This window comes from Erpetoichthys calabaricus, chromosome 14 (genome assembly GCF_900747795.2).
Source record: "Erpetoichthys calabaricus chromosome 14, fErpCal1.3, whole genome shotgun sequence".
Taxonomy (NCBI): Eukaryota; Metazoa; Chordata; class Cladistia; order Polypteriformes; family Polypteridae; genus Erpetoichthys; species Erpetoichthys calabaricus.
The window spans coordinates 73,485,905-73,630,083 of NC_041407.2; the positions used below are offsets into that span (position 1 = coordinate 73,485,905).

General features: G+C 39.0%; 1 protein-coding gene across 1 annotated transcript; it reads right to left on the reverse strand.

The window, feature by feature from the left end:
• Positions 1–15,487: 15,487 nt before the first annotated feature.
• On the reverse strand, positions 15,488–105,076 carry eva1ba (eva-1 homolog Ba (C. elegans)). Its single transcript, XM_028818793.2, is given in 6 exon segments — positions 15,488–16,261; positions 16,263–16,464; positions 19,998–20,082; positions 22,130–22,275; positions 24,219–24,382; positions 104,814–105,076. Coding segments are annotated over 3 exon segments (468 nt in total). The 5' UTR covers positions 20,062–20,082; positions 22,130–22,275; positions 24,219–24,382; positions 104,814–105,076; the 3' UTR covers positions 15,488–16,059.
• Between the last annotated feature and the right edge of the window lie 39,103 nt (positions 105,077–144,179).

Here is a 144,179-nt window from a genome sequence, read left to right on the forward strand (position 1 = left end):
GATACTGTATGTCCAAACTTAGTTTACAACACAGCTCTGCTCTCAATGCGTGAACTATCAGGCTCCCTATGAAGCAACCTAAAGAACTGTTGAAATAAGTGAAGGCGAAACCCAAGAGCATTCATTTGGTCCACTGCCATGACAGTTAACTAAATAAAATACCATCAACCCACATGTTTTTGAGTCTTGGATATTTTCCATGTCATATTCTATATCACCATCTACACTGACAGCTGGAGAAAGAACAGTGCATTTAGAATATGGACTAGAGGATACAGGTGACAATCTCAAAATGTGAAAAATGGGATAAATTTAAAATGAGCAAGAAATACCAACTTCTAGGTAATTAACCCAACATTCTTTAAAATGGCATATGGACCAATATATTGGGGTCATTGTATGTGGGACAGAACACTCACGTGGATACTCTGTGCCAAGCAAGCCACACTCTCTTCCTGTTCTCAAAGTCAGGAGGCCCTTTTCTGTTTTTTTACAAAAAGACCTGTAAAATAGAGTGAAGATGCTTTCTATTTACATAAGCAAATTCATTCTCTGAAGGTGCCTTTATAGTGTAGTGTCTGTGTTGAACACCACAACGGATAGATTCACTGCTCTTCAAATGGCTGTTTGAGGTGACTTACTGTCTTTAAAAGGACTGCTTGCCTTTTGCTGCACTAGTCGGAAAAAAAGCGTGTGTGACAGTGTAGAGACATAGGCACTCCTGCTATAGATCAGTGTTTCCCAACCTCGGTCCTGAGGGCACACTATGGCTGCAGATTTTTGTTCCAACCAGATTCCTAATCAGTGACAACACCTGTTAGCACTGATCTCATTTAATTAGCTGGTATTATTTTTCTTTTATTCTACATTCAGAAAAGGACAGCAGCATGATTTTTACATTTATAAGACATTCAGAAATATTTCTGCTTTTGCTATAGATTTAAATGCTTAACTGTCTTTTGTTGATTTCATTATATTTTGTCCTTTCTCTGTGCAGTTTTTCTTTGTTGTATCTTATTAATGACAATTAAAAATGAGCGGAGCAGACACGCTGGCAAACAACACTGAATAATTAAAGGCAGCAAGTACTTTAGCATCAGACCCACTATTAAATAATTAGGACACCTAGAATAGTAGAATGAAAATCAAGATGAAAATACAGTGATCCCTCGCTATATCGCGCTTCGACTTTCGCGGCTTCACTCTATCACAGATTTTATATGTAAGCATATCTAAATATATATCACGGATTTTTCACTAGTTCGTGGATTTCTGCGGACAATGGGTCTTTTAATTTATGGTACATGCTTCCTCAGTTGGTTTGCCCAGTTGATTTCATACAAGGGACGCTATTGGCGGATGGCTGAGAAGCTACCCAATCAGAGCACGTATTACTGTATGTATTAAATAAAACTCCTCAATGATATATGATATGCTTCCCGCTCGATTCTTCGCATACTTAAAAGCCCAAATAGCACCTATTGATTTTTGATTGTTTGCTTTTCTCTCTCTCTCTCTCTGACATTCTCTGACATTCTCTGCTCCTGATTGAGAGGGTGTGAGCAGAGGGGCTGTTCGCACACTGGCCTAGAGGATACGGACGCTCCTCTAAAAATGCTGAAAGACTACCTTCACATTGCTCCCTTCCATATGGCTGCTTTGTCGGTGGGTGCTTCGCATACTTAAAAGCCAAACAACACCTATTGATTTTTGATTGTTTGCTTTTCTCCCTCTCTCTCTGACATTATCTGCTCCTGACGCACACTCCTTTGAAGAGGAAGATATGTTTGCATTCTTTTAATTGTGAGAAGGAACTGTCATCTCTGTCTTGTCATGGAGCACAGATTAAACTTTTGAAAAAGAGACAAATGTTTGTTTGCAGTGTTTTAAAGTCCCTGTCTCTACAAGGGTGTTATTTCATGTCTAGAGGGCTCTAATAATGTTAAAAAACGTAATTAGAAGGTCGTAAAACAGGTTTTCTATGCTCTAACTGTGAAAATATTCGATTTATAAATAAAGAATCCTACTTCGCAGAAATTCATTTATTGCGGTAGAGTCTGGAACTGATTAACTGCGATAAACAAGGGTCGACTGTATTGTTATAAACCTTATTCCCATATAACTGATTGGTACATTTTAATATACAGTATATACATATATACCGTATATATGTTTTTTTACCAAACTTAGTTTTCTAATTTCTATATTGTTCCCAAAACACAGAACTTGGGAAATAACACATCAGTTTGCCCAGGAGTCCAATTAAAAACAGAAGCTGGTTGGAACAAAAACCTGCAGCCACAGTGTGCCCCCAGGACTGAGGCTGGGAAACACTGCTATAGATGATGTAATGCAAGTTTGTAATGCAAATAATGCAAGTTTAGCTGTAAGCAGACACTCATTTGAAGTGTAAGGTGAAAGGCATTCCGAAATACAGGATGGAGCGAGATTATTTATGGCTTTGTAAACTATAAGCTGTATCCATCTATCCATTATCCAACCCGCTATATCCTAACTACAGGGTCACGGGGGTCTGCTGGAGCCAATTCCAGCCAACACAGGGCGCAAGGCAGGAAACAAACCCCGGGCAGGGCGCCAGCCCACCGCATCATTATGATTTCCAATTTCTTATTTAGTTTGAGAAAATTACTTCTCAACCACTCAGAAACACAAGTAAGACATTGTGTCAGTGACCCAAGATAGTCGGGGTCATCAGGTACTATTGATAAGTACAGAAGTAAGTAATTACATTAATTCATAAACACATTAGTTCTTTTCATTTGTTCTAATATATCTTCTGTAATACATAAACTAGTAATGGCTAAAAATCTATCTTGAGTAAGAAGAATCAGTTTCAAAGGTCACTTCAGTGTTTTCAGATTGCATACAGAGGGCCTCAGCTTTCTAGTTTTTATGTACAGGAAATTCTCCAACTAAACCATCAAAAGTCAATGACCATATGGCTTATTGAGCATTCAGATATTTAGCAGTTTATAAATATGTGAGGCTTTTATGGTCTGTGAGAAATCACAAATGGTCTCTCTCCACACTCGAACTAGTGGTGTCCTTTCTCTAATCTCAAGTTAAATGCTAATTACTACAGTCTTCCTAAATCATTATTCTGTTTGGCTGTAGTTTCTTCAAAAGTATGTATTGCTGAATTTTTTATATTTCAGGAAAACATTCAGACAATATGGTCCCTAATACTAAGCTTCTTCAATAAATAGCAGTGGTCCAATTGAATATCTGAGAATGGGGGGAGTGGGGGCATCAAAGGCTGTTTTTATTTTTTAAAAGCTTCCTATGCCTCCAAAGTGTAAATACATTTCTTTGGACTCTTTTTGGTCATAGCAATGATAGGACAAATAATTTCACTAAAACATTTAATGCAGATAATACTAATTGGCCAGCCCAATAAAATTTTGATCAAAGTGATCTCTTCCTTATACAAAATAGCCTTGATTTAAGAATTGACCATTCTTAAACCTAATGTGAAATATGAAACCCCAGAAAAAACTCATGATTTGTGGACTTCAATAAATAGTTTACATTTTATTTGGTTTTAAAATTATTTCTTTAACATCACAGATATGAAAAAATCAATGTTACCTCAAAAAAATTAAAAGCAGAATTCCTAAAAAGACGTGAAAGATGTTTTAAGTAAAATTTAGAAAAACTGACATAAAATTTGGTAATCTATACTGCATAATGGGGTACTAATAAAGATCAATGTCAGAGTTAAATGCAGTTTTCTTCCGTCTTCTCAATGAATTCAAAACAAATTGTATATGCTGTTCAAATTAACTTAAGTAAAAACAGCTAACCCAATAATTTGATTGAATAAAGATGAAATGGTGGGGGATAATTATTCTTTATAAGCTGCCTGTGCTCAATACAAGTTCTGAGGGACCAAACTTTATTTTCTAGGAAAAAGGAACCTATTTAAATGGGACTACTGGAAGGTCTAACAAAACTTTTTGTGATGTTCTCTTCAATATATTCTTACATGGCCTGTTTTTGGGTGAAATAATGAATAGAGCTTTCCCTTGTGTTATGATCTGTATGATTTCACTAAACTCACAACCTCATAAACTAAGCTTCGAGGCTCAAGCCAATGTCTAACAACCCAAATCAGACTTAACTTAAATTCAAAAAGCATAATTGTGGCCTACAAATGCCAAAAAAAGATAAAGGATAACAAAACCACAAAACCCAAAAGGGAAAGAGGAACCCCTGGGACAAAAGATGAACTGTGTTCTTCTAGGTTTAAAGATTTTACTTTAAAAAATATGATGAAAAAATCAAAAACAAAAGCCAAAAGGTAATCAACAGGTATGCCTCAAAGGCAAACCTATAAGCAAGTAAAGCCCATTTGTGATCTGAAAATGGTAGCTCTTAAAGAAACCCAAAGTTTAATTTATCAGAAATATTCAGAGAAAAATACTCACAAAAAAGTGTGAAGGAGAGAGAGAGAGAAGAAGAGTGAGCCGAACATCATTAGTAGCCATTAATGTCACGGCAAGAGATTGACCCCACTCAGCTAAAAATAAAGGCTTGAGGGTCTCAGCAGCTACAGCAGAGCTCAATACACTAAAAAAAGGAAACATAAGACACATAGCTGGGAAGTACACAATTAATATAGCACAATAATGTATGCAAAATATTAAAATGACTTTCTTTAAGAAATAATGTCCAAAAAAGGAAACAAAAATATCTTTAGTAACAAAATATAAAATCTAATATTTCACAGACAAGAAAAATATTAAAATATAAAGAAAACATACTTGAGTCTAGTATGGGACCCTGACTAAAATATGACACCTTGGGCAGGGTGCATCTGGTAATAATTCTATCATGCAATCATAAGGCCTGTTGGAGAAAATGTAGTGATTTAATTTACTAATTGATGAAATTGCATTCTGAGGGGAAGTAATTCAGCAGTAAGAACATGAAGTAATGCAAAGCTGAATCACAAGTGCCATTGTTGTACATTGTGGAATCTGACAAGCACCATCAAACTAATCTTAAAAATATCTGACTATCAGAGATTACACAGCATGCAATAACGCGTTTTAAATTCCCACAATAAAAGCACAACCTTTCTGCTAGATGGCTCCTTTGCTCTGTATAACTAAATCTTGATTCTTTAAATGCGATTAGAATTAAATTCATTTTTAATAACTGCTGTTGCACAGCCAAAGACATGATCTCATCAAGAAGGAGTTGTGTGAGAATAAAATGATCATTTAGTTGTTTATTAAGAACCTTTTGATATTTTTGCAAGTGTCTGATCTCACAAAACACTCTGTTCGTCTTTGAGTCACACATTTTTATGATCCAAGTGTTTATTACAGCCAAGATGTAAACTGGCCTGTCCATTAGGACAAACTGAAGAGAAAGTTTGGCCCGGAGATGTAAAGAGTGTTCATATGACACAAAACAAAAGAACAGTCGTTTAGACAGGGCTAAGGTCTGAGGCCAAAATAAGACAAAATACAACAATGAAATGTATTCTAGATACAGACTAAACTAGACAGAATAAAAATAGAATAAAATGGACAAATAAGTTTACAACACTGTCCATCTCCTGTTGTTTTTATTCTCACCTGTTAATTCTTTGAACTATTTCTCTAAATTGTCAACAGCACTCTTAATTAAAACAAATAAGCCAGAACAAAAAGTCAAAAACCTTAACAAGAAACCGCCAGAAAAACTTGTTTCCTAAACATCTTTACATTAAAACAAAGAGCAGACTTAATAGAGCATTCTGCTCTTCCACAAATAAGAAAACCTCCAAAAAAACAATTGACACTAGTCCCTGTTGTGATCATTCTCCAATGCTGTGGTCAAAATAGGTTGCCTACTCAAAATGTTAATGATTTCATACATTAAATAAAGAATTGTGAAATTCAGCTAAAAAAAATGAATATATTAATTTCAAAATCCAAGGATGAAATATATAATTTAAAATTTGATTAAAACAAAATTAAAGCACTAAAATATGACATAAATTAATAATAAAGAAATATTTTTTAAAAAAGCTAGAAAGATTCCTCTTCCCAAAATTTCTAAAAGTCAGCAATGGATTTAAAATGACTGGCAACTGTTAAAAGGGTCAATAAAAAACAAATGATGAAGAGCAAAAATTTTTCCAGTAAAACCCTTAGGGATGAGCAGGGGAAAATAATAAAAAAACAGCAGCAAATGAAATTAATAAATACTTGGCAAAATTCTTTGTAAAAGTAAAAAATAAAGTAGGCCTCAGGCAGCAGTAAATAGCAAGTCCCTAGGTTACAGTTTTTACAAAAGTAAGATGTGCTTCATGTTCTCAGTACTCCTGTGCCTATTGGCATTTTTATCATTAATACTGAAAATAAAAAAAAACGTTATGTATTAACGTTTATTTAGAATATTAAGTCAACTTCTTTGTGTATGAAAAGTGCCTGATGACTGGAGCATTGCCAATATGATTACATTCCAATAACAAGGGTGAAAAAAATGGATCCCAGTGATTCTACTCCAATAATCTATATTTCTTTTCTGAGCAAAATTATGAAAGCTATACGCAGAAATAAATTAGACAATTACTTGTATGAAACTAATTGACTAAATAAGAGACTACAATGAATAACAAAAAGGTGATCTCTTCCAAACCAATCTGTTGGATATTTAAGAATAGGCAACTGAAGCCGTAGACAAAAGGAAAACATAAAATGTAATTTCCCTAGGATTTGAAGACTGATGATGTTCTGCTGCAAAGATTAAATCTGAATCTAGAAGTTATGTGTAGCAGAGGAAGCTTACAAAACTGGATTTCAAGCTGGTTAATTGGCCAGAAGCAAAGAGAGTACTGTATATGAGGTGAGGTCATCAGTGGCGTCCCTAGGTGTTCTGAGCTTACGCTGACAGTCTTTCTGATATAAAAAAAATGAGATTGTGCCTTTAACTCTTTTTATATCACAAACTAAGAGAAATAACTATGATCACCTCCAAAACAGCTCCATTCTGAGTTGACACAAAGCTGCACACGATGCTGCCAACATTCAAAGCAATTCTGCCGATCATTTTTTGAAAGACTGTTGAGGATCTCCATCATTTTTGCTTTCACATCTTCTACTGGCAAAAAATGGTTCCTCTGAGCACCACCTTGTGCCATTCGAAAACACGTTCACGAGACACGCACCATAAGTCTCAGTCAATAACGTGGGTTTCTTCAGTTTCCTAAGAAACATGATGTTGATTCACTGTTCACTCTTACACTCCATAATTTACAAGAGTAAGAAAATATCCATGCGTCCTCTTGGAATGAGTGATACGATTGAGTTGAGACTTTTCTCACTGTGACAAGTTAGAACATGTTCTATAAACGTCTCTTTGTTTCTCCCCTCCCACTCTTGATTCCTGAGCTATAGGGTTAGTCTTGTTTTTTTGTTATGTTGGACCTCATATATTAATGACATAGACTCTGATTAGTAAACTGTGGAGGCAGCAAAAACAATTCAAAACTGGAAGAATCTTCAAAACTAGGAAACCACTTGGAAAATTCAATTTAAAGTAGACCAGTGTTATGTTTTACATCCAGGCAAATGGAACATTATTTATAAACTAGCTGTGTAAGCCCATGCTTTAAAAAGCCCTGCTCCTAGAAACAATTGAAATCATCAGAAAAAAAATTGAAATGCAGAGTCGGCGGTTTTGTTTTGTAGATGTGCTCACCCCCCTTGTCTATTGAAAGCCAAAAATAGCTTTTGGACATGAAGAATAATTGATTAAAAAGAAAATGTTTTAATAATGTAAAATACCAGTGACAATATTTAAGGGGGGCGGCACGGTGACGCAGTGGGTAGCGCTGCTGCCTCGCAGTTAGGAGACCTGGGTTCGCTTCCCGGGTCCTCCCTGCGTGGAGTTTGCATGTTCTCCCCGTGTCTGCGTGGGTTTCCTCCGGGCGCTCCGGTTTCCTCCCACAGTCCAAAGACATGCAGGTTAGGTGGATTGGCGATTCTAATTGGCCCTAGTGTGTGCTTGGTGTGTGGGTGTGTGTGTCCTGCGGTGGGTTGGCACCCTGCCCAGGATTGTTTCCTGCCTTGTGCCCTGTGTTGGCTGGGATTGGCTCCAGCAGACCCCCGTGACCCTGTATTCGGATTCAGCGGGTTGGAAAATGGATGGATGGATGGAATATTTAAGGGTGTGAAGTCATTTTTTCAATAAACTAGGCCCAGATAAGACCTCCAGCAAATGTGCGCATTTTTTTTTTGTTGGGAAAGAACTTAAATTATATGGTTACACCAACACTTTTTAGATGTGTTAGCGTTTAATGCAAAAAACACCTACTGTGATTGTCATGTCTGTCTGTCACCGTAAAAGCGAATCCGAAAAGATCGTGGACATGCTATAAGTGCCTGCTGTTGATGAGTGATACAAGGAAAATTATAAATGCACAGTATTACTTGACCACTAACCTGGCCCCGGCCCTGCCTGACTGTTGTGTCTGTGTATAGGAGAGCGGCAGATCCCGCTACAATAAATGACCATGCTGTTCCTGTTTCAAGCTGAATAAAGCTGGTGTTGCTAAAGTACTGAGACTCAGCTTCGTGTTTTGGGGTGCAAGACTGGGACTCACATGTTACAACACACTCACATGGTCACAATGCTACAGTAAACAGTATATGCTCGTACGGATGTTGACTATATGAGTGAGGCATGCCGACTGAGCCCGAGAATGGGAGGCAATTACCCACAATCCCACAGCGAGAGAGAGAGAGAAGAACCATAAACTCAGTTGTGATCATGTGACGCTTGGCAGACAAAGTGTATATGGACTACTCGTATTGCAAGACCTCGCTCGTTTATCAAAGGCTAAATTTATTGCAAATTTTAGCTCGTCTTGCAAAACACTCGCAAACCAAGTTACTTGCAATCCAAGGTTCCACTGTATTTTGTCACACACATGTGTTTGGGAGACAGTTTAAGGGCTCAAATAGATGCAGTTACCCGCTGAAACAGGGGTTGGTACTGCCCTCTAACTCTGTTTCCTCTCTCCTGGCAGAACAACTGAAGAATCCACCCAGTAGCATGCCTCTTCATTTTGTCACTTCCGGTTCAAACCCACAAGATCCCACCTCTTCATCCATCATTTTCTCTTGTGTCAGATCTGATTCGAACTCTGTCTGTAAAGATGTCATTTATTTTGCTTGTGCGACACCTTTGACGGTGTTTTTGTCTTTATTGTACTGTATACAGTATATACTATATATATACTGTATAGTATATATACAGTATATATACTGTATATATATATATGAATGTATGTATATATATATATATATATATATATATATTATATATATATATATATATATATATATATATATGGGGTTTACTGATCAGGTCTGTCTTTTGTAGATAAAGTGTTTTTGTGCTTATTTATGTATATATGGATGGGATAAAATAATTGAGATGGAGGATGAATTTAAAGTTTTACAGTCTGTCTGTTATTTGAGGATGCTGTACATAGACAATCAGCTATTACATATTTTTTTGTTCTTTGGATATTGCAATGAAATGTGTGATTTGTCTTTATGTGACTGCCAGCATTGGGAGAGGAAATTCAGAAAATCTTAGGTCCACCATTACAAAATGAACTTTAGTGAAGACTCAACTGAGAGTGTAGCATATCTTACCTTGAGCTTAGGGCAAATGTTACAATTCCACCCCATTGATGGACCACAGCCATTGTGGAAGTTGCGTTAACAGATGCTTGTGAATGCTGGCCATCCCAGTTGGCTTCAAACAGATAATGCTGATTTTGTTTTCTAGCTCAAGAACACTCCGGCCTTATTTTACCTTTTTAATGTTGGTCTCCCTTGACCTACAGTATAATATATAGAGATATTTGTTCTACATAAGAACATAACACATTGGCTGGTTAGCTAATTAGCGTAAGCTGTCGTGATACTCTTTAAAGTTGTCAAAATTTTGGCTTCATTTCCATGACTGAGTATTTTTTTTCCCAAATTCCCATGATGCTTTGTGTAAAGTGCTTCTGCCTAAATATATATGATTCACTATTTACTTGAAGAAATTCTGCCTTTGAGAAGCAGTAAAGTTGATCCATCTGAATTGTTGTGTTTGTATTATTACATTACATCACTTGTTACATTTAAAAAATTGTGGATACATTTTAAACTTTATTTACTGGGAAAATAACTATACAAGAATGCAGTTAACATTGCTTCAAGGTTAGCGTATGGGTAGATATGTTCTGTAATTAATATGGGCTAATATTCAAAATGGTGCATCTGATTGCCCTTTGAGCCTCCAACTATTAAATCTGTCTTTTGCCCCAAAGCTGTCAGCCTTTCAGTTACAAACTGGCTTTTTCACTTTTTCCAGACATTCTGTATGAGAGAGAGAGGTCCTGGTGGACTGGGAGGAAATCATGAAGATTCCTCCCGGATGCTAGAGAGGATCAGGCAGTCCCCATAAGGGAAAAGCAGCATCCAGTTTACGTTAAACAAGGCACGCAGCCTAGAAGCAAGCATGACTTCCTGTCCTTTTCTGGGAAAGATGGCTCTGGAATGCATTTCCTCCAGTTGACTGGAGGAGCTGTAGACTAGTAGCCCTATACTTCCATTGGTGGTCATTGACTACTAGAAATTGTTAAAAAAAATAGCAATTATTTAAAAAATAGCATTATTTTAAAAAGCAACCTCATAATGGGATTTGAAGCCTAATCCTTTCGTCTAAAAACGAGTCTACAGGTTAGCTTGGGGCAAAATGTTGCTGACACCAAGGAATTGAGGCCAGAAAATGAAGAGACTGAAAAATGCTCTCAGAGACAGAAAGACAGGAGAACAAAACTTGGTTACTTCTCTAGGTATGTGTTACGTTTGATACTTTACTATAACCCTCTTGTTATTATTTACTTATCATTGTAAATAAATACTTTAATTCTGCTCTTTTGTATTTTTTTTAATAATTGGTACAAACGACCCGGGAGGTACTCATAGATGTGAGAAACAGCTTTTCTTCTTTCTCCATTCAACTTCATTTTCCTGAATGTTTAAACATTGTATAGAATCAAACACTGAAAACAGTGACAAATTTAAATTTTACGTTATTCTTTTGTAGTAAAAAGTCAAGCAAAATGACACATTTTATTGGCTAAACTAAAAAGATTACAATATGCAAGCTTTCGAGGCAACTCAAGCCCCTTCCTACAGGCAAAGAGGTAATCATCTCGACATCTTGCCTGAAGAAGGGGCCTGAGTTGCCTCGAAAGCTTGCATATTGTAATCTTTTTAGTTAGCCAATAAAAGGTGTCATTTTGCTTGACTTTTCACTACATTCATAATGGCTAACATGGTACAACACCCTCGTACTACATTATTCTTTAAAAGCAATGTTTTGTTAAAGCAGGGCAAAAGGTCTAATCTATTTACATTTTTTAAACCATTCAGTAAAAACCCCCTGGGAATGTGAACTGAAAACACTGCAGTAATTCCTCAACTGCTGACTTTAAGAATCATGGCTACTGTTGGTTTAAAACCAAAGCCACCAGCGCTCTAGGGACACACAGATTGCTGCGTTGATAACCAGACTACATACACAAGTCTGGAAGTGTTGATCTGTGATATTATCAGTGCTCATTCCTTTCAAAAAAATTGACCTGGCCTCCTTGATTTGACTGGCACTGGTTGTTGACAAGATGAGGAAGAATATTCTAATAACCTTAAACTGCATTTGTAACAATACCTAACAATGCAAATTTGTATGAACGTTTTTCCAGTTAGGACTGAGAATCTATAGCGTTTATGAAGTACTTTTTTCTTTACTGAAATGTTATATTTTCAATTCTAAAATTCTGAAAGATGTCGATTTAACATCTTTAAATGTAGGCCATACTGTTGTGTTAAAATCTTGGGCATATTTAACAAAGCTAGGCCATTTTAAAAGAAGTAAAGTGGCATTTTGTTCAATTTTCTTCTTTTCCTATGGAGGCTGGCTACTTCCTTTTATGTTATGGAGGATTCTGTCGTGAAGTGTATTCAAGTGAATGTCACAGTCTATGAATACATTTTAAAAGTTTGACAACTTCTCTCTTTTTCAGAACTATAATGTGCCTATAATATGCCTAGCTTCGAAGCAAAAAAGTTTAAAACTTAATATATCATTACGGCCAATTATGTAGTAGAATATCCGGAACCCATTTAATGTAGATTCAGGATGGCAAGGAGCCCAAGTCAGTTCTGGCAGAATCTGGAACAGTGCAGGATCAAACACACAAACGTGTCTTCTGACTCTGCTGTGGCTTGGGGTCTGCCAGACCTGCTCCTGTCAGAGCTTAATCCAGTTTCCAAGTTCCTTTTCATGGTGTAGGAAACTGTACTCACTGACTCCGTGGCTTCCTTTGTAATTCCTCTAAAGGAAAGACCTACACTTTTAAGGTTTATAATGGTCAGTCCATCTTCTTTTGTCAATTACCCTTTTTTCTCTCAACATTGCCATAGCAGCTGACTGTGTTGGAATATTGACCAAATAATGCTTCAGAGTGAGTACTTTTAGGAAGTTCTTCTTGTTTGCTTCTGTTCTTCTCGTCCCCGTCTAGTGCCCATTTACAGTCTTTCTTCTCCCTGGCAAATTATATATATATATATATATATATATATATATATATATATATATATATATATATATATATATATATATATATATATATATAATGTCGCACATGGCTGGGATGCCTGGAGGGACCAAGAGGTGGCATATTTGTCCTCCGGGCCACGAGGGCCCAACCGCCCTGGAGCAGAAGAGGGCCACGGAAGGGGAGCAGGGAGGCTCAAGTGCGTGGAGGCCCGTATCCACCGCCAGGGGGCGCTCCAAGCCTCATGGAGCCCGGGGCTTATTTACTTCCGCCACTCCAATGGACGTTGATCCTTCCAGGGTCACCCGGAGTGCTTCCAGGTGCTCTCCTGATGCTTCCGCCACACCAGGACGTGACGTCAGGTAGAGCACCTGGAGCTCATCCGGGTGAGGATAAGTGGGGCTGCCTCCCTCCTGTCAGAGAGCTGGAGTCGGGAGCAGGACGAAGCTCCTGGAGAGAGAGGACAGGTGGCTCAGGGACGAGGAGAGAGAAGGCCCAGGAGAAGGGTGACTGGGGCAAGAGGCACTGTGAGTTGTGCGGGACTGTGTTGTGTGGTGGGAAAAGTAAAATAAAGACAAGATTTGGATAAAGATGTGGTCTTCGACTGGTGGTGTCCGGGCAAATATCACAATATATATATATACAGTATATATACATTCTTCTTTTCAACCAAATTTCAATTACTTGTCATGTAGAGACTTCTGTTTTTTACTTACTAATGAAGCAATTGCCAGTTAGTGGCAGCATTTGTAGTCATCACTATAGATTTTTCAACTCTATGAGGTACTGTACCATTATCAAAAACTGTAGTGTGTTTAAGCACACTGGACATGATTCAGTTTGAATTATTTGTGTGAAAAAATCCATTACTATGATTCTTGGCTTTTGTGTTTTGTTATTTAATGTACATTATTGTTGCTTCACAAGCATTTTATTAATAAGTCTGAAATGCTTTTTTTCTGTAAAATAAGTAATAAAGCATTATTCATTTTAGGTAATTTTTCCATTAAGTGACATTATTAGTGCAAGTTCCAACTACACATAAAATCAGGTTACAAGTGTCTGAAGGAACTGACCTTGTACTTAACCTGAGACCCACTTTTATATTTGTTAAAGAGGATGAAGACACCAACCTGAAAGCTTACAACTGTATCTATAGTGAAGGAAAAACTCCAGAGGACTGTCCTCTCTCCAGGCATAATATTTTAAAGAAGCCCTTGGACATTTTTTCTTGATGTCTTCAGTGATCCAGGATTCAGATACATAAATTTATAAAGAAGGAGAGAGAAAGAGAAATGGAGAGGGCCAAAACACACCTCAGGAAAATTGACATTTGAGTAGGAACTCCTTGAGTGAGTTACAAGGTCCTTGAAATGTTAAGTTTTCTCAGTTATCTGTTTGAGAGGGAGGCCCCTGCCTTTCCAAATGTTGTCACCCTCAGAGAGTGTTCACCCCCTTGGAAGTATTCACATTTTATTGTTATGCAACACTGAATCACAGTGGATTTAATTTGGCTTTTTGGACACTGATCAACAGAAAAGACTATTGTTAAAGTGAAAAAAGATATCTGCAAAGTGGTCTAAATTAAATTAAAGTTGTAGGAGGGTGCTGCCTCCTAACGTCTCTCTTCTTGTTCCCTCTGCAGATCCAGAGAATCATGAGCCAACAGTGCATGATGTCACTTATGGGTCTGGGATGTCTAGACCTGCCTCATAGACTTCATAGCTGACACCACCGCTATCCCTCCCCAATCTGGTCGGAGACTACTGTCAGTAAAAATATATTTTTGCAACCTACTGTGTTTTTCTGTGTACAACAATAACGGTATACGGAGATCACTATTTGGTGCCCTGACCCTTCATCTCTGTTTTTGTTTTTATTACTACATTTTATATATATATTTCAACCATTCTATGATCTGCTTCTCACAACTGAGGGCACCGTGGCGGATGTTAGCAGACTTGCTGGCCAACCACAAGCGTTACCTGGTAGGTAACCACCCATACAATCAGATTGTGACACAGACTACGAATGCCGTGAAAAAAAAAAAAATATATATATATATACTTTATATGTGTTAATAACAGACATAACATATACACATGTGTCCCACACAAATGATCTCAAGATATCCCAATATAACCTCATTTTGAACTGATAGGTAATAGATGGCAGAGATGTGAACCACAAGTCTTCAGGTGACGTCTAATCCATAAAAATACTTGTAAGTTGTGTTTTTCGGAAGTCTACAGGAATGGGAAAGAAACAGTTAACAAAAAGTCATACATTTTTCTTCCTTTATAAAGGTGTTCATTTTTTTTTTTTTTTTTGCAGATACTCACATCCATAGATTACCTGAAAGAATACAACAGATGTTGCAATTGCTGTACCTCATATTTTCTGAAAAAATAGAAATAGGTGCAAAGTTTTGCTCTTCTTAATATAAATGCTGAAAATACTTATTATGATTCTACTTATGGGAAGTTAATAAGTTGAACTATAAGAAATGCATATTTTGAGAGTGCAAAATTAGTCTTGTTCTTGTGCAAACAGGAGTCTGAGTGTTAACTTAGCTAACTCAAATACTGTAGGTCTCCTAAACTAAATGTGTGGTAGATGGATTTCTGGAAATGTTGACGTGTTACTTAGTTCATCTCAGATGCATTTTTGTGAAAGTCACCTGCCTAACCAAACTATGGCATTTTAGTTTTCTCTGGTTTATTGTTTTGTGATTTTTCACGTTATTACTTCAACCACATCATAAAGATCTGCCTGGGTGCTGCAGAAAGTAAAATAATTCTAGATTCAAATCACAGATTCTTTTATAAAACAGTGTACATTAGATCATTTTTAAAACAGTGTATTTATTGCACACAATGAATTTGTTTTTTGTAACAAAACCTTATAGGTCTATCTGCTTTGTTATCAGGATTTCTGAAGTTCATATTCCTCTTTTTTAAGTCACATTACAGTTAATGCTACAAAAGCAATTATGTTGTCTAGTCACATCAGTTGCTTTTCATAACATGGCATCTAGGAGTTCATTTTCCCTCAGTTTTATACTCCAAATGAAAACATACTGTATATGAATTGATATAACATCAAGTCTGTTTATATATTTTTCATAAACATATGCTCAGATATGTGCAAGTGTAAGTACTCGACCTAACATTTGCTTTCCAGAAGAAGAACAGAGTAAAAGGCAAAGTCTAATGGAATAAAAAAAACAATAATCATTTCTAAGTAGTGTATATCCACTGTCAGCTCAGTTCTGATAAGAATTCTTCATATATTTGACAAAAAAATGATTGTCTCCTCACTCAGCACCATTGTCCAAAAAAAATCATGTTTTTTTCTTTGAAACATATCAGGTATTGGTCCATCAACATCAATAAAGATTAAAGAGAGTGCAGGTGTTAATAGTAATGCACCCTACCGATTGTACCAGTGCCAGTGCCTAGAATGTCAGGCTGACCGTTCCTCCAAATTTCTCGAATGATTCGTTCCCTCTCCTCCAAGCGTTGAGCCCGTTCCAGTTCCTCTGCTGATGTGAACACATTGACATTCAACGTTCCATCGGATTGACTGTGGTTGCCCACTGCAATCTCTGTTGTAGGGTTGGGGGGCCTCTGTTTCTTCTTCTTCACTTTCATCATCATCATCATCATCCTCTTCTTCACTGCAATCCTTTAGGATCTTCTTTCCGGTTATAATCTCTGTTCGTGGCTTACAGGAGATGCGAATGACCAACAGGCAAAGTGTTAAGATTAAGCCAAAGCACACGCCGATAACAAAATAAAGTCCAAAGCTTTCTGGATTATCTGTAAAAGAATATAATTTCACAAAGAATAAATTTTTAACACTAATTCAGCGCCATGGTTTTTCATCCTATTATCACAATTTATAGTCTGCAGGCAACCAAAAATAAATTTGTTCAAATGTGGATGGGAACAGTTAGATGGTTCTTTAAATGTGACAAAAGTCTTACCCAATCTAGTGTCTCATGAAGGTGCAGCTCAAAGTAGGGATCATGTCATCTGACTGATAGCAAGCGTGTGGATACAACAGAAAAATGTATTCGAAAAAATACCCCTGCTAAACATATACATGTGTACGGTTTGTGTGGAGAATGCCTTACGTGTGTTAAAAATAAACATAACTTGTTACAACTGAAAAACATTCCATAAAATGAGATTATACATTGGCATTCGAAAGCATCACTGGAGTGGTAGTAAAAGTGTAGCTGACTTGTATGTGGTCTCTGTTGCACACAGTTGTGATGGTGCAGTCAGGGTTAAAAGTAGTTAAAAGCAGGTGAGGTCTTACTGCTGTTGATAGCAAAGATTCACAGAAGATGTGAAGTCCTGTAGTCAATACACTGGGAACAATCAATGTGCCAAACGACTATGATATCTGCAGATCTATGGACCATAGACAAGGCTGCACAGCTTCCATGTTCTGATGGCATATCGAAATGAATCATTAAAGTTAAAGTTACTGCCTTAATTGTACATGACAAAAATTCCGTATCAGAATATATATTAGACCACATTACTGCATTCAACATTGTTATTCATTTATTCTGAAGCATTACTGTAAATGTTGCCTTAATAAACTCAGTAAATTTTGCTAGCCATGAAGATGTTGCTTCACTTATGATTTCAGTTGTGTACTAAAACAGTGAAATACATGGAGTGGATGAAAGTGGGGCAAGAACTTTAAAAAAGGACGCCTATGGCTTTGCATTTTCAGTAGCAGATTTTGCCTCCTTCCACTACAAAGAATTTGAATGAGTTGTCCCCAGACGTGTTTTTCTCACTCCAAGAATCTCATCTGGCCACACGAGACTAGACAATTTATTAAAGTTTGCAATAAGACTAGCTACTTATTACTTCTTCAGCCAACATTTTCATTTTGTGTTCTTAATAATTATTATCTGAGGTGGGCTGGCACCCTGCCCGGGATTTGTTCCTGGCTTGCACCCTGTGCTGGCTGGGATTGGCTCCAGCAGACCCCCATGACCCTGTGTTAGGATATTGCAGGTTGGACAATGACTGACTGACTGACTGACTGAATAATTATTATTCATTGTTATTCACTTTAGGTATTTTTGCATGGATATGTAAAAACTTTAACAATACGTTGAAAAATAATAAACTATTGCAAGGGCCATTTTCAGTTATAGATTGAGACCGGTCTAGGTGACAGACTATACAGACTGCTGTTTATAACCCGTGCCCATCAGTCAGGTGATGACTCCTTGTGATGACAGTTACAAATTAAGAGATTACTTTCAGAAATTATTTAAACAGCTTAAATTTTAGAAACAGTTAAGTAGGAGTCACTAAGAGCCCAATTCACAGGAATGGAATTGATAACAGATTATCTACATTGTATTACTCATACTTATTCACTCTGTGGTCTACAGATATTAAATTTCACAATTATGAAATTCTGAGCAATACATTTTATTTCACATCAATCATGTACACCATCTGAATTAGATATTTTAAATCATTTTACAAAATATTGCAATTTTTTCAAGACTGTATAAATAAGCATGACCTCATCTCATCCTTAAAAACAAACTTTAACTCATACTGTACACCCGTTCCCTTTGTGGTTGATTTAGGAAAGCAGAACACATTGCTTTGATACACCTGAATGTTTCGATCTCTTGTTGGAGTGACTTGAATTGGTGACTTATAGATGACTTTTGTAATACATTCTAGGGGTTAGAAGGGATAGACTGTTCTTGTGTAATTGATAATTCAGTGTAATTTGAGGTAAAACATAAATATGCTAAAAATAAAGAGCAAAGCTCCAAAATAAACTCTTTATGTAAAAGACACACTGTTGATTTATTAATACTCAATAAATGTGGAAATGCACAATTTGAATAAACATTAGTCATTAATTAAAACAATACTTGGCATATTTCTGCATTAATGCTTTATTTACTCTTATATTTGGTGGAACTGTCCCAAAATTCCACATGACGTTTGCAAAAGGGCTGTGTGTATATTAAGTTTTTAATTTTTTTTTACAAGTAAAGAGTATGCAGTTTACATGTGACCATCAATCAATGATGACACCACACTCACTTAATCAGCTAAACGTGGGTGTACTGTTGACTGAGGAAAACTGTGGAGCCCTTTGATGGTACTTGTTATTTATTATTGATCATGTGACAAACATATTAAAGTGTGTAGCCAGCATAGCATCACTGTTGGACTTCAAACAACACACTAAGAAGTCTAGAATGTATTACAGTAGAGCATGTGTTATAAATTATGGAATGTTTCAGTGATGTACAAGTGATAAATGTATATTTTCATCAGATCAAACTCTGCCGCACTAACTTGAAAGTTCACCATGTGAGATACATTAAACATAGCTCATATGGATAAATATGATAATTTTATTTTTTTTAATCCTTTATTCACCATATACAATTTCTTATATTAGGAATTTATCATTTTCCGCATACCCCAACTTATCTCTCCAGAGGGGTTTTGGGGTCAGAATGCAAGGTCAGCTATTTATACAGTACCCCTGAAGCAATTGCAGGTTAAAGGCCTTGCTCAAGGGACCAACGGAGTAGCATTCCTTCTGTCACTGCCAGGAATCAGACCAGCAACCTTTGAGTTACCAGCCCAGATTCTTTAGTCAGAGAACTAAGTACTAAAGATGTCTTTAAGCTTAATTGTGGATAATATACTTTATGTACAGTGTGTACACCCATATACAGTATATGTATGCTTAGCAATTTAGGATATACCACAAACAGGCTTCATGGTTGCAAAGGAGAAAAATATTCTTTTAAGTCCCCTGCTGGTGCTCTTTGCACATGGAATTCAGACAATGCAAAAGTGAGCCATCACAGGTCAGTAGCACAGTTTAGGTTGATTTGTTCTTTGAAACAAGAGAACTGAAGTGTAAAGGGAAGGCAAATGTTGGAGGCACTTACACCCATTTCTCGAGTTTAAGGATATTTTCCTGGTTTGTGATGCAAATGTGAGCACTTAAATAGGTTACTTTGGCATTAGGAGGATAACATGGCCATTCCAGGAACCTGCCCTCTCTATCTGATATATTTTTCAGCCATGTAAAGTACAAACAGAAGGGGAATATTAGATATTTAGCCAATTGGGTAGTAGGATAGGAAGTGCAAAAATGTCCTAAAAGTGTCTGCAATGTGCTCCGGTTTCAGCATCAGCCAACAATAAGTGTCCTCTAGTTCAACCCCTGACTTTGGTGTGATTTTCTGATTTCTCTGCATGAAAAACAATCATTATTTTTTTGAAGCGGTACTGTTTTCTTTTTCAGCTATTAACATCATTAAATGCATTACCTTTTATGTAAGCATAGGCTGCAAAACTGTTGCTAAGAAGGTGCATCTCTTTCCTGACATCCATTTTGGAATTTGGTGGTTTCTCCTGCCACAAAAAAAAATGTGCATGTAGTTTGAAATAGGAAGAAATTCTTTTGAGCAAAACTTTAGCTTTGCTGGTAAGCAATTAAAAATCTACTTAATTAGAGTTAGTCATCCTTTATATTCTATACCACATTTAAATGTGAGGAACACAACAAAGAAATTTGAAAAACATGAATTGCATTACAAAAAGGAATAGATAACATACTGAAAATTATTACACCAGGTAAGAATTTGAAGAAATACAAGTCTACCATTAAATACTTACAACCAATGAATCAGAACTGTGTCAAAAAACACTACTAGAGGTTCATTTATACCAACGGCAATACCCATGTTTAATGCCCTCACTCTGACTGTGACTGCACAGGTTTTCTTTAGCCAAGTCAGAAGTTATCTTCACAACCCTACTAGGTTTTTTTTGGGAGTTTTTCCTTGTCTTCTTAGAGAGTTAAGGCTGGGGGGCTGTCAAGAGGCAGGGCCTGTTAAAGCCCATTGCGGCACTTCCTGTGCGATTTTGGGCTATACAAAAATAAACTGTATTGTATTGTATTGTATTGTAATTCATGTGTGTATTTGAGGAGGGTTGTTTTGGTTTGTTGTAATAGTTCTTGAGCGTCTGTAAAACTCTAAATTTCCTTCTTGGGACTGATAGATAGATAGATAGATAGATAGATAGATAGATAGATAGATAGATAGATAGATAGATAGATAGATAGATAGATAGATAGATAGATAGATAGATAGATAGATAGATAGATAGATAGATAGATAGAGTATCTATCTATCTATCTATCTATCTATCTATCTATCTATCTATCTATCTATCTATCTATCTATCTATCTACAAGTACAGTAATGTCTTCACATTCACAAAGGTTAGGGAAGAACTCCCCAGCGAATGTGAAAATTTGCAAATAATACCTTAGCTCCCAACACACAAATAAGCACCCATGATTAGGTAAGTAGACCGGTTTTAAACAAATCGATCTTTAACAGTGTTTCAATCTATTGTACTGGAAATAACATTCACAGTTCTTTATATTTTAACAGCTGCAATGACAAGCTGCATCAGCCTGGGATGAGCCACCTATTGCATGAGCTGGTATTCCATAACCAGTTTTCAGGGGTACCTATAAAAATGGCAAGCTTGCAGAGGAGAACTGTCCTTTTAAGGACAGCAAGGCACCTGAAAGAAGCCCTTTAAAGAGAAGGAGAATCCATTATGGCATACTGCACCGATGCTACACTGGTGTCAGGAGTCAAACGTCCTGCACTGGTTCGGTGATGGAAGAGTGCTAATCATTGGCCACCCCACCAACCAACTATATATTTTAAATTCTGTGGTTGGTACTTGCAAAAGGGGCATTTAACTTCCAGACACATTTTCACACTCAAAGGACTCCTCCTCTTCTTGAGCCGAAGACATAACAACGAAGTTGTTTAATTAAGTATAATACTGGCACTTATCTCATTTACCCCCTTCTTTTGAGGGAAGTAGTTGAAAACAAGAATTTGTTCACTTTGGAACTTGATATGAATCAAGAAAGTACGTCATGTTTAGAGAATGCCAAAAGAACAAACAAGTGAACAGTCGCCTGGCATGTAGCATTCCCCCATTGTTCAGTTTGGCGAGACTATCAACAAATCAGTGGGTAGCATTTTCTCTAAATAAACAAAAAACTCACAGCTACTAGAACAGAATCTGCAAGTCCATTTTACTGTGGAAACAGCAGAGGAGCGTGACAGAGACTATTATACCACAGTGTCCACAAAGACATGGATTTGGCTACAATCCACACAGCAATTAAAAGGTTTTTTTTCTGAGAAAGTGATAAAAAAATCACAGATATAGAAAAAAATAAATTTTATGCTACACTATTTTATTTTTATTTAGTGAATGGTTAAAACATGTTATTAAATGCGAGAACAATGTCAGGATCCATGGAATAGTTGCATCAACATCTGGATTAGTAAAGAACAAACTTTTTAGATTGTGAAACTGATGCATGTGATAATTCTCCCAAGGGAAAGCAAAATTCATCACTTACCTGAACAAGTATACCATAAAGTGGAGCAATCAAAACATCTCCAGCTCATAAACTCAAGTTCATATTTTCTGTTAGTCTGTGAACGACATACCGCCTGCTACGGTGTTCTGCACCAGCTCTTGAAGATAATTTATTTTACTGTAGCACTGAAACAAAGCACAGACATCATGCAGCATGAGTGGAAACGTATTTGTCCAGGTTAAATGAGACTCTGCTCTTGAATACACAGGTTGCGTTAATGAACTGCTGTTTTTAGAAGCCTGTCTAGTTAATTCCTGCTGAGGCAGAAGAGATTCAAATGTCTCGTAGAATGGGAAGCACACCCATTTGTTGCCAGACTACATATTCTGCACTGGTCCCCAGCCAAATTAACTCTCGGCACCTCAACGTAGAGGCAGTGTCTGTGGTTGCGGTTTGAAGTCAGAATGAAGGACCGCGTGCCAGGAAATCCTATTGTGAATTTCCAGCTCAGAGTGAATTCATATCTCCTTATCCTTATTCTCAGCACATAAACAGCAGGTTGTTAATAGTCTCCAAATGGAAATAAGATCTAGTCAAGTTTATACAGCACTCCTTCAAGCTCCAAGGAGAATGCTTCTATAGTTTGAAACAATAACTCTCTTATTGTATTTAAATTTACCAGCATGACAGTTACTTCAGGACTTATAAAATGTCTGTACTGAAGTGTAAATGATCTTAGCAGCTAAGATAGATGAATAGATTTTGAAAAGAACAGTATTATTTATTCAAGCTGTCAGGAGTTCAAGAGCAGCAGTCATGACTGGCTTAAGGACTGTGGTCCAGATGTTACCCTAAGCAAAATTATTTTGCTTTTCACTTGGAGATTTGGGGGTCATGCACACACAATAAGGGTTAAACAGATAGTAAATACAGAAGCATAAAAAGATAAAATAATAGAAGTAATTTCTCAGAGCTATTCCGGTTCTAAGGTAGCATTTTTTAACTAGCTATGAACTTTCCACTTCCAAAACAGCACATAACTAAAGATTAATAAGTAAACATTAAAATAAACAATCATGTTATAAGTGCTCGACCGCTCACTGACATAACATGAAGTAAGGAAATAAAACACAATCCTCACAGGTGGCGCAGTGGTAGTGCTGCTGCTTTGCAGTAAGGAGACTGTGGAAGATTGTGGGTTTGCTTCCTGGTTCCTCCCTATGTGGATAGTGCTTTGAGTACTGAGAAAAGTGCTATATAAATGTAATTTATTATTATTATAATACATTAAAGAACATATTCTCTGACACAACCCTGGCCATTAATTATATCCAGTGTCTGCACCATAGTGCAGAGAAAAGCAAGTGAGTAGAAATCAAAAGAGAAGGCGTATGAAGACGCTATCCACAAGTATACACGTCCAGGGTAGAAGCCTTTTTCCCTTCTAGTATACTCAGCCTAGATCTCCATTAGAGAATTTAAAGTTTGGAACTGGAGACCTGGAATTTAAACCAAGAAACTAAACCACTGCTCTTAAGTTTCTATTGTATTTTGCTGCCTACTGAGTTGCCAGGTGAAAGCTGTGAGGTTTTGTATATGGAAAAAAAACAATCAGGAATTTGGCGAAAATGAAAGCTTAGCAATGTCAAAAAACAAATAATTAAGCAAAATTGATGTTTTGGTTGTCCATGGGTGATATTTAGGGGTAATTGGAAGTAATCTTAACTATTATACAAGCCACATAAAGTTATTATATCTCACAATGTGAATCAAGTAGGTAAAACAAATAAAAGAAGACTTGATCAAGTATGTTGTACATACTAAAAAGAGGTGAACAAGCAACCTTCAGCAATTAAAAAAATCTAGTTCTTCATATTTGGGCAGAGCGTGAAAAGTGTGTGGCCATGCTATTTTTATGCTAGCTTGGATCATTTAGGCCCTGGTGTTTAAATGGGGTTTAGAGGAGAAACTGAATACTTTCTAAAACCCGTCTGCAGTCTTGGACACACAAGTGGACACGCTTTAGGTTTTTGACTTCAGTGTACCAACACAAGGTTAAGTGGCTAATGACTAATCAAATTGTCACTTGGTACTACATGGCATCATTAAAAAATGTGCTTCTACTTACCCCTGTTGGTTCTTGCAGTGAAGATTAAGTGTAGCGTTCACTGTGGTAATCCTCCCTCCACTTTGTTCATATCTTTTTGTGATTAATTTTACTGATGGCCAAATGTTACCATAAAACTCCGGTCATCTCATTGGCCAGTTAGTTCAGGATGTTAACCATAGTGTCTGATGGAAAGATAATTAAAAGAATTATAAATTTCATTAGGAAAAACAGCTTATGTTGGGTATTTCTAAAGGAAACAATATTCCAAAAAAGCTTCACAGTAAATGAGTATGCAGCTGGAGCACAGAAGGATAAATGACTCACTTAAGGTCACACAGAGTATTGGTTAGGGTACTAATAACACAGTCATTCACACTTCAGCGCCTTAACTTCCAGGCTATCCTGTCAAGATTAAAAGTTAAACTGACAAAAAATCAATGACAATTTATAACACTTTTCAAGTATGACTACTCAAAGACTGCTGACAGGGCAATACTGTGTTCACGTGCTGTCTGACATATGGTAAACACAAGCTTCTAAGACAGAAATTCAACATGAACACACTATGAACTTGTAGCTAAGAGCTGAACAATAAGATGAAAGCTGAGCTGCCCAAATACTCCGAGATATGAGAGTAAAGCTGACCAATTAGCCAATTGTTCAAGAGAAGAACAAAATAGCCTGCTCAGCCAAAAATAAAATGTTTGTGGTTGAATTGCATTATAGCAATGTAATACACTTTTAATATGTTTAGTATTCTGTTTATTTTAATAAAAAATACAGTTTATCTTTAATTGTAACAAATCAACAGCAACCACCCATATCTCTGAAAAGTCCAACCAGAAATTCATGAGAATGCACTGAAGTGGGAATGTGAAGCAACACAAGTCAGAGATCCAAAAATTCATGGGGTTTTCCTTGTGTTGAATCAGGAGATGATTAGTTACTTTGATTAAATCTTCTATTAGCTTAGTTCTGTTTCTCACAGCAAGCCTTCAAACAAATCAGACATAACAATAAACATCCTGAGAGTGTGTCATGGACTTCATTAATTGGGGAGATTGAGTTTTTCCCCAAGAAGAATCGTCATGTAATTCAACAAGAGTTTGCAATGAATATGTGGTTTATTTACCAAGCAGAGCTCTGTGAGAAGAATGTCTTTTATCTGTTAACTAAAACAGAACATGAGAATACATTACTTTTGTGATGGACGGGAGAGCAGATGTGCTAGATGGCAGCCACACTGGGTTGCAGCTGCTCCTCAGATTCTCGCAGGTCTCCATGGGAATTGGAGTTTGGAATGTCCCTGTTGGGTTCTGTGGGGGCCTTCGGGGGAGCTGCAGAGCCCTACTTTGGTTTTCCACCACTTCCAGAGAATGCTGATGGGACAACTGAAGTGCTCTCAAGTGCAGCATAATAGGGACTGCCTCACTTCACTCAGGGAGCCAGAGTCGGGAGGAAGAAGAAGAAGCTTGCCGGAGAAGGAGTGGAGGTGGAAACAGAGAGTGAGAGAGAAGACAGAGAGGGAAGAGACAAAGTGCTGTTTTATTGACATTAACTACATAGTATCAAAATTAATGTGCCTCCAGTGTCTGCATTGTGTCCGAAGTGTAATTGTATTGAGAAGGACATACCCCCTGCATGCATCACTCTTTTGCGTTGCAAGATTAGGGTATTTGATCGTCAGTCACAAAGGGCATTCTTTTCTTACCAACTCAGTATGTGGTCGGTTTGATCAACCAGATCACAAATGAATCTACACTTTTTTATGTGCTCAGCTACTATCTGATCTGATTTGTGAGACAGAAAAAAGATCTGAGGTTGAATCAGATGCTAGGAATGATTGGATTGACTGGTACTTGGTACTTGTGTGAGTTCTTTTATGCATACTTGTATGCATGTGGCGGTACGGTGGCGCAGTAGGTAGCGCTGCTGCCTCGCAGTTAGGAGACCTGGGTTCACTTCCCGGGTCCTCCCTGCGTGGAGTTTGCATGTTCTCCCCGTGTCTGTGTGGGTTTCCTCCCACAGTTCAAAGACATTCAGGTTAGGTGCATTCCCTAGTGTGTGCTTGGTGCGTGCACTGCGGTGGGCTGGTGTCCTGCCCGGGATTTGTTGCCTGCCTTGCGCCCTGTGTTGGCTGGGATTGGCTCCAGCATGACCCTGTGGTTAGGATATAGCAGGTTGGATAATGGTTGGATGGATGGATGCATGTGTGGGTTTGTTTTTATACAGAGACTGCCAATTTACTAGTAGAAATGTTTCCCATAATGCAAAGAATTCCTGTAAATAAACTGGTCTTGTTTCGCATCACATTTATACATCATGTGAACTACTCCAGAGTTCACTTGGTGCCATGCCAAGACCACTGTTTCCAAAGGATCTCGGTATGATTGTTTTGGTCCACACCAGAGTGAGCTTAGTACGTTCATATCTACCTAAACCAATCAGACTATGTAAGCAGTCTCTCCAAAGTTAGAAAACAATGCTCCAAATGAACTTATTGTTCATTAATGCCTTCAGATAGCAGGTGAACACAGCACAAGGTCTTTGGATATGGGGTCCCCCACCACTTCTATACAAAAATGTTCAAGACAGTCCATGTCACCAAAGGTTCATTTCAGGTGCCCAAGCAGGCTTATTGTAAAAGATGGCACAGAAAATATAATGTATAGCCAACCCGCTGCGTAGCATACGCCGCATAATTATGTATTGATGGGTGAACACTTCCTGAAAGACACAGTTGTCCAAATGGGGTGTTGTTTGAGGATACGACTGTAAGTGAATGAAAAGATGGAACTCTGGAGAGAGCAACATACAATTGTCCGTGACTGAAAACTGGAGGACCGCCGCCTCGCCCCCACCTCCCAGAGTGAGGGACGGGGCTGGACGGTGGTCGGGCGTGGAGGGCGGAACGGGGGAGAGGGGAAGGTCGCCCAGGGAGGACGCCCTTCCCGCCCCCTCCGCCTCTCCGGAGAGAGGGCAGGGAAGCAGGCCCGAGAGGTTTCGGGTCCTAACTGTCCAATGATGGGTCGGCACAACCGGTAATGATCCTTCCGCAGGTTCACCTACGGAATTACGACTTTTACTTCCTCTAGATAGTCAAGTTCGATCGTCTTCTCGGCACTCCGCCAGAGGCCGCGAGCGACCGTGGCAGGGCCAATCCGAGGACCTCACTAAACCATCCAATCGGTAGTAGCCACGGGCAGTGTGTACAAAGGGCAGGGACTTAATCAGAGCAAACTTATGACCTGCACTTACTGGGAATTCCTCGTTCATGGGGAACAATTGCAAGCCCCGGTCCCCATCACGAATGGGGTTCAACGGCTTACCCACGCCTCTCGGCACCGGGTAGACACACATTGATCCATTCAGTGTAGCACACGTGCAGCCCCGGACATCTAAGGGCATCACAGACCTGTTATTGCTCAATCTCATGTGGCTGAAAGCTTAGCAGCTGCGATAGTTTTACACTCCAGTACATTGCGGTGAATGCTGGTAACAGTCAGACGGGCAGGCGGGTCAGCAGGCGTTCTCGTCTCATGGGCTTAGAGTTGGTGGGCGCGGCTCTGTGAGTTGGCGGGCGTGGCTATGTCGTCGCATCCCATGGTCTTAGAGTTGGTGGGCGCGGCTCTGTGAGTTGGCGGGCGTGGCTATGTCGTGCGTACCCCATGGTTGTCTTGCATGCCCTGTCGGCTGCTTAGTGACTTATATATATAGATGTCAGAGCCAACAACAACCCTCCATTGGATAAGGAGGGTTCACAAGGTAACAAGTTACAAGTCACATCTGCCTTTTTCAAAATTCACCACTTTCAATGGAAGAATGTCTTAAGAATGTACATGAGAAAAGAGATACAAAATGAGAAGGTTAGGTATATTACTATAGATTTATAATTGTACATGAATTTACCATGCAAAATACTTAGCAAACACAGATTTAGTACTTGTGCTGCTGTGCTCAGAAATAGTAATGGGCTGAAAATATATTTCTGTAACACTTATATATTTTATTAATAAAATGGGTCTGCAATACAACAAAAACTATAGTTCATGTTCTCTTAATGTGGCTTTTCAGCAGTAATAAGATAAAAATAAAACACAGAAGAAAAATGTTCTGCCCCTCAAACCAGTGCATACTCTGGACATTCCGACTTAGTGTCTTCAGTCTGGAGCAGTGACCTTTTGTTCATTCAGATTTCTCAGAGATAAACCTAGCAAAACTGCAAGTGAAATGAGTGCGTGTTCATTTAAACAAGAAAAACATATTTGCCCAGAGGCTGGTGGGAGTCCAAAACAAACATGCCTCGTCCTGTTATTAAAAAAGACACCATGTCCCCTTTTTAACAGAGCTAGATGGATGTTATCTGGTCAATTAGTTAATAGCTAACCAAACAAGATAGGTAGAAGTGAATGATCTCTGCTGGTTTATACACATTCTATTGTAGTTTGTACACATTCTAATGAGCTTAATCAACTAAATGTTGCTTTTCTTTCTGACCCTTCCTTTTAATCCTTAACTGTCAAAAGTAAAAGTCATATTACCAAATAGAGGCTGGGTAAGTCTCAGGACCTATTAATGCAAGGAAGAAATCACACACTTGTGCAAAGATGCAAAATTGGGCTAAATAGCTAAAATCCCCAGCCTTCTCCCAGATCAGAGCTGAGTACATAAGGGTGACCTAAAAATGAATTCGCTCAAGTAAACAAACAGAAAACTATTATAAGACACCATTCTATAGTGAAAACAGCCTTATGGTTCTGACACATACTACATCTCTCTACATATATATTTTTCTACTGTGTCAGAGGTGAGTATTGAATAGGCAGCCTTAAATCCAGGCAAGCCTTGGGATGAGAATTTGGCCCAATTAATCTTTATCTGAGCACCATCCTTCTCTATTCTAAGCTGTAACACTGCTTGAAAGTAAGCATTTTGTCACTCCAAGCAAACTTGTGAAAAATGGTGAAAGTAAATTTGATGTTATGTCTTTGAGACAGCCACCCTTTTATATCAGTTTAAAATTAGCATTATTGTGTGAAGTTGGGTTAACAGAATGCGTCAATTTGACTTGAAATAAACAGCACTGAGCTTTTGGGCCACTTTGCAATCCTCCAGATGTTTTTTATTAAGCTGATCTAAGTAAAATATCAATGCTCCATTTATCCATCCTTTATTTTAGAATGTAAAACATTTTACAAATGAGAGCTGACCATTTGGCCATATTGTTTGCAAATAGCTAAACTGGCCAATTGTCTAAAACTAATATTTTTAGAAAGCTGTCAGGGTGTAGGGTAGCATGGTGACGCAGTTATAGCACTTCTGTCTCACAATTAGGAGACCAGGGATCGCATCTGTGCGTATAGTTTGCATGTTGACCCCATGTCTGTATGGGTTTTCTCCTACTGTCCAAGAACATGCAGTTTAGATGAAATGGCGACACCAGATTGGCCTTAGTCTGTGTTTGATGTGTGGGTGTATGTGAGTGTGCTCAGCCTGCAGTGAACTGTGTGCCCTGTCCACAGTTTGGTCATGCCTTGCACCCTATATTAACTGGGATAGGCTTCAGCCCAAACACCCTGTGACCCTGGTCTGGAATAAGTGGGTTAGAAAATGACATAACTGTCAGGGTCTCTGCCTTAAGCATATGGCTCTGAAGTGTCATTCAGGTTTAATGAAATTCTTCTTCTTTTCTGCACTGTGGTTCTCCCTTAATTTCCATTGATATGCTTGATTGATTATATGTTTAATTTCTTTGCCCATGCCTAATAAATCAGGGATGCATTTTCATGCTCTTGTTTGTACATCTTCTAGATAGATAGTGTAGAGACCAGAGCTGCAAACATTTTCTGAATGCACTTATTACAATATCAGACTGTGGGAAGCCAGTCATGTGCAGGCAGGCTATAACTCACTAAAAGTATGACAATAACTTCAACATAATGCATCTCTTCATTATCAGACTCATGCAGGAATGTTTACGTCACCATTGGAAGTTTAACTTGAGATAACCGCTTTACAGTAATTTAAGCAAGGTAATTAGAGAATGAACAGTTTACTGCCTTGTAGAGTGTAATTACTACATAAACCACCCAACAGTGAAATGAAATCAGTACATTTCCAGATTGTTTTATTCAATTACATTATTGATTTTATAGCTTTAAGTCAATACATTGTAACATCCCACACCACATCTATTGAAATGGGCTCAGTGTAATTCCGTCAATACTGAATGTTTTTATCTTCTATTATATGAAACCAAGAACATTAACATATATCAATTACAGAGCAGATTAACATAATAAACTGTAACAGCTTATTCATTACAAAATGTGAAAAATAATTCGGAAATACTGTAGTTAAGAGTGAAACATACAGTATAGTGTAATTTGTAATGTCAAAACCATCTTAACAAATGCCACCCTTTGAATAATAAATGTGGTTAATATTCATCCATCCATTTTCCAACCCGCTGAATCTGAACACAGGGTCGCAGGGGTCTGTTGGAGCCAGTCCCAGCCAACACAGGATGCAAGGCAGGAACCAATACTGGGCAGGGTGCCATCCCACCACAGGACACACACACACAATTTAGGATCGCCAATCCACCTAACCTGCATGTCTTTGGACTGTGGGAGGAAACCAGAGCACCCGGAGGAAACCCATGCAGACATGGGGAGAACATGCAGACTCTACGCAGGGAGGACCTGGGAAGCGAACCCGGGTCTCCTTACTGCGAGGCAGCGGCGCTACCCACTGCACCACTGTGCCACCCGGTTAATATTCATCTGTTTAATAAATGGAGTGTAGCATGGTGGTATAAGGCTAAATGGATAACCAGCTTATCATAGATCATGTTAAATATGTACAGAGTAAAGCATTTTGATCATTCACACATAAGGTCTGATGACACACTGATAATAGAACTCTGTAATTTAACTGTAATGTTTCTATTTAAAAAAGCAAACTTAAGACTAGTTGAACAATAAATGTGTTGTATACGGAGTAAAACACTGGCCTCATTTAGATGGCATTGCCCAGGATTACAGAGAGAGAGAGACAGCGAAAATGGCATCTACTCATTTCAATGACCACATGCAAAATAACTGCTGTGCTTGGCAAGACGCCTTTTTGAGACGTGGACAGGAAAACTCTGTTAAGTGTTGGAAAAAAGTACCAGTAAATACCATGATAAACTGTAAACAAAGTCTGGAAATAAATATATTGAGATGGCAAATGAAAAGTGTTTAAATTTTTAATAACACTTAATAATTATCAAGTAATAAGTGTACTACACTCTTTTACTAATTATTATTTATCAATAATACTAGTATATTAGTAATTTAACTTTTCATCTACGGAAGAAAAAATGCAAAATCCAGCATACAATATAAACAAACCAGACTGTGTGTTAATTTCTAACTGTAATGGAAATCTGAAGCTTTATTTTTTGTGATATATGTTAAGCTAAATTCAATGAATACCAGGGCTAATTGTTTCATCCATTAATTTTATGAGCCCTTTTATTCCTGTCTGGGATTATAGGGAGATAATCTAACCTAGTCTAGCAGAAAGACAGAAAACTAACCCAAGATGGGACAGTCACTCCAGTTGAAGCCACCAGCTAGTGTTTCTGGCATGTGGGAGGAAAGTTGAAGAAAAACCCCTTGCAGATATGACAGAACCCAGTCTCTGGGAGCTGTGAGGTACTGTCCACTAGACACTGCACCAGTGCTGCCCAGTATTCTGATCATTTGTTTGTATTGTGGTGCATATGAATATTCACTAACTACACAGGATCAGAAAAAGCCAGCAATACAATGCATTACTCTGTTTAACTGATAGTTTCATCAAAAGCAACTGTCAAGTAACAAGTGCCAAATACTGGAACTTTTAAATATACTGTATCTTTACAAATTGCAGCACTTGCAGTTTACGAAACTTGCTCAAGGTTTCACACTAAGTTACAGAACTGTCAAATCAACAGTGCCAAATTATTTTTTGAATATATCTAAATTGGAGTATTTGGAGATTAAGAGGAGTGCTCGGGGTTTCATACTGAATTATAGAACTGTCAAATCACAAGTGCAAATATTAATTAATATATCTTTAAAATCTGAGTATTTACAGTTTAGGAAACATGCCCAGGGTTTCATACAGAATTGGAGAACTGAAATATGCTATCCTGTCTGCCCATTTTCTGTTTAGTTCATTGCAGTGAGACAGGGAGTTTTCATCTATACCAGGTAACGTCATGAGCAAGGTAGAAGCTCTCTTGGATTGGACACTCAACGTACTGTGGCAAGCGGCTGGGGGTGGTACATAGCCGGGACGCCCAGAAGGACCGTAGTAGGGCTTACGCCTCCTCCAGAAGACCACGAGGGGGTGACCACCCTGGTGGCTTTGGGGACCACGGGAACAGAGCTTAGAAGCTCAACCCTATAGGGGCCCGTGGTCACCGCCAGGGGGTGCCCCGATGCTTATGGAGCCCTGGCCCTCAGCACATCCGCCACACCCAGAAGTGCTGGAGGGAAGAAGACCAGGGACACCCGGAGTGCTTCTGGGTGCGCAGCCGGTACTTCCGCCAGACCAGAAATGGCCGGCGGAAGCTAATTGGGAGGCACCTGAAGCACGTCTGGGTGAGCTTAAAAGAGGCCACCTCCCTCCATTCAATGGCTGGAGTTGGGAGAATAGCAGGACAGAGCTTGGAGGAGAGGAGTGGAGGCGGACCTGAGGAAAAGGCATTGTGGAAGAAGGCCTGGATTTTGGGGTGAAGTGGGTTGTGTGTGCTTCATTTGTCTAAATAGTCTTGTAAATAAATGGTTGGTGGTGCTTTAAACAATGTCTACCTGTCTGTGTCCTGGCCATGCTCCACTGTACTTATTTATATTCTAATACTCTCTCATAACTAGGCAAGTTGGAGCTGTCAGTCAATGTAACATGCATGTTTTTCTGGATGTAGGAGAAATACAAATTATCCAGAAAAAAAAACAATTCAGAAATGGGGTGAGCATGCAAACTTTATGTAGATGGTAACCAGGGGTCACTTTTAAGTATCTGAACATATGAGGTAATGTCTATAAACACTGTACCACCATGCTATCCAGGATTGGTCAAGAAATAGTGTAAAAATGTCAGATCTTAATTTAATTATGATTTTTAATTTTCATAGTTTCAAATGAATTCATTTCTTTGTTTGAAACTTCTCACTCTATATAGTATTATCTTGGAAATCCCCAGTATAAGTGACACCAACTTGTTTTTTCATTTGAATGATTTTATTGCAGTTTCTCAAAACAGAGGTGTCTTTCATCACCATTCTTTCCAGTCTGGCACATCAATACTGTACACAGGGCACACATTTTTATGTGAAGGTTTCATTTTCCTTCATGGAGATTACATTGAAATATTTATGTTCACACCTAATGTTGCCATCTAATGGTTTAATCTTTCCACCACACAAAAGTGACTACCACATTGTAGCAATACTCCACCCATTGTTATATATATTTGGTTAGATTAGATAAACTTTATCCACCCATTTTCAAAACTAATCTTAATAATTCAGAGTGACTGGGAGCCAAACTATTACGTAAGGTGGGGATCAACTATGGAAGGGGACACCAGTTCAAAGATATATATAACCACACTCAGACATACATAGCTAACTTAGGCTATGTCCATACTACAACGTTTTCATTTAAAAATGTCTATTCTGTATTTGCTAAACCAAAATGATCTTTGTCTATTCTAGTGTTTTCACATTATTTATGAAAGTATCTCCACCTACGCTTAAAAGACTGAGGACACATATGACGTACATGTTCACTTACACTAGGCATGCGTATATCAGAGTAAAAATCTCTGAAGGATTGACAACACTGCTGGCCACAGGATTTATCACAAAATTATAGAGATTGGGTAAATTATTTGCCTTTTGCAATGTTTGCAGCATTCAAATTGTACAAAACGCAATTTAGGTGCATACAGGTAAGCAACATGCACCATGGGAAACAACCTCTGCTATGTTGGAATATTTTTTTTTCCATGATGGGTGACCAGTAATAAGCAGGAGCCAATCAGGGAAAAGGCACATAATTAGTACAAATAAATCAGAGCACAATTAGAATATACATTTTTTACACTCGCTCACATCACATCACACTGAGGCTGGATCTTTGGAAGATTAGGACTCTGGAGAGCATTTTCAAAAATCATCATTTTTCAGGGTTGAAAACGTCAGGGTAATGTGGTCGAAAGTTGGTAACAAAGGCTAACATCAATTAGACGATTAATGTAATTTACAGATAAAGTTTACTAACCCAACCATGCATCAATTTTGTACATTTGATTTTGGGCACTATTGTCTGTCCTAACAGCATTAGAAATTAAGCAGACAGTAATCTTGTTTGGAAAGACAATCAGTTTCACTGCACACTCACACCTGTTCATACCAGGCTGATTTTGTATTAGCAGTTTGCTTAAAATACAAACATTTCAGGTAGGGGAGAATACCCCTAAGAAAGCTCACATGTACATGACAGCACATGAATACTCCACATAAGGCAAAGGCTGCAGTGTATCTTAAAATGCAGCTGAGAGGAGGTATAAGGCAGTGGTGCTAACCATTGTACCACTACATAATCCTGAATCAATCGTGCTTCTGTGTAAATGATTTTGTCTTTTCTTTGTTATATTTGAGATGTGTAGGGATATACAGTATTTGGGTTGTCTATGGTAGTCAAATCAGATTCTTGTTTGTTCTTTATCAGTGATAGGATCATTGTGTACCAGCAGCTCTCTTAACTGATAGTAGCAGTGAGGGGAGCCTACACCCTGATCGGTATCAATTACCCATCACCAGTCAACACACCAGCAAGCTTGTGAAATATAAGAATGAAGTGTTTGGATTTGCTAATGAATGCTGTAGCAAACAAAGAGGGAAAATCTGCAAAAAAAAATGCTCAGTGCTTCTAATTCTTATGTAAAATATACAGATAACAAATAGTTCAGTAGCAGAAACAAAGCTATTTTAGAATTTCGGACATTAACCCCTTTATAACAAGATTGTTTCACTTATGCTATAATTGTTACGATTTTCATTAAGTACCTGTTTTGTTACATATTTAATTGAACTATTTAGTAGATCATGTATCTCTCTTAGCTTTATACACAAATGCCATCTGCCAGCAGTTATTTTTTTAACATTCTTTTAATATGGTTGTCATTAGCATATTTTATTCTGATAAAAATCTCTGTCTTTTTTAACCTGTTACTTTGCTCAGCTCTTGAGATGACTGACGATTGTATCTGAATTTCTGGCTCATTGACTATAATGAAAGGAATGGGTTTTGAAGAGCTGGAAAAATGCACTTTGTGCTAAACAACAAGCTTCTTTCTTATAACAATTTGAAAATCATTCAGCGCGGCTTAGGCATTTATCCTTACTCCCACCACTTGCTACAGTGTGAAAGCTTTACCGTTACAAGAACAAGATGTGCTTAAAAACCATACAGTACATATGGATTCTTTCAAGGTCATGTACTGTTCACGGTGTTCCTGCTTCTTCTTACTCTCATGGTCTCATGAGCAATGTGGGCACTAATGAAGTTTAGCAACAGCAAAACCCAGCTGCTTCTTGCAGGATTCTTAAATGAACAAAAGAGCATTATCGTATATTGTATGTACAGTACATGATTTAGGGTCCTGTCATCTAGCATGCTTAAATTCTCTTGTTTCCTTCACTGCAGTTATCGGCAGTAGTCTGAACTTTTATCTTACAAATTTCATCTGCACTAGAGACCTCTTTTTACTTTTGCCAATGGCACTTCATATCTCTTCCTTCCAGCTGGTGAAGTTTGTTTTATTGTTTCTAATCTGGACAGTGAAGCCCTTCTTTCCTGAAGTATTAACATGTGTAGAGTACCTCAGTACTGACACAGGCCTTTTTCAAGTCAAATCATAACACCTCAAAACCCATTAACTTATGAGTTTATCTTCAAGGCAATGGAGATGAACATCAAAATACTGTATACAACTCACTTTTAGCCTGCAAAAAATCATCCCCAAGATTACCTGTGTATTAATAGACAAGGTGAAATCTGCTGCTGTTGTTCTAGTTTTATGTGTTTCATGTGGAAATTTATTATCTGTGAGTTTAAAGCTATTATTCTAGAGTTTGCTTTTTTATTTCTTTTTTTTTTCAATCTGGGAAGAGTAGATGTGAGCTGCTGCCTCTAAGCTCTGGGATACTGAGTTGAAATCCTGGCCTGGAGATTGTCTGTGTGGGCTTTGCTTGTTCTCCTTGTCTCTGCATTTTCTCTGGGCACTATCAAATATATGTCAATTTAGATTACTTCCAAGTCTGACTGTGAGTGTGCCATGAAATCGACAGTTAATAGCTATAATCGACAGTGATTCTTTTTATATTTTTAACCAGGATTTATAGGCACATAAGGATTGTATACAGCCTAAACAGAAACAAATCCAAACAGAGCAGAACACATCCTGTACCAACTGCTGTTCTTCAACTATCCGATAAACTCATTTTTATTTACTTATTTATTTTATCAGGAAAATTAAGTTTCAGAGTTTGTCAGTTTTTGGGCAGGACCTCTGCTATGGCTATATGACCCCATTTCCTCAAATTATTCTATAAATTCCCTCAGCTTCCTTCCTATGTAATTGCTAAAGGAAGGATGAGGAGCGACGTCACTGCAATCAATACCAAAAATCTTTTTCAGGCTGAGCCAAAAAAAAAAATTGTTATCCCTTAGCCAGAAGTGACCATGACACATTTTTACTCCTTAGTTTCTAATTCAGAGTCAGAAATAAAGTTTTATTTTTGCTAAGAGTTCTGTCTAAGAATGCTTTCTGTATATCTTTCTAAAGTTTTTTTTTTTAATCTTCAAAGCACTGAACTGCTTTAGACTTTAAAAAATGTTAACATTTTACGTTTACGGCATTCAGTTCCTAGGACATTATTCTCTCATTCTCTCCATATTATAAACTAATTAGATGCCCAGCATTCTCTGTTACTTAATGCCCTTAAGAAGAAAATGAGTAAATAAAACTATTACCAACTCTTTTGGTGATGATTAATAATAATAATTCTTTGCATTTATATAGCGTTTTTCTCACTACTCAAAGCGCTCAGCAATTGCAGGTTAAGGGCCTTGCTCAAGGGCCCAACAGAGCAGAGTCCCTATTGGCATTTACGAGATTCAAACCGGCAGCCTTCCAATTACCAGTGCAGATCCCTAGCCTCAGAGCCACCACTTCAGAGTCAAGGTAATCATGATGAAAACCTTAGCAAATCATTAGAACATTAGAAAAATTTTGATTAGAAGAGACCACTCTTTCCAATAACTCTCACATGTCCTATCCACTTAATATCTTTAAAAATGTATCATATTGCCATATGAATTGTATAGCATGGAGTTCTTGACTCTTTCTGTCAAGACTTTCAGTCAATCTAATGTCTTTAATATGCTGCAGGAAATCTCTGTAAAATCTAAAGCCCATCTCTCTTTAGTGTGTGGATAATGAAATAAACCACAACCTGTATTTATTTTGCAGGTGACACAAACAATGCTTATCTGGATTTGGCCTGTTACCAGTTTGTTTAAAGGGTTCATGGCTGTTACTGTCATTTGAAATGTCATTGAAGGATTCGCAGGTGGCTCAAGCCAACAAAAGAACGGGCTGCTACTTGATACACGTGGATTTGCAATACAAAGTCCAGATAACAGATAACCCTTAAAATTAGACTGGTATCGATGTCATAGGAAAATTCTAGCAGGAATTACAATGTCCCAGGCTGCTCATTGGCTACAATTTCTGATTGTGCTTATTTATGTTTTTTTTCTGATGAATACTCATCCCACTCACTGAGACACATGCAACAAAATAGTTTCTTAGTGAAAAAAATGAAATTGTAACCTGCCTTGTTTTGTCAAATACATGAATTACTGTGTTTAGTTTTGGAGAACAGAAAAAAAACATTTATGTTTGTAATATGAGCAGCACAGCAGTGCAGTTATTAGAGATGGTGCCTCAAAACATCAGGAAACTGGTTGTAATACCTGGGGCAGTCCCAAAACGGAATTTGCACATCTCTCTTGTGTCGAGATGTTTTTCCTCTGATATCCTAAAGACAATATTGCTACAATAATTACTGAATTGGAATGTCTTTGTGTGAAAGTGTATGTACATGGATATGCCCTGGTATTCCATACTGGGTGGGTTCCTGTTTGTAATTCACGCTGCCAGAACCATCTCATGCTACTTGCAACTCTAAAATAGAAAAGGTGAGTCAAACAAATATCTGGATTGATGCTTTTCATTGCCGTTATTTCCTTACATTAAATAGCGAAGTCTTGTATGCTGTGTTTGCTGAGTTTAAGTACTTTCATTTCTCCTATGAGGGGTTATAGGGACTGTATCATTGTGCCTAGATTTACGTCAGAGTACATTTAATGAACTGGCATATAAAAAGTTTTAGATTAAAGAAGTTAGCCAAGAAAGAATGACAAAATGATTCTTGAAAAATGAATGTGTAGCTACTATTTGTTGTTCGGCTGGAAATATTTGTTTGTGTGTGTGACATGAAATAGACTGGCATCCAACACAGGAATAGTTCAAGCATTACATCCAATCCTTATAAGGTAGACTCTGTTATCCTATTACCCTTCAATAAAAACCAGGTTCATAAAAAGATTGAATGGATTTTAATTATAATATTCTGCCATTGAATTCAGACTATTCAATCTTTGCATGTCTGCTAGTTCAGAGAAAAATCACTGTCAAAAATCTTCTCCCAATTATATAGTATATTGATATATACACTCACTGAGCAAATTATTACACCTATTTTATATTATTGTACACCTGTGATTTATGCAATGATCTTATTAGCCAATCATGGGGCAGCAACTCAATGCATAAAATCATGCACATACAGGTCAGGAGCTTCACTTAATTTTCACATTAAATACCAGAATGGGGATAAATGTGAGCTTAGTGATTTAGACTGTGGCATGATTGTTGGTGTTAGAAGGGTATTTCGATCCCTGATTTTTCAGGCATAACAGTCTCTACAGTTTACTCAGAATAGTGCAAAAACCACAAAAACATCCAATGAGCAGCAGTTCTACAGACTGAAATGCCTTGTTAATGTGGGAGGTCAGAGGGTAATGGACAGACTTGTTTCAGCTGACAGAAAGGCTATGGTAACTCAGATAACCACTCTCTAGACCTGTGGCGTGCAGAAAAGCATCTCAGAATGCACAAGTCAAATCTTGAGGTGAATGGGCTGCAACAGCAGAAGACCATTTCAGATTTCATTCCTGTCAGCCAAGAACAGAAAGGTGGAAGGTACAACCTTATGAAAATTGGACTGTCAAGGACTGAAAAATTTAGCCTAGTCTGATGAATCTTGATTTGTGCTGAGGGTCAGAATTTGGAGCCAATAGCATGAATCCATGCACACAAACATGCATTCATGTCAGCAGTCAATGTTGGCGGTGCTGTTGTAATGTTGTGAAGAATGTTTTCTAAGCACATTTTAGGCCCATTAATGCCAATCAGTCATAGCTTGAATGTCACTACCTATTTGAGTATTATTGAAGACCATGTGCATTCCTCCATGGCCACAATTTACCTATCTTCTAATGGCTACTTCCAGCATGATATAATGCACCATGTCACAAAGCAAAAGTCATCTCAAACTGGTGTACTGAACATGGCAATACGTTCGGTGTTCCAGCTTCAGTGGCCTTAACTGTCACCGGAACTAAATCCAATAGAACACCCTTGGGATGTGGCAAAGGTTCAGAGTCATTTTAGTCAATCAAGAACAGCACATTCATGACTTAGAAATAAATCTGTTATACTATTAGTACAAATGTAAAAAAAAAAATGACAGCCTATTTTGTTGTAACATTCAACATTCAAATCCACTCAACTTGAGCATGGCTGTGAGCAAACTAGAACCTAACCCGGCAAACTCTGGGCACAAGGAAGGAAGAATCCCTGGACAGTGTGTCAGCCCATTGTAAGGTGAACACACACATACAAACACAGACTAAGGCCAATTTAACAATGCCAGTTTATCTAACCCGCATGTCTTTAGACTGTGGGAGTAAACTGGAGTACCTGGAGAAAACCCATGAGGACACAGGGAACACCTGGGACATGAACACTGATCTCCTTGTTGTGAGGCAGCAGTGCTACCACTGAACCACTATGCCTCCCCTATCATCCAAACGTTGCATACAAAAACATAAGTACCTCCTAGTATAAAACATTTCACAAGTGTAGAAAACACTGGCATTAGTTTTGTGTTACATACTCTATTCTTTTAATTGAGATGAAATGTACAGTATGTATCTTCTAGCTACTGACAGCAAAAATTAGGGTCCTGGTTAAACTGCAGCCACTGCATTTATATTAGAACTAAAAAAACTGATGGTTGTCAAAATACATTCATTGTTTTCCAAATGTACACAGAATTCTTCCATGTATTTCTTAACTTTTTCAAGAGTGGAAAAAAAAAGTCAGTTTTACATACTCTTTCAGCACATCAATCACACTGCTCAAAAACAGAAACACATTTTTCATTTTTAGAATTCCTCATTTACCACAACAACTGCTGGCACAGAAGACAGATTTTTTGAGGTTGCATTGGCTGACATCCGTTGTTAAGAAAAAATATGCTTTTTAAATATTTTATAATGATGGCCATTAAAGTACTTCCATGTACTTCTGGGCTTCATCTAACAGCAGACAAATCTTGATAAATACAAAACTTCTGGCAGTTTAAAAGATGTGTAATGTTCAAACAATTAAGCAATATCAAAATGAAGGAATGGAAAAAAAAGAAATAATCTAAAGAATGTAATGAATATGCTAAAAATGTGACTGATACTAAAATTGTGTGTTTCTCAATTCTTTCAGTTCTCTTGACCGTGTTTCTTCATTTGTATAAAAGGTAACCCACTTTTATTACTGCATGTTTTAAATGCTTTTTGTGTGCTCCTATTAAGGACTGTGCCGCTGAATTACCTATTACCGGATTTTGTGAATTATGGTCCTGCTTTCCATTTGCACTAAAATTTGCCAAGTTTTGGTAAACTGCTGTATATCAAGAAATAATAACTAAACATGAAAATATTAAAAATGCCAAAATGCATAAAAACTTTAAAAAGTTATAAGAGAAAGAGCAGACATTCATGGAGAGAAGTATAAACATTTGAAAAAGGAGGCTATAATAGCAGTTGCCATTTGGATGAAAAGACTTCTTATGATTATGAAAGTAGCTTCGCAATGAAGGTAATTATTGCTAACTTCATTAACCAGAGGTATTTAGCTTCACAAGTCATTCGCTTAAGTGTTTATTGTTTTCTATTGCTAATTCAAGTTAAAAACTGTTCATGGACATTACCGCCCTAAAAGTAATAAAAACCTGTAGGACTGAGGTATGCATTGTTAGCTTAGAAGCTTTGTCACCTGGTTTTGTGATTTATGGAGAAGGCAGAAAAGTCAAGAGCTGGCACCCCAGAAACAAGGTGAGATTTTACATGCAATAAAGAAGTTGGGCTGCCACGTTTTGCTTATTTCCAACCTTATTGGTCACATTTATCATAAGTTCTTTCTGTGGAGGAATTTGCTCAGGGAAACGGCCTACCTCTTTCACCCACACCATCAAATAACAGTGATGGTAAACAACATCATGGCCTCGGGACTACTAGCAGCTAGTTGTGCCACTATAATTGTAAAACAAAATGGCAAACAAACAGCTGTAAAGGCAGTTTTAGAATGAACTGAAAGTAAGCTATTGCTCAAATCGAGTGATAGTGATGACATTGGGAATTGGTCATCATATGTTGATACAGAAAGTGAAACTGATGTATTGTAGGGCACTTTGCAACAGAACTACTGTGATATGCACCATCATGGTGTGTGATCAAGTGCAAGGACAAGCAAGACGTTAGTCCCTTAAGCAGTGTTCCCAATGAGGCACTTTCACTGGTCGTGTCTTGGGAAATGTGGAAGTCACTAATCGTTGTGCTGTGGTAGCCTGCAATAACCCAAGTGCCAGGCACTGGCATTCTACTGTCACATGTGAAAGCAAAAGAGAAAAATATAAGAAAAGTGTCCAAAGATACAAGCTTCTGCTGACCTGATTGCAACATTGGGCTGTAAGTTGCTGACTGTCTCAAAACATCACTGTAGCAGTGGACACCAGACATACCTTTCCTTCTGTATTTATGTTGATGTTTTGGTATTTATGTTTCCGTTACATGTAATGACATTTTTTTACATTCTTGGCTTGTTTTTTCTGGAGTAAACATAATGTTAAAGAGGCTACATGTACCTTTCCTTTACTTAAAAATTACTATGCTTATAAGAAACTTCAGTCTGGCTCTTACAGTAGTCCCAGTACAGGAATTGCCTTAACTTGTGTGGTACATGAAATCCTAATATCCTCTAGTGTAGCGTTTTGACATAATTGACCACAGCACTCTGTCACACAACTCTGAGAATCTAATTGGACTTGAAGACTGTATTGTTAGGTGATTTACTGCATGCTAATCACATTTTGTTTATGTGAGATGTGTGATGACCATATGAGTGTTTCTGACTGCAGTCACTAAAAATGTTATCCTTCATAGTTCAGTTTTGGAATAAGCCGTATTTTCTCAATATACTGTAATTGCCATTTATAGACGTAAACCGTAAACATAGTATTAATTGTTATTAGTATATTGACAACACTGCAAATGGCAAGATATTACTGCCAAGTTTAAATTCTAGATTTCTGGAATCTATACAAATGGTGGACATCATCTGTTAGAGTGATGTAACCTTTTTATCACAATTTTTACCCTATGTATTTTATAATGCTTTACTGTCAGACTAAAGGTATTTCGAAACACTCGAACAAAGACTGTAGCTAGAACTACTAGGTATGACCATATAATTTTACAAGTCTTTAATGTCATCATTGACTTCTAATTAAGTTCAGATCTATTATTAAAATCTTCCTTTGATATTGACAAGGCTGTAATCATTTACCAACTATCATGCAAAAAGACAAGAGGAAGAACAAAGCAGTGAAGAGCCTCAAACCAGGAAATTAACAATGTTGTCTATTTCCTCCTTAGTGACGTTTTTGACAGTACTGAAGAGTAATCTAGACCATGGTTTGAAATTGCCCACAAGCCAATCAATAACCCGCTTCCCCCCACCTAAAAAGAAGATGCTATTCTTAACCCTTAGAGGGTAGTAGGAATAAAGTTGCTGACAGAGAGAACAAGACAGAGACAGTGAGCCAAAGTGAAAGACAGAAAAAGTAAGAAAGAGACCAAGAGAGAGTACAAGAAATAATCTACTGTACTTTTACACTTTCATATTTCATTGATTTATGATCATCAACCAATAACAAGGGAGACATAGTGGGGACCCAAAATCTTAAGTACGTGCAAGTCTTCATCGATTGTCCAACTTCAATAATCTTATCTACTTAGAATATATGGCAGCAATAAGTATGCTGTAAAAGCTGTTTTTCCTAAGTGATACAGCACTGGCTATAAATCACAAACATAAGAAATGGAAGAAATAATCAGGTCATCATTATTTAAAATATATTCATGAAGTATCAAATAATATAATAATCCATTACAGAAAAATCAATAAAAGTTTTATGTTTAATCTTTGAAATCTAATTGTAGACAAAATTATCAGGAATATATAAATAGAAAAATCACAGCAAAATATAGTTTGAATAGCATGGATTCTCAAACACAAAGAAAGCATAATTCAGCTCACAAGTTGTTGTCTCACCTTTGGTGAGGTATAACTATATAACCATAACCACCCAGAACTCAATGGAGGTTAATGGGGGATCTGATTGTCAATTTTTCCCTTAATCATTTATCTCTGTTTCCCATTCATTTTTTAACTTAACTTCAGACTTTTCCCTGCTTTCTGGCCATTTTTGATTTTCCCAACCAGATGGGCTGTAATAATTGGAGGGACCTTGAATTGAAGGTTGGATATTTGTTCAGAAATGTGATTGTTGCTGCTTAATTTTTGGGTAATATGTGATCTTTTTCTTAGGTTTGTGGTTGTTTCGAAGTTTGTGAGAACTTTGGGGTTTGTTTTCATATTTTTAGTCAATATTATTAAATACAGTAAAATTTAATTATATATATTTATACTCCTTGGTGGCAGGGCCCCGGGGGTGGATGAGATACGCCCGGAGTTCCTCAAGGCTCTGGATGTTGTAGGACTCTCTTGGTTGACACACCTCTGCAACATCTCATGGACATCAGGGACAGTGCCTCTGGATTGACAGACCGGGGTGGTGGTCCCCCTCTTTAAGAAAGGGGACCGGAAGGTGTGTTCCAATTATAGAGGGATCACACTCCTCAGCCTCCCTGGAAAAGTCTATTCGGGAGTCCTGGAGAGGAGGGTCCATCGGATAGTCGAGCCTCGGATTCAGGAGGAACAGTGTGGTTTTCGTCCTGGTCGCGGAACAGTGGACCAGCTCTACACCCTTAGCAGGGTCCTGGAGGGTGCATGGGAGTTTGCCCAACCAGTCTACATGTGTTTTGTGGACTTGGAAAAGGCATTCGACTGTGTCCCTCGGGGAGTCCTGTGGGGGGTACTCCGAGAGTACGGGGTACCGGACCCCCTGATAAGGGCTGTTCAGTCCCTGTACGATCGGTGTCAGAGCTTGGTCCACATTGCCGGCAGAAAGTCGAACCCGTTTCCAGTGAGAGTTGGACTCAGCCAGGGCTGCCCTTTGTCACCGATTCAGTTCATAACTTTTTTGGACAGAATTTCTAGGCGCAGCCAGGGCGTTGAGGGGGTCGGGTTTGGTGGACTCAGGATTGGGTCACTGCTTTTTGCAGATGATGTTGTCCTGTTTGCTTCATCAGGCCGTGATCTTCAGCTCTCTCTGGATCGGTTTGCAGCCGAGTGTGATGGGAATGGAAATCAGCACCTCCAAATCCGAGACCATGGTCCTCAGCCGGAAAAGGGTGGAGTGCCCTCTCAGGGTTGGTAGCGAGCTCCTGCCCCAAGTGGAGGAGTTCAAATATCTCGGGGTCTTGTTCACAAGTGAGGGAAGAATGGAGCGTGAGATCGACAGGCAGATCGGTGCAGCATCCGCAGTAATGCGGGCTCTGCATCGGTCTGTCGTGGTGAAAAAGGAGCTGAGCCGCAAGGTGAAGCTCTCAATTTACCAGTCGATCTATGTTCCTACCCTCACCTATGGTCATGAGCTATGGGTAGTGACTGAAAGAACGAGATCGCGAATAGAAGCGGCTGAAATGAGTTTCCTCCACAGGGTGTCTGGGCTCTCCCTTAAAGATAGGGTGAGAAGCTCAGTCATCCGGGAGGGGCTCAGAGTAGAGCCACTGCTCCTCCGCATCGAGAGGAGTCAGATGGGGTGGCTTGGGCATCTGATCAGGATGCCTCCTGGACGCCTCCCTGGTGAGGTGTTCCGGGCACATCTAACCGGGAGGAGGCCCCGGGGAAGACCCAGGACACGCTGGAGGGACTATGTCTCTCGGCTGGCCTGGGAATGCCTTGGGATTCTCCCAGAAGAGCTAGAAGAAGTGGCCGGGGAGAGGGAAGTCTGGGCATCTCTGCTCAAGCTGCTGCCCCCGCGACCCGACCTCGGATAAGCGGAAGAGGATGGATGGATGGATATATTTATACATATATGCATTTTGGAGCACACTTTTATATTCATCCATCCATCCATTATCCAACCCGCTATATCCTAACTACAGGGTCATGGGGGTCTGCTGGAGCTAATCCTAGCCAACACAGGGTGCAAGGCAGGAAACAAACCCCGGGCAGGGTGCCAGGCCACTGCAGGGCGTGCACACACACACATACACACACACACACCAAGCACACACTAGGGACAATTTAGGACCACCAATCCACCTAACCTTCATGTCTTTGGACTGTGGGAGGAAACCGGAGCACCTGGAGGTATCCCACGCAGACACATGGGGAGAACATGCAAACTCCACGCAGGGAGGACCCGGGAAGCGAACCCAGGTCACCTACTGCGGAGCAGCAGCACTACCCACTGCGCCACCGTGCCGCCCTTTATATTCAATTGAACATTTTTAATTAAATGTTTTTTTTTTTTGTTTTTTTTAACTATACCTGTAAATGTGTATAGAACTCTGGGTATGTCAAAAGGAAGTTTGGCTCTATAACTGAGTGAAAGAAATCTAGAGAGAAGAATAGTGAGTGAAATTAAGGAAACCAATACAGTATATTGGTAAAAAAGAAAATGGGGTTGAGTTTTGGAATGGGTGCAAAACAGTCAGCCAAAATCCTAGAGCAGAAACATGAATGACAGCCAAAAATCTATGAGGCTGTGGGCTCATGGCCATGAACTATTGATGCATGAAATGGGACATATTGAGTTTTTGGATCATACTAAGACATTTCCCTTCATATTTTTCATCTTCTCTTTGATGCTCTTTATTGGTTGACAATGCATATTTTCTTTCACAAATAATGCATGATGTTCTATATTTACCAATGGACAATCCCTAAATATTTAAAATATTTGCTTTCATGCATTATGTCTAATAAAACTGTGCTGTTGATTCTGTTAATGCTGCATTTTTATGGAGATTTACAGAGGAGTTTTAAAGGTCAATGTTGAATCTGGCAGTCAAATGAATACTTAAAATAAATTGTGTGATACAGCCAAATGCTAAGTTCTTATAAGTTAACTGCATATTTCTGTCCACAAAGTATCCTCTGCTTCATTCCATTTAACTTTCAAAAGAACAGGAATGCTTAGTATTAACATTTTCTGCAATATTCTTCTTTGCCAGTATCTTTAACTGAAATAGAAATTATTTAATTTGGCACACAGTCAAGCTTGTGAATAATTTAAAGTTTCTGAGACCCTTCACCATATCCTTCCTCCTTCCTGATGAGGTACTGGCAACTTGCAGATTTAAGTCAGAAACTGGACCCCTGCTTTTAAAATTAGCTTATTAACTGGAAAATGTTTACATTTCTCAAAATGCTCCTAATGCTTTAAACTGACACAATAAATCTGCATGTTTCTTTGTTACAGAAAGATTTATTTTAGGACTGTTTTATTTTACTTTAATTTAAGCAGCTGTCAGGGTATTAGTATTTTTTGTAGCATCAGCTCAAGTTCAGTTTCACAGAGAAAACCATACATTTCCAAGGGCAACTTACTGTCTGCCACATTTTTATTCTTTCTTATCTATATATTTATGGCTTTTATACTCTGCTGAAAGAGGTTCTTTTTATACACTTTCTTCTTCTTGGATTCATTTCTTATACTTTACAAACAAAAGGTTACAGGACAGTGATTGTAGTACTGGACCAAACCTCAAATCCACAAACTATTTGTCTGATTTAAGCAACTGACTGCAGTTCCACTCCATTATCATTAGAGATGGAAATGCTATCATCATCTGCACTGCTGGAATCTTAAGGTACAGAAGGCTGATAGAAAACCTTTAGAAGTGGAATCTACATGCAAAAGCTATACAGAACAGTTAAGATATATTAAAAGCAGTGGAAATTCAGTCAGACTAAAATGTTTTAATGGCACGGCATAAAAACTTATTACATCAATTAAAAGTATGGCCATAGTTCTGAGGAACCTTGACATGAGATGCAGGTATATTATCTGACTTACAGCCAGAAACAGGAGTTGATTCTGTGAATATGTGCAAGGTTTTTAAGTGTTAGCAAGGTGGCCAAAAAACAGGTGAAAAGTTCTAACAGGAGCCTCTTTAAGAGAAAAATGTGTCACACTGGCAGACAGAGAGCATCTCTACAGAAGCTGCCAGAAGATAATAAACATTGTCAATGTAGAATGTGTCCTAGTGGAAAGTCCTACAGAAGAATCCTTGTGAGTGTAACATTATGGTGTTCCGGGCAGAAGACTGCAATATGCCCCAGGATACTTAAGGGCAATTCATCCAGTTAACATATTGGTGTTTCACCCTGAAATCAGTGAAGGTGGGGCCATGGTTGAGTGGAAGGAGGTCACAATTTCTTCAGGTGACAGAACACAGTTCTTAGCTGGGACATAATGGATTGTGTTGCAGGTATAAAGAATTGCTAGAAGGCATTCTTTTTGCTGTAGCTCTAAGGCTAAAGCCAGATTCATTTAGAATGGATTAAATAATTGTTTTCCTTTACACCCACTTAAATTGCTGTTGAAGACATGAGGTCAGAGGTTCACGTTTTGATGAAGAAGTGGGTAGGGGTGTGACAGGATTTAAATCAGTTGCATGTAAAAGGTAGAGTTATGTCAATGTGTCATTAATCTTGGACTGAAAAAAATGTTCCTTTAGTATACATTACTTGATTTTATGTGGCCCATTTTGAAGCACTAAGGTTACAAATTGACATTTTAATAATGGAGCTAAATAAGTAATGGCCAGTTGAAGTGAAAAAAGAAAATAACATTCACAAAGTAATTTTTATTTTCTCCTAAAATGACATAGACATTTTGTGCAGTTTACCTTACAGGAACTCTTCTGCTAATGGCTCATGAACTGTTTTGTATCATGTTCACAGCTGGATTCACATTGGAATCTCTTGGGGAAATAATGTAATATGCTGCTGCACTCACTCAAACTCAGGTCTAATGAACCTTTCATATGTGCGCTACAACACAAGAATTAAACCCAAAATGTACTCCTATATTTAGAGGCAGGGTTTTAGTATCTTTAATGTTGCACAATACTTTGCACTGCTATAATTAAAATTTGCAATGTTCAAGTAATCTAATCACTGTTTCTTTTTCACATCTGCCCATTAGTTTAAGATTTGAGCCATTATTACAGAAGAATGTAAGTTAAACAAATTGTAAATCTTAAAGAATCCATCATCACTTTTGCTTTAGTGAAGAGCATTAAATAGTGAACAAAAATTATTAGACGTGAAAAATGCCCAAGTGCAAGGTCAGAAAAAGTAAACTGAAGAATTGGCTGTTTTAAATGTTAAGACAAATAGTGTAATAAAGGCAACTTTATCAAATGAAAACATGATATTTGAATTCAAAGCATTTAATACACAGCAAGGAATTTTGACAATGCAAAATCTGTCAATATCAACTGTATTGCTTATATTTTTAAAAATCTACTTTAAAAGAAAATATTGATTTTAATTAATAAGATGTATTTTTGTTCTACTATTATTTTTGGATGGAAGGTCTTAAACCAGAAATGAAACTAATCTTAAAATACAGTTGGAAGGAGCATGCAGGCACATAAGTTGATCTAATAAGTAACAGATGCTGGGGAGAATTAAGCGTGCACTGGGAGTCAGACAAGGCATACTGTATAACTGGGGGTCTGAAGAGGCAATTCAGGCCACTTTGGTCCAGAAGACCTTTTTCTAATTATAGGGTCAGTGGCATGAAAAAGGATTAGGGAAAAATTTACAAGATAACAAATGACTCTGCTTTAAATTTAAATCAGGGAAGAAACAAAGGGGAGATTACATTTTTATCAGACTACTTTACCTGTAACTTTTAAAGTACAGAACTTATAATTAGCTGCATTCTTTATTATTAATTATTTATTAGTCTATCTTTTTACTAAGCAAGCCAAAAGGTTCAATAAGCCTACACGTGTCAAGGCTGTGATTTTATCTTCTGAATGACTTTTCATGTGATGGTGTGTTGTGCTCATTTTGCATTAATAAAATGGGGACTTTATTTTCTGTGACACAAAACATATGTATCATTTCCAAAAACTAACATACTTAACTCATTCCTAGCCACTAAAGCAAAAACAATAAACTGATTATAAACAGTACTTGACCATAAGTGGCTAGATTTTACAAATTAAACATATTGCAGAAATTCAAGGGTAGAAATGAATATGGTAACTTTAAAATCATATAATCTTTACATACTCTTCAAGATGCGTTTTCTGTGATATGTTTAAAGAACATTTTGGGTCCATCCCACTCTTGTCTGTCAGCCACATGACATTGATGTTGTCCCTCACTCTTTGTTTGGTGTGTGATGAGCCTACACGGCAGCTTCATGCAGCTTTCTTCAGCTGAGCCCAAGTTAGCTACAGGGACACCAGTCACCAGCCCCCTGTTCCTCGCCAGTGAACCTCACTCCCAGGCATGTCTACAGGAGTGGATCTCAAAATTCCTGTTCTCAATTACAGTTCTATTATATTTAATTAGAACATTTATGAGAGTCAGTTAATTATTGTTTGTCAGGTCATTTACTATATACACCATTTTGCTGAGATTATTGCTAACAGGAGCAAAAATCTCCAGACAACTTCCTTCTAAAGATTTTTGAGGCACACAAGCCCTTCCACCATGTTAAGGAAGAAAACAAAACTGCAGCAGTGACTAAAAGAAAGGCCTCTATGGGTGTGTGCGTGTGTGTGTGTGTGTGTGTGTGAAATTGGTGAGTGATTTACTCAATGGTAAAAAAGTACAGGGTTCTGGGGTTGCTACTGTTCCCTTGTATTTACTGAGCATGAACCATGTTTACATATTTTGTGGTGGAAACTTAAAACCATGTAGTGTAAGTACTGGATTCTATCAAGGAGAGATACCATATCATCTTCTCTAGTCACAATATGTCAGGCACACCCAAGGTATGGAGAGTATCTAATTTAAGAATTTAAGTCTTGCATCTCTGTTGTTTGCAGAAGGCATTGTCCTCTTATCCTCATTAGACTGTCAGCTCTGGTGTGCAATGCAATTCATAGCTGAGTGTGATGCAGTTGTGATGGGAATCATGGTTTTCTTCCAGAAGATGGTGGCATATTTCCTGCAGGTAAAGGATGAGCAACTGGCCACACTGGAGGAGTTCAATGGGGTCTAATTCAAGAATAATGGTAGAAGTAATCATGAACTTGCATGGTATAGCAGCAGCAGTTTTACAAACATTGCACTGGATCATGGTGGAGAAGGACGAGTTATCTCCTTGGATGAAACTGTGAAATTACAGCCTACCTCCTTAACCTCTGTGTAGAGACAGAAAGAATGAGATTGCAAGTATGAGCAGCTGGAATGTGTGCAGATGGTAGTTAGGTGTTATAGGAAAACCTTGGAATTGAACCGTTGCTTTGTCACATAAACTGAAGGTAGTTGAGGTCATTAGAGAATGTAGTTAGGATGTTCCCTATGGGAGGTATACCTGGGATGGCCAAGTGTGAAAAGTCCAAGAGGCAGAACATGCTGAGGGGACTGAATCTCTCAAATATCCTATGGGAATCTGGGTATTTCCCATGAAGAGTTATAGGAAGTTGCTGGGAATAGAGGGAACTTGTCAACTCAGCTCAACATGCTGCTACCCTCACTGGAAAAGACACAATGAAAATGATGATGATGTTAAAACATTTTCAGATTTTGAGGGGGTTCTAGAGAACAAGCTAATAATCACTGTGATCATAGCTGGACCAGACCCTGTATTGTGCCTGAATTACTCCTTCAGATTCCCGTGTATACCTAATGCTTTATCTCTATTTGTGTCTACTATATCTTTGACAAACTTTTATTCTTTTGATTGTTTCTTTACTTGAATTTGACTCCTGCTTGCTTCATAAAGCACATTACTGTATCGGAGTGTAGGTGCCTATGTACTATGAGAATAAAGGATGAATGTTCTTACTCCACAAAAAAGATACAGCAGTCTACAATCAAGCAATATGCTTGACACAATACGTAATGAAGCTCCCCACTATCTTCTTTTTCATTCATCCCTGAAACATGGTCTTGTTATTAAAATGGTACAGTGAGCACTGGGTGCAAATCAGGAATCAACCCTATGGAGAATGTCACTACATAACATTGCACAGAATGAACACACCCATATTAGGCCAATTTTAAAATGTCCATATACAATGATACTATGATACTATCCAGAATAATAAATTCAAATAAATACAGACATAGAAAGAATGTTTGAACTCCACACCAAAAGTGGATGGGTAAGAATTTGAATCCAAATCCATAAATTGATGGGACAGCCAACTTCACCTTCAATATTCTAAAAAATGCACAAAATATCCAACAAAACTAAGTAAAAGTAAAATAATATTAAACTGAAATTTAAAACAAAAAAATAATTTTAGTTAAAAAAGGATGTCTGAAATACTTTGAAAATATTGCTATGGTATGTCATATTTTTGTCTATGATAAAATTAAGCTAAATAAAGCATTTTATTTGTTTGCAATGCCCAGAGAAACCTCCACAAGGTTATATGAATTAAAATAAGATTTAAATATTAAGGCAGGGGCTTACTGATGGTTAAGAACAGAATGAAGTACAGATGTCACAGCAAAACACTGATGACTTTATTTCTGGGCAATCTGTGAATTTTGTATTATTTTTTTTTTTTAAAGTAGATTGGTGAAAGGAAGCTGTCAAAAAGCACTCAAACTGGCTACTAATTAGTAAGAATTTAATCTTTTCAGCCTATAATTTTCATCTTTGTTTGAAACGCACACCTGTGTAGAAAGTGACAGCCAGTAGGCATTACTACCACAACATTTCTATAGTGCAATGGGCAGCAGTTACAGATGAATAGTTTAAAGCACCTTTTCACTGTAATGTTCATTCGTGTTAAACTGTGTTTATTGAAAGCCTACATAAAAGATCATTCAGGATATGTTTTACGGCTAAAAACAAAGCTGATTTAAAGCAGTCTTTAAATGGCAAAAATGCATTGCTGGGAGTAAAGAACTGCCTCCCATTGTATCATTTTTATACTTTTACCCACTGGACAAATAGAGCTAAAGTATTAGCAGCTATGTTTTGACTTTTGGATTAGTGGATCAGGTTTTATCTTGCCCTTAGGATTGCAAACATTTAAATAAGCCCTATCATTTGTGGCCGGAAACAATGAAAACTGCAAATCTGGAAAATTATAAGGTGCGGTAAGGATTCCATATTTAGGTAAAGCAGATGTTACAGATGCTAGAGGCACGCCTGGAAACTTGCTTAACTTTATCTCCTTTTCTTAATCTACTAATTTTCTATATTCTTTGTTTGTTTGTAATATGTGAAATTTGCATAAAATGCGTTACTTTTTAATTACAAGTGTGGCTCAGTTCAAATCTGCCCCGTGATATCTGGTGCTCCACCCTGAGTGGGTTTCCACATAGTGTCAGTTGCATTATTATCCAGGACTGGTTTAGGCTCTACCTTCCTGCAGCATGAATTATTTTACTTAGTTAGAAAATGGACATTTTAATTAGATGCTGTGTAGGGCTGACTTCAGTACATATTATGTAGAAATCATACCGAGTTGTCACCTCATTTTTAACAAAACTACTTAAAAACACTTAACATAGTTGCATTTTAAAAAGATTTATCTAGTTACCAAAGTGTATGTTCCTCAACTAATAGAAAACACCTTGCTCTCGAGTTTAGACCTTATGAAAACCTTTACTGCTGTACTGATTTTCATGGTGTACTTGAGTACTCTTCAGTTTTTTACCTGATTTTTTTCTGTATCAGATTTGAAGGCTCACTTCTAAAAGAGATGGAACTTTGGTCAAAGAGCTAAGATTAAAACATGGACAGGTAAGAAACAGATTTTAAATTGTCATGCAAGTTTAAGCATAAGGTCTGACCATTAGAGAGGCTAGACCGAATCAAAATGAAGGATTGAATTGTGAACAGCAAAATGTAACTTGCACAGCTCAGGGATTCCCTTTCAGTACTCTTTACTGAAAATAATCACAATGTTATGCCAGCTTTAAATACTTCCATGATTGATTTAAAATTCTGCACATTTATGTGATCTGTGGTTTTAGAAAACAGCATGCGCTGTGTTCAAGTTCCAGAGCATTTATACTTAAAGTGCTTCCAACATGACAAGCACAAGCATTTTTTTCTTTAATTGTTACCCTGTATAAAGTATCAACAGGATGTTACAGTGCAGGATGCTAGTGTCAGAGTGTAGACCCAAACAAATGCTAAATTGTCATTACCTATCAGTAGACTGTTCTTCACTGGCGTCCTGTCAAAAATTAAGAATTCTTGTTTATGCAGCTTATACCGTGTGCACCTGTCAGATGAGATCTTTATATTGCCTTCTTACTATTCTTACCATTGCCTGTTACGCCTGTGCTGATATAAGCTCTTATTCAGTTCTGAGGCTCTTACTCAATGAAGCTCTCTTCCTTGGTCTATTTACAAGGTTGCATCTGTTTTGACATTTAGATTCAAACTAGGGCTTCTAACTGCTGTCCTTTCATTTACAAGTTTCCATTGACTCTGCTATTCATTTTGATTATTCCACTCTTTTCTCACTATAAAAATATAATATGATCTATTAGCTTTAAAACCTCTATCCATCTAATATAATATGAATAAGATGTAGTACTGTTCTGAAATATATTAGTTTTTATTAAAGCCATGAAGCCAAAAGCATATTATAAGCATATACAATCTAAACCCAGCATTTCAGTTTTTTAGTTATCTTGAGATGGTGTGGTTTCTAAGTATTTCATATTAACATTTGCTAATTTTATGAGTGGCCTGGACTCATAAAACCACTACCTAGTTATGCTACTGGGTCTGACACAAGAGATGAGTGTTTCATTTTTAAATGAAAATTCTGTGTTAAAGATCCAAAGTCAATCTCTACCACATGTTATGTCACAGTTAGCCACATGTGCCAAGTCAGGGCATGATATGGTTGTTGATCAACATATTAGCAATTCTTTGCTAGTACTTCATTAGGTGAATTAATGTCAATAACTTTAGGACATCACAACATATGTACATGGGAATGAGTATAAAATTTTTTTATCAAGTTGTTGGATTTAAGGTGTTTGAGACTGAGGAGTTGGTTTGAAAGGGTGTAGTGGGACTGTAAACTAGGACAGTCCTCATTAGGCAATCCAGTCAATATTAGCAATGGAAGGGATTAAATCATAACAAGCTTATGGTTAGCACTTCATGGGAATTCTTCTTTCCAAATGTCATGCACACGTGTTATGGGAGTCTTGGCACAACACCAACTGCTGCTTGAAGTTATACCAGGTTAAAGTAAATAATCTTTGCAAAAAAAAAGTAAATAAAATCATTTGTCTCTATGAATTAATGTAGTTACATTCTGTTATCACTGTTATATCTGAACATGACTCATTGTTGCAAAAATATTTTTAAAAAATTCATTAAGGAAGTGAAAAAAAATGTAACATTTCTCCAATGAACAGCTAATAGAGTCCACAAATGCATCGAATGTTATGCCTTGGATTCGCCAGTGACCTTGTTTGCCAAATTTTTCCCTGTGTACTGTTAAGCACTCTCCACTATACACTTTACAATGCTGTCTGATCTACTTTGTGTATGATCAGTAATTAATGACATATACACACATGCATGATGTTACTACCCAATAGTACTCCAGCATCTTGTATGCTTCTTTAAAAAATAAAACTTCACTTAACATTGCATTTAATGGCACTGCCCGATTTGGATGCACCACTTTCATTTTCATATTTTCATTTGAGGGGTAAATGAACCCAGCCACAGGGGATGCACAAGCCAGTGCGTTTCTTTGTGTCGGTCCCAAGCCTGGATAAATGGAGAGGGTTACGTCAGGAAGGGCATCCAGTGTAAAATTTTACCAAATCAATATGCGGACAACAATACAAATTTCCATACCAGATCGGTCGAGCCCCAGGCTAACAATGACTGCCACCAGTACTGTCAGCCAACAGGATGCTGTCGAAAATTGGGCTACTGTTGGCCGAAGAAGAAAAAGAAGAAGGAGAAGAAGAGGGAAGAGACGTGTCCAGATGCAGGAGGAGAGGAGGAAAGTAAAGAGAGTGGAACTAAGGGTAGGAACTTTGAATGTTGGCAGTATGACTGGTAACGGGAGAGAGTTAGCAGATATGATGGAGAGACAGAAGGTTGATATATTGTGCGTGCAAGAGACTAAATGGAAAGGGAGTAAGGCCAGGTGGATCGGAGGTGGATTCAAATTGTTCTATCATGGTGTGGATAGGAGGAGAAATGGAGTAGGGGTTATTCTGAAGGAACAGTATGTCAAGAGTGTTTTGGAGGTGAAAAGATTGTCATACTGAGTAATAATTATGAACCTGGAAATTGGAGGTGTGATGATGAATGTTGTTAGTGCATATGCCCCTCAAGTTTTGGTGTGCAATGTATGAGAAAGAAGATTTTTGGAGTGAGTTGGATGAAGTGATAAACAGTGTACCCAAGGGACAGAAAGTGGTGATTGGAGTGGATTTCAATGGACATGTTGGTGAAGGGAACAGAGGAGACAAGGAGGTGATGGGTAGGTATTGTGTCAAGGAGAGGAATGAAGAAGGTCAGAGGATAGTGGGTTTTGCCAAAAGGATGGACATGGCTGTGGTGAATATGTATTTTAAGAAGAGGGAGGAACATAGGGTTACGTACAAGAGTGGAGGAAGATGCACACAGGTAAATTACATCCTATGCAGAAGAGTCAATCTGAAGGAGATTGAAGACTGCAAAGTGGTGGCAGGGGAAAGTGTAGTTAAGCAGCATAGGACGGTGGTCTATAGGATGACATTGGATATCAAGAAGAGGAAGAGAGTGAGGGCAGAGCCAAGGATCAAATGGTGGAAGTTGAAAAAGGAAGACTGCAAGGTTGAGTTTGGGGAGAAGGTGAGACAGGCACTGGGTGGTAGTGAAGAATTACCAGACAGTTGGGAAACTACAGCAGATGTAGTAAGGGTGACAGCAAGTAGGGTGCTTGGCGTGACATCTGGACAGATGAAGGAGGAAAAGGAAACCTGGTGGTGGAATGGGGAAGTACAGGAGAGTATACAGTGGAAGAGGATGGCAAAGAAGACATGGGATAGTCAGAGAGAAGCAGAATGTAGACAAGAGTACAAGGACATAAGGCACAAGGTGAAGAGAGAGGTGGCAAAGGCTAAAGAAAAGACGTATGATGAGTTGTATGAGAGGTTGGACAATAAGGAGGGAGAAAAGGACCTGTACCGATTGCCTAGACAGAGGGACCGAGCTGGGAAAGATGTGCAGCAGGTTAGATTAATAAAGGATAAAGATAGAAACGTACTCACAAGCGAGGAGAGTGTGTTGAGCAGATGGAAAGAGTACTTTGAGAGGCTAATGAATGAAGAGAACAAGAGAGAGAAGAGGTTGGATGATGTGGAGATAGTGAATCAGGAAGTGCAACGGATTAGCAAGGAGGAAGTAAGGACAGCTATGAAGAGGATGAAGAATGGAAATGCCATTGGTCCAGATGACATACCTATGGAAGCACGGAGGTGTTTAGGAGAGATGTCAGTGGAATTTGTAACCAGATTGTTTAATGGAATCTTGGAAAGTGAGAGGATGCCTGAGGAGTGGAGAAGAAATGTACTGGTGCCAATATTTAAGAATAAGGGGGATGTGCAAGACTATAGTAACTACAGGGGGATAAAATTGATGAGCCACAGCATGAAGTTATGGGAAAGAGTAGTGGAAGCTAGGTTAAGAAGTGAGATGATGATTAGTGAGCAGCAGTATGGTTTCATGCCAAGAAAGAGCACCACAGATGCGATGTTTGCACTGAGGGTGTTGATGGAGAAGTATAGAGTAGGCCGGAAGGAGTTGCATTGTGTCTTTGTGGACCTGGAGAAAGCATATGATAGGGTGCCTTGAGAGGAGTTGCAGTATTGTATGAGGACGTCAGGAGTGGCAGAGAAGTATGTAAGAGTTGTACAGGATATGTACGAGAGAAGTGTGACCGTGGTGAGGTCTGCAGTAGGAGTGACGGATGCATTCAACATGGAGGTGGGATTACATCAGGGATCAGCTCTGAGCCCTTTCTTATTTGCAATGGTGATGGACAGGTTGACAGATAAGATTAGACAGGAGTCTCTGTAGACTATGATGTTTGCTGATGACATTGTGATCTGTAGCAATAGTAGGGAGCAGGGTGAGGAGATCCTGGAGAGGTGGAGATATGCTCTAGAGAGGAGAGGAATGAAGGTCAGTAGGAACAAGACAGAATACATGTGTGTAAATGAGAGGGAGGTCAGTGGAATGGTGAGGATGCAAGGAGTAGAGTTGGCGAAGATGGATGAGTTTAAATACTTGGGATCAACAGTACAGAGTAATGGGGATTGTGGAAGAGAGGTGAAAAAGAGAGTGCAGGCAGGGTGGAATGGGTGGAGAAGAGTGTCAGGAGTGATTTTTGACAGACGGGTTGGAGACGGTGGCACTGACCAGAAAGCAGGAGACAGAACTGGAGGTAGCATAGTTAAAGATGCTAAGATTTGCATTGGATATGACAAGGATGGATAGGATTAGAAATGAGTACATTAGAGGGTCAGCTCAAGTTGGATGGTTCAAGTCAGAGAGGCGAGATTATGCTGGTTTGGACATGTGCAGAGGAGAGATGCTGAGCATATTGGGAGAAGGATGCTAAGGATAGCTCTGCCAGGCAAGAGAAAAGGAGGAAGGCCTAAGAGAAGGTTTATGGATGTGGTGAGAGAGGACATGTAGGTGATGGGTGTCACAGAACAAGATAACACAGGACAGAAAGATATGGAAGATGATGATCAGCTGTGACGACCCCTAATGGGAGCAGCCGTAATAAGAAGTAGAATTGAGGGGTAAATGAACTAACCAGAATCAAAATATATTGAAAATACTTAGTTGTTCAGTGTAGATTCATTGTATGTTGTGTTGTCCCTGCTGGATTAAGCAAATTATGCTCCTCGCCATGTAGTAATATACTTGGGGGGACAACCCGTAGCCATAGGGACAGGAGCTCAGGAGATGCAGACAAAGATAAAGAATTTGAAGCATTGTGGACTTGGAGTATAATTTCATTTTAGAGAGGTCCTGCTGATTCACAACTAAGATTACATTATTTGGCCACAATAATTGGTCCAACATTGTTGGAAGACATTTCCTTAGCCCTCTGAGACACTTAAAAGACCATTACACCACAATAATCCACTTAAAATTGGTTCTGTTTCTCCTTCCCCATTGACTTCATTGCATTTTGCCTGGTAGCCGAAATTACCAAACCTTTCTGTTTTTTCACCGAACTAAAGGCAAACCAGATTCAGTGGGGTTCACGCATGACTAGTTACAGGCTGATGATTTCAATGTTTTTTGCATACTACTCCTAAACATAAAAATATTCATGAACATGTTCAATCCAATTCATGATTGGGGTGTCCGGAGCCAACAATACTAGGCACAAAGAAGGATACATACACCAGTATTCATTCTAATTTACAGTCACTATTTATGCTGATGTAAAGATATGTTGTCACTTAAGGATTTCATCCATCTTAGAAGATAAACCTTGTTACATTTGGTGGCAGCGGTGGGATTCGAACCCTCTATACCACTCATTTCGAGACCTCCTCATGGAAAGTTACCTGAAATTACTGCACTATCCGGCTCACTCCTCTTTGTACCAGCTACTCTGATGCAACAGAAAACTGAGGTTCAGTTGGGTAAAGAGAACTTGACTCAGTTTGGACAAAACACAAACACTTTCTCCTGTTGAAGATGTTCCACATGTGCCAACTCAACAATGACTTAGTCGTCCTACTACCCTACCAAAAGGTTCTGAAGACTTTGTAATGGGTTAAAAATATAACATTGTTTAATTGCTGATGGATTTTCTAAGTTGTAGATTTACAAGACTAGAAAGGAGGGTGTTTCTTTCCTGAAGGAGAGAGTAATGTAAAGTTATGTTGTCACTTAAGAATTCCATCCATCTTAGAAGAGAAACCTTATACATTAACATACAGAAAACCAAAGTACCCCAAGGAAAACCCATGCAGAAACATAGACAACAACAACAAAAAAGAAGTAGTATGCTGAATATGTTAGGCAGCATCACTGACCACTGCACCATCCAAAAACTAAAACCTCTAATACAGGGGTCCTCAATCACGGTCCTGGAGGGACACAATGGCTGCAGGTTTTTGCTTCAACCAGATTCATAATCAGTGACAACTAATAACACTGGCCTTTATTAATTATCTGGTATTTTTTATCTTCTCTTATTCTACATTAAGAAAGCACAGCAGCCTGATTTTTACATTTACTATGACATTTAGAAATAATTCTATCTTTGCTATAGATTTAAATGCTTAACTCACTTTTGTTGCTTTCATTATATTTTACTCTTTCTCTGTGCAGTATGCCCTCTTCATTATACCTTAATAATGACAATTAAAAACAAGCAGAGCAGACACCCAGGCAAACAACACTGAATCATGAAAGGCTGAAACTACTTAGGTGTCAGACCCACTGATCAAGAAACAATGGATTAATTAAATAATTTAAACACCCGGAAAAAAAGAATGAATATCAAGATGAAAATATTGTTAAAAAGAAAAAAAAACTACATTATCCCCATATATAACTGCTTGGTGCATTTAATTTTTTTTTTTTACCAAACTTAGTTTTCTAATTTCTATATTGTTCCCAAAACACAGAATCTGGGAAATGGCAGTTCATTTAAAAACAGAAGCTGGTTGGAACCAGGACGGTGGTTAAAGACCACTGCTCTAATATAATGTTGCAAAACTGACATTTGCGGCTGCATTTAAATGTCAGCCTTGACCTGCAAGCAATAAGCGAATAAAAACCCTTCTGGATGGGGTGAGGAGGTGTTGGTGTGGATGGTACTGTTTTTGCTACATTTGTTAAACTAACTGTGCTGACAGAACTATTTGAAATATGCTGTCCAGACCGCATCTGGACTGGGATAAAATACCAGCGAGATCTGCCGAAGGAGAAAAGCAACAAACACAATGTGGAGGGGGTGATGTCGAGCACGCTCTGGAGCACAGATTTGCAAATAACAGCTTACATGGTCCGGAAAACGTTGCAAGTCGCAGTGTAAACATCCATCCTTTTTTTTTCCCCAAGTCCGCGTAAGACGTGCCTGTTAGGTTAAGATAATCTAAACAGAAAACACGAATTTCCCCTGCGCCCGCGTCTTTGAATTGGAGAGCAGAAGGCGCGGGCGTTGCTAGGCATCCGTCACGTGTTGTGTCCACCCGTGGGCCGCGAGCACCAATTTAACGGGCGCCAGCGGCTGACCAAGCGGGGGCGCCCTCACAGCAAATTACAAAGTCAGACCGACAGCATGCATGGCAGGTAATTACAGGGTTAAAAAGTCCCGCAGGGGGCTAAAGTTTTCGAAGCCTGGGAAAAACAAGCAGTAGCATTTGAGCTAAAAAAAGAAGGATTTCGCAAGCTTGTCGTGCACCCACTGCCTGAAAATGAATAAAGTGTAGTGGCATTTCTTCGTCCCGATGAGTTCCGCGTTTGAGGCTGACAGGCTTTTGGTTAGTCCGCCTCCTTCTGGTGATAGAATTCAGCTTTTATGTAAGAGAGTGTTTGTGTAAACGTAATATACTGGCGTTCGTGGCTCAGCGAACAGTAGCAAACAGTGTGGAGCTCCACAAGTCGTGCAGTGTTGCCTTGCACCACACCCCTTACAATATAATAAATGCCACCTTTATGCCTTCTTTTTCTTCTTTTTTTAGTGAATAGACACTTTATAATCAGGGCTCGATGATCAGCCTGACTTAACAGACAAAAAAGTAAGATTTTTTGAAATTACGCAAATGTTCAAATACATGGAGACTAGTCAGCAGTTCTATGTAGTAACACAATTTGAACATCACGTTGTTATTGTGTTTTGATTTTAACACCATCAAAATGAATATGAGGAGAAAAAAAGTGACATTCATACCTGTGACAGTAATCTTCCAAGCCCAACATGGAGAGATAGGTATGTGTTTCAGGTAAAAAGTCGTGTGTCCCCTGTCATTTTCCCACTTTACATTAAAAGAAAGTGATGAACAGTATATGCAGGGTGGGATCTGTTAAATCAGCTACATGCCAGACATTTACTGATAAAAATGTTTTTCTGCTTACCCAGGCAGCACAATGCATAAGGCATGATCTGCTCTGGGTGGGAAGACAAGGCAGCAAGCAAGGGTTTTGTAGTCGGACATCACTGCCACAGCTCATAATGTTACTCTGCATACTTGTACTTTTTTCACCAGTTTTCAGAAAATGATTTCCTCATAAATTTATAGCTGCATCAGAAAGTTAGAAACCAACTCTCATTGCAATACCAGAACTTCCTACAGTCCAGACACACCCTCATTCACACAGTATGAGTTTGACATTGGCAGTCAGATTAATATGCACATCTTTAGCAGTAAATAGGAATACCAAAAGGAAACTGTCATAATCACAGACAGGGTGAATGTGCAGACTGCACTTAATGTGTGACCAGACCAGGAAATGAACCAAGATCTGTGGAGCTGTGAAGAACTACTATAACCACTGTGCCACCCTCTGCATTTCTACGAGAAGGGAAAATCTTAAACACAACACTATCTCTGTGTTTACAGAGAATGCCAGGCTTTAATTTACAATATGATAAAAAAAAAAAAAAAAAATACTGCATTTGGAAATTTCTTTTTACGTTTGACTTATGTTTTCCTAGCATTAAAATAACTTTTAATTGCTGTAACCAAAAAGACTTGAGGTTTGCTTTTAAATATTTTGGAGCTTTACAATGCATTTGTGAACCAGAAAACATGTAATTATGCTGAAAATAATGTTTACATAAAAATACACCAATGCTTCTACGTGTATTTATTGTAAACAGTAAAAGTTTAAGAGAACAACATTAGCCAGTGCCTACAATACACTTTTTGTTTTCAATTAACAAGCAGATGCCTTGCAATGAAAAATGAAAAAGCTTACCAGTTCCACATACGGTATAAGTACAGACAGGATGTCAGTTGAGAACAGTAGAGGATTATACAAAGTTGGAGGTTTCAATTTCTTTTTCCAGTTCATCCATTTTAAAAGAAAGTGCTTAGAGACTTCTGTTTAAAAAAATCAGTCTGCAGTTTCTCCAGTCTTTTCAATTCAGATCTGTCCTAAAAAAATGTTCAGAAGTTCCTAGCATGTCTTTACAGGACGCAGAGAGTTGGATTTTACTCTGCTGCTAGTTGGCTGACTACGAGAGAGCTTGAGCCTGGAAGGAGGTGGGTACTGTTTCCTTCCAGATGTTGAGATGCAGTAATTTTTAACCCACCCCCCACCCTGCTGAGGTCATAGGAAACTACACCATCTAGTACTGAAGAATAAAGAAGTCATTCTCATTAAGGTATCTAGCAATACTTTCAGTCCTTAAGAGCAAATAACTACAATGGAAACAAAATGTGTAAATAATTAAGCTAAAGATTACGCTTAGTAACTTTGTTTTTAAAACTGTTGGCAAACAGCTTTTCTGCTGAAGCTGGGTAAAAAAATACACATTTTCTTTTTTCTTTATAGGCACAACCACATTTTCAGTGCATAAGTTATAATATCTACCACCCTTAACTAACAACCAGTGAAGTTTTTTCAATAATGTGGAAAATACAGTTTGGTTTGAGCAAAGGTACAATACAGGTTAGCAAAATGTGATATGACCGAATGAAACGCATTTTAGGAAATGAATACAATTTATATTATTTAAGGCATTTTGAAATTAGAACTTGGAAATATAATAAAGTAAATTTCAGTGAACTAATTCTGAGAAAATGAGTTCATATTTTGGCTAGATGCAAAAATCTTCCGATATTGGGAGCATACGTCAATTTTCTTAACATACTAAGTCCCGTATGAGGTCATGGGGAATTATAACTTACACTGGCAGCATTAAGCACAAGGCAGTATCCGGCCTGGAGTGTGGTGCCATTCAGCCACCAAGTGTATTGTATAGTGCTTTGACATGGAGCCAAAAAGTCATTCACAGCTTCTAGTTTACTTTGTAATTTTAGATTCCTGTATCTTTCATGGTCACTGTTGCTGTCATCAAGGAGCAACAAAGCATTTGGGATTTGTTCCATTATATTACCATCAGCTTTCACTGAATGCTTAACTGTTTTTTTAAGTTTCAGCAGCAGATCACTTGTAATTAAAATTCTTTGGAATGTAGCCTTGCCTTAGGTGCACAGCTGCTTGAAACTGGTAAAATCCGGTACCATTATAACCAGGTGCAATACACAGATAAAATGTTTAACTGGCCAGGACATCATTCTCATTATTTATTTTTAAAGCCCCTGAGGCCATAAAGGGTACCTGGTGTAATTTTCAAGGTTCATATAATTACAGGACAAAAAGTTAAGAGAGAAAGGCAGATAACCTATACATTTTTGACCCTCCTATACTGTGTGGAGATTGTAGCAATAAATGATGTTCGTCTCCCAGTTAGAAGGAGTACATTTGAGTTCATTCACTTTTTTATAACCATCTGCGAAAGCAGCACCAAGAAGTTGCAGACAGAAGCAAGTCCATATCTTCAAATGAAGTGTTTAGGACATAAAAAGATTTCTTGTTGTCAAATCCAGTTACTTCAGTCAAACAAAATGGTGCTTATTCCGTTTACATACATACACTCTTTTGATAGAAGTTACTACTTTTTTTTTATAAAGATACCATTAGAAACCATTAAAAATATAGCCAACATATTACTGTTTCTAATGGTTGTTATGTAACAAATCACTTATTTTTAATTTGTAAATGAAAGTGCCTTTTATTTCACATAAACGTAATACCAAAGGTTAGATAACATCTCTCAAAATTATTTAAAGTAGTAGTACTCTGCTTATTCAAAATCCTTTTTTTGACCATGTGCAAATAGAGCATTGGAATGCTTACTCATTCAGCCACATTCATTTCATAGACTGTATCTCAGACAGCAGATAATAGCACAGCAGAGGACAGTGTGAACAGTGAATTGCAAAACAAGACCATGTAGTCGTTTCGAGGGTGATGGTTTCCAAGGCCTCATGGAATGTGCAAAAGAATTAATAAATTAATAAAATGAGTCAAATCTTCAAAGGATAAAATAAAGGGAAAATAGCATTAGACTTGTCTGCCCTCAGACAACTGAATATCCGCAAACCTTAGAAGTGACAAATCTGACACTACTCAAGCACTAATAAAGTTTCACAGACCTATAAATGTGTTTACACATCACTGGTCTGAGCAGTTTAAAATTATTCAGTAAATAGCTAACTTGCTTCAAAGCAATGTAATTAATTGTATTATAAGTCTCCAGTGTACGTTTTAAGTATTTACAAACCTTTTGGAAATAGAATGCCAATTTTTGTTAAATGCTCCTACAGGAATGGTAATTTGCATCAGTCTAAGGGAATTACAGTTTTTTAGCTAAAATGCCTTCACAAATTTAGAGGAAAAAAGGTGTGGCTGGTTACTATTAGTCAAAGATGCAAAGTTTTAATATTCAAAGGAGAACTGCTGTAGCAAAATTATTTAGATATCATTGTATAAAATTCTATTTTCATTTTGAATTTCAAATTTTCAAAGTTTATACAAGCTTCTTAGATCCCAATATACAAACATAATTCTTAAAACATGTTTCTATCCCATGAAAAGGGTGTTTTTGGAAATGTCAAATGAGACTACAATACTAAAATTCCAAGCAACTATTGACTGTTCTGGGGCATGCATATGAAAACATACAGTTGTGCTTGAAAGTTTGTGAACCCTTTAGAATTTTCTATATTTCTGCATTAATATGATGTAAAACATCATCAGATTTTCACTCAAGTCCTAAAAGTAGATAAAGAGAAACCAGTTAAACAAATGAGACAAAAATATTATACTTGGTCATTTATTTATTAAGGAAAATGATCAAATATTACATATTTGTGAGTGGCAAAAGTATGTGAACCTTTGCTTTCAGTATCTGGTGTGACCCCCCTTTGCAGCAATAACTGCAACTAAACGTTTCCGGTAACTGTTGATCAGTCCTGCACACTGGCTTGGAGAAATTTTAGTCCATTCCTCCCTACAGAACAGCTTCAACTTTGGGATGTTGGTGGGTTTCCTCACATTCACTGCTCGCTTCAGGTTCTTCCACAACATTTCGATTGGATTAAGGTCAGGACTTTGACTTGGCGATTCCAAAACATTAACTTTATTCTTCTTTAACCATTCTTTAGTAGAACGACTTGTGTGCTTAGGGTTGTTGTCTTGCTGCATGACCCACCTTCTCTTAAGATTCAGTTCATGGACAGATGTCCTGACATTTTCCTTTAGAATTCTTTGATATAATTCAGAATTCATTGTTCCATCAAGGAAGGCAAGCCGTCCTGGCCGAGATGCAGCAAAACAGGCCCAAACCATGATACTACCACCACCATGTTTCACAGATGGGATAAGGCTCTAATGCTGGAATGCAGTGTTTTCCTTTCTCTAAACATAACACTTTAAACCAAAAAGTTCTATTTTGGTCTCATCCGTCCACAAAACATTCTTCCAATAGCCTTCTGGTTTGTCCACGTGATCTTTAGCAAACTGCAGACAAGCAGCAATGTTTTTTTTGGAGAGTAGTGGCTTTCTCCTTGCAACCCTGCCATGCACACCATTGTTGTTCAGTGTTCTCCTGATGGTGGACTCATGAACATGAACATTAACCAATGTGAGAGAGGCCTTCAGTTGCTTAGAAGTTACCCTGGGGTCCTTTGTGACCTCACCGACTATTACACGCCTTGCTCTTGGAGTGATCTTTGTTGGTCGACCACTCCTGGGCAGGGTAACAATGGTCTTGAATTTCCTCCATTTGTACACAATCTGTCTGACTCTGGATCAGTGTACTCCAAACTCTTTAGAGATGGTTTTATAACCTTTTCCAGCCTGATGTGCATCAACAACTCCTTTTCTGAGGTCCTCAGAAATCTCCTTTGTTCGTGCCATGATACTCTTCCACAAACATGTGTTGTGAAGAGCAGACTTTGATAGATCCCTGTTCTTTAAATAACACAGGGTGCCCACTCACACCTGATTGGCATCCCATTGACTGAAAACACCTGACTCAAATTTCACCTTCAAACTAACTGCTAATCCTAGAGGTTCTCATACTTTTGCCACTCACAAATATGTAATATTCGATCATTTTCCTCAATAAATAAATGACCAAGTATAATATTTTTGTCTCATTTGTTTAACCGGTTTCTCTTTATCTACTTTTAGGACTTGAGTGAAAATCTGATGATGTTTTAGGTCATATTTATGCAGAAATATAGAAAATTCTAAAGGGTTCACAAACTTTCAAGCACAACTGTACATAACCTTACAAGATGGTACTTGGCCACTGACCTTTGACCAATTTTGTAATTTTACCGAATAACAAATACTACCTTTAAATTTTGTTCTTTGATATTTTTATTTCAAAGTACTGAAACTCAAAATTACTTTTTTAATGTAAGTTTGTTGTATGTTAAAAAAAATATTGTAAAGAAAAAAGACTATTTCCTTTTGTTACTATGTTAACTTTTGCAGCAATAACAGCTTAAGTATGTACCAGCTGCACACTGTTCAAGTGTGATTTTGGCCTATTCTTCCAGACAGTTTTGCTCCATGTTATTCAGGTTCATTGGACAACACTTGTGCACCACATTTTTTCTGTGCGCCACAGATTCTCAATTCTCAGTTTACTCCAGTATTAGCTGCTGAACACTGTACCTTCCTTATAGTGATTGTTAAACTTTTGGAAGCTTCTCTCACAAGTCTCTTTTTGATTTGCACAGAGTTTTGAGTATTGGCCTTTTCTAGGCAGCATCTATTTACATAGATTTAACATTTCGATAATTAAAACAAAATGTTCCATTTGTTTTGTACCCTTTTCCTGATTTTTCATTGTATTATTTTATCTCTTCTTTGGAAATTTATTTAATCTTCATTTTCAAGCTGTCCTTAAGAGTCACAACCTGAATATTGATCCCATATCTGTGGGATTTTTGTTCGGAAATATGGCAAATATTTTAACCAATTCACTGCAGGAAGGTTATTTATAAGGCAGTTGTGTCCTCATTAGAGAATGGTTATCACCTCTATAAGCGCAGATCTTCCACAACATTAGAATTGAATATTTTTGGAAGCAGCTTGTTTATTTGTTTTTCTTTTAAGGTTTTAAGTTTCAGTAGAATTTGTAGATTAGAGTTTGTTACTCAGTAATATTAAAACACTGGTCAAGATTCTGGATACAAATTGTAAGATGTGTAGTAGGCTGGAGTCCTGAAGCAGCCCCCTGTACCCAGAATAACACTACAGAGGTCAAAAAAGAATAAAAAATGAATGTTTGGTAGAGAAAGGAGAGGATAAATGCAGTTGTAAGACAGAGTTCCAAAAAATAGAGAACATAAACCTACCCACTGTGTATATTTCACAAGGTTTTACACCTTTCTATTAAATAAGGCTTATTTACTTGCCCTTCACAGTACCATATTCAAGAACTCACCTTCGCATCTCTTTCTCTGAGTTTGGCCTGCTTTACTTCTGCCAGTCAAGGGTCTTCCCACTCTCCCCTTGAGAGTGACTTAGGATTGGAATAGGTTAAACCTCCTCTCATGGAGACTTGTGTCTTTGCTCAGGAACTTCATCTTTATTTTGGGGCTACTGTATATTCATGGCAGAGATAATGGTCTACAGGTTGCTCCCCGGTGTTTGTGCACCCCTGATAATTCTGTGTTCTTTTTAAAGCTAGAGCTACAAGGTATGCAATCTGACAGCATTCTCAGGGAAGCATCAGTGTAGCAGTGCTACTATTAATAAAAACTGCATCTCCCAGCAGTCCCTGTAGGGGCTGTTGGGGTCAAAGGTGGTCAGAGGGGTTTAAAAGGAGGGCAGGTGTCCAAGAGAAAAAAAAGTGTTTTTTGTTGTTGTATTTTGTGTTTCGTTACCTGTCGGACTGCCTTCTGTTAAGCCATATTTAATCGCTGTGTCCTGGATTGTATTCATTGTTGGGGTCTGGATCGTCTGTCTACCTGTGTGCTGAAGACTGTTTGTGGATTCACGGTTTCCCCGCAAGTAAAGGAGCACTCCTGAACCATCCATCCGTCTTCATCCTTACAGTGTCTACCGGTAGGACTGTTTTTCATTCCCTTTCAGCGTGCAGATCTCAGGACTCACTATCGTCATCTTTCATTACATCTGGTGTTGTTTCCATGGACTTGCTTTGTGGAGTTGTTTGTGTTTATATGTTTAATGTAATATCGCTGTAGGGGTACAGGGGTGGTATTATTGGTTTCATTTATATTATTTAATTTCATTACATTTTTTAATTGTTGTTATTCCCCAGTGTGCTTTGTTTTGTCTCTGTTTTTGAGTGTGGGCGGGCGGGCCAAGACTGGAAGCATCCCTGGGATCCTCTATAAAAAATAAGTAAATCACTGTCATCTTGACTGCTACATCATGGTCTTAAATATTCCCTCTTGATGCCAGAGAGTGTTGCCACCTCTGATGTTGTCTCTAGCTAGAAGAGGGTCTCACAGCCTTGACAACTGTCCTGGGAGAACATTGCATCGCATGTTTCTATATAAGCTCTCTCCCCCATATGTCTCTCTCTCTCTCTCTCCCCCACATATTCTATCTGATGCCCATCCTAGAAACGCACATACTGTACCCTAGTGGTGCCCTTGGCACTGGTAGCATCTTGCCAGCCATCCACCATCTTAGAGTAGGTTAAAGAAAAGTAATGATACATACTGTACATATTCTCTTTATTTTGCTAAATTATGAAATGGAAGTCTAGGCTGACAGAGGTGGAAAGTCTAGTAATGTGTGTCATGTTTTTTTACCTTTGATTTTAATGGCTGTAGCAATTATGTAAAACAAGTTTGACAAACAAGAGGAGACCATTCAGGTTGTTTGTTTAACTAATATCTAAACTGTCCCAATATCTCATCCAGATTCTTCTTAAAGATTGCCAAGGTTTCTGCTTCAACTAAATCTCTTGGCAGATTGTTCCAGATTCCTGGCTTAAGTCCTAAATGTACTACCCTTTAATTTCCGTTGGTGTGCTCAAGTACGAGATTCGCCATTTATTTGAAAGTATTCTACTGTGCCTAACTTATAAATGCCTTTGAGAATTTTGAAATCCTGGATTAGTTTCCCACACAGTCCCCTGCTTGAAATTAAACAAGCTTAATTACCTGAGTCTGTCAGAGCAGGACATGTTCTTAAGTCCTGGGATGCACTTGGTTGGTTTCCACTGCACAGATTCACCTGTTTCTATGCCTTTTTTGTAGTGTGGTGACCTGAACTGCACACAATTCTCCAAATGTAGTCGCACTAGGACATTTTATAATCTAAGCAGAATATCCTTAGATTTATATTAAAGTTTTTACTTATAAACTAATATTTTATTTGTATTTTTAGCAGCTTTTGTGCATTGCTTAGATGATAAAAATGATGTGTAACATAAACCCCCAAATTCTTTTCAGAGGTTGCTTCCTGTTGGACATTGTCTCCCATCTTGTGTTTACAATTATAGTAGAAATATCTTCAACAAAACAATTCCCTGCCTCTCCAATTTCTTAACCCAAGTTTTCCTAGTGAGGATCAAGGAAAGCTCCAATGAATACTGGTATCAACAGAGAGAAGGTCAAAAATGAGCCATATGCAGTCGATTACACAGAACACACAGGCAGCTAAGAGGTGTTAGTGAGTCTTTGTATTGTTTTGTGCTATTAGCAGCAAGTACCATAAAAGGGTGTTTTACAGTGCTAATAAGATTACAATACAGAACCAAATAATTACCTTGAACACTACAATTAAAATAAAATTTTAAAAAAATCAGCAAACACAACAACTGTAGCACTGATACATACCGGGGGAACTTGGCAGTATACGTGACAGATTTGAAACAGCAGGTATCGATTACAAGTGCACAAATTAAAGGAAACATCTGAATAAGGCTTCAGAACAAGGCACACTTGAACACTGAATGACAAACTAATAGTAGGAAAAAGACATACTGAGCACAATTATAGTATGAAACTAAAAAAATAGCATAAAAAAGGATGAAATGATAAATTATGGCTGAAGTTTTCAAAGATAGCAGATTAAATTAGACAGTGTGACATTATAATCTAATTAAACATCATAATTACAGGGACAACATTTAAAAAGCTGGAGAAAACATCCTAACAGCATTTTGTTTGAACTGTAGGATAAATTAAGAGACCCAGATGGAGGCTTCTCCACACAAAGCAAAAAAAAGAAAAAAGTACACTGGTCATAGAAGTAATCCCCACTGAGGACTGAAACAGTTTTTATAGACAGTACAGTATGGGAACAGCACTATTTCTGCATCACTGGGCAGTTCAACAAGAGAGTCAGGTATTGCTAAAAGTCTTTATAACACCACAGTCAACCAGACTTGGAGTGTAAGAAAAAGTAAATCCCTTAATAGTGCTCTCTATTGAAAGACTTTATAACATAATTTTAAAAATCTTTATAATAGTACTCACTATAAAGGGTGCAATATTCGTAAAGGTTTAGTGTTTTGTACATATTAATCAACAGATTCCTGTCAATGAACAAAGCAAATCATGTAGTTTCACATGCAATTTTTCTCACTTCCCTCTTGCTATCAAACATTACAAGACCACTGGCACTTGCTCCAATGGATTCAGGAATAGTTTCATAGTTTCTACCTACAAGTATTAAGGTTACTTAACAGTCATAAAAACAAATATTGTGACATAATAAACTGTGGGTGTATACATATATATATATGTATATGTATATATGTGTATATGTGTATATATATATGTGTATATATACGTATATATATGTGTATATGTATATATATGTGTAGATATATATGTATATGTATATATATCCATCCATCCATCCATTTTCCAACCCGCTGAATCCGAATACAGGGTCACGGGGTCTGCTGGAGCCAATCTCAGCCAACACAGGTCACAAGGCAGGAACCAATCCCGGGCAGGGTGCCAACCCATCGCAGGACACACACAAACACACCCACACACCAAGCACACACTAGGGCCAATTTAGAATCGCCAATCCACCTAACCTGCATGTCTTTGGACTGTGGGAGGAAACCGGAGCGCCCGGAGGAAACCCACGCAGACACGGGAAGAACATGCAAACTCCACGCAGGGAGGACCCAGGAAGTGAACCCGGGTGTCCGTACTGCGAGGCATCTACTGTTAAATTCTGCTCTGTATTTGTAATATTTTTATTTTACTATTATATTGTTTTGAGAATTTACTTGTGTTCTGTTCTGTGTATTGTATTGTATTTATCCCCTTCTTTTTGACACCCACTGCACACTCAACCTACCTGGAAAGGAGTCTCTTTTTGAACTGCCTTTCCCAAGGTTTCTTCCTTTTTTTTCCCCTACTAGGGTTTTTTTTGGGAGTTTTTCCTTGTCTTCTTAGAGAGTCAAGGCTGGGGGGCTGTCAAGAGGCTGGACCTGTTAAAACCCATTGCGGCACTTATTGTGGGCTATACAAAAATAAATTGTATTGTATTGTGTTTGGGGGAACAGATGGCACTGGTAGGCAGTCTCACTCCATCCTTCCATTATAAAAGCCTCTTGGCTGAGTGAAAGGACATTCATCCCATTGGGAAGCCATTCCATCCCTGCCCTCTATTACAATATATATAATACTAGCCGACGCCCGCCATAGCATACGGCGGTGTAAGAATAGGAACAGAAAACGGTGAGAAAGGAATTCAGAAATCAAGAAGAAATAAATACTTCTTGAAAGACGGAGTCGTGAATAGATGTTTTGGTGGAGACGACAGATAATGAGTCGAAAGATCTAACCCTAGAAAAAGCCACGTACAACTGACTGTGGCTGAAGACTGGTTGTTGTAGATTAACGCAAATCTTTGCAGACGTTTGTCCTTGGGACTTGTTGATAGTCATGGAGAAGGTGAGTCTTAGTGGGAATTATGTGCATTTAAATTTAAAAGGGAGATTGGTGTCGGAAGGAAGGAGAGAGATTCTGGGAATGAAGATTGTTTCAGAATTTTGGATAGCGATCAGTTTGCACTCAATAATATTTGTATGTATTCGGGTAACGATGAGTCTTGCTCCGTTGCAAAGACCTTTTGATGGCATAATATTTCGGAGGAGCATACAGTAACTAAAGCTCCCAGCTTCAGATGAAGGATATGGGGAGGCATGCCAGTTGGTGTGAGGGTGTGTAAAAACTCCTGTGGGTACATTAGTTGATCATTAGGATCGTCACTGACTACTGTATCTACACTCTTGAAGGTCACTTTTTCACCCCAGGCGCACACATGGCTGAAGTGAAAGGTCACGTTGTCAGGCTAGATATAGGGCGATGACGTGACACCAATGGGCTCATGAGAGAGGAGCAGAGAACGCAGTAGTCCAAAGGAGGAATAGGAATTGAGAAAAGCGGCGTGGGGGTGTATGGGAGGCTTCAGGCAGCGTGGAGAAGGGTTTGGAAGAGCAGGAATAGGAATCGAGAAATGCCGTGTCGGTTGCGTGTGGGCGGTACCGGTTTTGAAGAGGAGCCGCAGGCAGCGTGGGGAAGAGTTTGGAAGAGGACGAATAGCAGTCGAGAAATACAGTGTCGGCTGCGTGTGGGCGGGACCGCTTTTGAAGAGGAAGCAGGACAAACCAGAAGAGAAACATATATAAGAGATACAACCTTAAGCGTTACCTGGTAGGTCACCACTCAAATAATCAGATTGCGATTAGACCCATGGATGTCTTCGATCTACACCCTGTCAAGTGAGTGAACTAGCTGCTAGGGCGCAACATCTGAGGCTTTGCCTCAGGTGCTGACGTCCAAGGTTCTATCCTCACAAGGGGAAGCAAAGGTGCATGCACCTGATGAGCCCCAATTAGGGTGAAACACGTGTCGTGTACTCGGTATTATTTGGCAGGTACTATATAACATTATATATATATATATATATATATATATATATATATATATATATATATATATATAAATGTAAATGTTCATTTGTTCAAAATCTTAAATCTTCGAAACTTCTTCACCGATTGCTTTGAAATTTTGACGCAACGTTGCATTCGAATACGCGCGTGTTTTTATATACCTATATTATATAGATGTCACACCTGTGACAGGTAAAAACATGCTTTGTTTGAAAAACAGCGCCATCTGTTGGACGTAAAAGCAACACACGCTATACTAAATTTTTCAGTGTAATCGATCTGATTTAGTTCATCCAAATAATGCCTCGCAGAAGATCAAACTTAGGTCGTCGTACTCGCTGAGCGGAAGCAGTGCGACAAGTAATTGCAAATCAAACTGAGGAAGAACGGGCATCAGCGAATGAGCAAAACAGACCAAGAATGGCTTAAATACGTGCCGAGGAAGCAGCAGTGTGACGTACAGCCAGACTTGAGGATGCACGGTTTCGAGCACGGCATTCGCTTTCTGCAGCTTCAGATCTGCTTCGTTCTCAACAGAATGAACGCGACACGCTGAGAGTGGCTGAAAGACATCAACGAGAAACAGCAGATCACCGTCAAACACGACTCCGTGCTCACCAATCACGTGATTACAATCGCCTTGCATTCCGGTACAACCCAGGTGATGATTATAGTTTGAGCCAGCATGTTCTCATCGACACTATGAGTGAAGTGTGTCCTTATTGCAAGGCTCTGATAATTTAATGGAGAAACGAAATGAATGTGTTGCGCCGCCGGAAAAATTAAACTGCCTCAACTTGGAGAACCGCCAGAGCCATTAAAAACTTTGCTTGCCGGATATACCGCCGAATCAAAGCATTTCCTATCTAACATCAGGAAATACAACTCATGCTTCCAAATGACGTCATTCGCTGCAGAAATCGTAACAGCTCCCTGCTTCCGTTCCCAGATAGTCAACATAAATTCCTACAAATGTATTTCATTGGTGATGGCATTGACGAATTGAATGCACACTGAGGAATTTCTACCGGCATAACAACGTCCATCGTTTCCCAACTGCAAGAGCTTCTTCATGAAAAAAACAATTTAGTGCGTTTGTTCAAAACAGCAATTGACATGATGCCATCTGATACACACAAGATTGTTATTCATGCTGACAAACTGAGTGAACGAACTATTCTTGCGGCCAAGAACAAAGACGTCTATGAACTTAACAATATTATTCAGTCTAACATTCAAAGCGAGGCAGTCACATACAAGTCCGTCGATACCGTTGTGGAAGCAGATGAAGCGGTTAATTATCCAACAGAATTTTTAAATTCACTCGATCTGCCAGGGATGCCACCGCACATACTGCAATTGAAAATCGGCGTGCCAATTATCATGTTGCGAAATATCAACCAGCCAAACCTTTGCAACGGCACGCGGCTTGCAGTAAAAAAATTAATGAGCAATGTCGTACAAGCAACAATCTTGACAGGACCTTTCAAAGGTGAACATGTCCTCATTCCTCCCATTCCTATCATTCCAACAGATATCCCATTTAAATTTAAGAGATTACAATTCCCAATTCGATTGGCGTTTGCAATCACCATCAACAAAGCTCAGGGCCAATCTTTACAATTGTGCGGTTTAGATCTAGACACAGATTGCTTCTCACATGGACAATTAGATGTTGCGTGTTCTAGAGTCGGCAAATCAGACAATCTCTATATCTGCACAGACAATGGAACAACAAAAAATATTGTATACCCACAAGCATTGTGAAATTAAACATATTAACATCTTTTCCATTTAACCAGACTGAGCCACAGCAACGCGTGGCCGGGTACAGCTAGTATATAATATATATATAATATATATATATATATATACTATACTATACTAGCCATACCCCGTGGCTCTGCCCATGTAGTAGTGAAACAGGACAAACTTTAAAAATCAATAAACAAAAAAGGTTTTGTTAGCTAAGCAGAGGCAAGGTGCACTCCAAAACACAGAGGTAGACCGACTCCCCACTCCTGACGTTAAAACACTTTCCCCTCCCCTCGGCCCACAGCCTCTGTCTCGGATTAGTGCAAATAAATCAGTACCACAAACGAACTATGATTATTAGCGCAATGAGAGAGGTCGCAAAATCATCTGGAATGTTCAAGCAAATTATAGAAAAAAACCTGATCTAAATCCATTAAGTAGTTCGCTTATGAAAAATGGACAGACATACAGATAGACGGTGGATTTTATATGTATAGAATAATTATATATTTATATATATATATATATATATATATATATATATATATATATATATATTTATTCTATACTCTATATATATTTATATGTATATATATACCTGGAGAGAGAGAGAGAGTATTATACATGCAAATACATATTGTATACAGTAAATTGTATCTAGTAAAAATGTAATTGTACTATGGACAACACTTTGTCTTAACCCCAAGTCAGCTCTCGACTCTAGATATGACGGACTCTCGGAGCAGTTTTAAATACTAAGTTGTGATTGCTTTTGCTCCAGCTGCAGAATGACCTTCAAATTAAGAGGCTATTCCTCTTTAGCTACATGTACAGTACAACAGGCTATAACCACTCCAAGTTATCTACTACTTTTCTGTGCTCCTGAGCCCCCTTAGTCATACTAAAGTAATTTGTCATTACTAATTAGCAAAATGGAAGATCTTTTGACAATGGGATTTTTAGTCCAAGTAAATTTTAAATTGTGTATCATCCATTCCTTCACCAGTGTAGGGGTATTCTCACAATTTCTATGCCATGTGTAACCTGCGTTGTACTGCCATTCCATCCAGTTTTTGATTTCTGCTGTGCATCTAAGTGATGTTGAAATAGCCTGTTGTTCCTGGGGATAATAAATTGGAGTATGTAGGTTTATTAAATGGATGGATGAATATTATACAATAATAAAGGAGTTTACTAATAAATCATTAAAAAAGTAATTTAAATAAAACTAATTGAATAAATTCACAACAAAATTATTTTTAAATATCAAGATTACTCAGTTTTCTTTTTGTATTTTTATTATTTTATACCATGTATAAATATTCACACACAAACATTTTTAATAAATTACGTTATACAACTATATTTCGTTTTATTGGTGAATTTTTCTTACCATTTCAGAACAGAGTCAATCTCTCATTTTTAGGCATGCTTTGAAATTGAGAAAAATGGCATACTGTATAGGTTTCATATGGATCTAATTCTTTGGAAGTTACAGTTTAAAAAAGCTAATAACTTAGTTTATCAAGAAGAAGCTCAAGATGTTTACAGCATTCCTGACATAAATTGCATTGGGACTATTAACTCCAAATTACTTCATTTCTGTGCTCCCATCAGTATTGTGCAGATGAGAAAAACATAAAGATGCATTACATCTTACCGCGTATATTGGAGGACTTTCCCACCCACACAAAAAGTTTTTTTTTTTTTGGATTCTACAAAGAGTGATGGTTCCAAAGACAATTGTTTCCCCAGCTACACAGCATTTAATAATGAGGTAGGCAGGACTGTGTATTTTCTTGATAGCCAAAGAGTGAAACAGAGAGGTCTGTTAAATATTAAGGCAGTGGTAGAAACAGGAAATAGTTTTGGAAAAGTGACGCAGTACCCTTGCGGTCAAGCACTGGCCTAAGAAAACCCAGCCGGACTTGTAAAGAGCCCTATGTTGTTTTACTGATGTAGTAAATGTTATTCAGAACACACACACAAAAAAACTTTGTTGCAGGATAATATATTGATGTTTAAATATTTCTTTGAGGGGGATTAGACATCATCACGATATCTTCACTGTCTCAGCTATAGGAAGTCAAAAAAGCATTTTGTGAGACTATTTTGACTGTTTCTTTTCCTCTTGCTTTTTTTGCTTTGAACTAAATGTTTCATTCAGCAGTTCCTTTCCTCCCTGGAGATGTGAAACAAGAAACTTAAATGTTTATAGAAAGACTACAAGTTGCATTTTTTCTATCAATGATAACAAGTATATCAAGTGGTAAGGGCAGGTGAGGAGACACTGCATGTTTTTATCTTGAGGGATTAGCTGTTTATCAATGTAGACTGAGTGTCTGGCAATGCAACAATTAATGCTGATCTCATCACAGTTTAGGATCCCCAGATTTCAGAAGGGTTAAACCATGTGCTTTTTCTGTACTGTATGTTAAGGGCAGGGTATGCCCCTGTCAAGATAATATTCATTTTTAAATAATAAAGAATGTCTGCAATTACAAAAATGCAGAAATGAATTCTTGAGCAGTTCCAAAAATGTGGTTGTATTTTTCAACTTTCTGAAATGATATTAACATTTATCTACTGAACATTTTATGACCCTAAAATGTCACATTTTCTCCTGAGTGGTGCAGTGGTAGCACTGCTGCCTTACAATAGGGGGACCAGGGGTTGTCTCCTGTGTTCTACCTGAGTCTGCATGGGTTTCCTCTCATAGTCCAAAGTCATGCAGTTTAGAAAAATTACTGTTTTTACTTGGTCTGTGTATGTGTGACTGTGTTTGTGTTTTCACTCTGTTATGGGCTGGTGCCCTGTCCAGGGGCTGTTCTTGCCTTGCACCTGACTGTTGCTGAAAGGGGCCCCAGCTTCCCCACAGCCCTGCCTTGACATTTTCTTCCACATTCACAGGAATTCATTTGTATTGCATGACTATTTGTATCTTCATACAAATAAATGAAATTTGTATTTCATTACTAATACTGTGCCAAAACAAAGATAAACTGTCAGACTTTTTGGAAGATTTCAGTCGTGTTTTCTTAGTTTTCTTAAAATCTGGAAAAAAATAAAAATGGAGCCAATGAAGCAAAAGATGTTTATTCAGTTGGGAGTCATTCAAACTTTTTAAAATTTTCATGTATCATCATTTAACAACATTTTAGATCCTAATTGTTATTACTTAATAGTACTGACATAGCACAAATAGTACGTATACTACCCCGAATGATGCTGCAAAGAAGGGGTTCCCAAACCCAGTCCTGTGGACCCACCATGGCTCTGAGGACATGTTTGGCGTCCCACTCGTTTTCTGCCTGATGACAGAACCATTAGTAGAATGGGTCTAGGAGTCTCCAGTTGAATATTCCTCATGATAGACACAGACATTGATATTCTTAGAAGGTGTTGTCTTCTCTCAGTGTGAGGTGTCACCAGACCTTTTTCCAGCTGCTCCTGGAAGATCCTTCTTTGAATTAGTTTCATATATTTCCAGTTCTTGTTTATTTAATTCTATACAATAGGTGTATTATAGGCACTCACATAAATATTGTAATAAAAGACAAGTGGCCAGCACGATAATCTTGCACTGCCAGATGTATGTCACTGTGACTTTGTCCAGGTTTTCAGCACCACCATTTGTTGCGTTGTAATCCAGGACAAACTTTGGCTGTCTTCTCAGCTGCTTAGGATGTCACCTTATGCAGCATACTCATCAACAGCACATTTTTGTTTTTCCAGGGGCAATAGGATATAACAGTAGTGATTTCAGTGAAGGCCTTGGTGAATGCCACCTTGGAAGAGGTTACCTTCCAAAGTTCACTAGGGAGCTCTGACTAGTTTTTCTTATGGTCCCAATATTGTCAGCTTCCTTCTCAGTGGTTCCTCGTCCAGCACATTCAAGGTTGAAAAATGTAACTCCTGCATCAGGCACTGACGTAGCACAAAATGTAATAGTGGAGGTGGGGCCCCCTCCCTGAAAAAAAGCATTTACAGTGGTTCCCCAAATTAACATTCTGTCTTTAAGGAGGTCTGATGAGGACCCTCCTGTGTCCGCTACTCTACCAGTGTCAGACCTGGCACAATTTCCCTACAGTGGGACTTTACAGATGTTGTCCCAGCAGTTTTCCCATTGTAAATGTACATATTCCATCCATAGCTGGACTAAACATCACATTCTGCACACATTTTTTACCTAATTTAGAAAGTTTGTTTGGCATGTACTGCCTGAAAGAACAAAGTCCACAGAATGAAATCAGATATTTATCCACAGTCATATTAGGCCAAGGATTGTAAAGAAAGAGCAAAATTGTAACTCATTTATCCCACACACCCATTATATTTCAGAGAGTCTGTCATGTTCTTGCCAACCAAATCTTGTTTGTCTGTTGTCTTTCCAATGCTTTGTGAACTGGAAATATAGCCCTGCCAGTGTTGGCACTCCATGATTTACACTTGCCAGCCTAAATTAGAAACCCGGTGTAGGCTTGTAAGTGGTCCTGATCAAGCTCTTTATCTTCTTCTCTGTCTTTCGGCTGCTCCCGTTAGTGGTCGCCACCATGGATCATCTGTTTCCATATTTTCCTGTTCTCTGCATCTTTGCTGTTTCTTTATAATAGATTAAAATATTTGTCATTTTAGAACATGAAAGCTTCTTCTCTTTGTGGAGTTTCATCTTCAAGGAATTAGTGATCCAAGAAGGATGTAGCATAATCAGGATCTAGCTCGATATTGTTTTCAGTTTCTGAGTCATCTTCCTCTCCATCACTTTTATTGTCAAAGAGCTTATAACAGACCTTCATAGACAGTAAATCTAGTGGTCATTTTGAGTGTCTACATCTAAACCACTGGTTGCTTATCTGGGCATCTATATGTTTGCCCCTCCCCAAATTTATGGGAATAATCACAGTTCTCATTTGAGCTTTTAGAATTTTTCACAAATAAAATAAAGATGGGCCATGCCTGCTCCCTACACAAGGTGCAAGAACCTTTCCATTCTACACAAGGTTGGAAAATGCTGATTAAAAAGTTTTAAAAATATGTTTCATTTTCTCATTGGCTCCAGCAGACCCCCGTGACCCTGCAGTTAGGATATAGCGGGTTGGATAATGGATGGATGGATTTTCTCATTTTACGTTTTCTCAGTTTTAAACCCCTACAGATGCCTGATGTTAAAATGATGACAAACAACATTGTTTTATACAAGTCTGTGTACAGGATTTTGAAAAACCATGATTAAATTTTAATGTTTCCCAACCTTTCCTAAAAAAATCATGATAAAAAATAAGCTTTATTTGTTTAAGATATGTCAAACACTGAATGGCATCAAACTGACCCCAAACATAATAGAAGTTTATTTGTATCATAAGCAATTATGGTACTCTCTGATTTGCTTTTTAAAGTCACTGCTTACTGTAGCTACGCACAAGATTACTAGACTGACAGGAAAAAGTTAAATGCATGAACAAAATGCTTAGGTCACTTATATCTCATGACCTACAGTACAGCTTGAACACTAGGGAAATAGAAACAACATCAAACTGATTCCCAGGAAATGTCTTCATCAAGTAAATTATAAGTATTACATTGTTACAGATTGTTCCAGTATTTCATAAAGCTTTTCTATATAATGAAAAATTAAACTAGTTGCCATAATGACTTAGTAGGTAACTGTCCCGTCTAAGATCTCTAATGTCCTGGGTGTGAATCTCAGCTATTTGTGTGGAATTTACTTTTTCCTCCCTGTTTCTGCATATGTTTTTCTCCAGCTACTCCAGTTTTCCCACCAGTCCCCAAGATATTTGTGTTAAATTAAATGGAAGGAGTCTGTCCTATGAATATGAGTTCTGTGATGCACTGGCTCTCTGCCTTGTGTCTGATGTTGCCAGACCTTGGCTTCCACAACCCTTTACTGAATTAAATGGGTTAGAAAACTGATGCATTGATATAGAAATGACAATTAACCAGTTGATCTGGTCTATTACATTAAAGTCTTCTTATGGTATGGATTTAAATAAAACATTTTACTGGTGTGTTAAAAATTAGACGAAAACTTGTGAATAAGTTTAAACTTGAAACATCTTCTCTTGCAAAACATCTTCTATTACAAATCTGCACTTGCAAAAGTAAATGGGAAATGTGATTTTATGTTGCTGCATTAGTGTCTTTATGGTAATGTCTTTGTATATGCACCTGTATGTGAATCATATGTAATAAGTGAGCCTACACTTTTATGAATACTACCCAGAGTGGTGTGCAGTTCAGCCTGTTTTGAGGCAAAACAAACAGGAAGAAGAGACTGGAAAAGGCAGTGTCTTGAGCTGTGTTTGCTTGTTGGTGATGGCGTGCATCATTTAGAAGAGAGGTGAATACCTGCCATCAAATCCTTTTGAATAGCATAGCTTAAATAAACATTAAAATGTCTATGTGCATGATTAACCTTTAGTATATTTGTTACTTGTTAAAAGATAAGTTTTAGTCTGAAAAATATAACCAAAAATACATTATACTAGTATCTACAAACACTGTCAGAATTCTTTATTACTCTTTGATATGGATTTTTGACCATACTGTTCACTTATACATGAACAAGAAAACAAATAGATCTGTGCTTTGCTCACTTAAGGCAAAGCCATTTCCCAATAATAATGGAGGTTTATAGTTCTGACTGATAACTTTATTTCACTTCACTATTACAAGTATTCAAATGTTCATTCATTCACAGTTTTCTGAAAGCACCTATCCTATTGCAGAGTCACGGGAAGCTGAAGTCCATCTTGGCATCATTTGGCACAAAGAACGAACCAACAAAATTACTTGCTCCCATTAGGTTTCTTTAATTCTTTCAATCAACCTTACATGCGTTTCTTATAAATGTATGATGAAGCACACCCGAACTTGTGGATATGGTGTACACTCTGCATATATCATACACACTGGATGGGATTTAAATCAAAACTCTGAAACTTTGAAACAGAACCAATCTGTTCATAATATGGTCAAAAAGGCAAACTGTGGAACAGGTCAGGGTAGTATACTGCAGGAGACCTTTATGAGGGAGAAAGAGAAAAAAGTTAGACAGAGCTTTCAACAATAGTAGAGGGTAGTTCCTTTAAGCGCTATTGTGGAAATTCGGGGATTACTTAGGAATGGTGCTTCAGAAGTGCAAATTTAGCCAAGATGGGGAGACACTATGTCTCCAAGAATGCTTAAGTGTGTATTTCAGCAGTGCTAGTCTCTTTCCTTTTAAAAAGGTAGAGAGAGAGAGAAAGAGCAAGATCACACAGGGCCTTCTTATAGCCAAATAAGTTGCACCCCAAAGTAATTCCATAACCTCTGGATTTTTACATGTATTTTTATACCTGACTATAAGAGGTCATCAGAATCAAGAGAAGAAATGACAGAGAAAGATGGTGTTTTGTGGTACTGAATAGGCAGAGAAATGGCCATCTTCTAGACAGAGTTCAAAATCTGGTCTAAGTGAGGCAGCAGTATTTTGTTTACCCTGTTTCTCATACTTTAAGTTCTTCTTTTAATATCTGTCTGTTATGTGTTAGCTTTATAATAAACATTTCATTTTTATACTTTCGGCCAATTTAGTATATTCCCATGTGAATTAACTTAATGTTTAAATATAACTGAAAATTATTTTATTACATGATATTCATTAAAGAAACCAGGCTTGGGTCTAGGGTTTGCTTGAAGACTGTATCTATAGGAGGATCAGATGTGTAAAAAATATTTTGAGGTGAATTATTGATTTACATAAACATTATTAGTACAGTGTCTATATAAAGTATTCAACTGTTTGAACGTTTTCACATTTTATTTTTATACAACATTGAATCATAATGGACTTAATTTGAATTTTTTGACACTGATCAATAGAAAAAGGCTCTTTATGTCAAAATGAAAGCACATCAAGTAGTGTAAATTAATTACAAATAGAAAACACAAAATAATTGATTATGTAAGTATTCACCTTCTTTAATATGACAAACCTAATCATCACTGTTGGTTTCAGAAGTCACATATTTGTTTAAATGGAGATCACCTATCTATAGTAGGGCTTTCAGTTGATGGTAGCATTAATGCACCTCTGGAAGGTCCAACTTGTGGTGAGTCTGTATAGTGGCCTAACCTACACAATGAAGACAAAAGTACACTCCAAGCAGCTCCATGAAAAGGGGACTGAAAAGCACAAGTCCAGAATAATGCAAGAAAATTCTAAGTCACTGAATGCCCCCTTGTAGTCCAGTTAAATCAGTCATCAAGAAATGGTAAGAGTGTGGTAGAACTGTTCATCTGAGTGATTGTGCAAGAAGAAGACTAGTGAGGGGAGACAATCAAGGACCTATGATAAATTTGAAGGAGCTACAAACTACAGTGAAAATGATTGGAGGGACATGCAACAACTGTTGCCCAGATACTTTACCAGACATGACTTTATGAGAGACAGGCAAAAAGAAAAAAATGCACATTGCATCCCAGGAGTTTGCCAGAAAGCATATGGGAGATTCTGGGGTCAGCCAGAAGAAGGTTCTATGGTCTGATAAGTTCAAAACTAAGATTTTTGGCCACCAATATAAATGGCATATGATAATAAAAATGATCTAAATAACAATTTGCCCACTGTGAAGCATGGTGGTGCCTGTGAGGATGCTTCTCTGCATCAGGCCCTAGAAGGTTTCAGAGAGATGAGGGTAAAATGAATGCAGCACAGTTTCCTGGAGTAAAATCTGAGGCAGTCTGTAAGAAATCTGCAACATAGGAGAAGATTTATTTTCCAGCAAGACAATGACTCCAAGCATACACCTAGTGCTAAGCAGGATTGCCTTAAAAACAAAAATCTTAAAGTCCTGGGGCCTCATGTACTGTATAAACGGTAGGTACGCAGAAAAATGTTGCATACACCCTTTTTCTTGCACACTTTGAGATGTATAAAAACTAAACTTGACATAAAGCCACGCACATTTTCACGGTAACCTCCTACCTTGCATACACACATTTCTGCTCAGTTTTGCGAACTGGCGGCAGCCAGCGTCAAAGCATTGCTACTGTTTCTGTGTCATTTACCATTTTTTTTCATGTTCGCTTCAATGACCCTGGATTTAACAGATACACTGAAATTAATTGCATATCGTTTACAAATTTAATTCACTTGATTGTAATCATTCTGTAACAATATAATGGTGCATGGAACGGCCAAACTATTCCAACTACCATAGCTACTTTAATTTTGTTAGAAGACATTGCAAATGGAAGCATTAGAATAAAGTGCATATTTATAGATAATGATGATGATAACTGGCTTCTAAGTTGACTTCAATTTCCAAGAGCTATCCTGTTGGAGCTGTGTGCTGAACTGCCAGCTGTATAGGATGGCATTCACTTGTCATCCAAATATATAAGATTTGTTTACACTGTGGTTGAACTATGAAACATCAAAGTGCAATTTGCAGCAATGTCCGGTTTTCCAAATGTAATCAGAGCGGTCAGCTGCACATTACTATTGCAATAGCTCTGGACAAGCTACATCAGCCAGGAACGAATCACCTAAAGAATGAGCTGGCATTATATCGTATATAGCCTGAGAACCAATAAAAACGACAGCTCCATACAGTTGCAAGTGCTTTTTCCAACTAGTGTTGCGAAAGCTAAGCAGTCCTTTTAAGGATAGAAAGTCACCTCAAAGTAAAGTGCAGAGAATCAATCTGTTGTGGTGCTCTGTGCCGTCGCTACACTATAAAGGCACCCTCAGAGAATGAGTTTCTATGACAACACAAAGCATTTCCACTCTATTAATGTTCTACTCTATAATGTACCGAACGTAATGTACCTGAAGAGATGTGCTATGATAAACATGACCCTAACCCACCAAATGTTCAGCCAAGTCTGACAGCATTATAGCTTTGTTTGAATGTAATTAGCAGAATGCAAAAAAAGGTAATCAGATACATCATTTAGTTTTTAACCAATTCATTTAATTTGTGGTTAATATCACACAGTACAGCCCTTATATTCCTTAGATCATTGGCCACATCTCTTACAGCACTATTGCATTTTTGACTCCAGAACAGTGTCTGTTAGCACACAGATGGCCTTTCAGTGGTTTCTGGGGCAGAAGTGTGTGTGCAACCAGCGCCTGAAGACAAGCCTGGCACAGCAGCAATATCACTGCCTGAGCATCGCACAGGGGTCAGCTTTTGTAGTATTGACTGAAACAGAATAAAACACAGTGGGTTGCAACTGTGATATCTGGCCACTTCTTTTTTTCTTTTGGGCACTGTGCAACATTCTGAACTTGAACTTTCGAGTGTCTCCACCACACTTTTGTTTCTTATACCACAGCTTAAGCCAACAAGTAGTACGTTTTTCTTTGCCTCCACTTCGCATTTGCTGAAATTCTTCATTTTTCACATGCCTTTTCCATTGTTTTTTAACAAAAAACTAAATAGAAGGTGATATTTATATTGATTTGCATATTGATTTTCATTTATATTGATTTGCAATATGCAATATGGGAGGAGTCGGGGTGAGGCTGTAGGCACGTGCATGTGTGTTAAATTTCATGTTCATTGGGATTTGTAAAGGGGAAGTGCGTGGGACTTGGCGTACACACAGATGTATGCATCTGGATTTTATTGTATGTATGCACATTTCCACTTTTGTCCAAATGCCATGTTTTAGTGTGAATTCTATGCACGCCATTATACATGAGGCCCCTGGAGTGGCCAAGTCACAGTCCATATTTTAATCCAACTGAGAATTTGAGACATGAAAAAGATTGTTCACTATTGATGACCCATGCAATCTGACAGAGTCAGAGAGGTTCTGCAAAGAAGAATGAGGAAAAATTGCAGGGCCTAGTTGTGCAGAGCTGATGGAGACTTGTGCTCACAGACTCAAGGGTGTCATGTCTGCCAAAGGTGCATCTACTAAGCACTGACCTGAAGGGAGTGGATGCTAATACAATAAATTCTGTTGTGTTTTATTTTTGTAACTCATTTAGACCACTTTGCATGCATCTGTTTTCACTTTGATATTAAGGAGTCTTCTTCTGTTGATTGCTGTCAGAAAAGATAAATGAAATTCACTGTGATTCAATGTTGTATAACAATAAAATGTGAAAACCTTCAAAGGGGTGAAAAGTGTTTAAAGACACTGTAGACAATAGGAATAAAAAAACAAAAAATTCAGTACATGACTTGAAAAATACAATGAATGTTTTTTTCTAAATTTGAAAACATCATACTGAAGACAAAATGTTCAAAGTACAATGCGTTGAAAAAGAAAAAAGCTACTTGAATGCAGTAATAGAGAACGGCTGAAAAAGAATTGTAAGTTGCACTCTCAACTAAATCATCATTATACTTCTAGAATTTCTTCGAAGTATATTTTCATTTTTTATATGTAAAAGTTGCAAGATCAAGATTTCATTTGAAGACGAAGGGTAATGGCAAATCAAAACTTGTTTTCAGTGCTAAAATGTCTGCTCTTCATTCATTTCTGTTCTCATTAGTCATTCACTGAACAGTGCTTGGTTTTGGACAGCAAAGGGATTAAAGATTTTAATAAAAAGTAGATTACTTTTACCAAAGAAATAAACATAAAAAAATCATATAAATCAGTATGTTAGGGAGCTATTCATGTTGTGCTGTGATCTGGTGCTTATGTAATTGGAATGAACATTCTGTTCTTTTGGACATTGCAGGATTAATACAGTGGGTCCTTGACCTCATCTGTGTGCACTCATGTTAACTCTGGAATGTTAGTATTAAAATAAACAGACACACATGTCAAATGAAAAAAAGTCAATAAAATATAACAAATCCAAAGTTTTTCTACATTGTCTAGGCATTGCACATTTTGTAAAATATAAATAGTTTAGTGTATAGATAATTATTTGCTGATAAAGTGGTATGCTAGTAAGTGCCTTAAAAACAGGGAGTTAAACCAATGTTTTTAGCATATCTAAGCCAACGTTATTTTGAAAACTGTCCTAAATAAGATGTGAAATATTAATGTTTTAGTAAACCATTACAAATATTAGTTTTTGAAGTGTTAAAAAATTCAAATTATATGATATGCATAAGTTGAATTAACTGTTGTTCTGACCGAAGTCAAACGATACTGTTCCAGCAGCTTATCCATGGTCAAGTCCTGTTAGTCCTTTGCAGGGCTGGAGGATCTAAATTCTTTCCTGAAACTTTTGGGAGCATTCAACAAAACTGGATGGAACATCAGGACATTACAGGTCACACTCATGCACACACTGTTTGTTAAACACATTCAAATACTTTCAATTAATGTTGTGGGAGGGAAAGTGGAGCACTTGGAGAAAACCCATGTGGATAAAGGGAGAACAACACATTATCTCCACGTGATGGTGTCCAGATTTGCACACTAGTTGGTGTCTATAATATTCCAACCTTTGCTGTGCCACACTTATAGATATGTTTTTCATTTTCTTACTTGTACAAGTCGAAGAACAATGGCAAGATCCATAAACAGTGTTAAACAAACGGGTAAAAGATACTGACTGGTTTGTGTCAGCAAGAGGTAGGTATGTACCAACTGCACACAGATGGGAGTCCAGAGTTCTACATTGGTGTCTATAATATCATACCCATTGCTGTTCCACTTTTATAGATATTTGTTTCTCATTTTCTTATATGTACAAATAGATGATCTATGGCAAGATTCATGACACTGCTCAACAAATGTGTGAAAGGTTCTGACTGTTTTTTTTGCCACAATGCAAACAGATAGTGAGATTGGTAGGAGAGATTTGATAGTTTGTGGTGTCACATGATTATTGATAATAATTTTTGCTTGTCAAGTCAGTCTTAATTTGTTTTATGACAAAACTCACTTCACCAGTTATATGAGAGAGGATTATCCATTGAAGATTCAAATAATATAATCTAGGCATAACATACTGTATACTTTGATATAAACATTTGTCTAGTTAGATAGAACTTAGTTTTCTCCTAGGGGAAAACTTGTCTTTTTACAGAAGCTCTCTCTCTCTCTATATATATATATATATCCATCCATTTTCCAACCCGCTGAATCCAAACACAGGGTCACGGGGGTCTGCTGGAGCCAATCCCAGGGCACAAGGCAGGAACCAATCCTGGGCAGGGTGCCAACCCACCGCAGGACACACACAAACACACCCACACACCAAGCACACACTAGGGCCAATTTAGAATCGCCAATCCACCTAACCTGCATGTCTTTGGACTGTGGGAGGAAACCGGAGCTCCTGGAGACACGGGGAGAACATGCAAACTCCACACAGAGAGGACCCGGGAAGCAAACCCAGGTCCCCAGGTCTCCCAACAGCGAGGCAGCAGCGCTACCCTCTGCCTATATATATATATATATATATATATATATATATATATATATATATATATATAAATATATATATATATAATATTATAAAGGCCAGCCCTGACACAGACAGACATAGGACACAGGTTCAAAGTACACAGGGATTTTATTTTCTTTTTCCCCCTTGTGGAAACGTCTTCCCCGTTCCCACAAGCATAACAACACAGTCGAAAACACAGCACAAACAATATTTTCTCTTTTCCTTATCTTCTTCTTTTCCTCCTCTCCTTTCTGCCAAGCTTAGTCCCTCTCCTCCCAACTCTGGCTTCCGGAGTGGTGGCTGCTGGCTCCTTTTATAGCCCACCTGGAAGTACTCCAGGTGTTTGACGACCCATTTCCGGCTGCACTTCTGGACGAGGCGGAAGAACTGCCCACATGGGCTCAGGAATCACTGCAGCGCCCTCTGGTGGTGGCCACGGACCCCAACTGGCTTGAGTTCCAAATCCCATGCCCGTGGCCCCGATGCAACCCAGGGGGGCTGCCATCTAGCATTCTGGGGGAGGTACTGTCCTGACCAGGCTTGCTCCTGCGGTCCATAGAATGAAGAGGCGTTCCGGCCGGACAAGAACCCCGGCCATCTGTGACAATATATATTGTATATATACTGTGAATATATATATATATATAATTTATAATATATAATATATATATAATATATATATATATATATATATATATATATATATATATATATCTATCTATATATATATATACAGTGGAACCTCTAGATACGAGTTTAATTTGTTCCAGCACTGAGCTTGTATAGCGAATTTCTCGTATCTAGAACAAACGTCCCCATTGAAAATAATGGAAATCCAGTTAATCCGTTCCGCATCCCAAATATATTAACATAAAAATCAATTTTCCTAACAAATAACACTGATAAATTATATATACTGTAATCTACCTTTAATAAATAACACTGGTAAATAATATAACTGATTATTAAAAGAATCAAAACAGGTGTCCAAAGTGCAGTAGAGCATTCAATAAATCTTTAAATAAATAATCCTTAAAACAGTTGTGAAGTGGAGGTTTAAAGTACATAAGAATAACAATCCTTTAACACGAGGTTAAAACGTCAACAGGAAGCAGTCTTCAAAAAACAGATGACAATCCCCGGTGCTTCTTCTCTGTTAGCGTCTCACCTGCTTCTCCCATGCAGGCTCTGCAACAGGCGAGACACTTAATGCAGCTGACCTTCTCTACACCGTCCTGCTTCAGCTGTTTGGCTCGCCTGTTCAGCTACTCGCTCGCTCTCTCGCACCGACTTCCTACTGCTGCGGATTCCTGCCTCCTCCTGCAACCTCCGTTCTCTCTCCTCTCCTCTCTTTTCTTTTACTTCTTCTCCCCCTTAACCGGCTCGCGCTTCTCTATATATGCGGGGAAGACATGGCAGCTGCTAGGGTTACCACTTTTAATACAAAAAAATAAGGGACGCATACGTATTGATTCAAAACGGGACGCGCAATTTCATTCTCAAATACGGGACGATTCCGTATTTTAAAGGACGGGTGGCAACCCTGCCCAGCCCATCAGCCACAGGACAAATCATGGATGTGGGCAGTTTCCCACCTGTGCACTTAGGTGAGAAACGCAGACACCGCAGATCGCCCTGCGGCTCGCTACTGCTACCACGCCCCCTCGCTAAGCCGCGAGCTATACCCACAGCCTGGCTCGTGGCTCGTTACGTGAGCCAATGCTCGTATTTAGATCTGAATTTTTCGCTCATACTTTCCTCGTATTTTGAATTTCTCGTATACAGAGGTGATCGTATCTCAAGGTTCCACTGTATATATATATATATATATATATATACACACACACACAGAATGATTTAAAAAGAAAAAACTTCTGATTTGGCAGTTCCAGTCGCAGTGAGGCATTATACAGACATATTGCCATTGGTATAAAGGAGTCCCAGTCATGTTTCTTAAAACACTTCTGCAGAATGAACCGTTGGCTGAAAGTCCACAGTATTAGTGTGTCACTAAGAGGATGTACAGCATTGTTCATAATGCAACTCAGATTTGTTTTAATTCTATCCTTCACTACCACCTCCAGGGAGTCCATAACTAAGCCTGCTGTTTTAATTAGTTTGTTGATTTGGTTGGCCTCTCTTGAAGTGATGTATCCAGGCTAGCACACCACAGTATAGAAAACGGCACTGGCCATCACTGAGTTGTAGAAAACTTGAAAGATGTCACTACTCACATTAAAGGAACAGGGTCTTCTAAGAAAAAAGAGCCTGCTCTGCCCTTTCTTAACCAGTTCCTCTGTGTTCAGAGACCAGTCCAACCTGTCACTGATGAGGACCCCCAAGTATTTGCAGGAGTGCACCTCCCCTACATCCACTCCCCAAACAGTGTGCGCGGTGGAAGTCAATAACCAGTTTCTTGGTTTTGCTGATGTTAAGATGCAGACAACTCTCTTTGCACCAAGAAACCACCTTCTCCACCTGACTCCTATACTCTGTCTCATCCCCTTTATCAATACACCCCGCAAGTGCAGAGTCATCTGAGAATTTCTGCAATCTCAATCAAACATTTCCTTCAAGCAACGTAATGCAGTCACAGAATCACCTTTTTCATTCAATAAGAATGAGAAATGAGTTGCAAAAAGTAAATAAACTTCTTGTACTGTTTGCCAGTATAATATTGCAATATAATAAATTGCTTATGTGCTATAGTATTTCAGTATAGATAGTACTTTATTTGTACCACAGGGGAAATTTAGCTTTTCATAGAAACTCAATAAATGGATAAATAAATACATATTACAACAGAAAACAACAACCTCCCTCAAATACACACCTGAATTACTAAATAAAATGAAATATGCTGATTTGGTTAAAGATAAAAAGGACAGTCACAGGCACAGTGATTCATTATGCAGACATGCTGCTGTTGGTATAAAGGAGCCCCAATCACGTTTCCCAACACACTTCTGCTGAATAATTTGTTGGCTGAAAGTCCTCAGTGTTAGTGTGTCAAAGAGAGAATGTGCAGCATTGTTGATAATGGCATCCAGGTTTGTCTTAACTTTCTCCTTTGAACTAATTTCATGGGGTCCAGAGTACATCCCGTAACTGAGCCTGCCATTTAAAGTTGATGTAAAGTGTAAGATGATTGGCATTTTAAGTTCTGCTACTGCTCCATTTTTTCATGGTTACACTGGTAGAATAAACAATTCTTTAAATAAGCATCTGTGTGTGTTTGTGTGTGCATTTGTAGGAGTTTTAGCATCTTTTGAGATTTTTGAAAACTTGGCATGATTTTATTAATGGAGATGAATTTTATATTGCGTTTTTCAGGCTGCACACAGCAAGCAGTATGAATCTGTAAGCACAGATGTTTCACGCAGTTACAGGCCAGCAATAATGCACAAATGCAGTACAGCTCAAACTAATAAAGCTACAGCTGGTAAAATTACTAAGATTGCTTCTTGCTAAAATGTATGAGGAATTAACCCAGTTAACCAAGTCTCAGACCACCTATGGTCTGTGTGTGTGTTCTTGATCACACATCTTTTATAATGCAAATAAGCTAATGAACAGTAGTTAAGCACTTCCTTCCGTTGCCTAACTATGCATAGTGCTTAATATAGACACAAAGCCTACAAAAATGTGACTTCTCTTGTCCTTTGCATGCTACTCTTTTACTAAAATGAGAGCTTTAAACAGGTCTTCTGAATGCTGAAATTTTGGAGTAAGAAAGAATGAGAAAAACAAAAAAATTATCTAGAATCATTTACGATAAAACCATCTATGTCACTATCTTGGGCAGAGTTTTAAGTAATATTTGAAAACAATCCAGAGGGAACAGATTTTTGCTCTTGTTGCCACTGTTTGCAAGAAATTCTACTGGTCTGATACTTAGTTCTGTTAGCAGTAGAGTGTTGTACCGTGTTAGCCATAGATTGATACAGGAGAAAGTAGGCTGAAATGACACTTTACACTTACACCTTCCCTGATGAAGGGGCATTAGTTGCCTCGAAAGCTTGCATTTGTAATCTATTTAGTTAGTGAATAAAAGGTGCCATTTCACCCTACTTGCTCCTGTTTAATTCTGTTAATATTATCTCAGGGTTGCACAGTGGTTAGCACTGCTGCCTCACAGCTCAGGTGAAAGTTTGACCCCAATAATATTTTGTTCAGCATAGCTGGCAGGTGCTTCCTTAGCCCCCAGGGACACTTAAAAGACAATTGCACCATTATAATCCCTTATTGCAGTGTTTGGCAAAGTTCCTAAATATTTCCACAAATTCACCGAACTCGTGAATTTAGCGGGATTCATTCAGCACTATTGATCAATCTTTATTAGCCTAAAGAGATTCAAGTGAATTTACTTGATTCGTTTAATTATTTTCTCAAGTTGGTCATTCTTTCCTAATTATTTAAAAAATCATTCTAAAAAACTTAAATGTGATGGGGTATTAAATAGATTTAGATTATATTAGTATTCATATTTTTGCTTGAATAAAAAAAATGTGGCTAACTCCTCAGTATTTCAATTTCGTGCACTGTGTTTCATGGAAAGCATGGGAGTCATTTAGTACCAGCAGACGTAATCACAAATCTTGATGTAAATCTGACAAAATGTCCTGGGAAGCTGTTAGTCAAAGCCAGACTTGCAATTGATGGAATTTACAACAGGGTATAAAAGCATTTTTTAACCCAGCTATAAATATAGCCTATTAGGTAATAATTTGCAAATATGTTGTTCCTGTCCAGCACAAGCTTCTTTTTTTCCCTGGATGTTGAGTGAAAAGACAAGATGTCAATAATTGTTAGAGTTAAGCTCTTGCATGCACTGTGCTCAAACATGTTTCAAGTGAATCAGACCCCTGGAAGACGTTCACGCATGCTGCTTTCTCTGGCAACAGTCCAAGGTATGAAACTGATTCAGTGGATGCTGGTAAATGCTATTAGAACCATATGTCCATTATTGTCCATTGCCCATTTTAAAACTATTTTAGAGTGATCAATACTGACCTTTTCTCCAATGCTGATTATTTTCTTTCTTTTGAACTTCTGTTTTTTTTTAATATGCTGACCTCTTGACCATTCTGTAATTAGATAACATCTCTCATCCTGAAAAATTTACTTGCAGTTGCCTCCCAATGGAAGCAAACCTCTGAAGCCCTAAATTCAATTTAAATTCCTGGGCTAACCTCAGCTTTCCATTTTCAGAATTTGGCAACTTCCTGTCCAGACATAAGAAATAAAGCCTATGCTTAAAACAAAAAGAACTTTCTGGCCAATCATTTCATTATACCCTTTAATTTTACATTCTTGGTGTTCCTAAGATAGTGAGAATGTTTAACTTTTAATATAGTATTACTCCTTAGTAAACATGTTTGGCAACACTTTTAAATACTGGTAATCAACTTGATAAAAGCAGTTACAATCGCTGATTAAAGATAACATTACTAGAAATATTTTAATGTGTGATTTGTTTACTATTTTATAATCACTGAATTTGGAATTATTGAACAATGCTTACATTTTATTTAATCAGAATTAATCTTACAAAACACAGTCTTTTATCTTTTACAGCCCAAATTAATAAATAAACACTTAAAGTTAAAATCTGTGCATTTTACGTTAATCATAAATGTTTATTTTATACAACAGTATTACCTACAAAATGCTGACAACTACAATTTTCAAAAATATAAAGGTTATGGGGTGGCACGGTGGCGCAGTGGTAGCGCTGCTGCCTTGCAGTAAGGGGACCTGGGTTCGCTTCCCGGGTCCTCCCTGTGTGGAGTTTGCATATTCTCCCTGTGTCTGCGTGGGTTTCCTCCCACAGTCCAAAGACATGCAGTTTAGGTGCATTGGCAATCCTAAATTGTCCCGTGTGTGTGTCCTGCCTGGGATTTGTTCTTGCTGGCTGGGATTGGCTCCAGCGGACTCCCGTGACCCTGTGTTAGGATATATCGGGTTGGAAAATGACTGACTGATAAAGGTTATGCAAGAATAAAACCTATAAATTGTTGACAAAGAAAGGATTACTTCATCCAAAAATTATATATTTTTATGTTACTTAACCCATGTGGTTTGTAGTGACTGGAAAAAATATTAATCTAATGTTTTCATACAGAACCAAGATAACAAAGTTTCTGATAATAATGTGGGACTATGGTGACCAATACTTGATAGCAGCAAACAATGTCAAAAATTCAGTGAAACAATCTCACATTACTCATGTTGCATAACAAACATGTCAAGTCATTCAGTTGAATGGGGAGAATGTGCACACTAAAAAACTGTGCTAGAGCTATTTATATACAGTGTGCAATTGGAGCAGGGATCATCTTTTAAGTCCTTTTATCTGGTTATTAATGTGTTGAGTCATGGGATAAAAGACCAATCCCCCTGATGCCTGTTTTTTGCTGATGACATTGTATTGTCTTTAGCACCAGAAAAGAGGAAGTGAAGAGGAAGTTGGAAGAATGGAAAAGAACTTTGGAAGATAAAGGATTGTCGATAAATAGGAAGAAGGCAGAATATTTGAGATTTAAAGATGATCAGGATTCAGATGTTAGCCTGCAAGGATAGCTATTGAAAGGAGTGGATGAATTTAAATATCTAGGATCAATGGTAGCCCAAGATGGGAAATTAGGTGCAGTGCAGTGCAGTGTGGATGGAACAATTAGAAGAAGGTATCAGGAGTGTTGATTGATTGAAGAATTAGCACAAAGGTTATGGTTTAAGGTTTTTAAGGCAGTGGTAAGACCAGCAATGATATATGGAGCTGAGACAAGGGCAGTAAAGGGAATGCAGGAGAAGAAGTTAGATGTAGCAGAAATGAGAATGTTGAGATGCATATGTGGAATTACAAAACAAGGACACAATAAGAAATGAGACAATGATAGGTACAACAAAAGTGGGAAAGATATCTAAAAAAGTACAGGAAATTATATTGAGGTGGTATGTAATGTGATGATGAGAGACAATGAATATGTGGGCAAAAGAGAGATGGGAACGAAAGTACAGGGGAAGGGAAAGCAAGGGAGGCCAAAGCGGAGGTGGATGAATAAAGTAAAAGAAAACTTGAAGGAAAAGGTCTGACTGGGGAGAAGGTGCAGGGCCGAGAGCGTTGATCAAGCACATTGATCCAACACAAAGGTGGGAGAAGATGACAAGGAAGAAGAAGAATGCAGTTGGATACAGGAGATGTTAATGTGGAAGAAGGACGCCGAGGAAGACGGGAGTGCAATCAATCAGTTTTAGTTTATATAGAAATTTAATAAACTGGTGAGTAGCATGGAGCTTTCTGCTTGCAAGTCAGAAAATTCATACAACAATGAATTCAAATGTAATGCTTTTATCAAATAAGAAAGCATACTTGTAGCAAATGTAAAAGTTTGACATTTCAAAAATACTATAGATATTTTGTTTTAAATAGCACACATTAAAGGAATACTCCATTCAAAACTCATATTTTTTATATGTTACTTGCCCATGTAGTTTGTTGGGATGCTTAAGGAAAATTTTTATTTTCCTGTTTAAATGCAGAATGGGAATAAAGTTTCTAATTGCCACGCATGTATGTCAAAAGCTCACTCTCCAAGTTCTTCCCAGGCATGTGATACCACCCTGGGACCACTAACTGTTTTGTCTTTTTCATCCTTCATAGTACAGAAAATCCGCCCAATAAAGGCAACTGACCCTTCCCATTCTGGTCCCCTGGCTTTAAAAATGCAACCACTTGGAAGGAGGCCTTATTCTACCCGGAATGACCAGAGCTAAGGAGCTCCACGAATACCCAAAGGTTGACCAGAGAGCGTAAGTAATTGCAGCCACCTTATTTGTGTGGCCATAGTTTGTTTTTTTTGTGTTTGTTTTATTTGGAACTCAGAAGTAAACAGGGACAGCTGGGTTGGCACCCCAAACATTCTCTTTTTGAGATTGTTAATCCTTCAGATGACCACATAATATAATTAAGGTCTGTGGTAACGCAGCTCCCTATCTCACTCTCTCTCTATGGTAACCAAAGTTGGACAACAGTAGACAGCATCCAAAATGTCCATGAAAAAATTTGCACATCACTTGTGGCTTATAATTCACAAAGTGTTTGAATTAAAGGTCTGCTCATTCATTCATTGATCAAGAATTATATCTTCAGTTGAAGAGCTGAATCCCATCTGAAAACACTTCCTGTTTGTGCATTGCTTTCATTTTCCAGAAGTATTTATTTAACACTGCTTTAGCAAAAAAATCCATGCTTTTTGCACATTGTAAACATATCGCTGGATGACTTGACATGGGAATTATGTGACACAAATGACATGAAATGTTTTCATGAATGTTTTCAATTTTGCTTGTTGCTGCATCAGTCACCATGCACTTCCATTCTATTGGAAGCATTATTGTCTCTGTTCTTCTTGAAAACCGCATTTCTACAAACTTCATAGAGCAAGTAACATATAAAAAATAAAATGTTTATATGGAGTGTTCCCTAAAGAAAAAAATCACATTTATCAGTATTTTGGCCAAAGGCAACTTTTAAGCATTTATTTTTTCCAATTGTTGTCAGTGGCTTTTTTAATGGTTTCCTAATGAGTTACATTTTCATGTTATTTAACAAAATTTATATTTATCGTTTAACTGTTTATTTTGTTTATATTGAACACATTTCAATATCTGATTTTTTCCTTACTTAAAATTTGTTTAGTTATCAAACACATTTCAATTTGTTCACCTAATCTTTCATCTTATATGATGCATGTCAAAGAGGCTAAGAGTAAATTCAATTTTAAAAATGGGATTTTCACAGGCTATTCCTTAGCTATAAAGTTTCTGGTTAAGAGCTAATTATAAATCCTACTAAGGTTCCAGCAGCAATAGATTGGCCAATTTTCTCCCGTTTTATGCAGGTGTCAAGATTTTTTGTGCCCCCAGTTATTACAAAACATTTATTAAAAATGTCTAACATAAAAAGCTACCCATCTATAATTCTGTCCCCATCATGCGTCATCCTAACTGCACTCATACTTTTGAGCAGGAGGCATCAAATATCGATGTCGGTACAATTCTGTCTCAAAAATAATCAGATATCTGGAGAGTGTAAATTTGCACCTACTTTTCTATGGAATTACTTGCAGCAAACAACTATTATGTTGGCAACAGGCAATTATTGTCCATGAAATGGGCTCTGATGAATGGCACCATTGACTGGAGGGATCAAAACATCAATTTGCGGTTTGTACTGATCACAAGAATCTCTCAGACCTAAAGATAGCTAAATAATTAAATCCCAGGCGAGCTCTTCAGGCTCTGTTTTTCAGTTGTTTCAGTTTTATTATTTTTTACCACTTGGCTGAAAGGAATCAAAAGCTGAGCTGCACCGACAAGACAACACAACTTTGCTAATGCAGACTCTGACATATGTATTTTTGACATCTAACATCTGGTCATACTAAATCTGAGTAGATAATTACAGTCCTAATTCCGTTGATATTTATGAATCCTGTTAAAGCAATTGTTGATGCCAAGGCTGTTTACACCCATTGCAGTTTAAAAGGATGTTTTAGCCTGGAGCAACATTCTTTCATTACAGAATTTCAATGAAATAACTCCTTAATCATGCCTACCTTCTCATTACAGGATACTTACTTTAAATAATTCACTTCATTTATTCCATTAAATAACATTCTCAAACCTAATTAATTCAGCTCAGGACACTGGAGGCCATGACATAGCTCAGCAGCATCTGGTTTAATGCAGGGAGTAACCTGGATGGGACATCTATCCATCAGAAGACTTACAATACAATACAATTTATTTTTGTATAGCCCAAAATCACACAAAAAGTGCCGCAATGGGCTTTAACAGGCCCTGCCTCTTGACAGCCCCCCAGCCTTGACTCTCTAAGAAGACAAGAAAAAACGTGTAGGGAAAAAATGGAAGAAACCTTGGGAATGGCAGTTCAAAGAGAGACTCCTTTCCAGGTAGTTTGGGCGTGCAGTAGGTGTAAAAAAGAAGGGGGTCAAAACTTATACTCAAAGAGATAAAAATTTGTAACCACCAATCATAACATACCTTTGGGATGGGGAAGAAAATACTTGGCACTCAGAGCAAAACCCACACAGATCTGGGGAGAATGTGTAGACTTTACACAGACAGTGGCAGGGCAGAGACGTCTAATGCTGGATGCATAAAGGAGCAGTGCTAACCACTCAACTACCACCAAATATTTAGTCAAGGTGAAAACCCAATAGAAATAAATATAAATCTACTGTATCTGGACAATAATAGCATCCAGTGCCTGTGAGTAAAGAGTGTTGTCTTTGCAGTCTTGTTGTATACTGTGACGGATGGCTGGGGCCCATGCTTGGCTGGAACGCCCCTTCACCACATCCGCCAGGGGGACAAGGGTGGGAAGCCCAGTATCTCCCCCTGTACGCTAGATGGCAGCCTCCCTGGGTTGCAGCGGTGCCTCGGACTCTCCCAGGGCTTCATAGGGATTGGAGTTCTGTGCAGCTCTGTGGAGTTCCGCAGGCGCCGCCAGGGGAAGCTGCAACAGGAGCTGCTGGGCCCTTTTGGGCACTGGTTTCGCCTTACCCGGAAGTGCAGCTGGATGTCGATAATCAACCACCTGGGGCACTTCCGGGTACCCAAAAAAAGGGAGCCAGCGACCACCACTCAGCGGCCAGAGTCGGGTGGAAGGAAGACAAAGCTGTGGAGGAGTGGTGGTGAAAGAGAGAAGAGTGTGGTGACCCGGTGCTTAGTGCTTGGGACTGTGTTGTGGCTGAAGACGTGCCCTCCAGCTGAAGAAAAATAAAAGTCTTTATATTTTATACATGCCTCCTGTGTCAAGTCTGTGCCGGGTCGGGCGCAATATAGCACCTTTCTTACAATACTTTGAGAAAATAATTTTTCTTAATAAACTACGTTTCTTAGGCTACAGCCAATAGATGTTTTAAAAGAAAACATCTCCACCCATACTTGCATTTTCATATCATTTTATGAAAGTATCTCAGCCTATCACTTAAACGACTGAAAACACATACCTATATGTCGTAGCTGTTTACCTGCACTGGACATTCACGCATTGGGGGAATCAGGAAAAGGAAGTGTACTCCTCATCAGACAATCATTTGCACACAGATAACAGCAATGGCGAATATGTAAAACAAAACAACAGATTGTTTAATTTGAACTGACAACGAGGTTGAATTGTTACTGACAGCAACGCATGAATATAAGGTGGGCAAAGTAGCTAAGAAAATGTAATGAGCAAAATCCAATCAGAGAAGGGCCACTTACTAAGCAAGGACCAATCAGAGTGCAATTAGAGTTTGAAAACTTAGAGCTTTGAAAATACAAACATCCACACTAAAGTTCTGAACCAGGATTTTCAGAAATATATGGCTATGGAGAGCTTTGTCATTGTTTTTGGGGGTTAAAAATGCCAGGATAGTGTGAATGAAAGGTGAAAAAGGAGGCTAATGCCTACATTTTAAAATGTTTTTATTTTGTAGTAGTGTGGACATGGCTTGAATGTCAGACAAAGTGAGAAACCCACGCAAATAAATGCATCAATGACAAACTAACATATCACATTTTACTGAATTACTGCAGGAATGCCTTAAGAATTACAGCATTTTTGATTACATACTTCATTCATACATGATGTCTTATTTGAAAAAAATCAACTGTAGTTCTTGTGAATGTTCTAGAGACTGCATCAATTCATTCATGAAATAGAAAAAGATATTAATAAACAAGAAAGCAAGTTAATTTATTTTCTGAACCCTATTATCATGCTTAAGGCCCTTAACCTGCACTTGCTCCGTCCTGGGTATGACGTTAATCTGCCCTGCAAGTAGGCCCTCCAAACTGCAGGGAAAAACCTGGGGGTTGGTGGCAGAATTGGCACTCCAGCCACCATAAAAAAACACCTCACACTGTTCCACTCCATCTGAACTAGTGTGGTGCTGAGGTGTCATCCGCTGCATACCTTCACTCGGGTCCCAATCTGGGATCTCTGAGTTGGTTCGTCATGTGGTGGGTGCGGCCTTGCGCTGTATCAGTGCCTGCTCCTTACCTCTCTCTCTCTCTCTCTCTCTCTCTCTCTGTCTTATAATGCATTGACATGACAAGTCAGAGCATATGTTGGCAACAAGGGGGAGAAGGGAAGAAACACTCCTGGATGGGAAACTAGGCCTCTACTGGTTTAACTGGACTTAGTCACACTCCCCACACTCACTTATACTGGCCCATTGCCTGGAAAAAAACTTACATGCAAATTCCACAAGCACTTTTTATAATAGTTACTAATAATTTTTGAATTACTTAATTTACCTACACAAGATTTGTTGGCTTTCTTACATGAACTGTCTGCTTCAGCTCTTGTGACATTTCCATTGAGTTGAGAAATTAGATTTTGACCGTGCTGTTTGAAAACATGAAAATTGTTTCTCTAAACTCAGTTTTTGTTTCTGCTCTAAACTGTGAAGCTGTCTCAACTACTATGTTATATTGTCTGGGGGGGCGGGCATTTGCTGACAAATTAATTGCCTAATCCTTACTGACACACTTCCGAATAGGCAACAGAAGAAGAAAACTAGCTAAAACATTAAAAGAAAAATCACACATAGCGTGACTTAATTTCTAGAAATAAACTGTTGTTGAAAGACGGGGAGGTAGCACATCATCAAAATGAAAGTCTTTTGCCTAACAGAAGATATAGGAACACAGTCTGGGTTTTTGTCTGTTGCTGGGTTATTGGGTCTTCAGCTGCATCCATGTGAATGTGCTTAAGGGAAAGTGTTGAGTTTCTGTGAAAGGTACAGTGCGTTCAGAAAGTATTCACACCTCTTCACTCTCTTCACACCTTACTATATTGTGTGACAGATAGGAGCGCTTTCGCTCCCTTGAACCCTCGGACACCACGCCAGACACCAGATAAAAGTCCAAAATATTGGTTTTATTATAATAAATGCGTGCACAAAGCACCTACACTCCACAATACTTAATAAACACTTCAATAATCACTAATCAAACAATCCTCCACTCTCCCAGACGCGTTGCCACCCTTCCACCCAGCTCAGCTCGTCTGTCTGGGATTTCCCACAGTCCTTTATAGTCCTCGACCCGGAAGTGCTTCTGAGCCCTCAGTCCATGTGATTATCCAGCACTTCCGGGTCAGGTAAAAACTTCTCTTTTTTCTTCAGCCCGGAAGTATATCATTTCTTCCGTTCACATGACTTGGAAATACTTCTGGGCTATACGAAAAATATAAATCCCTGGGCCTTCCTGCAGTGACTCCTGGCGGCCCCCATGGTATCCAGCAGGGCTGTGCATTAAAACTCCAATGTCCATGAGGCCCTGCTGGAATTCGGGGCACATCCATGTTTCAGGGAGGGCTCCATCTGGCGGCCTGGGGATATTGGCCGGGATGAACGGCCGGCCATATCCCACAATTGTAAATTTTATTTTAAACGGATAAATTTCAAATTTTTGTTCACCAATCTACAAGGAACATCCCATAATGGGAAAGTGAAAACATTTTTTCAGAAGGGTTTACAAATTTATTTAAAATTAAAAACTGAAATTCCTCATTCCTGTAAGTATTCAGACCGGTATTGCTGTCATTCACTTTTACAACTTTTCATTATTGATTAGTCTGTGACCTTGTAACAACTGCATACTATCTGTGCAGCCTTACTTTTCTAAAAAGGTAATAAAATTAGGGGTTTAATAAAAACAATATAGTGTCTGCGATCGTGTGTGTATTTTCTTACTGCCAATGTAATGATAAGCATATACAGTAGACACAGCCATGTGAACGTGTGTCACCATAAGAAGACATGCTAGTTTTCAAGGAACACAACTGCAGATGATACCAAGCCAGGTGGATTTGTAGATAATTTAGAATCCGTTGAATCATTACAGAAGGACGTTGACAGCATACAGGCTTGGGCAGATTTCTGGTAGGTGACATTTAATATAAGTAAATGTAAATTATTACACGTAGGAAGTAAAAATGTTAGGTTTGAATACACAATGAGAGGTCTGAAAATCAAACATACACCATATGACAGGGATTTAGGAGTCATAGTGGACTTGACACTATCAACTGCCAGGCAGTGTTCAGAAGCCATTAAGATGGCTAACAGAGTGTTAGGTTATATAGCACGATGTGTGGAGTAAAAGTCCAAGGAGGTTATGCCCGTGTTGGCTGGGATTGGCTCCAGCAGACCCCGTGACCCTGTAGTTAGGATATAGCGGGTTGGATGATGGATGGATGGATGGATGAATTGAATTGAAAAATGGAGTTCACAAACTTTCCTTGTTACCCGCAAATCGAACTGTTTTTCCCCAATTAAATAAACTTTGGTGTCTTATATTAGTTTTTGGTTAATGCTTTTAGTGTAGAATAGGCAGAGAATGATCAAGAATGGAAATAAACAGGAGAAAGAGAGCTGAGTTACCTATGGAAAAGAATAAGAGTGTTTAACAATTTTTTAAGTAGTACTAGGGTGTTGTACCGTGTTAGCCATTATGAATGTAGTGAGAAGTCAAGCAAAATGACACCTTTTATTGGCTAACTAAAAAGATTACAATATGCAAGCTTTCAAGGCAACTGAGGCCCCTTCTTCAGGCAAAATGTAAAAGATGTAAGAAGGGGCCTCAGTTGCCTTGAAAGCTTGCATATTGTAATCTTTTTAGTTAGCCAGTAAAAGGTGTCATTTTGCTTGACTTCTCAATACAATTTTTTACGTATATAGTAATATAGGAAAAGACACAAAGCTTTTGTTTTTATAGTTTTTTGGCATTTTAAGATATGATTAAGACCTTTTCTGAGAAAATGTTACTGTACAAAATTAATCCTGACTAAATTGGAACCATGTGCTCTTTACATTAGTTGTTTTTTTCTTTTTACTTTGTCACAATCTGTTTGCAATGAGTGCTTGGATTCAGCGTATCTCTCTACTTAGTAATTAATTTTATAACAAGCGAGTTCCTGTTACTGTGATGGTGCAAATTCTGGATTATGTTTTATTTTGTTTTAGTACCCGTATGTATAATACAAATTTGTTGCTGTACATCTTTTGACAACAGAATGCTTTTAAGTTTCTCATTCACTACATTCTTTTACTCAGTTTCAACACATCACTAATTCAATTCAATGCACTGTTTTATTTTTTGCATAGAGCAATGTATTGAGTCTCTGAAACTTGTACACATTTACAAATGTCATATAATTACACACAAAAAAACATACGCAGTATGTGAAATTGAATAGATAAATAGATAATTCTGTGTTATTCATTTTATGAAATAATGTTCTGTATCTACTGTATACAACAAATAAGATCAATACATTGAAAAGGTTAGGTGTCATAACATAAACAATAGATTCCATGACCCTGAATTTGTTTAAGACATTTTGAGAAGTTATGTTACCTAATAGTTAAGTTGTCCCCATATTTGATCCAGGAACCTAGTAAAATGTAAATACTAGTAAATAGTAAAAAACAGACTGATAAATTGCTAAATTAAAAATAGAAGGTGTTCTGCACTATTCAGACTCAATCAGTAGGATTAACATTGAACATGATATTTATCGCCAAGCTGCTCCAACCTAAAAACACCACAACAAGTATAATAAATAAATTAAATAAAATAAAACTAAATTGGCAAAAAACATACCTCACATCTGACAGTTTTCCCAGGATAATGACAGTGGAAATGTGTTTTTCTCCAGCTGTTCCACACCCTTGGTGAATGATCTCAAATAGGGTAAAGTTTGTAACTACATGCCTGCAGCCAGGTCTCCTGATGGTTTTTTGCACACGAATACTACTTAAGAGGATATGACCCTCGCCATTGGGCCTGCAGTGTAAAAACTCTCTGGATGAACCTCTGAAGATTGCCAGGTGTTGGTGTGAGCTGCCTCCACAGAGGTTAGGCTTGGAACAGATTTTGAGAGGCCCAGGTGAGTTAATGAATAACACAGCTGCTGCTCAACTCTGGCCTTTGTTAATAGACTTTACCGTCAGTAGCTTGAAGGAATCAGGCTAGGGACTTGTGCTTAGTTTTCTTATCCTTTTGCTTTTAAAGGGAAGAAAGGTCACTTTACTGCAAACCACAGTTAAATCCAGACAGAAGCAGAAAAATCTGCTTATGTATTTGGTTGTGGTCAGCATGAGCAACAGATTTTATATGTTTTCTTTGCTGCTTTTTCCACATGCCTTTGTAAACATAATAATTATTCAGCCAGTCCAGTTACTTTTACTGTATGAGAACGCCAGCCATCTAATCTTAGAAGGATTTATTGGTTCTAGTATGTGCATTCATATATAATGATCAACTATTTTAAATGTATTTAGTGACCTATGTGCCAGATGCGAGAGAGTTCCGAAGAAACGTTAGGATGGCGCCCTGTTTAATGAGGGAACAAAAAAAAACTGTTCAGTAAAGACAAAAGAAATAGGCGCTTGTAGGCACAGTAAATGAAATAAAGGAAATTGCCTACAAATTGGCCTTGAAAGGGCTTCTCTAAAAGTTGGGCCAGGCTTTGTGGAATTCTGAACTGGTTGTTGCTCTGATCCAATAAGTGATGCCGCCTGGATGCTTTTTATATTGTCTAAGTCTGAGTCTGGGTGTAATTTCTCTGTCTGAGTTGCCCTCATTGGGTGGCTTCTAGGCACTGTAGAGAAAACAAATAGAGACAAGACCATTAATGACAGTGCCCCCTTCTTGCCCTATACCACAGATGAGCCTGATAGGAGATCCTCTGATGCAAATGTATAACTGTGTGGCTATATATATATATATATATATATATATATATATATATATATATATATATATATATATATATATATATATATATATATATATATATATATATATATATATATATATATATGTGGAAGAGTAGGTCAGTCATACGGTTTGCATATTTGCAGCTGGAGATCCACAAAGGGAGAAAATGAATCACGTATCATAAAGTAGCTTTTATTCCTGAGCTTTCAGCCCCTACCAGGGTCCTTCATCAGAGGATAATGCTTAGACTTACAAGAATCAAAGGCAATATATAGCAAAAGTTACGTGGGGGGGGGTTAGGCATTCCATGCAGTTCTTGCTCACCAGTATACATAGGACAAACTTCAAAAATAATTGCAACACGAATACATGATCATTGCAACGCCGTTAGAAGAAAGGACTCACGATCACTGATCTACATGCATACAAAATCAACAGGACATACATTTAACTTGGACAATGTACAAGTAAGATTTAAGGCCAGTACCAAAAGTGGCAGAGAACTGGCCGAATCTTGGCTATCAAATGAGAATGCCATCAACAGACATTTGGATATAAATCCATCATATGCAAAGTTAAGAAGAACATGCTCATAATAAATAAAATCTTTACAACCAATAACCCTCCCCCCCCTCGTTCACACTGACTTAGCCCCCAAACCTACCCCCGAAACCCAACCCCCCCACATAACTTTTGCTACAGTGAGCTTTCACCACACCTGGGAGTGATTCCAGATCCAGCTAACGAGCCACTTGGAGCACTCCCTGGAGCTGCCTCACTTTGCTTGGGTAGCCAGAGTCAGGAGATACAGGCTAAAGCTTCCTAGGAAGAGTGGAGGTGGACTGATAGATACAGAGAAAGAGAGAGAAACAGAGAATAAGAGAGAAGTAAAGACATTGGTGTGTGCCATGTTTATTGTGTTGGGAACTGTGTTGTGCAGGTGGGAAATGGGGAAGGCATCTCCCACAGGAAAAATGGAAAAAAAAAATTATGCTAAACTTGTGTCCACATCTGTCTGTTGAGGAGCTGGTGCACCAACTGGTGGCCACAATAAATAAATAAATATATATATATATATTTTTTATATATATATATTTATTTATATATATATATATATACATACAATGTATAGGGCGGCACGGTGGCGGAGTGGTAGCACTGCTGCCTCACAGTTCTCCCCGTGTCTGCGTGGGTTTCCTCCCACAGTCCAAAGACATGCAGGTTAGGTGGATTGGTGATCCTAAATTGTCCCTAGTGTGTGCTTGGTGTGTGTGCCCTGCGGTGGGCTGGTGCCCTGACCGGGGTTTGTTTCCTGCCTTGTGCCTTGTGTTGGATGGGATTGGCTCCATCAGACCCCAGTGACCCTGTAGCTAGGATATAGCGGGTTGGATAATGGATGGATGGATGTGTGTGAGTGGTACGAGTCGGGCCAAGGCTGGGTGGGTTCCTGGGATCCCCACCAAAAAAATAAACAAATCACCGTCCCTACGACGGTGTGAATCTAAGCGGCTCCAGACCACTACATGGTGAAATAAGTTAAAGCTACTGGTTTGAAGAGTGAATAAAATACCCTGTTGCTCAACTTTTTAGAAGTGCTAGGAAAAATATTTCTGGAACACAATACAGTACACAAAGAATTTGTTTCTAGGAAAAGTAGGTGCTTTAAATGCTTATCTTTATATTTTCCATTATTGTGCATGCTGCAGCTCCCAGCAATGTATTGTATTGTAAGGGGCATTTTTGATAATCTTCTCCATCTTAACAATCAGATGTCAAATGTGAGCATTGCCTAAAACCTTTGGTAAGAATACCAGAAAGGCCAGTTTTTAAATTAAAATACACAAATTTAAAAAAGCTATAGACTGCATCCTATAAATATGTTTTTTGAGACTTGACTATGCATTTTCCAATATAAAACATCATTTTACACAAACTGCTGAGCCTAACAGAATTACAAGAGTGGGGTTTACTCTGTCGAAACACTTCTGCGTCATGTCAAATTTTAGTTTACACAAACGAAAATGTAGTGCAACAGATTTTATCAGACATTCCAGCTGTAGGTCACTCTGAGCACCAGGAAGAATCCTCCCACTTTAAAAAAAAAAAAAATGGTGATCTGGACTGCATGACAGATTTACAAACCTTTAGCTACTCCAAACACAAGTCTGGTCGTTTGCTTGTTCAGTCAGTATGGCAGATTACTGCAAGGAGACAGTAAAGTGAAAAGGGTGCCAATTAATAATATATGGCTGCTGTTGTCAGGGCATATGTATACCTTTGATACTCGCTTTGCTTTGAATAATCTAGAATAAAGGGACCTGTCAGCATCCTCCGATTAATGAGCTCGGAGCTCTGCTACCCAACTCAATCTACTGCTTAATAAAAAGAGCATAAATTGTCCCTGTGAGTAATGACTTGTAGTGCTGGATTTGACCTATTAGGTTAGCCTTTCATTGTTTTACACGAGATCCAAAGCAAATGTCTAGGCAAGATAAAACAGAATGATCTGACTCCAGCAGACAATAAACAACATCAAGACAGAAAAGCTCAGCTGAATAAGTGGTCCTGTAGGCCAAGAGGTTAATATTAAGATGAATTCATGTGAATTCTAATTTGTATGTCTTTCTGGCTTTAAGAAAAATGTTTGTTTATTTAACATATAAATTTATTAAACACTAGCAAAATACCCGCACTTCGCAGCGGTGAAGTACTGCTTTAAAATTTTTATTAAGAAGAAAAGTAAACCTTTTTAAACTGAGGAAAAATATACCAATAATTATTTGTTAAGGATCTCTTTGTATACCACGTTGTCAGTTCGGCCCTCCGGTTGTAATATGACCAAGCTGTGCGCTGAGCTTACTCTTGAGCATGCAACGACAATTGGCCATGTGAAAAGCAATCTTGCCTCAAATCAATGCCAACCTTTTGTAGGGTCTGTCCCTGAGACTTATTAATTGTCATTGTGAAGCAGAGCCTTACTGGAAATTGGAGGCGTTTGAATTGAAATGGGTTTCATCGATAACTTCGCATCCAGCTTTTGAGAGTTTAAAACATTCATAAACATCAAAGTGTCCACTACTCAAATCGTCATCTGTGAATCTAAGATGTTTAAGAGGCATTGGCGGTTGTCCAAAGGTGTAAAATATTTGGCCATTTCGGTACACTTGAAAGCGACAACCGAACAATTCAGCGGCAGCCATCAACTCACATGCAGAACCATAGGTGAAGGGCTTAAGCATTTCACTCTTATAGTGCTGCTGTGTAGTATAATTATCTCCTGTACCGTCATCAGTCCACACCTTGAACCTGTCCCAGTCATTCAATACATAAGACACAATGTTCTTCCGGATATCAAGAGTGAGCCTGATATGGCCGTGCAATATGTAACACAGAGAGTGGAAAAGGCAGTCGCCATCTCCGGGCATGGAAACCACTCGGTAAGTGACAGTTCTTTGATCAATGGTGATCACCTCGATAGACATGTTAATGGGGGTATGGTTGGAACGATAAAGGAAATGGGTACCTGAACAATGTAAACCTGTAAGTCTAAAATACCTACACAATAACTATACTCGTAATAAACAAATAATAAAACAGCAGAGAAGCCGTGGATTAAATAAAAAGGCTGCAGTTATCAGTAGGGAGACGTGAATACTGTGGCGAAGCAAGGAGGGCAATGAAGAGACCGGAGCGACGGACGGCCTTATATAGGCAGGCAGCCAACTATGTGGGAGGCGTGGGGATGGGGGACCCAACGCCGCCTCACACTGTGACCGAGCTGCAGGCTATGGACGTATATATGTATGTAAGTAGGATCCAGTTAGCGTTGGGAACCCGCGTACCAAATTTCTTGAAGATGGGCCCATAAGTAACAAAGACCATTGGAAAGTTCAATATGGCGGCTGATAGTGGCGTCATACCACCGAAATAAGAATGTACATCGGTTTCGGTTAGCGCAGGGAAGCTGCCTACCAAATTTCGTGAAGATGGGGCCATAAATAAGAAAGTTTAACATGGCGGACGTTGTCAACCGTTATGTCCGTTACGCATAGAATTTCGAAATGAAACCTGCTTAACTTTTGTAAGTAAGCTGTAAGGAAGGAGCCTGCCAAATTTCAGCCTTCTACCTACACAGGAATTTGGAGAATTAGTGATGAGTGAGTCAGTGAGTCAGTGAGGGCTTTGCCTTTTATTAGTATAGGTACCACAATAATTGTAAAGGTTTCACTCGAAATATTAGGGTTGTCTACTTCAGCGCACTCTTCTGAATAAAAATCGGTGATTCTCCCTTTAGCTGAAAACCAGCTCCATGAATACAAATCATTGGGTTTGCATGGCTATTATGCTCACACACACTAGAGACCAGCACTTGGGTTTTCTTATGAAAAAAGCTGACTGCCAAGCTGCATCAAGGTAACCTTGGCATACATTTTACAGCTCAGAAACAGTGCTCTTCTTTGTTGTATGTGCTAAGACATTTGTGAGATCAGTTGACCAACATTTTTATATTATCATTTACACTCACCGGCCACTTTCTTAGGTACATGAGTTCCACTGCTTGTTAACACAAATATCTGATCAGCCAATCACACGGCAGCAACTCAATGCATTTAGGCCGGTAGACATCATCAAAATAACCTGCTGAAGTTCAAGCCAAGCATCAGAATGGGTAAGAAAGGTGATTGAAGTGACCTTGAATGTGGCATGGTTGTTGGGGCCAGACGGGCTGCTCTGAGTATTTCAGAAACTGTTGATCTCCTGGGATTTTCATGCACAACCATCTCTAGGGTTTACAGAAAATGGTCTGGAAAAGGGAAAATATCTAGTGAGCAGCAGTTCTCTGGGTGAAAGTGCCAGAGGTCAGAGGAGAATGGCCAGACTGTTTTGAGCTGATAAAAGGCAACAGTAACTCAAATAACCACTCGTTACAACTGAGGCATGAAGGAAAGGATCTCTGAACGCACAACATGTCGAACCTTGAAGCAGATGGGCCACAGCAGATGGAGACCACACCGAGTGTCACTCCTGCCAGCTGTCAGCAGGCAACTGAGGTTACAATTCGCATGGGCTCATCAAAATTTGATTAAAGAAGACTGGAAAAATGTATTTAAAATTGCCCTTTGCCACAAAACCTCTTATAAGAATTTGCTTTGTCATTTTGAGGTATTAAGTGTTGCTTGATGAGGGAAAAAAAGAATTTTAAATGATTTTAGGCTTTAACACAGCAAAAACTGGAGCAAGAACTTTGATCTTGGTCTTAATTGAAGACTAATGATGTGATACATACTCATGAAGCAAAAAACTGGAGACGCAGAAACTCCTGTGAAGTTATCAGGGTTCTTGTCTTTCTTACGGCAAACTGCTTGAGAATGGCAGAAAGGAGAAAAACTGCATCAACATCTGCTGACTGTCAAACACATTGCTCGTAATAAAAAGAACAGGAACAACAGTGCCATCTGCTGAGTATCAAGTGTGGGGAAACAGAATTCAACAAACAGAGACAAATGCCGGCACAAACTAATGTGTGAGAAGCTGGCAAATACTATGGCTCATCAATGTGCCACACATAGTCTACGATACAGAATGCAAGAACGGCATCTACAGAGAAATGTATGCTGACAAATAAGGAGACTGTCAAACACTCAGAACGTCCGCTCATATGCAAACATTGCTTTTAATCATTACATCAGGTTTTGGGTTATGGAGCACTACTTGTGAAAGTTACATCAGTGATGTTTCTCCATACTGAAAAGTAGTACTAGGGTGTTGTCCCGTGTTAGCAATTATGGATGTAGTGAGAAGTCAAGCAAAATGACACCTTTTATTGGCTAACTAAAAAGATTACAATATGCAAGCTTTCAAGGCAACGCAGGCCACTTCTTCAGGCAAGATGTCATCAAGGGGCCTGAGTTGCCTCGAAAGCTTGCATATTGTAATCTTTTTAGTTAGCCAATAAAAGGTGTCATTTTGCTTGACTGAAAAATGTGAGCCCAAAATTGGAAATGTTCTGCTTGCTCTACGTGAACTACCGTTATTTGGGAAACTAGTTGTTGGTATCATAAAAACTAATGTAAAATAAAAAAGAAACAAATGCCAGAAATAGATTTCTTGAGCTTACACACCATTTTCAAAGGTAAGAATGTTTGTTAAAATCCCAGGAAAAAAATTAAGTAAAGCAGCTCATCATAAGATTGGCCAAAGTAGTTTGAAACACTTGGGATAAATTCAAGGGGGACAGATTGCTAGACTGTAAAGGTTGGGATGGCAACCAAAGGAACACTTTGACATATTTGAAAAATGTTGGAAAAGGCAAAAAATACATGTTATTTATAATTCTTGTAGTTAATTCCAATTTTCATTTTCTCTACGGTAGTTTATAAAACCAATTGCAGTTGACGTAATTAAATATACTACTGAGTGTGCCTTACCATGTTAGAAACTTGTCTTGTAAATAATTGTATGTTTTGTTATTTTTATTTTATTTTCATTGTAGTATTGTTTGCACTGTAATGTACCTTGTGAGAGAGTTGTCTGTGAAGTTAATTGTAATATCAGCACTGATTGATCGATCGATTGATTGATTGACTGATTAATTGATTGTGTCCTTTGACATGACATGTCCTGTCATTTCTCCACTTGACTCTATTGTTCATATTCTTGTAAAAATGATTTGTTACCCATAAAGCAATTTCTGTAAGGCCACACAAACAATCAGGATAAAAAAGAGGTCAATTCTACACCAACATTGTATAATCACATGTAGGAAGTAACCATTACTATTATTAATAATATTATAAATAAAAAGGTAGAAGGAGAATAGAATTGCTAACTACAAAATCACATATAGAAATCAGATAACAGTCTCTTTTGTACTAATGGAATGCAGAGTCCTATCCCATGAATACGGAACACAAAGCAGATTGCAACCCTGAGCAGTCCCTTTTGCACCCCTCCACTTACTTATTCTGTTAGCAGCTAACCTAAGGAAGATTAACCTTGTAGATGTTGGAGAAGAAAGTGAGTGTTGACCCTTTTTAAAATGTTTTCAGTGACACATAAGGCCTGTTCCTGTAAAAAAACAGATTTGACTGAGATAGAGAAAACTGTTCGTTTCTCCCTTACCTGCATGTCACTAGAACACTAAATTAATCGGTTAAAGTATTCTGGAGTTCTACCAATATTCGATCAGCTTGCTTTCTGAATTTCATCTGGTAAAGATGAGCCAAAAGAAGGCAAGCTCAATGCATATGGACCCACTCATCACTTAAAAACCAGGTCCTTTATCATTCATAAAGACAGATGGTCATGCAATTCACCAACTTCCAATCTTTGTGCCCGAAAGGTTTTCTTTATTCCTGGAGGATGAATACTAGCCCTAAGATCTACTCAAGAAGAAGAGAATGCATTTGTTCAAGAAGGATATCTCAGCACCCAGACTCTGGTGCCACAAAGTTTGTATCCTTTATCTAAAAATACAGCAAAGTGCCTAATAACTAAAGTGAGCTGAAGAAGACAATGTCACACAATGGACTTGGAAGAATAACCATGTGACAAAGACAATGAGTGCACTCTAATCCATGCAAAGTTCTTCACTTGAACCAAGAGTAGCCCAATACAGCATTGGACATCACCCTTTAAGGCTAGGTATTATTAAGCAAGTGTGATGGATGGCATGTATTCCTGCCAGAATGGATTCCCCTCCCATGCCTGGCTAGGAGGCCCAGGTGGCAAATAGACATGGAAAGAGGTGGGAGGCTCGCTGCCTACACACGGATCTGGGCATTAGATGCCATCCAAAGAATGGGTATGTAAACGTCCCAGCAGGTTTAGCTGGAGGAACATAACCCCACTGGGAGGCCAGCATGAAGAAAGGACAGGGGGATTGTTCAAGCTACATGCTGGGGTTGTAGAGCTGTAGAGGGTATTGTTGATAATACAATACAATACAATACAATTTATTTTTATATAGCCCAAAATCACATAAGAAGTGCTGAAATGGACTTTAACAGGCCCCTGCCTCTTGACAGTCCCCCAGCCTTGACTCTCTAAGAAGACAAGAAAAAACTACCAAAAAAATCCTTGTAGGGAAAAAATGGAAGAAACCTTGGGAAACGATGTTCAAAGAGACACCCCTTTCCAGGTAGGTTGGGCGTGAAGTGGGTGTCAAAAAGAAGGGGGTCAATACAATACAATACACAGAACAGAACACAAGTAATCCTCAATACATCCATCCATCCATTTTCCAACCCGCTGAATCCGAACACAGGGTCACGGGGGTCTGCTGGAGCCAATCCCAGCCAACACAGGGCACAAGGAAGGAAACAATCCTGGGCAGGGTGCCAACCCACCTCAGGACACATACAAACACACCCACACACCAAGTACACACTAGGGCCAATTTAGAATCGCCAATCCACCTAACCTGCATGTCTTTGGACTGTGGGAGGAAACCGGAGCACCCGGAGGAAACCCACGCAGACATGGGGAGAACATGCAAACTCCACGCAGGGAGGACCCGGGAATCGAACCCAGGTCCCCAGATCTCCCAACTGTGAAGCAGCAGCGCTACCCACTGCGCCACCGTGCCGCCCCATCCTCAATACAGTATAACAGAATTTAACAGTAGATGATATCACATAATATGATTTGAATTTGTTGATAATAAATCATTTAATTGAATCCAGGACTTGTGTTTGTGTGGTGGTGTCTGAGGTTGGGGTGGCTGCAGCTCTCTCTACTGGTCACACAAGATAAATAAGAATTCTTAAGAAAACAGCTGGATAAGCACTTGCTTTCTTATGTTTAAATGTTACAGTGCCATCTTTTACAGGTTTTCAGTTGATTTGGAGACAAAAAGAGCCTTGAGTTGCAGCCTTCTCTGATCCAAGGCCGTACATTAGTGCAAGGCTGAGCTGACTGTGACATCATGCTAAAATTTAAATTATTGAAACGCTAAATGAAAAGTTTTGTAAGGTCCTGAAACTCCACAAGACCTCTGTGTTATGTTTGATTGCCTTGTCTGTCTTCTGTCCTGTCTAGCAGGCCAATATATACAAGCAATTATTATCACATTGTATTTAAATAATCCATGCATATATCAATTAATTGGATTACTCTGTTTCTTAAAATGATTGTGCTTAAATTACCTTGATATACATTTAATGGCCAGGGACCAACTCACAGAGAAAGGTGGGGAAGATATAATGGGACCAACAGAAAATGTGCCAACTCCACAGAGTGACCAGCCTAGGTATCAAATCCAGGTCCCTGAAGCTGACAGGCAGGATTATTACTCATTGTGTTACCCTAACTTTCAGAATGGCTCAGGTTGTGCCTTGAGCAGAATTCATTTTGCATAGATACACCGTTACCTTGTTCAGCAATGGTTAGGAGTTGGTTTCTGAATCCACTTTTTCCATCGCTGGGTTGCATGGAGCAGAAGCCAGTGTCAGTCAGATTCGCCTCCTGATTTCGCTTAAATTAGGTAAATGGGCCTAAGAGCCCTGCAAATTCCACCTTCTACACAGTAAAGTCAGCCTCCACCCAGTGATTTTCTCAGTTGCGTAAACACTGGTGACTTATTTGGACGAAGGCTTTTTCCCTGGCACCGAGTTTCACAGAGCTCTGCTCTAGCTCTGTCTGTGGCTGACTCTGTGGACTGCTAAATAACTCTTTAACGAAGGTGGTTTTGTTTCATGGCTAACCAAAGCCCAACCATTCATTACTTGTTACTTCAATAAACAGAATCATATATATTTTTTCCAGTGAAGACTGTGTGAGTTGGCTGTTATTAATATTGGAATATATTGTTAAAGGATAATGTTTTTGTCTTTGTCTCATTCTGAACTGAGACTCTTATATTAATTTTGTATTTTGACTCAAGTATTCATTGCAAGTATTCTTTTCCAAAGGCTGTTTTGAAGGTCAGAACCACAGCATTGTTTGTCCAGAAGGTTAACCTTTTCAGTAGTACGACACCACCACACATTCCTCTGTAATTGCTGAACTGTTTACATCTGCTGGTTAAGGAAAAAAATGTATCTCAACACTTTATTGCTAATAGAGGCTCTTGGGAAGAACAAAACAAAACAAAAGTAAAAAAAATAAACTTTGTGAAAACAAACAAAAATGGTCAGTTTCACGTGATAAAAAAACTAACAGACACAAAACCCAAGTGTAGCAGTGCTACTTAAAATGTCCTACATCTCCCATCGGCTTCGATGGTATAACGCTATTGGACAACTTGGGGATGACACAGGGGTTGATGGGGAACAAGACTGGCCATTTAAAAAGGAAACTGAAAATGCCTGGGAGTTCACAATCATCAGTCTTATTTGTTAGTACACCTCATACACATAATTGGATTACGACTTGACCACCTTGGATACGTTTTGGTCTGAGGGAGCGCTCCCAGTCACTTCAAATCTCACACTGCATCGGGAAACTGGTAGGATAAAACTTTACATTGCTTTCAGAAAGCTGTTCACAGGGTGTTTCAATCACACATCCTTTATTAGCTGCCCCTGCTCTACTGGTGTGGTCGGGTGCAGCAATGACAGACTCGAATAAAGTGAATATTTGGGACACCAGTCAGGTCGTCTCCTTATTCGTCTGAGGATGTTGGAAAAATAAAAGAAAGCAGAACAAAAAAGGTGCGTCTTTGTGCTTCTTCCCAGTCCGGGCTTTTTTCTAGGTTAATTTAGGTCTTTCTTGGTATACTGTAGTTCCGTCTCATGGCTTTCTCGGGGGGTCAAAAGTGATAACTCCTACCGGGGCACCCGAGATTTATAGCAGTGCCCGCAATGGACAGTTTCTCGACACCGAAAAGGAAAAAGAGCAGAAAACGTTAGCGGCGGCAGGTTGTTACATACCTTGTCAGAGCCCACGAGGGAGTCCTCTGCATGACACTGGACTGTTTTGGACATTGTTGGTAATGTTTATTGTTTACTATTAGTGTTGTAATTATTTATTGCTGTCAAAAAGTAGGCAAAGACTTTTGATACATGGTTTTGGTTATATATTGTGTGTTCTTTTTTCATTATTTGATTAATATATTTCATTGTTAATTATCAGTTCATTGTGCCACTAATGGTGTGTGTGTATGCCAGGTGAAGGATCGCTGTGTTCCTGGGGTCCCCACAATAAAATAAACCAATCACCGGACAGTGTGTCTCCATGACCGCTACACACAAACACTGCAAAATCATGTAATTACTACAAATAGTTATTGTAAGCAAGAATTGTAATTCTGTTTAGCATGGAGAGTAGCATGGGAACTTGTTTTAAGGCAATGTTCTTAAGACATAGACCGAGACATAATGTGTAAAATCATCAAAAGCATCTACTGCTTCACAGAGGAATTCTGAAATCCACTTAAGTCAAGTGAGTATAAATAGAGTGTGGTGTGTTCATTCAGGATCTTGAATTGCAAGTTAGTGGGGCTGTTTTCAATTTTAGATGTAAATGAGTTCAATAATGGGTGAATTTATCAATGAAACATTTCATGACAGAAAAAGACTTATCAGGAGATTGTAAACATTATAATGAGCAGGGGCAGCTATTATGTTGATCTCAGCAAAGGAGAATGCTATTACTGTAACTTTTGCAACACATCAAGATAACACACAAACAAGCATTTGTGTGTATATACTGTAATAAAAACAATATGAATAGCTATATAAGAGTGCAGATTTTTCAGATGTCAGGACAGAATTCTCTAATGATCGGTTCTGATTGCAGAGTGCCCCTGCTATGAGCAGCATGTGGTCCTGCAGGCGTACCAGTAAATCCTGTAGCTTCTGCATGCCTATGTTGAAGTCAAGTATCTAAGAAGGAACCCTGGATCTGGAAACTATATTCAACAAATGTGAGTTGATTGCAACACTTCACGACCTGAACATTAAAATCACCAGCGTGTTGGCAGCACGTAATATTTTGATGTCCAATAATGCTTCTGTGCAGCAACCCCCAGCTGAAAATGTTGCCAATGATTCATATTAGTTACGATGGATGAATCAAGCCAGGACTACACAGTGCTGTGAAAACATACTCCTCTGTTAATGCCAGGTCTGCAAACTAAAGCTAATATTAGATCATGGGCAAATAACACGTTTTTTTCTTATGTCCATCCTTCCATCCATTTTCCAACCCGCTGAATCTGAACAAAGGATCACAGGGGTCTGCTGGTGCCAATCCCAGCCAACACAGGGCACAAGGCAGGAACCAATCCCGGGCAGGGTGCCAACCCACCACAGTTTTACTTATGTCATTTATTAAATTGATAAAGCTATCAAACTCCATCTGGCAGTGTGTGAAACAATAATTGCACTCTTACAGTTAATAAATGATTGAGGCACCTTTAGTTGTAATGACTACAACCAGACACTCCCAATAATTCAATGCTGGTCTTTCACATCATAGCAGATGCCCACTCTTTCTTGCAGAAGTGCCTTTATTCAGAAAACTTGGTATGTTGTAGAGCATGATCTCCTTTTGGTGTAGCGGGTCCACAGTTCAAGTCAACAGGGCCACTTTTTAAATAAATAATCGCCGCAATTGTGGCTAAGAGAGGGGGTTTGGTAGTGTGGCCAGAGCGGTTCCTGGGTGATTCGTGATGCGGACGGTCCTCGCTTAAGTGCACAGGTTAGGAGTCGTCCGAATCCGTAATTGATGCCGGGAGCTGCTAATTGCCACACCTGATCCACGTCCCCGTAATAAATAATAGAAGCACGAGGCGGATCGGAAGGAGCAAAGAAAAAAAACGTGAGGTTAATGGAGAAGAAGGAAGCAGGATGGAGAAAGCTGGTGAGAGAGAGAAAGCGAGCGAGCAAGCACAGACTCGCGCTGTTTGGAAGCAGCTGGGAGAGCCGAGCCCGAGTGGGGTGTTTGGCTGGCACCCGAGGGCTAATGGTAGTGGTCACTCCTGCTGAGCGCTTGTTTAGAGCAGGAGTGACCGGGAGAAGGTTGGCTCATCGCAGCGAAGGCAGCGGGAGTCGGGGACTTGGGAAGTGGAAGCCCCAGCGTAAGCATCCTGGTCGCTGGGGAGCCCAAGTCTCAGTCTGGGTGAGCAGAATCGGAGCCAGGGATCGGAAAGGCCACCAGACCAATACAGTGAAGAAGGTCAGCTGCATGTAGGGTGACTCCTCTGGTGCATAGCCTGGATGGGAGAAGCAGGGGAGTCACCAGTAAAAGAAGGCACCGGGCTTTGTTTTAAAAGACTGCTTCTAGCCATTGTTTTAACCTCGTTGTTTTTAAAGGATTTTTTCTAGTGTATTTTTAATCTCCACAATTCACCGGTTTTTATGGATTTTTTATTTATTAACTTTAATGCACTGCACTTTAATTTGGACACTTTGTTTTTGGTTTATTGATTTTAAATAAAAGTACTTTTGTACTTTTTGCATCATACCCTTGCTTCATTGTTGTGCCTCACTGTCCAGCTCATCAGTGACATTACCGACAGTGTCGGGTTCTGAGCTCCCAGAAGCAAGATGGGAGCATGGAGCGGAACCCGCATCGTCACACTCCTCCTCTCAGGTTCTGTCACAACATCTCCATTTGGGGTAACTATGGACTTTGACTTGGCTGGTCCAAATCTGCCATTTTTTTGCCTTGTTTCCAGACACTGTGATGTGGACTTGCTTTTATGTTTTGGACAATTGTCTAGCAGAATGCTTCACTTCATGAAACATGACTGAACATTCTAATTGAGAATTTTTTGATACAGAGCAGAATTTACGGTTCCTTCTTCAATAATAGGAAGTTGCCTTGGTCCTAAGGCAGCAAAGCATTCCATGACAGCCCTGGGGGGCCAAGCCGCACTCACTTTTCTAATTTGTCCACCCTGTTTTTCATCTTAGGCTTTTATTTATTATTTTTTTCTGCTTAAATGTATTTTAATACACATCTCCCTTGATTAAAATTTCAGGTGATTATAAACTTTGTCATGAGGACCTTCTTGCAGGGTCACTCAAGGCATGTAATAACCCTCCAAGACCATAGAGGGCACTGCCACTAATATTATTATTTAATTCTTTCTCCACAGTGTTGAGGATCCACCCATTGAGGTCAACTGACCCCACCCCTCCCAGTCCAGTCACCATAAAAATCAGGGTGTCCCAGAAGGAGGCATCATTTACTGGCTTGAGCGACCTGCCTGACAGAAGTTTGCTCACGAACACAACTTGCCTAACCAGTCCAACCCTTTAAACAACTGCCTTCTTTTCCTCGTAAAACAGGACGTACGCCAAAGAGCATTTTATTTTGTTTTTCTTTTGTCTTCAGATAATAAACAGGACCAAATGGTTGGTGCCCCAAAAGCTCCTGGAGTATTGAAGCTGTAATTCCTACACCCGGCAATAATTTACACAGCAAAATCACCAGTGTTTACTTTATCACTAGAAAAGTTCATTTAACTCTTAAAAAGTATTTTGAAGCACATATATGGATGGTGATTGTATCATATACGTCTGAATAAGAAGGTTTATAAAATATATTTTGATTTTAAATGTTACCAATCACAGCCACTCAAAACACATGGCATTAACAGGAGGCAATCAACTGATAACTTACTGAAGTTACTTAGCACTTTGAACTCCAGTGATTCGATCTATACTGAAAAGAACGAATCATTCACAAATCATCCATCATGAATCACTGTTGAAGTGTGTCTACCTGGGGGGAAATGGGAACAATTTCTTGACAAATAACATTTTTAGGCTTTATTAGTGAACGGAAACAAACAAAACTGTTAAATGTGCCAGAGTGTGACGTTGGCACTGAAAAATTTTGGTGATGCCCCAATGACAAGTGAAAACCCTGTTGCTAGCTGTGTTCATTAGCGGTGGGTTTGCTGCCAACGCTACTTCTGAGTGTGCAGGAAAATCTACAACGACCCAGTCGCCAAACGTCAAAAAACTGGCCAGGCCACAGATTTGTCTGATATTCACGAGCCAGAAACTCAATCGGTTGGTTTTCAACTTCCATTAACGCCAGTGAAGCGTGCAGCTTTGTAGCTCATAATTACAACACGTAACAGTGAGTGGTTGTGTTAGAGGATATCAAAAGATGTGATTTTGGCATTTTTGTAACGATCTAGTTGAGAAAAGATTTACATGTGTATTCCGAGACTGGAACTGCGTGAATCAGGAATCCATACTCAGATTTCAAGAAATGGTAAAATGGTTATCAGTCTGTTTACTGTAATATAATGCTATACTGGTCAAAATTACAACTGATATTATTTTTGGCACCTTGAAATGTGCTTGTATGTCTTATGTATCATCAAAAGGCAGGCAGTCAGTTTATCATTACCATTTTTAAGTGGATTTAATTTCATGTTCACAAAAATCATTCAAACTAGATGTGCAAATAATATAGTTTATTTTGGTATGACTGAAATTCCACAGTAATAAAAATAGCATTACGCCTACTTGTGAAAAATGTAGGCCCACTTTTTTATGAAATCCTGGTGCTATTGACTCTGTCACTATCATATTTGACTATGTTTGTTTCTTCATATACAGTACACCCCCAAAATTCGCGGGGTTACGTTCCTGTGGTTAAAAAATGCCTATTTTTATAGTTTAAACCCTAAATACAGTATGCCCCCAAAGCACTTTAATTTCGTTGCAAACTCAGCGTAATACATTACCTAAAAACAGAATGTAAAGGTAAACCATTCTACTGTACAGTACTGTACTGCTATGTCTCCCGCGGTGCTAGAATGTAAAATACAGATGTTACTGCTATACATACTGTAATTCATGGAAGCGCATTTCTTTGGTATGCACTGTAGTTTTCTTTGTTATAAGTAGAGTAAATACATAATAATTTCATTTAATTACAGTAAAATGTACGGGTACTCACCAATGATGAATGATATTGATGATGATGATGAAGTAGCTGTGCAGTACGATGCAGAGGATTTAAAACTCCTCGGGTGGTGCCTCTTCCTCGGGCGTTTCAGGAGGAGTCGTATCTTTGGACGGGACTTCTTCTGGTGGGGTTTCGTGCTGGCTTTTCTTTGTAGGTTTCAGGAACATTGTGATGGGAAATTGCTACATTGTCTCCTGTAGCGAAGTGCTGGTACAGTTTCTGCACTTTCTCACGGATGATGTTACCATCCAAGAGGATGTTCTTCTTTCTGCAGTCGGTGATCCACAATGCCAAGGCAGATTCCATCCTGACGATATTTTTATTCCTTACAGTCGTTACCTTTTTAGCATTATCACAGAAACTTACACATACGGTACTCCTGATCGCTGCTTCTTTCTTTATGTAGCGAGCGGTGCTTTCATTAATACCATAGTGGCGTGCTACTGCAGCATAACTTTTTAGTTCCCAGAGCAAATCCAGTAGTTCAACCTTTCCCTGGAGTGTTTTAAACTTTTTCTGGCGCTTAGGCTTAGTTCCAGAAACCTTAGAAGGTGCAGGACGATTCGGCGACATCTTGTGCATTTATGAATAACAAAATGAATACAGTAACAAAATGTAAAACACGAGGACGCTCAGCTGGAGTCGCATCACACGGCAGCAATCAATCAGCAGCAAGGAGAAATGAATAACGCTCTCAGATTGGCTACTTTCACCATCCCAAACCGCCTTTCCCTCAGCGGTTGCTTCCTGTTCTCTCTACAACACAGTATTGCCACGAAAAAAGCCATAAAAAATGGTGGAGGATATTTGCGCTTTCCGCTAACAATTAATAGTTAGGTTCTAAGGAAAAATCCGCGAATGACTGAGTCCACGAACCCTGAGCCGCGACTTCGTGGGGGTCTACTGTAATGCTGGGTTTGCTTTAAGTGAGACACAATGGGACTCATGTAGATGAGAATGTTTCACTTTCTGTTGTATTTGTCCATATAACATCCTTCAAAAGGCTTTGGGACACTGTTTTAGTGGCTTTAGTGCTCCATTGTTGCCTGAATAGTGAAATTTGAAATCTTTGGTACTATGGAATATACAGCTAGCTACAGTATATAGCATTCTATCAATTAGAATATGTATGTTTTAGATAGATGAATCACATCACACATTAATGCACAGTCTGCAACAAAAAAACAAAATCTGTGGCATCTTTTACTTTATAAAGAACTGACATGTTTCATGACACATTCATATTTTGTGCAGGAGAAATTGTTTATTGACTGTGGCCTAATGTGCTTGTTAAATCAATGTTGCTGTATGTTCTGGGGACGGGACTCTGGTGGAGGAGGAGAAGGAGGAGGAGGTTGGGAGCAAGCACTGATACAGCACATTTCTGCACCCACCACATGATGAACCACCTCAGGGTCCCAAATTAGGACCCAAGTGCATCCGTGCAATGGGTGACACCTCAGCACCATACTAGTTCAAATGGAATGGAACAGCATGGGGTATAGAGTGCCTGGAGTGCCAATCTTGCCACCAACCCCCATGTTTTCCCTACAAGTTGGAGGACCTTCTTGCTGGGCTGGATGCAGGTTGACGTCACCAGGTATACCCGTACCACCAGGATGGACTCTGGTAGTACAGGTCAAAGTGGTGGCTCTGAGGCTAAGAATCTGTGCTGGTATCCAGAAGGTTCAAATCCCCGTCACTGCCAAAAGAGATCCTACTCTGCTGGGCCCTTGAGCATGACCCTTAACCTGTAATTGCTCCAGGGGCGCTGTACAATGGCTGACCCTGCGCTCTGACCCCAAGGGGTATGCGAAAACCAACAAATTCCTAATACAAGAAATTGTATAAGGTGAAATAAAAATAAATAAAAAAATAACAGTTTTATATTGAACAGGACTGGCTCTGATTAAGTGGGATTTGTTCTATCAGCTAACTGTAATTATCACTTGGCTTGGATTGATTTATGAAGGGGCAATTACTTTTTTTACATAGTGTCAGTTGGCATTAGATTGATTTGTTCATTAGATAAATAGAATACGTTTTAAAAAGTAAATGTTGATTTAAGTTGACATTTGTCTTATAGAAGATTTTGATTGAAGAGCTGTAAACACTCAGTGTCAGATATTTTCACGGTAATATATAATACTTTCAAATGTGTTTATTGAATTATTTTCACAATGTGACAGGGTATCAGAGTCAAAACTTTATAAATATTGTAATGACCAATGGGAAGACAGTAATGACACACATGAACTTAAGGATACCCAAAATCGAATGTTTAATTTCAGTCAACAAAACAGCAATTCCAAATACGAGCTAAACCTTCTGGTTGTTTAGGCCACAGAAAATGCCTGCTGAGCTCCAAAAAGTCTCTCCCTCCTTTACGTCTCACTCCTCCAGAAAACGAATAAGAAGAAGCTCTTTCCTTGCTCCAGCTCCCATTTAAATCCCGCAGCACTCAGACTATGCCCAATTTCCTTTGTCTTCCCAAAGGTTTCCCAAAGGGCATTCCTTTAGCTTACATGTCTCACCGCTCTCAATCTTATCCCTGGACCCACCTGCCCTCCTTAGCGTCCTACCGGCTGCTACGATATTATTGGAAGAGTGTGTGTTTACCATTTTAAATCTCTAAAATAAGTAAGTGTTTCATTTGTATTTGGGACACATTTTCCCACTAACAATCTGAACTGGGAGAGTTAGCTATTTTATGGCAATTTTTCATGCTGGCATCTCTATCACTTTACAGCACTTCTGCACAGGTTTCATTTTGGGTTTCACATTTGTAAAATCTCTGGCAAAATGAAATTTAGTTTCAGTTTTACAAAAGTGTATGTGAATGAAAACTTACCTGCATCACTCATTCCTAGAAATAAAATAACACATGGCTCATTAAGGGATGCACATTGAGGGTGTGTTGCATAAGGGTCTATAAATTACCTTACTGTCCTCCACTACTTGATGAAATTACAGCGTGGGACCCCCTTCTGCCCCCCCACATTAAGATCGCACACACCTTGAAAGGGAACCCCCTCTTCCCCAATCACAGTTTGTTTCCCCATTGAATTACGTACATCACTCTAGGGCCAATAATTTGCATATCCACTTCCAAACAGGTTTTTGCACCCCTCAGCACTATTTCACTTACCAAGTAAGTTGGATCTTTAACTGGCACGTACAATATTGGAAGAAATGTAATGAAGTATAAATTCAGTTCCTGTTCACTACATATAAAACACATCTCAAGCTCATCCTGTTGTTTCAAGATGATTGCCAGCTGAAATACTAAGGCTAATAGCTTAGTAAAAGCTTTGCTACTTAATTTTCTCTGTCTAAAGATTGTCCAAAAACAGAATAATTCTGGGGTTCAGCTGGCAGCAGAAATACTCAGCTAAATACAATAAAGTGAAAAAATAATGAAACCCTAAATATAGCTGTGTTCATTACTTCTGTCATTGACTGACAGCAGCAAAATTGTTATTTGGAAGGATGTCTGCTTTGTTTCAGCAAAAATGAATGAACAAGTTAAGTAGTAGCCAGAAAGGTCTGTACAGCTACAAAGGCAATGGAATGTTTCAGGGGTTCACAAGGCATTTCATGTTATCAAGATCTGGGCGAAATTATGAAAGTTCACAGAACAAGAGCAGCAAAAGCAAAAAACCAGACCAGAGTGATGTACTGACTGAAGCACAGTAATATCTCTCTATTACAATAAAAAAATCCTGTGACGAGACAAGACCTTTTGGAAGACGAGACGAGACTTTTTGGAAGATTTTTTCAAGTCCTGTGAGTTGAGACCTTGGCCGTGAACTTTTTTCAAGTCATACCCTCCTCTCAACCATATTCAAACATGCACACAACAACAACAACATTTATTTATACAGTAATCCCTCCTCCATCGCGGGGGTTGCGTTCCAGAGCCACCCGCGAAATAGGAAAATCCGCGAAGTAGAAACCATATGTTTATATGGTTATTTTTATATTGTCATACTTGGGTCACAGATTTGTGCAGAAACACAGGAGGTTGTAGAGAGACAGGAACGTTATTCAAACACTGCAAACAAACATTTGTCTCTTTTTCAAAAGTTTAAACTGTGCTCCATGACAAGACAGAGATGACAGTTCTGTCTCACAATTAAAAGAATGCAAACATATCTTCCTCTTCAAAGGAGTGCAAAGCAAGCAGTCAAAAAAAAAATCAATAGGGCTTTTTGGCTTTTAAGTATGCGAAGCACCGCCGGTACAAAGCTGTTGAAGGCGGCAGCTAACACCCCCTCTGTCAGGAGCAGGAAGAGAGAGAGAGAGAGATAGAGAGAGATGGAGAGAGACAGATAAAAAAAATCAATACGTGCCCTTTGAGCTTTTAAGTATGCGAAGCTCCGTGCAGCATGTCCTTCAGGAAGCAGCTGCACACAGCCCCCCTGCTCACACCCCCCTACGTCAGCGCAAGAGAGAGAGGGAGAGAGAAAGTAAGCTGGGTAGCTTCTCAGCCATCTGCCAATAGCGTCCCTTGTATGAAATCAACTGGGCAAACCAACTGAGGAAGCATGTACCAGAAATTAAAAGACCCATTGTCCGCAGAAACCCGCGAAGCAGCGATAAAATCCGCGATATATATTTAAATATGCTTACATATAAAATCCGCGATGGAGTGAAGCCGCGAAAGGCGAAGCGCGATATAGCGAGGGATCACTGTATAGCACATTTTCATACAAAAAGTAGCTCAAAGTGCTTTACATAATGAAGAAAATAAAATAAAAATAAAAGACAAAATAAGAAATTAAAATAAGACATTATTTAACATAGAAAAGGAGTAAGGTCCGATATTATCAACGAATAACTGTAATGCAACATGAAATATAATTTACTTTCAAATTATTATGTTTTACTCTTTTTTAATATAGTTAATTACTCTCTGTAATGTAGAATAGTTCTATTATGCATATGCAACAATTCCCATAAAAATAAAAATCTGTTTAAATTGTACAACTGCATCCCCATACGTTAGTGACAGAACCACAAAGAGGCTACAGCATAGCGCAGGCATGGGGGTTGGTGAGCGAAGTGAGCAGGGGGCGAAGCCCCCTAGTCTTAAAATAAAAATGTACATCTATCTATATAAAATGCTAAGGGTCACGTCTGTCTGTCACGTTATTACTCACAAACCACTGTGGGCTAGGACCTTCATCTTGGTCTTAATCGAAAGCTTATGATGTGATACACGCTGGTGAAGCAGAAAATGTGGCAACGGCAGTCTCTGTCCAGATATCGAGGTTCACATTTTTACCACGGCAAACAACATAGGCAATAGAGAATATGATATGACAGAGCAGAAAGAGCATGAAGCAAATTTGCAAGTTTTATATCCTGTAAACACAAATAACTAAATGCTGGCATATAAATAATGCACTTTTATTTGACATGTCTATACATTCTTCAAAACAGCATGACGGAGGTAGAGGCCCCAATGTCTTGTGAAGGCCAGGGGCCTGTCGATTTGGGATCCATCCCTGTCTGTATCTACTGAATTTTGCTGTGTTTGACAGTTTGTTTTGGACTATTGCAACTCACTGTATGTAGGTATTGATCAGACATTGTTACAACACCTGCAACTAGTCCAGAACACTGCTGCTTACCTACTGATTGGCTCTCGCAAGTGTCACCATATCTTAACAATATTAGCCTTCCTCCATTGGTCCACTACAGAATTGATTTTAAAATTTTTTTGCATGTTTTAAAATGTTTCGATGGAATGAGTCCCTCTTACCTTTCGGAACTTTTTCACACTTACACGCTAATGAGGGCACTGTGGTCTACTAGCCAGATCCTCTTGGTGGTGCCAAGATCAAGGCTGAAGCTTTTGGGGTGGCCTCTCCCTCACTTTGGAATTGCTTACCCCCCAACATTAGTTACTTTTAGGTCACCATTAGAGACTTTTTTTTTTGGCCCCGTAAAAGATTAAATATTATGTTTGTATATGTTGGTTCATGTACATTCATAGGCGGCACGGTGGCGCAGTGCTGCTGCCTCGCAGTTAGGAGACCCGGGTTCGCTTCCCGGGTCCTCCCTGCGTGGAGTTTGCATGTTCTCACTGTGTCTGCGTGGGTTTCCTCCGGGCACTCCGGTTTCCTCCCACAGTCCAAAGACATGCAGGTTAGGTTGACTGGCGATTCTAAATTGGCCCTAGTGTGTGCTTGGTGTGTGGGTGTGTTTGTGTGTGTCCTGTGGTGGGTTGGCACCCTGCCCAGGATTGGTTCCTGCCTTGTGCCCTATGTTGGCTGGGATTGGCACCAGCAAACCCCCGTGGCCCTGTATTTGGATTCAGAGGGTTAGAAAATGGATGGATGGATGTACATTCATAGCTATGAGTGTGTATGTGTGAGTATGGTGTCACACATGAGACAGCTGAGGGCCTCTAGTGATTGTAATTCTACCACCACACCAGTGGTTGGCACTATGTCTTAATGCATTTCTCTCTTCCTTCCTATGCAGCCTGGATGACTGATGGCTTCACATCATTTCCAGTGTCTGTCCACTTAGACCCGTCTCTTCCTGTCAGGGGGACTGAAAACCGGAAGCTCCGGACCATCTTTCCCAGATCTTTCCTGGACTCAAAACTCTCTGCAATCATTTGCTTGCTTTTTTAATATTTCCTAGGTTTTCCCAACTCTTTACCATTGTCCTATGATTCTCTAACAGTGGCATAGTCGGCAGGATTTGTTGGGATATTGGATTAACAGGATGTGACAGCCCTTCTTCTTTTATGTAGAGTTTTATTTGTCATGATTGTGGTTTTGTTATGTGTATATTATGATTATAATACTTTTCTTAATTGTTTCTTTTAGCTTATCTTGTACAGCATTTTGGTTCAGTTTAGTTTGTTTGACTTATGACTTTGAGTTGATACAATCCAAGCCCTAAGGCACATTAGTTAAAGCTGCTCCTTCACAGCCATAAAAGATTGGATTGGACTCCTAGCCCAGTCACTATCAGTAGGTAGTTTGCATATGCTCTCTGTGTAAACTCTCTAAATCCCCCTATAACTAAATATATTACCTGTTTAGGTTGATGAAGATAAATTTGACCCACTGCATGTGTGTCAATGTTCCTATAAAGGACTAACACTCAGACCAAGGTTGTTTCCTCCCATGCAGACATTGCTACTTTAATACAGTAGATTCTGCCACCCCAAGATCCCGAATTGTACATGGCAGTTATAGAATGGACTTAGAGGTGGACATTAATAAAGTATCTATCTATCTATCTATCTATCTATCTATCTATCTATCTATCTATCTATCTATCTATCTATCTATCTATCTATCTATCTATCTATCTATCTATCTATCTATCTATCTATCTATCTATCTATCCCTAAGTATTACACAATGACAGCTATTCATGCTCCTTGAGTGGTCCAAGTGGCCTACTGGTTGTCACATAATACAACCTGTTGTGCCTTTAGGTCTAACTTCTTTATCACAAGAACATATCACCGTCTAAGCATTTTTCCTTTTCAGCTGACTCCAAGTGAGACAGTAAGGTAAGGCTAAGTAAATTTAGGGAGATTACCAGTAAATGTTCTGATAAATGTAACTTCTGGTGCTGAAAGCCAATGAAATCTTTCTTTGTTTTCAAGGATTGAAATATCAAAGATCTTAAACCTTCAACTAGAATGCGTGTGACTTAGCATACATGTGGATGGGTAGAATGCTATTATTATATTGGGAGGGCACATATTAAACAATGTTCATTGAGGCCTACTGTTTCTATGGCAGACACCATCATATCTTTCCTCCTAAGAGAAAGGATACTGTCACTAACGTACCATCAAAGCCAGCACAGCATAAAACATCAAGTCAGGTACATTTCTTTCCTTAAAGAGCTGTGAGAATCAGAAAAAAAAAACAACCATGTCATGTAGCTGAAGTAGAAACCTTGACAACCTTTAAGAAGTATCTGGATGAGATATTGGGAGTGCTTAGTGATTAGCTAGGCAAATAAGCTGAATTGTCTCCTCTTGTTTGTCAAACGTGTGTTCTTATGTCCTGAAAGGGGGCTCCCAAACATGGACAGGAGGATCCTTGCACACATCCAGCTCTATATTTTCTGGACCCAGCCTTTTATGTACAAAGTATGATAGGTGGCAGTGGTAAAGTCTCCTGTCATGGATGGTATGAAGGCTCATCACACATATACTTTAGAGTCAGCAGCATGTATGTGGACCCTGGGAAGAAAACTATGCAACTATGTAAAAAACTCCAGTCAGAAGATGACAGATTGGAGCTAACTGGAAGTGTTTTGAGAGAGCAGCGCCACCTGCTGATCACTTACACTTTCTTACACACAGCTACATCCACAAACACATGGTGTTGGTCAATTAAGAGTCACAGCATTACATGTGAATTTGAGTATGTGGTTTGAACGGATAAATCATATTACAGAATATCTGCACCATTCATTGCTGAATGAATGACTTTTTATGTAAGTGTTACGCTTGCATAAAACATCCCTGAAAAATTCATGTTATCCAAGCTTCACAGACATGGTGTATAATTAAACAGAAAAGTAAAAAAAGGAAAATTAAAGTTTTATCAAGGATCCTTCTACACAGCACAGTATTATTGAAACCAAAAGAAAGCATGTTGCCTTCAGCTAGAAATGACACATTGCATTACAAGGACTCCGGGGGGGGGGGGGGGGGGGGGGCATGAAATCTGGCACATCATGTGCTTTAGCAGTCTCTTTCCAAAAGCCATTTTAGCTCAGAAACAAGAGAGAGCATTGTAGAAAGGTCTGAAGACATGGCTTCATCTGAAGTTCCGACAGATGAGTCACACTAGTGTCTCTTGGATTGTGAAACAAGACTCAGTATATCCAAAAAGATGACAGGGGCTCAGGCGTATTCTGTATAGCTGTGCATCTGACTGAAAAATGAAGCATTTTGAAAGGGAGGAAAAACCACAATGCCGTAGAATGATTTTTCCATGATGAGACTGGGCATTAAGTCTTACACACTGGAATGAGTTGTTCAGCCTCAGAAATTAAAGTGGTTGCCTTATAAGTCCAATCAACTTAAAAAGCAAAACTAGAAATCTAAATCGCTTGACTTGTGTGTACTGAATGTATATGTAGTGTATTTTAGATAGTTCACCCACGTGGGTTTCTTCAGGATGCTCCAGCTTCATCCCACACTTCCAAAGTCAGGCAGGTAAGGTGGACTGGTGCTATAGTGGCATGCAAAAGTTTGGCCCACCTTGCTTAAAATGTCTATTACTGTGAATCGTTCAGTGAGCATAAGATGAACTGATCACCCAAAAGCATAAAGTTGAAGATGACACATTTCATTAATATTTTAAGCAAGATTACATTTTTATTTCCATCATTTACAGATACAAAATACCAAAAAAATGATGAGGGAATGAAGCAAATGTTTGGGCACCTGACATGGTCAGTACTTATTTAGACCCCCTTTGGTAAGTATCATAGCTTGTAAATGCTTTCTGCAGCCAGCTAAGAGTCTTTCAGTTCTTACTTGGGGTATTTCCACCCATTCGTCCATGCAAAAGTCTTCTAATTCTGCAAGATTCTTGGATCATCTTGCATGCACTGTCCTTTTGAGATCTATCCATAGATTTTCAATGAGGGCCATGGCAAAAACCACCAGCTTGCTCCTCTTGAGGTATTCCATTGTAGACTTTGAGGTGTGTTTCAGATCATTATCTTGTTGTGGGACACATCCTCTATTTAACTTCAACATTTTTACAGATGATGTGATGTTTGCTCCCAGAATTTGCTGGTATTTGTTTAAATCCATTCTTCCCTTTGACAAAAACCATTCCCTGTGCCACTGGCTGCAACACGAGCCAAAAGCATTATCAATCCACCCCTTTGCTAAATGGAAACGTGTTCTTTTCCTGTAAGTCAGCGTCCTTTCTTTTGCCAAAACATACCTTAGCACATTGTGGCCAAAAGGTTCTATTTTGACACAGGCCTTGTTTCCAAAATGTATCAGGCTTGTTTCATTTGCAAATTTCAGTTGCCGGATTTTGTGGCTAGGATGCAGGAAAGGCTTTCTTTTGCTGACTCTACCATGAAGGCCATATTTGTTCATTTGAATACAGTAATCCCTCACTATATCGCGCTTCGCCTTTCGCGGCTTCACTCCATCGCGGATTTTATATGTAAGCATATTTAAATATATATCACGGATTTTTTGCTGGTTCGCGGATTTCTGCGGACAATGGGTCTTTTAATTTCTGGTACATGCTTCCTCAGTTGGTTTGCCCAGTTGATTTCATACAAGGGACGCTATTGGCAGATGGCTGAGAAGCTACCCAACGTACTTTTCTCTCTCTCTCTCTTTCGCTGACTTTCTCTGATCCTGACATAGGGGGATTGAGCAGGGGGGCTGTTCGCACACCTAGACGATACGGACGCTCGTCTAAAAATGCTGAAAGATTATCTTCACGGTTGCTACCTTCTGTGCAGCTGCTTCCTGAAGCGACATGCTGCACGGTGCTTCACATACTTAAAAGCTCGAAGGGCACGTATTGATTTTCGATTGTTTGTTTTTCTCTGTCTCTCTATCTCTCTCTCTCTACTCCTGACGGAGGGGGTGTGAGCTGCCGCCTTCAACAGCTTTGTGCCTCGGTGCTTCGACATACTTAAAAGTCAAACAGCACTATTGATTTGTTTGCTTTTCTCTATCTCTCTGACATCTGCTCCTGACACGCACTCCTTTGAAGAGGAAGATATGTTTGCATTCTTTTAATTGTGAGACAGAACTGTCATCTCTGTCTTGTCATGGAGCACAGTTTAAACTTTTGAAAAAGAGACAAATGTTTGTTTGCAGTGTTTGAATAACGTTCCTGTCTCTCTACAACCTCCTGTGTTTCTGCGCAAATCTGTGACCCAAGCATGACAATATAAAAATAACCATATAAACATATGGTTTCTACTTCGCGGATTTTCTTATTTCGCGGGTGGCTCTGGAACGCAACCCCCGCGATGGAGGAGGGATTACTGTACATTCTTGTTTATTATCGCACCACATAGTGATGACATGTTGAATGCTGGTTAGACACACAGAATTCCACCATTACATTGAAAATCCACTCACCTCCTTATTCCAGTAGCACTGAACACAACTCTGGATGGAGCTGCAGACCATCAGAGAACACAATACTGCACACACTCATTAAGAACAGTCGCTCATTCAGAGTGCATGACTTTGGGATATGACAGAAGAACCTGCAAAGCCCACACAGTCGATGACCAGGCCAGGGCGCACGTCCATTCTTCCCAGAGCTCTGAGGCCACAGTGCTGCCCTGCAGCCTTCTACTGTGCCTTCAAAAAGTAGTCAGGACCCTTCACCTTTTACACAAGTTGTTACATTGCAGCTATTTTTTGTTTTTTAATTAATTTTTCCCTCATGAATCAACACTCAATACTGGACTTTAGAAATTTTTTGTAAATGTATTAAGAATAAAAAGCTGAGATATCACATTGAGACAACTATTTAGATCTTCTCCTCAGTTCTTCAGTTGGAACTCCTTTGGCAGTGTTTCCAGCTGGGAGTCTTTCTGATATGACACAAAACGCTTCGCAGGACTGGATTTGTGGATTTTCTGCCATTCTTCTCTACGTGTCAGGTCTGTCAAGTTGGATGGAGACCACCAGTGGACAGCTTTCTTCATGTCTCTCTAGAGTTCAAGTCTGGCCTCTGGCTGGACCACTAAAGCACACTTAGAAAGTTGCCCTTATGCCACTCCTGTGTTGTTTTTGCTTTGTGCTACGAGTCATTGTCCTGTTGGAAAGTGACCCTTCAATCCAATCTGAGATCCAGAGTGCCACGGAGCAGATCTTCATTACTTTGCTCCTTTCAGCTTTCTCTTAATGCTGCCTAGTCTCTGAGTCCCTGCCACTGAAAGACAACCCCACAGTGTGGTGCTGCCACCACAAAGCTTCACTGTTGGTATGGTATTGCACAGGAGATTAGTAGTGTCTGGTTTCCTTTGAATGTGACGCTTGCAATTGAGGCCAAACAGTTCAATCTTGGTTTCATCAGACCATAGAATCTTGTTCCTCACAATCTGAGAGTCCTTTAGCTGCTTTTTTTGCAAATGTCAAGCTGACTGACATGTGTTGGCTGACCACTCTGGCATAAGGCCTAGATTTTTGGTGTGTTGCGGTGGTGGTACTCCTTCTGGTAGTTTGTCCCCTCTCCACAGAGCCCGAGTGACCATCAGGTTCTTGGTCACTTCTCCTGCCAAGACTCTTCTTGAGTATTCTGCTCAATTTGCCTGGGCAGCCAGCTCCAGGAGGAGTCATAGTTGTTCCATTTCAGAATTATGGAGGCCACTGTGGTTTTTGGTACCTTCATTTACATTTACGTTTATTTGCTTGGCAGATGCTTTTATCTCAGTCGACTTACAAAAGAACATAAACATAATCAAGTAACATTAGTGTGTTCAGCAATTGTCCTAGGACAGGTGGCAAAAGTTGATTGCCACAAGTGAACAACTACTAATTTAAAATATAGATTACAATCGATAAAGCAATTAAACTTGAACAACAAATTAACAGACAATATACAATATCACAGAACAAAATTTTCTTTCCAATTAATTAGACAGATATTCGCAGAACAGATGGATTTTCAATTGCTTCTTAAACACATTGAGGGAGTCAGCGGTTCTGATGGAGGTGCGCAACTCGTTCCACCAACTAGGAACTACACAAGAAAAGAGTCTGGATTGAGACTTGATACCACACAGACCTGAGTGGGCGATAAGGAGCATAGGGCTTCACCAGTGTCTCCAGATACACAGGTGCTGACCCACTGACCACTCTGTAGGCAAGCATCAGGGATCTGAACTTAATGAGTGCTGATACAGAGAACCAATGTAGCGACCTGAAGAGAGAGGAGTGACATTTGCCCGCCTCGGCTGGTAAAATATAAGATGGGCCGCTGCATTCTGGACCATTTGCAGCGACTTGATAACACATGATAGTACTCTTGCCAGAAGTGAGTTGCAGTAGTCCAGGTACGACAAGACCAAAGTCTGGACCAGAAGTTCTGCAGTGTATTCCGTCAGGTTGTGTCTGATCTTGGAGATGTTGTACAGTGTGAACCTGCATTTGTCAGAAACTGTTGAAAAGTGGTCAGAAAAGGATGGCTGCTCATCAATCACCTCCCCGAAGGTTGCATACTGACTTGGCAGGTGTTAATGACAGTGAGCCAAGCTGTACAGATATGGGGAGTTGAACAGACTGGCTTGTCGGAATCACAAGAAGCTCTACCTTCGATGCTGCAGATATTTTTTGTATCCTTGCCTAGATCTGTGCTATGACAAAAGTCCGTCACTAGGCCCTGCAGGCAATTCCTTAGACCTAATGGCCTGGGATTTGCTTGATGCACATTGTCAACCGTGGGACCTTCTATAGACAGCTGTGTGCCTTTCTTAATCCTGTGCAATCTGATGAACTGACTTCAGGAGGACTCCAAACAAGGTGTAGAAACATCTCAGTGATGATCACTAGAATGCAATGCACCTGAGCCAGATTTCAAGTATCGTAACAAAGGGTCTGAATACTTGATTCAAGGTGATACTGCAGTTTTTTTTTATTTTTAATACATTTGTAAAACTTCACATCACCTTGTTTTCACTTTGTCAGTGATGTTTGATCTGAAAAATAATGAATGTACATGATTTTAGCACAAGGCTGCAAAATGTGAAAAAGTGAAGGGGTCTGAATACTCACTCTGTGGGCCCCATAGCTATAGGACAGCAGGTTTAAATCCTTTCTCAGTCACTGCCCACGCACAGTTCACACATTTTCTCTTTCATGTGCATTTTATCCGTCATCTCCAAAACATGAATATCACGTTAAGTGCAAGCAAAAATTTGTCTAAATCAGAGTTTAAATGGTGTATACTTAGACTGGCATCTTGGCCACGGCTGCTTGCGTCCTTCCACCCAGTGACATTGGTGCAGGCCGTGGCTTCTGTTGTTTTCAGAAAGAAGTCTTAAAGCAGGCCAAGTGCAGTGAACATCTTGCCTGCATGTAGAAAGCAGGATTTGCTCCCAGTTTTCCCTTTCAGAATGTTAAGTACAGCACTGCACGCACAACAAAGACATGTGAAAATGCATTTTGAGTTCAGTTTTTTGATTTTATATATATATATCATATATAAAAACGTCTATGCATGGAAGTGTGTGTGTCTGTCTGTCTGTCTGGCCCGAAAGTGCGAGTTGGCCCGGAAGTGCAAGGCTACAGCATGAAGCTCAAAAAGCCAGCAAGGCGGCCCCAAGTTAACGAGTCGAAAAAAGAAAGCAGTACAAGGCTACAGCATGAAGCTGAAAGAAAGCGACTCCATCGCCAAAGTGAAACTGCCGAGGAAAGACAAACGAGAGAGAAACTCGCTTAGCTGCTGATAGACAAGGGGGGTGAGCACGTCCACAATACGAAACCACCGGCTCTGCATTTCAGTTTTTTTCTGATGATTTCAATAGTTATTATATATATATATATATATATATATATATGTATATTATGAAGATTCTGGCATGGCAGAAGTGCTACAGTCCATGGCTCCGGAACGATCTGGGCGCCTCCTGGCTATGGCTACAAGCCCCAACAGGGTTGAGCTTCCAAGCTCCATTTCCATGGCCCCAGTGCAATCCAGGGGGGCTTCCCTCTTGCGTCCCAGGGAAGATATAGCCCTTCTCCTGGTCCTTTTGTTCTCCAAGCGTCCTGGCCAGGCAAGGGTCCCAGCCGTCTGCCACAATACATACATATATATATATATATATATATATATATATATATATACAGTAATCCCTCGCTATATCACGCTTCGCCTTTCGCGGCTTCACTCCATCGCGGATTTTATATGTAAGCATATTTAAATATATATCGCGGATTTTTCGCTGCTTCGCGGGTTTCTGCGGACAATGGGTCTTTTAATTTCTGGTACATGCTTCCTCAGTTGGTTGCCCAGTTGATTTCATACAAGGGACGCTATTGGCAGATGGCTGAGAAGCTACCCAACTTACTTTCTCTCTCTCTTGCGCTGACTTAGGGGATTGAGCAGGGGGGCTGTTCGCACACCTAGACAATAAGGACGCTCGTCTAAAAATGCTGAAAGATTATCTACACGTTGCTATCTTTTGTGCAGCTGCTTCCTGAAACGGCATGCTGCACGGTGCTTCGCATACTTAAAAGCTCGAAGGGCACGTATTGATTTTTGATTGAAAAACAAACTCTGTCTCACTTTGTCTGCTCCTGACGGAGGGGGTGTGAGCTGCCGCCTTCAACAGCTTTGTGCCGCAGTGCTTCGCATACTTAAAAGCCAAACAGCCCTATTGATTTGTTTGCTTTTCTCTGTCTTTCTGACAGACTCTGCTCCTGATGCGCACTCCTTTGAAGAGGAAAATATGTTTGCATTCTTTTAATTGTGAGACAGAACTGTCATCTCTGTCTTGTCATGGAGCACAGTTTAAACTTTTGAAAAAGAGACAAATGTTTGTTTGCAGTGTTTGAATAACGTTCCTGTCTCTCTACAACCTCCTGTGTTTCTGCGCAAATCTGTGACCCAAGCATGACAATATAAAAATAACCATATAAACATATGGTTTCTACTTCGCGGATTTTCTTATTTCGCGGGTGGCTCTGGAACGCAACCCCTGCGATGGAGGAGGGATTACTGTATATATATAAAAATAACAATATATATATAAATAAATACTGTGGTGGGCTGGCGCCCTGCCCAGGTTTATGTGCCTGCCTTGTGCCCTGTGCTGGCTGGGATTGGCTCCAGCAAACCCCCGTGACCCTGTGTTAGGATATAGTGGGTTGGACGATGACTGACTGATATATATAAATATATGTTAAAGTAGGAGGTGCAGAAACTAATAAATGAGGTGAATTCTACTGGGAGATCAATGTGGGAAGGGTTTAAGTTTGGGGGAGTCTGAGAAAACCCAAAAGTCCACAGAGCTATAACTGGAGAGACCCTTGCCTTAAATAATACGAAGTTCATTCTGGGAAAAAAAAACAAAAGATCCAACAAAAGAAATATAATATGCATCTTGGGTGCTGAAGTCAGACATACCTACACACACAGCACACAGAGGACTTCACTAAGTGGGAATAAAACGTACAGCTGCAGCAATTTATGTTTTAAATACGAGCAAATGGGGCCGTGGCACAGTTTAGCATAGCATTATATCCAAAAGTTAGCTATTTGAATTCCTATATGTTCACTCTCAAAACAATAAAATAAGGTCACCAGTTATCAAGTGCCAATTTAACATCTGGACAGCAGCTGGCATTCAGGTGGCATGAAAAATGACCAGAGCCGAACATCTGGAAATGACCACCTGCTACGGCAGGCGGTGATTTTATTATCCAGCAACAATGATAGCAGATATTCAGGCAGGCAAACCCCTGCAGCATTATATATGGTGGAGAAAAAGCATGAAAACTGGACAGCTTTTTGCAATTTTTGTTTAGAAAAATATTGTCCTTGGTATTTAATTAGTATATTTTGCTGATCTGTATATGAACACCAGCCAAAAGTCTGAAAGATGTTTTCTATAATTCTTTTTAAAAGAGAAAAATCTCACACAGCCACCCTTTGGGAATTGGTGGTGGTCATATAGTAGTTTGGGGTGACGTCACTGTACCTCACAAAATGCACAAAGAAATGGGCGTTTTACCCGATTTAGTAACGATCTACAGCACTTCAGTGCGTGACTAATGCTTTTACATGTAGAGCAGCGGTGCTGCCTCCCACATGGCTTTGAATCCTCATTTGGTGCAGTTTGCACATTCTTCTAGTCTTATCTCATGTTCTCCAGGCCCTTCCCACAACCCAAAGAGAGTTAATTGGTGACTTTAACCCTTACAAACATCTTTGGGTCAAATTTGACTCTTTTTTTTGTCTGATACAGTATCAGTAAAAGCATCTCAGCCACAGGGGATGCACAAACCAGTGTGTTTCTTCGTGCCGGTCCCAAACCCGGATAAATGGGGAGGGTTATGTCAGGAAGGGCATCTGGTGTAAAATTTTGCCAAATCAATATGCGGGCAACAATACAAATTTCCATACTGGATCGGTCGATCCCGAGTTAACAACGACCGCCACCAGTACTATTAGCCAACAAGGTGCTGGCGGAAATTGGACTACTCTTGGCTGAAGAAGAAGAAGGAGAAGAAGAGGAGGGAGACGTGTCCGGAGGCAGGAGGTGAGGAGGAAAGTAAAGAGAGTGGAACTGAGGGTAGGAACTTTGAATGTTGGCAGTATGACTGACTGGTAAGGGGAGGGAGTTAGCAGATATGATGGCGAGAAGGAAGGTTGATATATTGTGTGTGCAAGAGACTAAATGGAAGGGGAGTAAGGCCAGGTGAATCAGTGGTGGATTCAAATTGTTCTGTCATGGTGTGGATGGGAGGAGAAATGGAGTAGGAGTTATTCTGAAGGAACAGTATGTCAAGAGTGTTCTGGAGGTGAAAAGACTGTCAGGCAGTGTGACAATGCGGTTTCTGCTCCAAACTCCCATCTTGCTTTTGGGAGCCCTGATGTGTCACCGATGAGCTTGGCAGTGAGGCATAACAATGAAACAAGGGGATGGTGCAAAAAGTGCAAAGTGCTTTTATTAAAACCAACAACAATCAAATACAAAGTGTCCAAATAAAGTGCAGTGTATCAAAATCTTTTAAATCAGTGTTTCTCAACCTTTAAGTATTTGCGACCCAAGTTTTCATAACAGTTTTAATTGTGCCCCCCTAATGTTTTTTTGAAACTCTAATAAAATTTATTCCTATATCTTTTGCTGCCGATACACCGCTACAAGTTTAAAATTTCCCTACGAATAGCGAAATTACGCCACATATGGCAACATTCGCGCCCCCTTTTTTTGTTGCTAGGGGGCACGCCCCACAGTTTGAGAACTGCTGTTTTAAATAAATAATGCAATAAAAACAGGTGAAAAGTGGAGGTTAAAATCCAATAGAGACAAAAAAATAATCGTTTAAAACGAGGTTAAAACAACAGCTGGAAGCAGTCTCTTTAAAAACAAAGCCTGGTGCCTTCTTTTTACCTGGCGGCTCCCCTGCTTCTCCCATCAGGCTTCACAACAGGAGAGTCGCCCTACCTGCAGCTGACCTTCTCTCCACTCAACTCGTCTGATCACTGGCTTCGGTTCCGCTCTTTCAAGACCGAGACTTGGCTTCTCCCAACGACCAGGACTCTCACGTTGGGGAATCCACCTTCCAAGCCTCCTGACTCCCGCTGTCTTCCGCGGCAAGCCATCCTTCTTCTGGTCACTCCCACTCCTCACAATTTTCAGCGGGAGCGACCACTACCAACTGCCCTAGGTGTCGGCCAAACACCCCGCTAGGGCTCACTGTCCAGCTGCCTGCGAGCACTCACTCGCTCTTTCTCTCTCTCTCTCTCCCTCTCACTCACTCACACACCGGCTTTCTCCTTGCTACTTCCTGCTGCCTTCTCCTGAAACCTCCGTCTCTCTCTTTTCCTTTTTCCTCCCGAAAGCCACCTCGCGCTTCTATTTATCATGGGGACATGGATCAGCTGTGGCAATCAACAGCCACCGGCAACAATTACGGATGCAGATGACTCCTCACCTGTGCACTTAAGCAAGGACCACCGGGGAACCACTTCTACCACACACCACCATGTCCCCTCTCTAAGCTGTGAGTGCTGCAATTATTTTAAAAACTGGCCCTTTTGACATGAGCTGTGGACCCGCTATACCACAGGCAGAGTAATGATTATGAAGCTGGAAATTGGAGGTGTGATGATGAATGTTGTTAGTGCATATGCCCCGCAAGTTGGGTGTGCAATGGATGAGAAAGAAGATTTTTGGAGTGAGTTGGATGAAGTGATGAACAGTGTACCCAAGGGACAGAAAGTGGTGATTGGAGCGGATTTCAATGGACAAGTTGGTGAAGGGAACAGAAGAGACGAGGAGGTGATGGGTAGGTATGGTGTCAAGGAGAGGAATGAAGAAGGTCAGAGGATAGTGGATTTTGCCAAAAGGATGGACATGGCTGTGGTGAATATGTATTTTAAGAAGAGGGAGGAACATAGGGTTATGTACAAGAGTGGAGGAAGATGCACACAAGTAGATTATATCCTGTACAGAAGAGTCAATCTGAAGGAGATTGAAGACGGCTAAGTGGTGGCAGGGGAAAGTGTAGTTAAGCAGCATAGGATGGTGGTCTGCAGGATGACATTGGATCAAGAAGAGGAAGAGAGTGAGGGCAGAGCCAAGGATCAAATGGTGGAAGTTGAAAAAGGAAGACTGCAAGGTTGAATTTAGGGAGAAGGTGAGACAGGCACTGAGTGGCAGTGAAGAATTACCAGACAGCTGGGAAACTACAGCAGATGTAGTAAGGGTGACAGCAAGAAGGGTGCTTGGCGTGACATCTGGACAGATGAAGGAGGAAAAGGAAACCTGGTGGTGGAATGAGGAAGTACAGGAGAGTATACAGAGGAAGAGGATGGCAAAGAAGAAGTGGGGTAGTCAGAGAGATGCAGAAAGTAGACAAGAATACAAGGACATAAGGCACAAGGTGAAGAGAGAGGTGGTGAAGGCTAAAGAAAATACGTATTTCCAAATCATAACCTCAGATCCTCAAATGAGTGTCTCCTTAGAATTCCAGGAGCAAAACTTAAAAGAAGTGGTGAGGCGGCCTTCTGTTGTTATGCACCTAAAATCTGGAATAGCCTACCAATAGGAATTCGCCAGGCTAATACAGTGGAGCACTTTAAAAAAACTGCTGAAACACATTACTTTAACATGGCCTTCTCATAACTTCACTGTAATTTAAATCCTGATACTCTGTATATCCAATTCATTATAATAACTATTCATGGTGGCTCTAAAATCTGTACTAACCCCTACTCTCTCTTCTGTTTCCTTTTCCTGTGTCCTTTTACTCAAAGCACTGTGATGTTCCAACAGTGATGGATTAAAAGCCAGAAGTCTGCATGACCATCATCATCAAGTCCTTCCCTGAGAACCCTAAATACAAAGAGGACTATTTCATTTATGTTAGGTAGAATGCCCAGAGGGGACTGGGTGGTCTCATGGCCTGGAACCCCTGCAGATTTTATATTTTTCTCCAGCTTTCTGGAGTTTTTTTTTTGTTTTTTCTGTCCACCCTGGCCATCGGACCTTACTCCTTTTTTTTATGTTAATTAATGTTGTCTTATTTTAATTTCTTATTTTGTCTTTTATTTTTCTTTTCTTCATTATGTAAAGCACTTTGAACTACTTTTTGTATGAAAATGTGCTATATAAATAAATGTTGTTGTTGTTGTTGTTGTATGAGAGGTTGGACACTAAGGAGGGAGAAAAGGACCTGTACCGATTGGCTAGACAGAGGGACCGAGCTGGGAAAGATGTGCAGCAGGTTAGGGTGATAAAGGATAAAGATGGAAACGTACTCACAAGCGAAGAGAGTGTGTTGAGCAGATGGAAAGAGTACTTTGAGAGGCTGATGAATGAAGAGAACAAGAGAGAGAAAAGGTTGGATGATGTGGAGATAGTGAATCAGGAATTTCAATGGATTAGCAAGGAGGAAGTAAGGACAGCTATGAAGAGGATGAAAAATGGAAAGGCTGTTGGTCCAGATGACAAACCTTTAAGTTTGACGTAAATGGAAGTTTACTTGTCAAAATTATACAAAATAACGCAATGCTTAATGGTGTTTAATACACATGTAAACAAAATAAGGTTGCCCACAATGACTGGGTAGTTAAGGCTTCTCTCGAGGATCTTGTTGATCAGCTGTTGAAGCTCCTCTCCTTAGTCGCTCACTCCATAAGTGACACTTTCCTCTGGATGGTAATTTTATAGCCCAGGGAGCAGAAGGGGCGGACTTAGTTGCCTTCACTGGGTGGTCCTTTCGTGAATAAAAAATCATTTCTGCTCAGAAATATGAAGGTAAAGTGCCATAACTTTACAAAAAGTAAAACATTTTTCCAATGCCCGCTTTTCTTACAACTGCAACGCATTTTGAACACCGCCATGTCTTTCAAGTCACTTTTGACCTGCTATTGACTTTAAGGAATTTTACACTCATTTAAGGTGATCGGTTTGTTCATAAAAACGTCCACATTTTGTGCTCAGTAATGTGAAAGCTTTTAGTGAGCAAAAGGAATTTTACAAAAAAGCAAAACATTTTCCAGATGTCATATTTTTATACAGCTGTTACACACAGCACACTACAAAGCTTGCCAGATGCAGGATACCACCAAAGAGGGCACGAGAACCAGGCAGGCCACATACCACATGGAGGTCAGCTTTTTGGGGGGAGCTGAGAACTTTCAACCTACCGATTGATGAAGCTGAACTCGCGGCAGCAGATTGAGTCAATTGGAGAGCACTTGCTGCCCGAAGCATCGAGAAATATGGGAGGACCTAACTAACTAACTAACTAACCATGCCTTGACCCACTACTGACTTTAATGGATTTACAGTTGGATTTAAGGTGCTTTGTTTGTTCACAGATCATTAAAGCATCCAACTGTAAATGTCATCTGTTCAAAACATATGATCATCAGTACTACACATTAGGATGGTCAATCAACACCAAATAGGTTTGGGGTGAAAAATCTAATGTCCAGGGCACCTAAACAGGGGTATCCGAATAAGGCCAAAAAAGACCTGTAAGGCACAGCATATGAAGAGCTATCCCTGTATTTATTAAGCATCCCAGAATTGCTCCGAGGAATTGCACTAAAAGTCTGACAATGATAAGATTAGTCCTACTCCAGAGTAGGAGATGAGAAGCAGTTATGAAATGTCCTACCTACGCCTACTCACAGTGAGAAGTAGGAGTTCACGTTTGATAATGAATGACGTTACGATTCTATGGTACTCTGAGCCGCAAAATGGCACCCTTTATGACGTTTTGTAGTTTTCTGACACTAATGCTATGGCTTCACCACAAAGGTAATAATAATAATAACAACAACAATCAAAGTAGTAGATGAAGAAGAAGAAGAAGAAAAGGAAGGACAACATAATAAGACAGGATATTGCGTTAAGCTGCATGAAAGTGTGGCCAGTTCGCAACAGAATTAAGAATAATACAACGAGCACTGAGATGGAAAGACCAAGACACATAAACTGAAAAAGAGTAAAGCCCAATAATGGACACTTTTATTGAACAACGGATGATCTATCTATGATCTTCTTTCAGAAGAATCACCTTTTCATAGTTATGGCCACGGGAAACGCCCTGTTGAGTAAGTTACTGAAACCAGCCATATTTATTCTTGTGCTGTTACTGAAATCATGTTCACTCTTTCTGTGCTCTCGATTGTCTTC